Source organism: Microcebus murinus, chromosome 18 (genome assembly GCF_040939455.1).
Source record: "Microcebus murinus isolate Inina chromosome 18, M.murinus_Inina_mat1.0, whole genome shotgun sequence".
NCBI classification, from domain to species: Eukaryota; Metazoa; Chordata; class Mammalia; order Primates; family Cheirogaleidae; genus Microcebus; species Microcebus murinus.
The window spans coordinates 38494109-38631278 of NC_134121.1; the positions used below are offsets into that span (position 1 = coordinate 38494109).

Genomic DNA, 137170 nt, shown 5'->3' on the forward strand with positions numbered 1-137170 from the left:
TTCTAACAGTCATTTAAAAAAAATAAAAAGAAATAGGTAAAACTAATGTTAATGATGTCTTTTATTTAACCCAATGTATCCCAAAATAAGATCATTGCATCCTGGTGCTGACAGCACATCTCAGCGTGGACTAACCACGTATCAAGTGTTCCAAGGCCAAGTGTGGCCAGTGGCCGCCGTCCTGGACAGCCCAGCATCGGGCGGCAGAGCCATGCCAACGACCATGTGAATTTAGGCCTCCACCCCAAGTTTACAGGGAGAGAGTGAGCTTTTCACAAGGCGCAGATGGAAATGGAGCCTATTTAGTCTGGATCTTAGGGGGCAAGAAGACCCCACGGACCTCTGGCCTTGCGGGGATCGTGTGAGTGCCCGCATGTGGTAATGTCTCCATTCCTGGGAGCTGCCAGAGTGCCCTGTTCCCACTAACTCTCCCAACAGCCCCAAGGCAGTTGTGATTATCGTCTCATGAGTAAGCTAACTGTCAGCTGGCTGGGCCGGCTGTTGTGTGGCAGAACCATGATTTCTGTCCTGCTCCGGGGGACTGTGCGTCCAAGGGCTGAGACCAGCTGCAGGGGTGCCCTGTGCCCCCGGGCCTGGTGGATGGACAGATGGTGAGGAAATGTCTGGAGAGCCAGGCCACTGGTGGGGACCATTTAGGATGAAGGTGGGGGCCGTGTGGGCAGTGCCATTGGTGGGACTTGTGGAACAGAGTGTGCCCTTGTCTCAGGGTGGGGTGGAGGTGGGGCGGCTGCTGCTGTTTGTCCTGGGCCGTGGGGGGTGGCGCGTGGCTGCTGGGTGGAACCCCGCCCAGGGAGCGGGGGCCCCTGAGTGTGTCTGTGCCGGGGCTGCAGGCGCGTGTGCCCAGGCACGGCACAGTGTCCTCTGCAGGCACGCCATCCTCCCGGCTACTTGTCTGGGCCACTTCCTCTCAGGCCGGCAGCCAGGCTCCCGTGTGCTCCTTGGAGCTGAGCAGGGAGGAAGGCACTGCCAAGACCCCAGGCAGAGCTGGGAAGCAGAGGAGACGAGATGCTGGCCTCGCCGCCTCGGGTCCCTGGCCCTGGCCAGCACAGGAAGAGCTCAGAGGAGGCCGGGGGGGGGGGGCAGGGACCAAGGAGGACCTGCCCAGACAGCTGGCTGCCTGCTCCAGCCTCTAGTCTGAGCAGACTCTGTGCACCTCGGAGTTTCCATCAGGAAAAAGAAGGAAATGGCCGATGAGGTGTCAGAGGTACCTTCAGTCCACCCGTTTGGTTAGAGGGTGGGCACCAAAGAGCAGCTGCTCAAATGTTTGCTGAGCACATTCGCTGCACCTCTGCCTCAATCAGTGTTTGCCGGGTCAAATGACCAGCCGGTGCCTGTGGCAGCCAGCACGGCGGGGAGGACCAGGGGGCAGCGGAAGATGCTCTAGCAATGGCCTTGCTCACCTCTGCCCTGAGCGGAGCAGGGCAGCACCCTCCTGAAGAACTCTGGGCAAGCGTCCCCTCCTGCTTTCCTTCCAGACATCTTTCCTGAGCGCCTACTGTGCGCAGGCGCTGCGCCTGCTGGGGGCAGCCGGAATCCTGCACTCCGGTGTGGGAAGAGGACAGGAACAGGTGAACCCAGGCAGAGCACACCTCCCAGAGGGCGAGGAGGGCTGTGGGGACAGCTGAGCCCCTGCCGCAGGGGCACAGGGAAGTCCTCTCTGCGGCAGAGACCAAAAGCGCCCTAAGAGGGGAGTCGAGTGGCTGGGGGCGGCTGGGGCCCCCTGCAGAAGAAAAGGGATGAAGAGGCCCAGGGGGCGGGCAGCTGGCCACCCAGAGTAGGGGTGGGCGGGGGGCTGGCCATGTGTCCCTCCTCTGCCAACCTTCCTTTACCGGGGTCCCCTCCCAGGCTCTGTCTGCAGCCTGTCCCCACATGGGAGTGGGGAAATGTGAGACTACCATGGCCAGGCTGGTGGTGGGTGGGCAGGGCCAGCCCTCTCTGCTCAAAAGAGTTCCAGGCTGTGCCATGTCCTCTGGACCCCGCCCTGTCTCTGGGGGAGCCCACAAGGAGGGGAGCCCTTGTGCCCAGGGCATTCAGCGTCCCGCGTCCCATCCTCTCTCTCTCTCCATCCTAGATTGGCTTCTCTCCCAACACAGGCACAAAGGGACTCTCCTCCCAGGGGATCTTGACAGGCGTCAACTATTAATAAACCTCCAGGTGAGAGCCTGGATCTCCTGCTTCCAGAGCCCCGCAGCCCTCCCGAAGGCACCGTGGAAACAAACAGGCCAGGTTTGAACCCAAGCTCTGCCACTTGCTTGCTCTGTGACCTAGAGTAAGTCACTTACTCTCCCTAGGCCTCGGTTTCCTTATCTATAAAATGGGGGGTAATGATCCAGTAATCCCTCCCAGGCAAGTTCACGTGGGGGCCACATATAGCAGGTCTTTCCCTCCTCCTTCCAGAGGATCTGAGAAAAGAGCAAGATGCCAAGGGTCCAAAGGCTGGCAGCCCCTGGCGACTCCTAGAAGGCAGAAAGGGAAACCAAGGCAGTGAAGACTCGAAGGAGGCTGCTGAGAGGAAGGCACTGGCAGCAGCAGATAGGCAGAGCAGCAGGTATTTATTCTGCGTGTCCTGACACTGAACACCGTCACTCCGCCCCATCCATCTCTCTGCTTGTTCAGAGCCTGGGGCTAGCGGGACCAGGAGCTGGGACCAGCAGGCGGGATGCGCCTGGCCAGGCATCGTGGCTGCTCCCTGAGTGGACAGAGAAGGGAGGGTGAGGCCAGGGCTGGACCTGGAGCAGCTGGAGGAGGGACAGTGGAGGGCTGAGAGGGCCAGTCCCTGGTCTTCCTGTTCTCCCCACCCTGACCCTCCCCCCCAAGTGCTTGGCATTGGGGGCATAGCCCTGGCACTGCTGGGCACCCCCACTGCTGCCTCAGAGGGGCAGACAGGTCCATGCGCCCCCTCCCCCGACTGCCCCCATGCTCCACATTTGCCCCAGCCTTGAGACGGAGGTCACCTCGTTCCCAGAAATGAGGCTGGCAGTGCCCACTGAACCCACCTGGCTGGGCCCTCAGTGCTGGTCCAGGATGAGAGGCACCTGGGCGCTGTCCATGCGGGGGGGCAGCCGCTCGCCTGTGCGCACATTGAACATGGGCAGGGTGGAGAGTGGCCGGGGCACCTCGCGGTTTCCTGCCATCTGCCGCAGCTCCTCTGTGTTCCCGTGGATGGTGCAGTGGTGAACCATCTGGATGCTGGAGGCACAGGTTAGGGGACCATCAGCTCAGGGACTCAGTCGCCCCAGGGTTCAGCCTGGCACTGCTTAAGAGCCACCCTGCTGTCCTCCCCACCAGTCAAACACGGGCTGAGAGCACAGGGAGCAAACAAGAAGTTCTGTGGTGCCTGCTCCATGCCCAGTGATTGAGGCACAGGCTCTGGGTGCAGACAGCCTGGATTCAAAGCTGTGTGTCCTTGGCAAGCCGCTTAGCCACTCTGTGCCTCAGTTTCCTCAACTGTAAAATGGGGATAATAATATCTACCTCCTAGGATTGCTACGAAGATGAAATGAGAAAATATGGCTCCAGGTTTAGAACAGTGCCCAGCAATGGTAACTGCTCATGTGATACCAAGACATGAATAGATATCCACAGTGGATTTATTTTTCCAGGCCAGCATTTGCCGGACTTAATACAATATTTTGTTTTCATATTCTGGTGACCCTCTTCGTCCCTTCTAGCACTCGGCTCCCTCCTTCAATATTTTCTCCAACCACAGAGCATCTAACCCTTCTCCTCCCTCTCTACCACCCCGTCCCTGTGTCCCTGGGTCAGGCTGGCAAAGCTGCCTCCCCCTTTACCCTTTCTCACCTCCTCAGTTTGCCTGAGCTGTCCCCCCTTCCAGGAACGCCCTCCCCACATCCTGCCAGGCCTTGAGCACCTCATCCTTTGGCCCCTCGGGCGTGTCCTCCACTCTCTTTGTACCCTGACCCCCCCTTGGCCCCACCCCAGCCCACCCCCAGCACCGACCAGTTCCCAACACAGAGTCTTGTCTCCCTGGGCTTGTTTCAGACCAGGGCTCCTTGACGCCGGGCACTGAGCTCTTCCCTGAGATCTACCAAGGGGCTGGAAGTCCCAGCAGCACTAAGTGGCCACACCCACAGAGAGTCCTTTCTGAGCACTAGCTCCAGTTCCTCCTCAGAAGGCTCAGCCTCGCTGTCTTTGGACATTCCCAGAGACTTACTTTCTGCTGTCCAAGGGTAAACTTTAGTTCATTCCGACAGGCAGAGTAGCACGGTAGTTAAATATGAAGACTTGCTTTGAGTTTGAATCTGGATTTCACTGCTTCCTGGCTGTGTGACCTTGGGCAAATTATTTAAGCTCTCTGTGCCTCGGTTTCCCCAACTATAATGCAGTTGTTCTATGAATTAAATGAGTTAACATAGAAAAAGCAGCCGGGCGTGGTGGCTCACGCCTGTAATCCTAGCACCCAGCGAGGCCAAGGCGGGAGGATCGACCCGGGTCAGGAGTTCAAGACCAGCCTGATCAAGAGTAAGACCCCATCTCTATTAAAAATAGAAAGAAATTAGCCGGACAATTAAAAACAAAAAAATTAGCCTGGTGTGGTGGTACACGCCATAGTCCCAGCTACTTGGGAGGCTGAGGCAGGAGGATCACTTGAGCCCAGGAGTTTGAGGTTGCTGTGAGCCAGGGTGACGCCACGGCACTCTAGCCTGGGCAACAGAGTGAGACTCTGTCTGAAAAAAACAAAACAAAACAATAAAATTGGGTTTTCTTAGAGGGGCTGGGGCCCCAGGCAGGGCTGAAGCAACCCCACTTGCCACTCAGTTACTGATTAGATGGGAGAGGGAAGTAGTCCCCACCCGTGTCCAGGTCTCGGTCAGTGGACACGGACTCCAGAGACTGGCCAGTTAGATTACAGAAGAGACTTCCCAGCTTCACGCTGAATAGGCCACACTCCCTGGGGCAGGCGGGGCTGAGTCCTGTCTGGCCAGTGGGAAGACGTGGAGTCATTGTCTAGGGCCGGGGGAGGGTCAAGATGAACTCTAGAGTCTGGAATTTGGCAAGCTGGGTTGTCCAGAGCACAATTTTCCATTCCCAGGCGAGGGGAGACTGAGGGAAAAGAGGGGAACCGGCGTGTGGACGCTGAGACGAAGACACCGGGCAGGTGATGCCCCCGCGGAGAAGGGCCCCAGTCCGTGTGCCCCCGCTCACCCCCAGGCCCACATCTGGGTCTCATTACTCTGGCAACACACAGGTGGAAAAATGTTCACCGGCTGTTTTTTGAGAGCCCAAGCCAGACCCCGCAGCACCTTCCCCGCAGTCCTTCCACATCAGCACTCAGGCAGACACACGGACAGGCGGCCTTCCCACACACGCATGCGCACGTGCACACGTGTGGCCTGGGCTCACCCACACGCAGGGAGCCACCAACACCCGGCAAGCCCGCCTCTGGCACACAGACCCACGGGAGAGGGTGGTCAGGGCCCAGAGGATTCTGTGACCAGTAAAATCTGATCTGGGTGAAAAACAGGCAGTAGAATCACCCTTTCGGGTAAATTTGAAAAAATGGGAGACATGGAAGAAGCAGAAAAAAATAGGATTTTGTAGAAATAAACCAACACGAAATCCAAACCAACTAAGGCAAACATCGCACATTGTAAATTGGTTATTGATTTCAAATTGATGGAGGAAGCAGATTTTCCTGATAACGTCTGAGCCACAGAATTGACCCAGGAAAGCAGAACCTGGCAGAAATACCAGTCACAAGAGAATAAACCACCATAGCAGTAGGTACGATGGGTTAAATTTGGGCAGCACCCCCCCCCCAAAAAAAGGAATCAACTTGGGAAATTTACATGAAAAATCTCTGATCCCGATGGGGAAAAATTCTATAAAATAAACATGAAAATAGAAAGTGAAAGCAAAGCCTTTTAACTGCTTTGTGTAGAAAGTTGCTCAAGGAATGAAATCGATTTCACGTAGATCAAGGAATTACATCTCTTTTCACCCTGGAAAATGTATCCCTCACCAAATTCCATAAATGCTGCTGTAATTCTGATGTCTCAAATGTTTGCATTCCTCAACCCAAAAGCCAGTGATGGGCCGAGATGGTGGGTTTAACCCTGGGGGCCCAGAACGCCCCTAGACGGGCTCGAGCAGGTACGCGCATGGTCCACACACGTGGCCCGTGCAGCGGCAGCGCCCCTTGCCAGGTGGCCCAGCACGTGGGATGCCCGCACCATCTGGCATCTCCTGTCCACCCCTCCCAGGAGGAAACAAAGGGGCCACTGTGACCCCCACAGGATTCTGGTGGCCTCACAATGTCCCCCTGAGGTCACCACAGACATAACCTTGCCACCCCCTGCACCCACAGCACCAGTCTGCTGAGGCCAAGCGTGGGTGATCATCCTCGGTCCTCCCTCTGGCCACCCAGGGGAAGGCGTGGGCCGGAGCCGCACGAGGGAACCAGAACAGGGACGCACCTCCCCCACCCACTGAGGAGCAGCGCAGCGGGGCGTTTCCAGCCGCCATCCTGGAGGTCCTTGCACCCAACTCCCTTCACCTGCCGCAGGGAGAGATGCAGAAAGACACTTCACAGCTGCCTACGTCCGCGCCCCGGGCCTCAAGCACTGCCATGAGTGGAGGCCGGCAGGCCAGCGTGTCAGGGGTCTCTAGCAAGAGTGAGGCTGGGCACCGAAGCGGTTCCAAATCCCACCAGAAGCCCACCATATCCAAGGTGATCCTGAAGACTGTGGCAGACAAGGGAGTAGGCAAGCGCGTGTCCCTAGCCACCCTGAAGAAGGCTGTTGCCACCATGGGCTACAACATGGCACGAAACACCCGTTACTTCAAGCGTGTGCTCAAGGGGCTGGTGGACACGGGCAAGCTGAAGCAGGTGACTGGCAAGGGGGCCCTGGGCTCCTTCTGCATGGGCAAGAATCAGGCCTTCAAGTCCAAGCTCCAGGTCAAGAGAAGGCGGCAGCAGCAGCAGCGGAGGTCTGGGCAGCGCCGCCCTGGGCAGCGCCGCTCTGGACAGCGCCGCGCTGGACGGCGCAGGTCGCCATTGGGCTCCAGACAGGGGCACAGGCGGCCCTTCAAGAGGGCCTGCAGAGGGGCCAAGGGCCGCTACCATTAACGGGCCAGGCCAGCAAGTGGTCAGAGGCGCCAGGCCCGCCACAGGCTCAGTGCAGTGGAAATAAAAGGAGCCTGACTTATTTCACACCTGCCTCCTGGAATCTGGGGTTCAGGGGTGTAGCAGAGGAAGGAGACGAGGGGCGCAGAGGAGGGGTAAGTCCTTGGTAGGAGACTCCTAGGGCAAATAAGAGCAATGGATTTGGGAAGGGCTGGCAGTGCTGGAAGCATCCATAGACAGAGCTAGTCCAACCACGTGTTCCTGCAGGGGAGGATCTGAGGCCAGAAAGGATGATGGAACAATTGTGTGCTGGCCTGGACCCCGGGTGTCTGACTCATAGTGTGTGTGTGTGTGTGTGTGTGTGTGTGTACACACATGCTGGGAGCCTCTTAAGTTGCTTCTCAAACTCCTTCCCACAGAGTGGCATTAGGTACCCTTCTCCTGTGACACAAAAGACTCTTCTATGGGACCAGCAAATACGAAAGCAAGGTCACGCTAGGTCAGGCCCAGCAACCGACCAGCCCAGGGCTAGGGCTCAGAGGTCAAGGCTGGCTCATCTTCCCAGAGTAATCTGCTTTGTCTATGCTGCCCGGGGAGGCTGGAGGGCCCAGTTTGGCCATCTAGGCGGACTCCCACCCAGCCCCCAGCTCCCCTACTCACTCGGAGGTGGCCAGGTCTCTCTTCAGCCTGTGGAAGAGCGGGGGAGAGGGTCAGCTCGGCTCTGGCCTTGGCCCAAGGGTGGTGGTTTGTGTGTGATTACCCACAACCTCCTCCTGGTGCCAGGCCAGGTGGGTCCCCAGCCCCGAGCTGTCTAGAAAGGGGCCCTACACTCCTTTCTGCCTGGGAACCCGACTCTCTGAGGGGTCTGGGTCCCCATGCAACACAGGTGCCACAGGGTGTCCCATGGGTATGACCATCAGTGGGTGCCTCCCCACCCTCCGTCCACACACGCACCGTCCCTCCCGCCGGCAGCACATGATGTAGGCCAGCAGCAAGGTGAGTAGCAGGGCCACCAGCAGGGGCACCAGGAGGGTGACCAGAGCGTCCACTAGGAAGTCACGGGCCGGGGCCTCAGTGGGTGGGCAGAAGAATGGGTCATGCTCCAGGATCCCGTCGCCTGGGGTTGGGGCCTCATCTGCAGGCTCTGGCACTGACTTGTCCACCTGCACAGAGAGCCCAGGGGTATCTGGCAGGACACAGAGGCCCCCAGGGGACAGGGCAGGGTTCCAGGGACATCCTACCTATTGCCTCATGCAACCACAGGGCTCCTCCTGCCTACCTCGCTCAGCTCGTGTGACCTAGCTGGACAAGCACTGGACTAGGAGGCTGGAGAGACAAAGTCCTGGAGAGGCAGGGCAGCACAGTGGTTAGCGCACAGCTCCGGGGTCTGACTGCCTTGGCTTGAATCCCGACTCAGACAAGCACTTAGCTGGGATGACTTACTTGATTTTTTTGTTTTTTTTTTAAAGACAGAGTCTCACTCTGTTGCCCGGGTTAGAGTGCTATGGCGTCAGCCTAGCTCACAGCAACCTCAAACTCCTGGGCTCAAGCGATCCTCCTGCCTCAGCCTTCCAAGTAGCTGGGACTACAGGCATGCACCACCATGCCCGGCTAATTTTTTCTATGTATTTTTAGTTGTCCAGCTAGTTTCTTTCAATTTTTAGTAGAGATGGAGTCTGGCTCTTGTTCAGAGCTGGTCTCGAACTCCTGACCTCAAGCAATCCTCCTGTCTCGGCCTCCCAAAGTGCTAGGATTACAGGCATGAGCCACCACGCCCAGCTGGGGTGACTGACTTTTAAGTGCCTCAGTTTCCTCAGCCGTAAAGTCGATAATAGTGGCATCTGCCTGCTGGAGTAGTTGTGAGGATAAAACATGTTGATTGGACAGTGCCTACCTAGCAAGTGCTTAAGAATGTTGTCAATTACCAGGTCCTGGCTGTCAACCCGAATAAGTTCCTGCTCTGTCAGCAATTCACAGGACACTAGCAGCGGGACCCCGGGTACCTCAACTGAGTGTCCCAGAGCTGTAGTAAGCATCCCTGAGTTATAGTATGGAGAGCTATCAGCTCCTGGCTGCAGGCCAGTTTGCTAGGAGGCACCTTAGAAGGAAGCAGACAGCTGTCACGCAGAGGTCCTTGGTGGGGAAAGAGTTTGGGAACCAGCCTGGGGGGTGTGAGTGATTGTTTTAGATGTTGGGCTGGACAGCTGTGGGACGCCAGGAGTTGGAGACCCCTTAGGGGGAGTGCAGACTCTGTCGCCCTCTTGTGGGAGAAGGTAGAACTTCAGGGTGTGTGGGAAAGACCGAGACCAAGACCACTGACTAATTGAGGCCAAGACAGACCATCAGAGAAGCAGGGACTAGACAAATCAGAGACTGGAGTGGGAAGCGGTGTGGAGGGAGGGGGGACTGTGATGGGCCATGCCCCACCCCCACCCCAAGAACCAGGGTCCCTCCTCACCAGGGACACATTGCACCAGTCAACACGGAAGTAGGGTGCCAAGGTGTCATAGCAGGACAGAAGTGGAGGCTGGCCCTGGGTGCAGCGGGCATGGCTGTCGGGGGATGCCACCATCTTCAGGCAGGTAGAGAAGGGTGAGGCAGAGCCCACCTTGATGTACACCCTGGGCCCAGAGACAAGTCACTGTCAGCAGAGCAGGGGCAGGGACACCAGGCACCGCTCTGCCGGGTGTTGTTGAAGCTGTCCTGATTGCAGGCTGTGACCTGGGATGGGAGAGGGGAGGAGGCCTAGGAGGGGGTTTAGGCAGGAAATCTGGTAAGCAGGGGCCCTGGCAGGAGAGGTCGCAGGGCCCCCGAGATCTGGGGTTATAGTGAGAGTGCACAGAGCACCCGACTCTTCTGTGCTGTAGGAGGCCTTAGTCCCCAAAGAATGTCCTTTGATGGATGGATCTTCTGTCCTCACAGGGCACCAGGAAGTAGAGAGTTCAGGGTTACCAGGGCTTGGGCTCAGAAAGCACAGGAAGGAGATGGGGGTGGGGCTGGAGGGCAGTGGACAGTGGTGTGAAGCTGGGAGGTTGAGGTGGGCATGGTAAAGCCCCACATGGAAATTAGGGAGACCCTGTTCTATGCACACCACCCAGACAAAAAACAAGCTCCCTCCTCTTTCAGGAAGCCCTCCTGGGTTGCACACCTACCCTTCCTTGCGACCCTCAATGGGAAGTGGGACACGGCCCCCACGGTCCAAGGCAGAAGTGATGTTGAGCAGCTGGAGCTCCCCGGGCTCCCAGAGGCCCCCCAGGGCTGTGAGGAAGTGGCTGGCTGGTGTGGAGGGCAGCACCTCTTCCACATCATGGCTGCGAACCAGGAACTCAGCTTGGTAGGGCAGCAGGGGACCTGGGAAGGCCAGGTGGGCACCTCAGCATCACCCAGGCCCCAGCTCTGCCCCCCAGATGCTTCCCAAGCCTCCCCCAAGCTCCTCCCCACACCCCCATGCCACCACAGCCTTTCCTGCCCCGCAAGGCCCTGCACATCACCCCGCCGGCCCAGCGGCCCTGCCCCAACCCCCAGAGGCTCACTGACTTGCCAGAGCTGCCCCAGCCCCAGAGCCTGGAAGCCCAGTCCAGGGAAGGGGCGGGGCGGGGCGGGAAGTACCTTCTGGGTCCCCCGTCACCAGCACCAGCCTCTGCCTAGTGGTGTCGAAGCTGTCCCGATTGTAGGCTGTGACCTGGGGGACGGTGAGGAGGGCTCAGAGGTGGATCAGGAGAGAAACCTGGCGCAGCTGGAGCCTGGCAGGCGGGCTGAGACGCCGCGCCAGATTAGAGGTATGTAAATTATATGCAAATGACCACGGCGGAACTCCCGATCCCCACCGGCAGGGCGGCTCCTAGGAGGCCGCGCTGCCCCGCCCCCGTGAGCTTTTGAGGGTCCCTGATGGCACCTCGATGACCTGGCGCCCGCGATCTTCTGGGGTAGCGGTGCCGTAGAGGAAGCCAGGGTGGCGGGGGCTGCGCTGGGTGTAGCGCAGCCACCGGGGCAGGTCTGGGTGTCCCTGGAGGTGGGCATGGTAGGTGATGCGGACGGTGGGGGGCACAGCTGGCAGAAGAGAGGAGAGGGGTCGGAGTCACAACAGGAGCCCCGAAAGGCACAGCCCAGCCCTCCCGGTGCCGTCAGGCCCCTCTCACCGCCGTCCTCCGGAAGGCGCAGAAAGGTCGCGTGATCCAAGGTGTGCACAAAGACGCGGCCCACAAGCGGGTGTAGGGTGGTCTGCTGGGCCTTGGTGCCCCCCAGCCCTGCCAGGAGACCTGCGGGGACCCCACAAGTCCCAAACACACAGACCAGCCTCAGTGCCTTCCCTTCCAAATCCTGGTGCCCCTATGGGACTCGGAGAAGGGGGCTCCCTTGCGGGCTCCCTGGAAAGGACCAGCCCGCAGTGGGAGGGGCAGGCCTGGCTGCGCTGGACATTGCCATCGGCGACAAAACCCGGACTTCCATTTGGTTTGGATTTCTGGGGCCGCCGCCCCCACGAAAACCTTTCCACGCCTCAATCTGGGCTCCCCAGTAAGGGTCGCAGTGGGCAGGGACTGATGTTGGGCTATCTGTGTGTGTGTGAGGGGCACTTGGAAAAGAACTCATGCCAAATGTCCCAGAGGCTGGAGGGGACGGGGACAGGAAGGAGCCTACAGAGGAGGGGGTAGCCACTCTGGGACCCAGAAACCCCCTTCTACCTCCCCTAATACCCAGGGAGGAGCAGGGCCAGCCCCAGGGGCCAATAGGAGCTGAGTGAAGGGGACCCTAAGCCCCAAGAGAACTGGAGGACCTGCCCACCAGCCCCACCCTCCCTCTCAGGGCCAAATTTAGCCTGGGCCTAGGCAGAAGCAGTGGCTGCCAGCCCATTAAAGGGCCCACAGCCCTCCGGGCCTGGCCTGGCAGGCCCACCCGGCCCTAGGACACCCCCAGCCCTCAGAGCTCCCAGCCCACATCTCACACCCCACATCCCAGAGCCCAGCTCCCAGCCCGGCCTGCTGCTGGCCACAGCTGCAACACCCCAGAACCCTGCCAGCCCCCGCCTCGCCCGTCCCAGAACCCCCCTCTAAGGACCCTCCTTGCTTCCATCCCATCACTGCAAATCCCCTCCCTCATTCTGGACCTCCCCACTGAAGAAGGCCCCAACTTGCCCACGAGGACAGGAATCCAGGTTAGCATGGCTGCCATGGCTGGGCTGGCCTGGCCCTGCCTGTGAGTGACAGAGACAGGGGCAGGGAGGAGGGCGGGAGGGAGGGAGAGGAGGAGTCCCTGAGCAGCTGGGCCCCATCCCCGCCCAGAGCAGCACTAAGCTGGAGAGGACACCCTCCTCACACACAATGTCCTCCAATACGTTTTCTAAGGCCCCAACCTGACTACCTTAAAATCCTGATGGCTCCCATTCCCCTTCAGTTCCCAGCCCATGCCCAGCTGGGGGCTCTCCAACACTTCCTGCACCTGCCCTCCTGTCTAGAACCCCACCTCTGCCCACCCCCCTCCCCCACCCCCACCCCAGGTTCCTGCCAGCCTCCCTCTGCCTCTCCCTGGAGTGACAGGCCCTCTGAAGCCTCCAGCCTCTGCCCAGCCGTTCCCTCTGCCTGGGGTTCCCGTCCCGCCTTCATCTGAGCAGCAAACTTCCAGTCACCCTTCCAGACCCTGCAGAAACATCCCTCTTCTCTCTGAAGCCTTTCTGCCCACCCTCCTTCTCCTAGGCCAAGCTGGGTGACCCCCAGCCCCTGGGTGACCCCCTGTCCCCTGTGTGAGACCCAACCACTCAGCACTGTGAAGTGGTATTGGTACTCTGAGCTCCTCAGAGACTGGGATCTTATTATCTTCACATCCCTACGCCTACTAGTCACCTGGCACAGGGCCTGTGACTAGTAGGTGTAGCAGCTGGGTGACAGCTTCCTTCACAGCAAATGAGCGTGTGGTTCACTCAGCCCTCACCCCCAGACCAAACACCCTGAGCTCGTAGGTCTGGGGAAAGAGCGCCCTGGACAGGAACAGCCAGGTAGAGACAGGTGAGCGGAGGAGGTGCCCTCTCTGGCCCACAGAGTCGGAGCTAAGCACATGGGCCCAGAGGCGGGCACACGTGTCACCTTGGGCACAACTATACACTGGCAAGAATAGCACTTGCTCTTTGGTCAGCGTGAGGAATCCCACAGCAGTTCCATGAGCAGGTACCATTATTGTCCCCATTTTACAGATAGTAAAAACGAGGCACAGGGTGAGTAGCCCCCTCAGGGCCACGTTGCTGAGCAGCTGAATGCACATGAAGTGCTCAGCCAGGTGCTCACACAATCAGCGCCAGCCGTTAACATACTCGTGGGCACCACTTCCCCTTCCTTCTTGCGTCTGCCAAGGATCTTGGTGCAAGTGTGACCAGGATGCGGTGTCTTCCTCTCCCTGGGTCTCCCACTCAGGGCGGGCAGAGGGGCACTCTGCCCCGGGGCCACGGCCACCAGGGTTCGCATGTCCTTGGCGCCCATGCAAGCGTTCCTCAAAGGTCTCAAGACCAAGGGTGCAGCCCCCTCACCCCCACAACCCAACGCCCCAGGCAAGGACGACTGGGACCTGCCCTGGGTCTGGCCTAAGGGCAAGGTCCAGTCTCCAGCCTCTGCCCAGCTGTTCCCTCTGCCTGCAGTTCCCGTCCCCCCTTCATCTAAGCAGCAAACTTCCAGTCACCCTTCCAGACCCTGCACAGACATCCCTCTTCTCTCTGAAGCCTTTCTGCCCGCCTCCCTCTCCCAGGCCAAGCTGGGTGACCCCCAGCCCCTGTGTGAGACCCGGCTACACAGCACCGTGGCGTGGTATTGGTGTTGGCCTGCACACGGGGGTAACTGGTGGCAAGGTTACTTAGTCCTTGTCCTTTCTTCGCTCTCTCCCCACCTGACTGTCCCACCTATCCCTGGAGAGCCACCAAATTCTAGAGTCAGCGTCCACTCCGGCTCTCAGACAAGGTGGTATTTGTCCCAGAATCACCTTGGCATGTCTCTGCAGACGGAGGAGGGAGGAAGAAAGGTTCCAGAGGCAGGGGGAGCATCAGAGGGCTCTAGGGGAGCAGGCAGAAGGGCCAGAGCCGGGCAGCTGCTCAAGCCTCACCCCTGAGCTTCTCCGTGTGACTCCCCTCCCTCCTCCTTTCTGCCTGCCCTGCTATTTTTGGAGCCACCCACTCACACCCTCAGCTGTCTTAAGGTAACAATGCCTGTACCCGAGTCATCAGGCGCATGAAGGCCAGCCTTCTTTAATGGAAAAGCTGCAGCCACCTCCTCTTCTGACTCCCCCCTAATTCAGGGGAGCCAGGGACTATCCTAGGAGCCAGCTGGAAGTCCCCAGAAAGCCTTCTCAGGCCTCTAGCCCACAGGAGGACCTCCCCAACTCCGATCTGTCTTTACTGCAACCTGCTGCTGTAACACACAGCACCTTCTATGTCTTGGGACCTAGGGGTAGGACAGGGGAAAGGAGGCTGGGGGGTGGTCCACAAGGTCTTTAAACTTCTTACTTTGAAAAAAATTTTAAAGTATACAGAATAGGCCAGGCGAGGTGGCTCATGCCTGTAATCCTACTACTCTGGGAGACTTGGCGGGAGGCTTGAGTTACAAGTTCAAGATCAGCCCGAGCAAGAGTGAGACCCTGTCTCTACTAAAACTAGAAAGAAAAAAATATTATCCAGGCGTGGTGGCAAGTGCCTGTAGCTCAGTTCCTTGAGAGGCTGAGGCAGAAGGATCCCTTGAGCCCAGGAGTTTGAGGTTGCCGTGAGCTAGGCTGACACCACGGTACTGTAGTCCAGGCAATAGAGCCAGACTCTGTCTCAAAAAAAAAAAAAAAAAGTATATGGAATAATATTATGAGTCCGCTGTATCCATCACCCAGATTCAACAGTTATCAACTCAAGGCCAATCTCGTTTCATCTATACCCACTTCCAATTATTCCTCCCATTCAATTTTATCTGTCAATATTTCGGTGCATATCTTTAAAAAATAATGACTCTATTTAACATAATCACATATGAACATCATCAATAACTCCTTATTACCAAAGTTCCAGTGTTCCAATTTCCAATTTCTCATAAATGTCATTTTTTTACAATGTATTTGTTTAAATAAGGATGCAAATAGGGCACACACATTGCAACTAATTGATAGGTCTTTTATTTTTATTTATTTATTTATTTATTTTTGAGACAGAGTCTCACTCTGTTCCCCAGGCTAGAGTGCCATGGCGTCATGCCTAGCTCACAGCAACCTCAGACTCCTGGGCTCAAGCAATCCTCCTGTTTCAGCTTCCTGAGTAGCTGGGACTACAGATATTCGCCACCATGCCCGGCTAATTTTTTCTATATATTTTTAGTTGGCCAATTAATTTCTTCCTATTTTTAGTAGAGAGGGGGTCTTGCTCAGGCTGGTTTCAAACTCCTGACCTTGAGAGATCCGCCCGCCTTGGCCTCCCAGAGAGCTAGGATTACAGGCGTGAGCCACCGTGCCCGGCCTGATTGATAGGTCTCTTTTAAATCTCTTCAAACCTATAGGTTTCCCCATCCATCTCTCTCACTTCTCCCTCTCTCTCTCTCTCTTCTCTCTCTCTCTCTTTAAAGGAACCAGATCATTTCTTCTGTAGTTTTCCACAGTCTGGATTTTGCTGATTTCATGTCTAGGATGTTCTTTAACAGGTTCCTCTGACCTCGGTATTTCCTGTACCTTGTTATGGCCTGTAAATTGTAGTTGGATCTAGAAGCCTGATCAGGTTTAGGCGCAGCTTTCTTTGGCGAGACCACTTCATAGGTGGTGGTGGTGTTCTTCCATCTGGAAACACATCGTGTGTTTCTGGGGCCTTAGCTTTTTTTCCCCTCTAAAATGGTGATATTCAAAATTCAATCATTCCTTCCTTTATTAGCTAGAATATTTCTAGACAGAGAAACTGCTCCTCACTATTTGGTTCCTGAGTGGTATAGTGCACATAGGAAAGATGAGATAAATGCTCGATTCTTTTTCTATATTTATCAGTTTCAAAATAAATTGATTCCCTGGCATCCACCAGACTGTAACCAATTCAGGTTTTTTCTCCCCACTAGTAGTATAATTATGAATTTGTGGTTTAAATATATTTGATTGCTTCAATTCCTTGCAACAAGTGTACCTCCTGGTGCTCAAATTGTCCCAGCTGGAGAACTGCCTGGGGGACGTGGGGGTCAGGTTCTCCCCGCCTCTCCCGGCCTTGTCTCAGCCGGAGCTGCCATTGCAGCTGCCTTATCCTGCCACCCTGTCTGCTGAGCGAGCTGGCTCTCTGTCCTCGCTTCTTTGCCATCTCTGCCCATTGGTGCCTAAATATAAGCCCTCTGGCACTTTGTCCCTGTCTCTCCCCATCCAGGTGACTATTTTCTGAATGAATGAATGAGTGAATTCTGTCAATTCTGTCTCATTCCACTTCCGTCTCTAGGAACCTGTCTCCCTAAGTCTCTTGATGTCTGAGGCCCGTATGTTCTTTATCTGCATCCACACGTTGTCGTGAGGGACAAAGGAAAAGGATTGTCGTCCTTGTGATCTGATTCCGCATCTGCCTCCCAGACTCCACCCACATCTTTCTCCCGCATCCTCTTCCCCGCCCCCAGCGCGACAACAAAGGCTGCGACTCGGTGAGTGCGCCACGAGAGGGCGCGTTCGCTGGCTGCAGCCCGGCCCTGCGCCTGCGCAACGCTGGGGCAGAGCTGGGGGTCGGGGCGGGATGGCGGCGGAGCGCCCGCCCCGGGCTGGGGACGAGCGTCACTATTACGTGTTGAGCGCCGCAGTAGGGGACCGGAGGCCACGGGCTGCGCCTCATCCTTCCCTTTCCGATCCAGAGGATGTTCTTCCCTATGGAAGGAGGAGACCCGCATGGAGGCAGGGGGCTAGACAGAATGATCTCTTCTCCGCTCCACCTCCACCCACCCTAGCATCTATATGAACCCTCTGACTTCCAGGGACATTTCCATATCCTCCATATCCCCCCAGACACTGGGGTACCATCTTGAACACCTAAGTGTATCTCCAGAACATTCCCCCCCCCCTTTTTAGAGAGGGGGATCTCGCTGTATTGCTCAAGCTGGTCTTGAACTCCTATACACTTCAGCATTCTCCCACCTCAGCCTCCCCAGTAGCTAGGACTACCGGTGTGAGCCACCTCACGCAACTACCCACCTTTTTTATTGGTGACTTTGCAGCCCTCGAAGTGGTTCCTTGAGCCTCCAACCGACCAAAGCCATCAAACATGAGTTCCAGAATGCCAGAGACCATTCCTGGCCAAGCTTTTTGGCTTACTAGAGAAACAGGATGGGGGAGGGGAAGGGGACTGTCATAGATGTCACAAAACAGTGCTCTGCACACCTGGATCTCTGGACACTGAGCCCAGGGCCATTTCTACCCAGACACTCCCTGTATGTAAAGTGGGTGTAAGAAGGATCAATGAGATAATGGAAGTGGAAGTGCTTTGTAAACTGTAAAGCTCAGGAGAAAGTAAGGGGTCTTTTATTTATTTATAACTAACAGTGCAGGTTAATAGCTGCCCAGGGCCAGCCCACTGGCATGGCCTGAGAGCTGGATTTAGAGGTCAGATTTAGAAGCCACCATTCACTGATAGACAGATTAGGAAAGTAAAAGAGACAAAATCACTGACATCATTTGTAGATGGTATTACTTATATAGAAAATCCTGAGACCACTTGCTCAAGGCCTCTTGGGTATGGCTCCGGGCATGGTCCTCATGGCTCAGAATAAACCTCTTTAAATTATTTTTTAAAAGGAAGAAAGAAAATCTAATAGATTCTACAAGCATATTATTAGAGTTATTAAGTGAGCTCAGCAAGGTTGCTGGACAAAGATCAACATCCAAATACCAATAAACTACAAAATTCGACAGTGCTGCTATACACTATCAATAATTTATTAGAAATCATTGTATCTTTTTAAAAAGCAATCATTCACAAAAAAATGTACAGAATCCAGAAAAAAACTCAGACATTTCAAGATATGTTATGAAGGCAAACATTCTAGGCTATAAAAGGAATAAATGGAGACATGTAGAGACCTATTCAGTTTAGGAGTACAAAGCCTCAGTATCATGAAGATGATTTTCTCCACATCAATCTGTTGATCCAATGCATGTCGAGTAAATATCCCAACAGGATTTTGCACAGAGCTAGACAAACTGATTGTAAAGGGAAGAGCAAAGGCTAGACAATTCTGAAAATGAACAAGGAGAAGGGCCTGCCCCTAACAGATGCCAAGACTTTTTTGAAAGCGATAGTAATTAAAACAATGTGGTATTGGTGCCGGGCTAGACAAAGGGATCGATAGAATAGAGTGCCCAGAAACAGATCCAAGCATATGTGGGAATTTGATTTATGATGGTGGTGGCACTGCAGCTCAGTGAGAGAGAAAATACTATTCAATAAAAACTGTTGTGACAATTGGCTTTTCCTATGAAAAATCTTCACACGATCCATAACTATGAATTCCAGATGGATGAAAGAACTAAAAGTGAAAAACAAAACTTTAAAATAATTAGGAGAAAATACAGAACACCTAAGGGTAGGAGAGTATTTATTAGACAAGAGACACACTTGCAAAAGATGGACTGATTTTATCATATTACCCTCAAAAAAAGCCTTCTGCTGTGAAAATGGCATTACAAAGTTAACAGACAAGCAACAGTGTGGGTGTCAATGTTGGCAGCACATACAACAGATAAAGGGTTAATATTCAGAATATAGAAAGACCTTCTAGAAATCAAAAAGGACAGGACAGACCTTTTGAGTGCCACTCCAAATAGCATCCTTTCCTTTCTTCCGCCATAATAGAACCTTGATCTGATTCAAGGGTTTGGGCTTTGGGGGAAACTGGGCCTTCCCCAGCCTCATCAGGTGAACTGTTATTGGTCTAAATATAGCGCAATGATTTTGTTTCTCTGGTCAGTGACTGGTTTAGGCGTGGACATTTATGCAATTCTGGTCACCAAGATGGGAAGAGAGATTGCCTGTGAGGCCCATGGAAAAGACTCTAATAAGAAACCATTGGATCAAGGATCGGCCGGGTGTGGTGGCTCATGCCTGTAATCCTAGCACTCTAGCAGGCCAAGGCGGGCGGATGGCTCCAGGTCAGGAGTTCGAAACCAGCCTGAGCAAGAGCGAGACCCCCTCTCTACTATAAATAGAAAGAAATTAATTGGCCAACTAATATATATAGAAAAAATTGGCCGGGCATAGTGGCGCGTGCATGTAGTCCCAGCTACTCAGGAGGCTGAGGCAGCAGGATCGCTTGAGCCCAGGAGTTTGAGGTTGCTGTGAGCTAGGCTGACGCCAGGGCACTCACTATAGCCTGGATAGGAAAACAAGACTCTGTCTCAAAAAAGAAAGAAAGAAAGAAAGAAAGAAGGAAGGAAGGAAGGAAGGAAGGAAGGAAGGAAGGAAGGAAGGAAGGAAGGAAGGAAGGAAAGAAAGAAAGAAAGAAAGAAAGAAAGAAAGAAAGAAAGAAAGAAAGAAAGAAAGAAAGAAAGAAAGAAAGAAAGAAAGAAAGAAAGAAAGAAAGAAAGAATCGGACCGGCTGAGGCTGCGCAGCTGGGAAGGGACAGCGGCTACTGCAGCACTAGGGTGTCAGTTGTGGGTCCTGCCCGGAACACTTCAGGTCTGCTCTGCAAGGATATATAATAACTGATTGGTGTGTCCATTTAATACAAGAAAATGGAAACTGAACAGCCAGAGGAAACCTTCCCCAACACTGAAACCAACGGTGAATTTGGTAAAGGCCCTGCAGAAGATATGGAAGACGAACAAGCATTTAAAAGGTCTAGAAACACTGATGAGATGGTTGAATTATGCAATCTGCTTCAGAGCAAGAATGCTGGGGCAGTGATTGGAAAAGGAGGCAAGAATATTAAGGCTCTGCGTACTGACTACAATGCCAGTGTTTCAGTCCCAGACTGCAGTGGCCCCGAGCGCATATTGAGTATCAGTGCTGATATTGAAACAATTGGAGAAATTCTGAAGGAAATCATCCCTACCTTGGAAGAAGGCCTGCAGTTGCCATCACCCACTGCAACCAGCCAGCTCCCACTAGAATCTGATGCTGTGGAATGCTTAAATTACCAGCACTATAAAGGAAGCGACTTTGACTGCAAGTTGAGAATGTTGATTCATCAGAGTCTGGTGGGAGGAATTATTGGGGTCAAAGGTGCTAAAATCAAATAACTTTGTGAGAATACTCAAACAACAATCAAGCTTTTCCAGGAATGCTGTCCTCATTCCACTGACCCATTCCAATAAGTCATTCTTATTGGAGGAAAACCTGATAAAGTTGTAGAATGCATAAAGATCATTCTCGATCTTATATCTGAGTCTCTCATCAAAGGACGTGCACAGCCTTATGATCCCAGTTTTTACGATGAGACCTATGATTATGGTGGTTTTACAATGATGTTTGACAACCACCGTGAACGGCCTGTAGGATTTCCAATGCGGGGAAGGGGTGGTTTTGACAGAATGCCTCCTGGTCGGGGCGGGTGTCCCATGCCTCCATCTGGAAGAGATTATGATGATTTGAGCCCTCGTAGAGGACCACCTCCCCCTCCTCTTGGGTGAGGTGTCCAAGGTGGTAGTAGAACTCCGAATCTCCCTCTTCCTCCACCACAACTTCTTAGAGGAGGAGATCTAATGGCCTATGATAGAAGAGGAAGACCAGGAGACCACTACGATGGCATGGTTGGTTTCAGTGCTAATGAAACTTGGGATTCTGCAATAGATACACGGAGCCCATCAGAATGGCAGATGGCTTATGAACCAAAGGGTGGCTCTGGATATGATTATTCCTATGCAGGGGGTTGTGGCTCATATGGTGATCTTGGTGGACCTTTTATTACTACACAAGTAACTATTCCCAAAGATTTGGCTGGATCTATTATTGGCAAAGGTGGTCAGTGGATTAAACAAATCCGTCATGAGTCAGAGCTTCAATCAAAATCAATGAGCCTTTAGGAGGATCCGAAGATTGGATCATTACCATTACAGGAACACAGGACCAGATACAGAATGTACAGTATTTGCTGCAGAACAGTGTGAAGCAGTATGCAGATGTTAAAGGATTCTAATGCAAGATATTTTTTCTTTTTTATAGTGTGAAGCAGTATTCTGGAAAGTTTTTCTAAGACTAGTGACGAACTGAAAGAGTCCTGCATCTTTTTTTTTTTTTATCTGGTTCTGTTTAAAAAGCCAACATTCCTCTCCTTCATAGGTGTTTTGCATTTGAGGTGTAGTGAAATCTTTGCTGTTCACCAGATGTAATGTTTTAGTTCCTTACAAACAGGGTTGGGGGAGGAGGGCATCCAAAAACTAACATTGAAATTTTGAAACAGCAGCAGAGTGAGTGAATTTTATTTTTTGTTCATTGTTGGTGGTTTAAAAAAAGTTTCCCCCATGTAATAATTGTGAACACCTTGCTTTGTGGTCACATTTGGGGGTGGGACAGGGAGGAAACTAACAATAGTCCACATGTCTCTGGCATCTGTTTAGAGCAGTGTGCAGAATGTTATGCTGTTTTGTAAGAAATGTTTTATGATTTTTAAAATAAATTTAGTGAACCAAAAAAAAAAAAAAAGAAAGAAAAGAAAAAAGAAAGCATCAATTGCCTTGGACACTGTCGTCTACATGAGACACCTGGAAATGAGGCAGCCATCTTGGGACCATGAAGGGCCAGTCTATAAGAGAAGCCAACACAACAAGGAGGGTATTGCAGAAAGACAAAAAGACCCTGGTCCTTGCTGTTACAGTTGAGTCTCTGAATTAACCAACCCTAGGACTTCTTGTTGTGTCAGATAATAAAATTCCTTTTTGCCTAAAGCCCTTCTAGCTAGGCTTTGTGCTGTCACTTGCACCAAAAGCTACAATAGGCAAGAAAAGGATATGTACATAAGTGATTTGCCTAGAGGAAACCCCAGATGGCCAATGAGCACAGTAAGATGCTCGACCTCATAGGCAGGGAATGCAGCTTCAAATGAGATACCAGTTCACACTCATCGGATTGGCAAAAATAAGTCTAACAAGAGCAAACATTGGCAAGGAGATGGTCACACAGGACATCTTGTACAAATAAATGCTGGTGGTGAGAGGATAAATTGGTTCGGCTGCTGCAGAGAGCAGTCTGGCAGTACCAGTGAAGTTGAAAGTGTACCTGCCCTACAATCCCAGCTTTCTACTTCTAAGTATATACTCTAAAGTTGGGTTTTGAGAAAAGTGCAAGGGTGTTTATGCAGCCCTCCTTAAAATAGTGAAACATTGAAACAACCTAAATGCCCATCAGTAGAGGAACTGATAAATAAATTATGGCTTAATCACATGATAAAATAATAAACAGAAGTCAAAATGAGCAAACCAAATGGACAAATGAGACTCCACTGCGAAAGTATGGTGAGTGGGAAAAGGCACAAAATGGTACAAATAATAGTGTGATAGCTGTTACATAAATTTTAAAAATATAGAACTCCATAAAGCAGCACTACTATGTGCTGCTGTTTTATGAATACTTAAGTGTGTAGGGAAAATGTGAAATTATGGACTATACTTAAAAAGGAAGGAAATTCAGCATGTATCATCTTTGAAAACATTATGCTAAGTGAAATAAACCAGACACAAAAGGACAAATGCTGTATGGTTCCATTTATATGAGGTACCTAGAGTAGTCAAATTCACAGAGACAGAAAGTACCACAATGGTACCTGGGGCATAAGGGTAGGGGGAGGAGGAGTAATTGTTTTATGGGTATGACGTTTCAACTTTGGAAGATGGAAAAAGTTCTGGAGGCCAGGCGAGGTGGCTCATGCCTGTAATCTTAGCACTCTGGGAGGCTGAGGTGGGCGAATGGCTCAAGGTCAGGAGTTCAAAACCAGCTGAGCAAGAGCAAGACCCCATCTCCACTATAAATAGAAAGAAATTAATTGGCCAACTAAAAATATATAGAAAAAATTAGCCGGGCATGGTGGTGCATGCCTGCAGGCCCAGCTACTTGGGAGGCTGAGATAGCAGGATCGCTTGAGCCCAGGAGTTTGAGGTTGCTGTGAGCTAGGCTGACGCCACGGCACGGCACTCTAGCCCGGGGAACAGAGTGAGACTCTGTCTCAAAAAAAAAAGTTCTGGAGACAGTGGTGTTGGTTGTACAACCATGTGGATGTACATAATGCCAATGACTTGTACACTTAAAAATTTGGTTAAAATGGTGAATTTTATATGTATAAATTTGCTGTAACCGCAAAATAATAATGCAAAAGTTATGGTCCAGAAAGGATGCATTTCAAATTTGTGAGTGTGGGGAGGGTGGAAAACGGGACAGGGGGATAAAAAGGGAAGGTTTCAACTCAAACTCGAATATTCTCTTTCTTTTATATGAAAAAACCCAAAGCAAAAATGGCACATTGCTAGCTAGCATTTGTAAATTCTGTTTGTTAGGGGATTCTCTGAACCTCCCTTGTTTTTTTTGAAACAGTGTCTTACTCTCGCCCTGAGCAGAGTGCCGTGGCGTCAGCCTAGCTCAGAGCAACCTCAGACTCCTGGGCTCAAGCAATCCTGCTGCCTCAGCCTCCCGAGTAGCTGGGACTACAGGCATGCGCCACCATGCCCGGCTAATTTTTTCTACTTATTTTTAGTTGTCCAGCTAATTTCTTTCTATTTTTTCAGTAGAGACGAGGTCTCACTGTTGCTCAGGCTGGTATCAAACTCCTGAGCTCAAAGGATCCAGCAGCCTTGGCCTCCCAGAGTGCTAGGATTACAGGTGTGAGCCACCATGTCTGGGTCTGCCTCTTGTTTTTGTTTTTGTTTTTTTTTAAAGAAAACAATATCTTTTACTTTTTTTAAAAAAATCACAATCTGGCTCATGGATTTTTTTTTTCTTTTTTTAAAAAAACAATATCTTTTACTTTTTTCTTTTGTTTTTTTTTTTACTGGCTCTTGTTTTTAAAGAAACTTTCATGGGCCGGGTGCAGTGGCTCACACCTGTAATCCTAGCACTTTGGGAGGCCGAGGTGAGAGGATTGCTTGAGCTCAGAAGTTCAAGGATGCAGTGAGCTATGATGAGACCACTGCACTCCAGCCTGGGTGACAGAGTGAGACCCTGTCTCAAAAATAAAAAAGAAAGAAAGAAAAAAAGAAAGAAACTCTTTTTTTTTGAAACAGAGTCTCACTCTGTCACCTGGGCTAGAGTGCCATGACGTCAGCCTAGCTCACAGCAACCTCAAACTCCTGGGCTCAAGTGATCCTCCTGCCTCAGCCTCCCGAGTAACTGGGACTACAGGCACGTGCCACCATGCCCGGCTAATGTTTTTTCTATTTTTAGTTGTTTGGCTAATTTCTTTCTGTTTATAGTAGAGACAGGTCTCGCTCTTGCTCAGGCTGGTCTCGAACTTCTGAGCTCAAGCAATCCTCCCGCCTCGGCCTCCCAGAGTGCTAGAATTACAGGCATGAGCCACCGCAGCTGGCCCAAAGAAAGAAACTTTTAAAACTAAAAAAATAAGGCTAAATAATAAAAATTGTCTTTAGAACTGCCCTGAAGGGGCAAGGTTTTCACCTGTCACCTCCACGGCCACATGAGTCCAAGGGGCGGAGTGTGGGAGACCCGAGCTGGTGTTATGGAGGCTGTACCTGTGCAGGCTTCATGCGAGCCTGGCAGAGCCGGGCAGGGGCAGTGGGGATGGGAGATGTCAGGGCCCCCTTTCCCCCAACCCAGTGCAGGCAAGGCAAAGGCTGGCAGAAACAGGCGACTATGAGAACCATTAGCCCTCTCAGGCCCCCACCACACAAGATCCAGAGGGCACATGAAAAATAGGAACCATCAAAATACAGAATTGTGTATTATTAGTAGTGGGAGCAGACAGTAGGAAGAATTCTTTGAATCTGCTGGTGACAAAATATATTGGCTAATCTTTCTGATTATTTTTTTTCTTTGACCTCCCTGCATATCTCTAGCGCTCCCACGGCTATGGCTGTCTGCGTTGCAAAATACATATTTACAGGCCCTCTACGCCCAGCTAAATATAGGCTTTCTTTTAAAGCAACTGATGATTTGGAGAAATCTTTCCTCTGTCCCACTCCTTCCCCCATCCCTGAACACACACACACACACACACTCCCCCCCACACACACCCTGACTCCTCTCAGTCTTTCCTCTCTCCCCTCTGGTCTCCAAGATGTATCTGAACTTTCCAGGTGCCACTGGAGTGCAGTGTGGAGAATGAGAAAGAAACGGGCACAGTGAGGGAACAGGCAGCAAGGCAGTCTCCCAGCTATGGGAGGACCCCAAGGGACCCCTCTCCCTGCAGGGGCAATGGTGGGCTTACAGCACCGACAGGTAGGAATGGAAACACTCTGGGAGGTAGAGAAGGGAGGTCACCTTCACCCCAAGAATGATCCCAAAAGCTTGCGAGGAACTGAAGGCAGGGGCTGCTTATGTTTCAGAATTTCACATAGTGGACCTTAAAAGGCAACGACAGACCCAAAGTGCCATGCAGACACACTTAGAGGCCGGGTGTGGTGGCTCACGCCTGTAATCCTGGCGCTCTGGGAGGCTGAGGTAGGCGGATTGCTCGAGGTCAGGAGTTCAAAACCAGCCTGAGCAAGAGCTAGACACCGTGTCTACTATAAATAGAAAGAAATTAATTGGCCAACTAATATATATATATAGAAAAAATTAGCCGGGCATGGTGGCGGATTGCTTGAGCCCAGGAGTTTGAGGTTGCTGTGAGCTACGCTGATGCCACGGCACTCACTCTAGCCTGGGCAACAAAGCAAGACTCTGTCTCAAAAAAAAAAAAAAAAAAAAAAGATACACTTAGAGATGCAAACACTGATGTTCATTCTCGGGCATACCTGCTCACGCAGGTGCACGCACGCACACACCCATACACGCTTGGGTACTCGTGCGGTCAGTAAGAGCCTACACTCCGGGTGCCGCCTTTGTGCCTTATGCCTTGAGAGCTCATTTAATGCTGGCAGCAATTCTATGAGGTTGGTATATTATCTCTGTCTTACGAATGAAGGAATTTGTTGAAGTTCCTTAGCTGGCAAGTAGCAGGTGGAAATTGTAACAAAGAGGCTCTGGCTTCAATGCCCATGTTCTGCTGTGCTCCTCACACGGAGTGGAGGACACCTGGGGTACACCCAGTGTCCCCTGTGCTCAGGAGACAGACATTCAAGTTGAGCTTTTGGAGGAAATTGCAGCTTAGGGAAGGGAAATGACTAGCCCAAGGTCACCCAGCAAACAGGTGGAGCTAGGACTCAATTCAGGCCTGGTGAATCCTAGTCTGGTCTCTTTCCTCTAAAACTAGGTACACTACTTCTCAGCCTTACTCATTCGCCCTGCGAAGGGGTCAGCCAAAGGCCACTAAAGGCCTTTCCAACACTGACATCCTGGATTCGAGTTGTACACATACAGGCATTCCTTTTCTGCATTCTAGAACCAGCCCTAGTCCCTGGGAGAGGTTGACAGATAAAGGGGAGTGACTGGGGCCACAGGCTTACCACAAAAGGGCCAGAGGGTGGGGTCTAGGCCAGCCTCTGCTTAGATGACCCTGGCCAAGGAAAAACCACTTTTAGAGGCTGAGTCTCAAAGCCCCAGGGCTGGAAAGAGAAGCCAGCCTTGGCAGCCAGCCCTGGCTTGAGCCCAGGGTGCTGAGGGCCTGGGACTTATCACACATCAGGCCTCTCCACGCCTCTACCACCTCTCTGCAGTTACACCTAGTGTTTAAAAGGAGCCAGCCTCAGGGAACAGTCCTCACAGAGCATCTTCCCACAGGGCCCTCATCAGAGGCAGGGTATGTGGGAAAACAGGGAGGGGCTTTACCAGGAGGAGAGACAGGCCGATTATCTCCACCTACTGCAGCCTCTGGCCTTTTTAGCTAGGCTGGGAAAGCCATCTCCTTCCCCACATACCCTATCTTCTGTGTTTCAGCCACTCTCACCTCTCCCTGGGCCTCAGTGCATCCTCCCAGAGCACAGAGGGGGATAAATGACTTGTCCAAGGTCACACAGCTAAGAAGTGGTAGAGCCAAGATTTGAACCCTGGCCGCCTGGTTCCAGGGTCAACCTTGGGAACCACTTCACCCTCTATGCCAGGGCAAAGTTAAGGAAGAAACTTACATCTGAAGACTACCAGGCAACTTGGCCATCAAGCTCTCCTCCAAAAGAGAAAGGGTGGTTAAATAATCCTGGGGTACTGAACCAGAGGAAATGGGTGACAATTCCAGCCTGCTGAGAAAATTAGGTTTAAAGCCTTCAGTGTGGATAGGAGACTCCCTCTTATCAGGTGGGATTACTGCTCCAGGCAGGCAGGGAGGGAATGGAGGAAAGGTCATCTCATTCCCCACCCATCTCACAGGCCAGCCGGCTTGGTGCCTGACACCAGGGAAAGAGTGATGGTAAATCACTTAGGCTCCATAAAAGCTTCCTAGGGAATTCTGGCTGGGGGTGCTGTGCTCACCAGGAGTCCATGAAATAATAATCCCACTCATTAGCCTCAGTCACCCAAGCTCCAGCTTGGCATCACATCCCAAAGCCATTAAAGGGTTTCCAAATCTCTGGATTTGAGATTTCCAAATCTCTAGGCAGGGAGACTAGAGAGAATCCTGATGATTCTAGTTCATTCCAAGCTGCTGCTGGAGATGTTGGGGGTCCCAGGGTCTTTGGGCCTGACAGCTGGTTTCCTCCTCCCACTCTCAGAAGCCGGGGGCTTCCCACCTGGCCCGAGCGTGGGCACAGACCCCTTGGCTGGGACCAGTTAAGATGACTCACCCAAAGGGTGTGGGAGATTCTGGGCAGAACACCCAGGGGCCCTCGCCCTCCTCCAATCCACACAAGAGCTTCTGAGGACACTGCCCAACTCACAACCCTGACCGGGTGAGATTTCTGTCTTCTCTCAACTTCTGTAGTGGTGGTGGTGGTGGGGGCTGTGGGGAGGAGGATTTTAAACCCCAAGCTTGAGTTTGGAAACCCAAGTCTCAAAGTTTATTCTTGAAAGAAGCCTTCTAAGAAGGATCAGGAGGAAGGGGAGCTTGAGCATGGCTTCTTCACTCTGCTCATCTCAAAATACAAAATTGGGGAAGGCAGACTTTCTTGGGCAGCTGGGCAAAGATGATGCAGGTGGCATTGGAAAGCCTGAGGTCTGGGTTCATTTTTGGCTCCAGCTCAGAACCCAGATCTTCCCTCCCCCTTAGCACCAGCCTCGGGATCCAGTCCTGCGGTTCCTGGCCCCTCCCCATCCCAATATTCAGGGTTCCCAAGAGGCATCCCCACACCCCATCCCCCATGCTGTACAGAGCTCTTTTGCACCGGGGTTAATATCCCACAAAACCCACACACACCCCTGCAGCGAAGGAGTAGGAAGACTCCCTTTCCCAGCCATGGGGGAGAGACTAGGAGATTAGGAAAAGGAGGAAGAGGATGGAGGGGAAGAGGGCGGGGGAGGAGGCAGAGGCCGCAGAAAGGCCTGAGATGCAGGAAGCAGCTGGGAGTGGGGGGAGGCTTTGTGCCTGAGTTGTTCTCTGGGTCCTAGGGTCCACTCTGTTCATCAGTTTCTGGGATCTGTGGACTGCTGCAGTGCATTTGGACCTGTGCAGAGGATGGACTTTACACCCAGGCCCCAGGCAGCCCCAGGCCCCTTGTTGTGTACTAGGGGGCAGGGGTAGGGGTGGGGTGGGGTGGATGGACACCCAAGCAGCTTTCTGGGTTGCCAGAACAGGTGATGTGTAGGTCACTGTCATGCTCCCCTGAACACACTTGCACACAGTGGCCAGGATCCTTTAAATCAGAGACGCAAGGTAGAGCTCTCACTGGGGAAACTTTGGCCCCAGGCCTCTAGAATTCCTCCTCCTAAACCCCTTCTTCCTGTTGGAGAGGCAGGAGTGCCCTAGTAGGGGCATGAAGATGGTGATTCTACCCCCACTCTTCCAGCCTGGGGTGCAGAACAGGCTAGTGACAGGACACCATCCTCTTCAGACTTGCAAAGGGCAGCTTTGGGATCCCCTGCCACTTAGGTGATGGAGGCCACCTCCTTACTTCATCCCCCTCCTCCGCCAGCACAAGGTCAGCAACACTGGGCCAAGGTTTCACACCTTCAAGGGTGCAAAAGCTGCCCTACAGCAAAGTGATAAAATGCAGATTCTTGGGTTCCATCTGAGGTTCTCCTTCACAAGTTGTGGGGGAGGGCCCAGAAATCTGTATTTTTATCAAGCGCCCAGTGATGTTGATGCTACTAGCCTTGAAGCCAACTGCGGAGGTCTAAGGACCTTGAAGGAAATGATCCTCTGTCCCTCCCCACAGAACCCTTCCCATCTGAGGAGAGAGGGGCCACACTGAGACCACCGTGGCTGGGTTGCCTCCCCCCAATATTTAGTGGGGCGCAGTTCTGTGGGTTGTGATAGGCTGCAGCCAGAGGTTGGGATGGAAGGGTTGAGGAGGACTGGCCGAGGTCGGGGGCAGCGGAAGGCTGTCCTCAAGGGGCGGGCAGGGGTGGGGATACATGGGGGTGGAAGGGAAGAGGAGGGCTCTCAGGCTCCGGCCCCGGAAATCCGATCCCTTTAGGACCCAGAGGTGCCAGTCCCCCAGCGGCGGCGGCGAGAAGGGCAGCCGCTCGGTCTCCGGCAGCCGCCGCTCCGGCAGAGCCAGAGAAAGACCGAGGCTCGGGGCGCGGGGGGGAGGGAGGGAGGGAGGGAGACGCAGCGGCGGAGCGGCCCGGGTGGCCGAGCAGCCATGGGCGCAGCGGTGCCGGGCCCCCCGAGAGCCGAGGCCTCTGGCCCTAGTGGGGGTCTCCCGGGCTGCCATCCGCGCTGACACCGCCTTGGACGATGTGAACGGACGCCGCCGCGGCTGCTTCACGGGCAGGGCGCGCGCTCCCACCGGCCCGGCCGCCGCTTTTCTAATTTGGGTAGGGGCGACGGTACCAGGCCGCTCGGGCTTTTGAAGGGGGACTGGCTGTCTTTGGCAGCTTGACTGGGGGAGGCGACCCACACAGGGCGCTTGGGGATTTTTTTTTCCATTTTTTTTTAAAGCGACATTAACCGATTAGGGCAGCTTGGTTTTGGGGAGACCCTAAAAAAGGCCTTTCAGGGGTTCTTTTTTCTGGGGGAGGGGGCGGTGGTCTCGACTTGGCCAGCCGCCTGTTGAAGGGGGGGAGCGGAGAGCGGGGGCATGTGAACCCGGCTCCCCCCACCATGATGAAGACGGAGCCGCGGGGGCCCGGGGGTCCCCTCCGGAGCGCCTCCCCGCACCGCAGCGCCTACGAGGCGGGCATCCAGGCGCTGAAGCAGCCTGACGCGCCCGGGCCCGACGAGGCACCCAAGGGGGCCCACCACAAGAAATATGGCTCCAACGTCCACCGCATCAAAAGTATGTTCCTGCAGATGGGCACGACGGCGGGGCAGCCGGGCGAGGCGGGTGGCGGCGCGGGCCTGACCGAGGCCCCGCGGGCGTCAGAGCGCGGCGTGCGCCTGTCGCTGCCGCGGGCCAGCAGCCTGAACGAGAACGTGGACCACAGCGCCCTGCTCAAGCTGGGCACCAGCGTGTCGGAGCGCGTGAGCCGCTTCGACTCCAAGCCTGCGCCCTCCGCGCAGCCCGCGCCGCCGCCGCACCCGCCGTCCCGGCTGCAGGAGACGCGGAAGCTGTTCGAACGGAGCGGCCCCGCGGCCGCAGGCGGCGACAAGGAGGCCGCGGCGCGCCGGCTGCTGAGGCAGGAGCGCGCCGGCCTGCAGGACCGGAAGCTGGATGTCGTGGTGCGCTTCAACGGCAGCACCGAGGCGCTGGACAAGCTGGACGCCGACGCCGTGTCGCCGACGGTCAGCCAGCTCAGCGCCGTCTTCGAGAAGGCCGACTCGCGGACCGGCCTTCACCGCGGGCCCGGGGCCCCCAGGGCCGCGGCCGCAGGGGCTCCCCAGGTCAACTCGAAGCTGGTCAGTAAGCGGTCCCGGGTGTTCCAGCCGCCGCCGCCGCCACCGCCCGCCCCATCGGGGGATGCCCCGACCGAGAAGGAGCGCGGCCCCGGAGGGCAACAGCCCCCGCAGCACCGGGTGGCCCCCGCCCGACCGCCCCCCAAGCCCCGGGAGGTGCGGAAGATTAAGCCGGTGGAGGTGGAGGAGAGCGGGGAGTCGGAGGCAGAGTCAGCGCCCGGGGAAGTGATCCAGGCCGAGGTGACAGTCCACGCGGCCCTGGAGAATGGCAGCACCTCGGCGACCACAGCCAGTCCCGCGCCTGAGGAGCAGAAGGCCCAAGCGGCCCCTGAGGAGGAGGAGGCGGTGGCTACGGTGCCGGCGCCAGAGAGGGGGGTGGGCAATGGCAGGGCCCCGGACGTGGCCCCTGAGGAGGCAGATGAGTCCAAGAAGGAGGACTTCTCCGAGGCGGACTTGGTGGACGTGAGCGCTTACAGTGGGCTCGGGGAGGACTCTGGGGGCAGTGCCCTGGAAGAGGACGACGACGAAGACGAGGAGGATGGGGACCCCCCCTACGAGCCTGAGTCGGGGTGCGTGGAGATCCCCGGGCTCTCGGAGGAAGAGGACCCGGCCCCGAGCCGGAAGATCCATTTCAGCACTGCGCCCATCCAAGTAAGCGAGCCCCCTCCCCGCCTCCGCGCCGCCCCTGCCACGTGCACGCGGCCACCCCCAGCTCCGCTCGACAGCTAGCTAGACAGCTAGCCGGGTTTGGCAGGCTGAGTCAGCCCCTGCCACCCAGCCCCCTTCCCAGAAGTTCCCACCCCGAGGGGGCCGTGGGGGAGTTCCAGCTGTTTGTCAGAGGTGGACGGTTTTCAGGTCTGAGATGTGAGTGGCCTGCCCCAACCTGCCCTCAGGTTCTTCCGCCTGGTGTCCTACCTGCCCCACCCGCCGCACCCTCCCTGTCCCACGAGGGTCCTGGGACACCTGCTTTCCCCTCCTCGCCAGACATTCCTTCCTCCAGAGATTGTCAGAAGCAGGGCCTTGGATGGTGTGAAGGGGAGCGTGTGTCCTGGGGAGAGACTCCCTGCATTGGTCCTATTCCACCCTGGAAGGGGGTGGGGGGCTTAGAAACTCCCTGCTTGCCTCTTGCGCAGAAGCTGGATGGGACCAGGGAACGTTGGCCGGGAACTTCCCAACACAAAGGTGCAGCAGAGGAAGGTGCAGGGGACTACAGCCCTTCCTCCATTCTGTTTGTACCCCTACCCCAACTTTGCAGAAGTGAAAGAGGGAAGCAGGTCATTAGGGTGAACTGGTCTGTGGCCATGTGACTGGAGCTGGGGCCTTGCTCCCTGGGGGTCTGTGCCGCCATCTACCAGGTCCTGGCTTGCCCTGGGAAGGGGCACCATCAGCCCTTGAGGGGAATAGGCCTTCTGCAGGCAGAGGAGGAGGTGGGGCTGGGAAACCCCAGGGTGCCTGGCAGTAGTGGGCATGCCTTTGCTCTTGCCTGCCCAGTAGGACAGACGCCCATGGCTTGGCAGTCCCCCAGTGCTCTTGCCACATTCTCTTGAAAAAGGGATGGGAGCTGCCCCTTTTGGGGGTCTCATTTTACCCCCATTCCCACCACCACTGTTGTGGGCTGTGCCAGTGCTTTGAGATCCTGAGCACAGTGTGGTCGGGGAAGGGACACCCCCTGGGGAGAATTAAGAACCCCAGGGCCCTCCCCTGCCACTTCTTACCACCCTCCACTCTTGGCTGGCACATTCAGCCTTGATCATTCTTTCTCACTGCCTCAGGCTCAGCTGTGCCCAGCCCTGGGTCCGCCCCATGGAAGTGTCCAGGTCCCTGCCGGCCTTTATCCTTCTCCAGCCAAACCCCCATCTGTTTGCTTGTCGTTTCCATAACTACTCCTGGACACTGAAGCTGCCCGAGTTTCCTCTCACCCGCCCCAGAGTACAACCTTTGCCCCTCTCCCACCTCCTGCCCCCCACCCCAGTAAGAGGCCTAAAAGGTTAAAAGTGAGTGGAGGTTGCTACTCCCCTCCTAGGCCAGCCCCTTCCCCTGGGCTGGGACCTTAGGAGTCCTTTCCCATCCCTGCACCCCTCCTGGAGGCAGTGGGGTCCTGGAGGGAACGGAGAATCTTGGGACTCTGAGGGAGTCCCCCTATCCCCACCCCAACCCATTCTCTGAGCAGCCTGATGCCCTCAGAGATGGAGTTTGGTCCGGGCCTCTCACTGTCTATATTTGACACCTTACCCTGATTTTTTGGTAAAAAATAGCACATGATTTGGAGCAGTGCTTCCCGACTCCCTGGAGACTCTGAAGCTCTTCCGCCCAGTGTGAGAGCCGGGTGTGCGGTGCGGCCTGAGTGTGCGTCTGACATTTGGCCTTGCTGGGAATTTCCTCCTCTCCCTGGTGCCCGAAACCCCGGTTTTCCCCCCCACCTCTACCCCTGCACTGATACCGAGTGCAGCGTCCTGTGCCCACTGACAACCCAGTTGTTGCCCTTATACAGGTGGAGGTTTCTGCTGAGGGCAGAGAACCCGATTCTACATTGTCACCTAGGGAGGTGGGACTGGGCCCAGGGCCCTCTGATAGGCTGGGCATATTGTAGTGGGCAGACTGAGGAGGGGTAGGGGGTGATTTGGGGAGTGAGGGCTGTGGGGCCTCAGCCTGGGCCTGGGAATCCTGCAGGGGCAGGATTTGAAAGGAGAACAGGACTTGATAGGCTGAGAACAAGGAAGGAAGGGCAAAGCCCAGGTCAGGCTATGAGGGTATGTTTTGGAAGTCACAGCGTGGGGGTGTGTCTGTGTGTCTTGGTAGGGTGTTGGTTGACCCGGGAGACCACAAAGACTGAGAGATGAGGGGACCTTGTCTCCTGGAGCAGAGAGAGGGTCCGGGTCAAGGTCTCAGATGCAAAAGTGGGCCAAAGCCCATCTGCTGAGTCCAGGCCCACGCCAGCCCCTGTTACAGGGTCTGGTGCACTTGTGTAATGGGAACAGAGTCACTAGCGACCCACCACCAGGGCCCAGCTGGGTGCAGTCTCATCCTGCCCTGCCACTGTCTAACCTGTGTGACCTTGGACGGCAGACCTGGCATCCTGGGCTGTGAGTGGAACGGGCAGCCTGTTCCTCAAAGGGGTGCAATGGACAGACGAGCTTTAAGGGCCTGAGCCAGGGTTTCTCTGATGCTGTGAGATTGAGGACATAGAGCTAATGGACCACACAGACCCCTTCCAGCTATGCTTCTAGTCCTCTATGTCCCCCTCCCCCTCCCACTGTGGCAGTGAGCCTCCGTGGGGGTGGGTGGGAATGACATGGAGCAAGTCCAAACAAAGGCTGGGACAGGAGTGCCACTGCCCGCCAGGGTACCTGCAGGACCTGCTCCTGGTGCAGAGGGGGCTCTAGCTGGGGCCTTGGGGGAGACAAGGCCCCACTCTGGCTCCCTCAGCCTTGGGCCCAGCCATCTGATAGAGCTGCTCCCCACTCCTCCCCACCTCCGCTTGGCTCCAAGTGGTGCCAACCTGTCGCTGCAGGCAGTGAAGCCTGAACACGTCATGGTACCCCAAATGGTGCTCATTAACCTCCCACTGAGGGCACCCCTGCCTGGGCCCAGAATTAGGCTCTCCTACAGAGCCCCATCCCAGCTTCTCTGTTCTTTGAGGATGGGGAACCCCCTTTTTGCTGAGGGAGATATCAGAGGGGTACAGGAGATCTCAAGGCAGAGCTGGCCTGGGAGCCCCTGTGGAGACTGGGTTCACCATGGGCAGCGTCAGAGAGGCTGTTACCTTCTCTGATTGCTCGATCTCCCCAGGGCCCAGGTCCTAGAGCCTCCTAGCACATGGGGACAGGCAGCATAACTGAGAGCTGCCGTCTGGAGGGATACAGGCCTAGGCATGCAGGGCAGGCCATAGGGCCTGGCCCTCTCCGCTGCTCTGCCACCTGAGGGGCACGTGGGGTAGAGGGCCTGCCCTTTCTTCATTGGGTACAGGTGGTCCTTCCTCCCTCCCTCTTCTGACCCCAGCATCCACTATAGGTGCAGGTCAGAGTTGGCTACTCCTTGCCTCTGCCCATCCTCCTCTCTCCTGCTCCCCTCCCCCTCTGCTGTCTCACACCCGCTCCCCCCTCTCTCCCCATCTGGCATCCTCCAGCATCTTCTCCATCCTTTCTCCCCTCCTCCTATTCCCTTCTTCTGCTCAGCCTGTTCCTTCCTCTCTGTGTCTGTGTCTTTGTGTCCCTGCTCATCTCTGCCTGGCTCCCGGAGTGCTCATCCCTCACTCTTTCTGATCTGGGTTCCTAGGCCTGACAGTTTGTCCAGGCTTACGCATCCGTCCCCCGGCAGACCATGCTCCTGCTGCTCGGAGCTGCAGAGAGAATGACAGTGCGGATCGGGCAAGGCTGGGTCCCTTTCTGTCCTGTCCCTGGGCTCCGGAACTAGAAGGGCCTTTGCTCAGAGCTGGGTCCTGCGGGGCTGGGTGCAGCCCCATCATCTCAAGCCTGTCTGGGGGCAGGGCAAAGGCATGTGGTCAGAGGGGAGTGTCAGAGGGCATGTGGTCAGAGGGCATGGGCTGGCGGCCCAGCCTGCCCCTCTGCTTCTCGTGCCAGTTCTGCCCTTACCCTCCTGCCAGCCTCTCTGACCTGCCGCCCCCCCCTTCCACAGGTGTTCAGCACCTACTCCAATGAGGACTACGATCGTCGCAACGAGGATGTGGATCCCATGGCGGCCTCTGCTGAGTATGAGCTGGAGAAGCGGGTGGAGAGGTTGGAGCTGTTCCCTGTGGAGCTGGAGAAGGGTGAGAGGCCAGGGGCCCAGGCCACTTGGGCACAGCTGGAGTTGACCCGGGTCTCCTCGCTGGGGCCAGCTTCTGCACTGTGCCCACAGGGGCTCCCACAGACAGGTTGGGCCTCTACCTCTAACTCAGGTCCTTGGCGACCTCTCCCCACCCTCCCTTGCCAGCATCCCCAGCCACACAGGGACTCCAGCCCTGTCCAGGCTCACGAGCCCCACTGCCGCTGTTCTGGAACAACATTTGCCCGTTCAGTTAACAGGTCTCTGTTGGACACTTCGTGCTGGGTCTGGGGCTCTGTGCTGGGGATGCAGTGATGGCCCAGGCAGGCTCCCTCGGGAGCCTGTGTCCTCAGAGTGGGGGAGACAGACAAGGGTGGAAGAGTTGTGTCCAGCTGTGTCCCTAGGTGCTGTCATAGGTGCTGGGAGGGAATCGGGGCAGATAGGAAAACATTTAACAGGAGACAGAACCAGCCTGGGGCTGAGGGCTCCCTGGGGAAGTGATGCTTGAGTTGAGCTCTGGGGAGGGGGCATTTAGAGGGGCGCAGGAGAGTGGCTTGGCTGCAGTTTTACAGGGAGGGCAGGAAGGGCAGGCAGACGGGGCCTCGCAGACCTTGGGCGGGCTGTGGTCTTCCTTCTGAGGTGGCCTGGAAGCTGCTGTGAAGCACGGGGAAGGTATTCTAGAAAGACCACACCTGGCTGTGCTGTATGCAGAGGGTCACGAGTGGGTGGGGAGAACCCACTATGGTGTGGGCAGGATGCTGGCAGAGCAGGGCGTGGGTGGACCTGACAGATCCCAGGGTGGGAGGAGGATCAACAGGCCCTGGTGGGGATTTGGCTCAGGCAGAGGCTGTGAGGGGGAGGGAGGAATCCAGGTGCCTCCCAGGCCTGGCAGCTGGTGGGTGGTGGTGCCATCCCCAGGAGGGTGTGTTTGTGGGGAGGGTCATGAGATTCGGTGGCGGAGGCTCATGAGAGGCGGGGCAGGTGTGGATAGGTGAGTGGGCCTTGGGGGAGAGAAAACCAGGAGGTCCCTGGCACTGCAGCCACGAGAGTAGGCGAGACTGCTCAGAAAGGGAGGAGACAGGCCCTGTCCCAGCCACCCCTTCAAGCCACACACCCTTCTCCGCATCCACAGCAGTCTCTCACTCGCCAGGCCAGCCTTGGCACGCCCTGCTGCCCATCAGTTCTAGGGCAAAGAGGGGGAAGACAGAACCACACCCCCTCCTCAGCTGTGGGACATCCCCTAAGTGTGGGGACTGCTTTGTGGTGGGGGCCCTGCCCTAGAGTCCAGGATGGAGGGCCTTTCCCGTGCCCTGCAAGCCCCGTCTGGAGCGCTCCCCCTCCATCCCCCCATCTGCTCCACAGACTCCGAGGGCCTGGGCATCAGCATCATCGGCATGGGGGCCGGGGCGGACATGGGCCTGGAGAAGCTGGGCATCTTCGTCAAGACCGTGACCGAGGGTGGCGCAGCCCATCGGGATGGCAGGTACCAGCCCCACCATCCCCGCTGGCCATCATCTGGGGGGTGGGCCCTGCAGCGGGCTCAGGCTGTGCCCTGGGAGTAGTGTGTGCTCTGTGTGCGGTGCAGGTGTTCACGGAGGGAGCCCTGCTGGGCCCTGGGCTCCAACAGTGAGTACGACAGACAGAAACCCTCGCCCTCAGGGCGCCGTGTCCAGGGGCAGCTAGTGAAGATGGGGGGCTGTCAGTTGTGTGTCCTGGTCTGAAGTGTGTGCTGGGCCTTGGTAGGGAGGGCACAGGCGTGGAGGCTCTGTGTCTGGAGTATATTGGAGCATTTTCTTTCATTTAACAAACAGTGAGTCCCTGGCTGTTGTCAGGCTGGTGACAGGCCCTGGGGAGTCCCTGGTGAGGGTCCCTGCAGTGCAGTGTAAGGTAGACAGACATTAAACAAGTGGACGCACAGAAAATGGCAAAATACAGGGTACCACAAAAGGCATAAGGCAGGAGAGCACAACCTCTCTGGGTATCAGGGAAGCCTTCCTGGAGGAAGTGGCGCTGGACTTGAGTGCTGAGGGGCAGGGGAGCTGAAAGCAGGCAGGTGTGGCTGGAGCATGGGGTGAGGGGCCAGGTGTTGACATGGCTAGACAAACTGGTGGCTCCAGAGCTGGGCTACTCCGTGTGTGTGCGGTGTGCGTGCCTGTGTTGAGCATCTCTGGCTGGAGAGGGTGAGTTCTGTGGGTCAGAAGGTTCAGGGAGGGTGCCCTAGAGTGCAGGGCCAGCTTGCTGTGTGTGTATTGCAGGGTGTGGGAGTGGTAGTGGGCAGGGTTGTGGGGCATCTCCCCGGGTGGTTGTAAGAGCTTGACATTGGAGGTCGCTTGTGGTGTTACTTCCAAACCCAGACCCCTTCCATATGACAGAGGTGAGTAGGTGTCCTGTGCAGGCTAGAGACTTCGAGGTCTTGTTGCCCCATTCTGGGGGCTTCTGCCTCTTGTGGCCCAGGTGGCATGGAAGGGGCAAGGAACAGGAATGGTGACAGTCCTGCTCTTTCACTTACTCACTTCCCCTCCTGATTTGAACTGCCAGAGCCTTTCCTGCTGTCGCCTGTTGGCAGTGTGGGGAGTGTGGGTGGATGCGTGTCCACGAGTGTGTGCCCACCTGGGAGTGTGGGGCATTTTGGGGTGAGCTGTTTCTTCCATTTCCCTGGGGAAGCCCTGAAAGAAGGCCTGGGGCACCCAGGGAGGTGACAGTGGAGGAAGGAGGTGGCCAAGGGGCCCCCTACCTGGGCATCTTCCTCTCCCTTGGCAGGCCCGGCTGGGCCACCCCCATCTCTCCCCTTCCTGTGTGGAGAGCAAGGGCTTCAGGTGCCATGGCTGGAGTGTGCTGGAGGTGTGCACCTGTGTCAGGTGTGTGCAAAGGCGTGTGAACATGAGAGAGTGCCTCTCGGGTCTCGGGCATTTAGGAGGACATCTGTGGACTCAGGTCTGTGCAGAAATGTGCACAGAAGAGGGCAGTGTGTCACTTGTGTGCTGTCGGGCCTCTTGCCAGGGTGCATGGCAGAGATGAGCTCTGAGGATGTCACACTACTCTGTTTGGTGTGACGGAGGAGGGGACAGTTGTGTGATTGTCACGGAAAGAGTGCCTGCCGTCTCTGCTGGCCCTGGAGCCCCGTGTCTGCTTTTCCTGCCTGGTTCACTGCCCACATGATGGGCCTGGCTGAACCTGGTCCTCTGGCCTCATGAATCTTATGCAGGTAGACAAAGTACCAGATCCCTGTGGGGACTGAGCCATCTCTGCCCCAGCTCCACAGTTCCCCTCGTGACCCTCTTAACGTGTCACTCCCCCAGGATCCAGGTGAACGATCTCCTGGTGGAGGTGGACGGAACAAGTCTGGTGGGAGTGACCCAAAGCTTTGCAGCCTCCGTGCTCCGGAACACCAAGGGCCGAGTGCGGTGAGAGCCCAGAGCGGCGGGCACAGGGCAGGGGAGGCCCTCACCCAGACACCCTGCTCACCTGCCCAGTGAAGCTTCTGGGCTGCCAGCTTGTGGAGGTTCCGCTGACCCCTGCCTGAAGGAACTGCTGAGCCCACAGTCCCTTGCCCCATGCCTGCCTCCCCATGCTGAGCTCCCTGACACTGCAGGCCACCAGTGCTCAGTGCCCCCAAACTATCCTCTGGGACTTATTCTCCTTCCCCTCTGCCTGTCCCTGACTCACTCATTGAAGAACCAATATATGCAGGGTGAATGCCAACCAAATTGGGGTCCCCTGACCAGGAACTTTGTCCCTCCTTCCTGCCCAGCCCCAGGCAATCCCCGGAAGACTTGTCCTGAACCTACAAGGGAAGGGGATTGGATTAGAAGCTCCCTGGTTCCACCTCTGGCTTCACATTCAGGGATGATTCCCTGCCCCCCTCCAAGAGGGGCACTGCCCCCAGGAAAGGGTGGTAGAGAGAAACAGGATGTGGGTGGCCACGGGGAGGAGGGGCTGGTGCCTGGAAGTTCCACTGTTTCCTCTCCATCCTAATCTCCAGTTGCCATCATCCCGCCCCTTCCTGAATCTCAGGGGGCTTGGAGCATACCCAAGACACACCTCCACGGCCCCAGCACTACTGGGATGGGTCATCCTCACCATTCCCCTGCCTGGGTTTCTCCCACGTGGTGGGGAAGAGCCCCCTGAGCTGGCATCTCCTGAGTTCACGTCACCTGCAGCCTAGCTCAGTTTGGCTGGCGCCCCCTCTCCCCCAAAACTGGCCAGAAGAGCTAGTGGGCCCTCCTGCCTCCCCTGAGAAGGAAACCCAGTAAGGACCCTGTGTTCTCCCATTCATTATTAACACTGCAGCCTTTGGACTCAGCCCTCTCATTTCACCTCCCCTGGGAGGGCTGCGTTTGGAGAGGGGAGCACCAGGAGGGAGGATGGTGGCATTGCCAGCTGAGGACAGAGGCAGGGGATGACGCCCGTGCCCCTGCAGGTTTATGATTGGCCGGGAGCGGCCCGGAGAGCAGAGCGAAGTGGCCCAGCTAATTCAGCAGACCCTGGAACAGGAGCGATGGCAGCGGGAGATGATGGAGCAGAGATACGCCCAGTACGGAGAGGAAGACGAGGAGGTAGGGGCTGCAGGCCGGCTGGCGGCGTGATCGCCCCCTGGTGACTAGCTGAAGCATTACACCTCTTCTGTCAACTGCTTTCCCAGGCCTCCTAAAGAAACATGAAGGGCGGAACTGGTCCCTCTTCCTGGGGAGCCCCAGTCTGAGGGAGGAGATGTAGACCCCTCCCTCAACGAACCCCTGGTCTGATGGAGCAGGCATACCGTCTGTCTTCAGAGAGCCTGCCTAACCCTATAAGGAAATGGTTCCCTCAAAGAGCCCCCACTCTGAGGGGAAGGCATCGCCCCTAAGCTCAGGGGAGCTAATCTGAGGAGGGAGACAGAGCCAGACCTCAGGGGACCCATAGTGTAAGGGGCACGGTACAGGCTGTTTCTTCAGGGTCCCAATCTTACAGGGGAACTGCCTCTGGACTCCTGAAGCTACTGGGGGAAGACATAAACCTGCCTCTGGTGCAGCCCCAGGCTGGGGAGGGCACGGCCCACATCCCCGGGTCCTCCCAGCCTCCCACAGCAGCCTGCTGCTGGTCCAACCCTGGCTGTCAGGGCTGAGGGAGGCTGGGGAGGGTCCACAGCCTCCTGCCTTCCTTCACAGACCGGGGAGTACGCCACGGACGAGGATGAGGAGCTGAGTCCCACGTTCCCAGGTGGTGAGATGGCCATCGAGGTGTTCGAGCTAGCGGAGAACGAGGATGCACTGTCCCCCGTGGACATGGAGCCCGAGAAGCTGGTGCACAAGTTCAAGGAGGTGGGAGGAGGGGGCTGCCTGGGGCGTGGAGGGCGGAGGTGGGCCCGTGTCCTGCCCTCGGCATGCCTGCCCCACCCAGCCGGAGCTGAGCGCCTGCCCCTCTGCCCACAGCTCCAGATCAAGCATGCCGTCACTGAGGCCGAGATCCAGCAGCTCAAAAGAAAGGTGAGGGGGCATGTGTTAAGGAATGTGGTCCCCACCCTCACACCTGCGCACTGAGGCAAAGGGACATAGTGTTACGAGATGGATCTCTGGATCCATCTGCTCCACCATCACATGCTGCACTGCCTCAGTCTCCTTATCCGTAGAATGGGCTAATGATAATACCTAACACCATGGGATCATTGTGAGGATTCAATGAAATAATACATGTAAAATCCTTAGCACGTCTGACATAATAGATACTCAATAAAAACCCCAAAGTATGGCTGGGTATGGTAGCTCGCACCTGTAATCCCAGCATTTTGGGAGACCGAAGTAGGAGGATCACTTGAGGCCAGGAGTTCAAGACCAGCCTGGGCAATATAGTGAGACCCCATCTTTACAAAAAATAAAAAACTTAGCCAGACTCAGTGGCATGTGCCTGTAGTCCCAGCTATTTGGGAATCTGAGGCAGGCAGATTGCTTGAGCCCAGGAGTTTAAGGTTACTATGAGCTATGATGATGCCACTGCACTCTAGCCCGGACAACAGAGCAAGAACCTGTTTCAAAAAAAGAAAAAAGGCAAAAGTACTAGCTCTGATACTGAAGCACACTAAGTCTCGCCGTAGATGTCTTTGTGTTTACTCTGTCTCACATATGTCCTCTATATATAGGCCCAGTGATAAATACAGACTACCCAGAGATACACACAGGGATACCTTCCAGCCTGGACCCAGGCACGTGGTCCCACAGACCCCCTCGCCCAGACATGTAGAGACACCCACTCTACACGGACATGATCACGGAAACACTGGACCCGTGCTTCCTGTGGCAGCACGCCCAGGGACATCAGTCTGGATACGTAGATGTACTCTGCATTCATCTGCTCTAAGATGCACAGTCATCATGACTGTCGTGTGGACCACCTGTTCTAGGAAGAGTGTCACAGGCATGCACATGCTCAGTGGGCAAGCAACACGGAGGTGTTGATGCTGACACCACTAGATGGTGACACACGACATATACAAACACATGTATGTACCATGCATAGACGCTTAGACAAGCACGTTGGGTGCCAGCACCCTCACAGGCATGTAGACATACAGGCTTCATGTTAAAAGTCTGTATCGGGTCCCTGCTGGGGCCTGGACAGTAGGAGTCCCCATGCCCACGGTGCTTCTGGTATGGTGGGGACAGACAGGGCAACAGGGGCCTCTCGGACACGGTGCACGCAGGCACACACATGCGTACACTCCCATATGTGGGTACACCCCCCATCCCCTCTCCCCCGCACGCAGAGAGGATGCTCTGGGGCAGAAGAAAGGGCATTCCTGGCAGAGAGACGAGCTGGACCGAGCCTAGAAGCTGGCTTTGGGAGGACGCCTGCTGGGCGGTGGCATGTGCCTGTTGGGGAGAGATGGAGGCAGGGCTGGACTGCCAGGGGGGCTGTGGCTTGCAGCTGCGTCCTGACTCCCCTCTAAGGACTCTAGCCTTGGGCCACACAGCACAGGGCTCTGTGGCTATCTGGAGGGTTTCAGAAGGTCACTGCCTACAAAGTAGGAGGGCGTGAGGGTAGGCAGGACTTGGAGGCAGGCAAACTGGGTAGAGTCCTGGCCTGTGTCCTGGCAGGAGTGGGCTAGGACTTCCCAGAGTACAGGCAGAGGGTCTGGAAAGGAAGGGTGGATTGGCATTGCATTTTCAGGGTCGAGATGACAGGCTGTGTTTCTGGGTGTGTGCAGAGGAAGAAGGGCAGGGGCACATCAAAGATTTATTCATTCATTCAGTTTACAAATGTCCACAGGGTACCTTCTAGATGCCCGCTACTACTGTTCAGTCACTGTGATGGCACAGCCAGAGTTGATCCTTGTCCTTGTGCAGCTTGGAGTCTGCATACCAGTGACTATTATTACAAACTGACATGGGGCTCTGTGGGAGAGGCCAGGCTTACTGAACTCCTAAAGCAGGAGGAACTCACTTCAGCTGGGGGTGGGGCTGTGCTATTGGGGGCTTCCCCAGGGAAGGGATACACTGAGCACTGAGCCTAAGGGTGAGCTAGTGGGAAATAACTAGGCAAGGGGGAGGGTAGAAGAGGCACATTCCGGGCAGCAGGCACAGCATGTGCAAAGGCCCTGTGGCAAGTCTGAGGATCTGGAGGAAGGCCTGTGTGGCTGGGAATAGAAATCAAGAGACATTTGAAGCCAACAAGGCGGCAGGGCAGCCAGGGGCTTGAGATGAGTGCCTGGATGGCTACAAGTTTGTGGCACTTTTTAACAGAAGTGAGCATGTCAGGAAAGGCATAGGTTTATGCATGTGGGAGGCGCAGTTTGAGGAGCTGGGTGGTAAGGCTGGAAGTTGGGAGCAAGGTTGGGCCAGGGCTTGGGATTTGGGGCTCAGTGCATGAAGGTGGGCCCGTGCCCCAGGGCAGTGGGTATAGAGGGAACAAAGGATTCAGGACTAAGCTGTTGAGGATTGGAGGTCTGCACTGGGGTCACCTGGGAGCAGCGAGGGGAGTCAGGATTCTTTAGAAAGAGCAGGGACTGGTCAGCAGGGCCAGGGCTGCAGAGGGGACAGAGAGCAATGGTGACCCTTGCCTGCCCTGCTCTTTCACATCTGCTGTCTCACTGTAGTAGCCCTTGTGAGCTTGGAGACAGAGGCAGGTACCACTCCCCTTTCACAGAGGGGAGGACTGAGGCTTGAGACAGAGGTTGCCTTGCCCCAAGTCAGAGTAGCCAGTGACTAATGAAGGAGTGGGGTGAAGTGACAGGGACCCTTGGCTTAGAGCTCTGGGGCAAGACCCCATCTCTTCCCTCTCTGGGTTCCGGCTCTCAGGCACAGCAAAGGAGAATTAGTTGGGGCGCGGTGGGCTCCACATCTGTAGAAATCCCCTGGAGACTGGCCCCAGTGCCAGGATGGGGGTGCCCCGTGGCTCCCTCTGGCCCCCACCAACCCACGGCCACTCCTTCCTCTCTCAGCTGCAGAGCCTGGAGCAGGAGAAGGGGCGCTGGCGGGCCGAGAAGGCCCAGCTGGAGCAGAGCGTGGAGGAGAACAAGGAGCGCATGGAGAAGCTGGAGGGCTACTGGGGCGAGGCCCAGAGCCTGTGCCAGGCCGTGGACGAGCACCTGCGGGAGACCCAGGCCCAGTACCAGGCCCTGGAGCGCAAATACAGCAAGGCCAAGCGCCTCATCAAGGACTACCAGCAGAAGTACGTGGCCAGGGTGCTGGGGGCCCTGGGCCGGGGAGGACTAGAGGGCTGTGGTGGCAGTTCCTCACTGGCACTTCCCACAGCTGAGCTAGGGAGGCACAGAGCACAGACGCCGGGGAAGCCCCTGGGCCTGGCATGACTGGGCAGTAGAGCCAGCACAGGGCCAGGCCCCAGAGACTTTGGGAAAACCTGGAACCTCCTGACCTGGGAACAGGGAAAGGAGCAGAGCTGCTGCCCAGGTGGCACTGAGTCTCCCCTGGATGGAAGCCAGACCATACACCCTTACCTGCCATCTGTCCCTTGCCTCTCCCCAGGGAGATCGAGTTCCTGAAAAAGGAGACTGCACAGCGCCGCGTTCTGGAGGAGTCGGAGCTGGCTAGGAAGGAGGAGATGGACAAACTCCTGGACAAGGTAGGCCTGGGGGTGCCCTGGGGGCAGAGCCCTATGACGGGAGCAGCAGGCAAGCCCCCATCTAGCAGCCACCCTGTAGGGAGGGGGGTTGCATCCCCACCAGGGGGCAGAGGGGGCACAGCCCAGGCCTGGTGCCCAGGTTTGACCCACTCCTTTGTTTTCCAGATCTCAGAACTGGAAGGAAACCTGCAAACACTGAGAAACTCCAATTCTACTTAAGCGGAATCATTCCTTGACCAGACAATAATTAATCCCCTTCTGACTGTCCTCGATACCCCACCCCTCCCCCTACCAGCCTGGGGACAGGTGCCCCGAATCCCCCCACCCCTTCACCCCACCTCCCCCAGCTTCAGGGACCAGAGGGCCCATACACAGGCCCCCTTAAGGTGGCCCGGGCAGATAGAGGTGGCTGGAAGGGTGGCCTTCTCCTTGCCCCATGGGGCTGAGGCACAGAGGCCAAGGGATGCTGTGGGCTGACCTGGGCAGTGGATGGACACAAAGGACTTGCAGACCAAACTGCCAGACTTTACAACCTCCAGCCTTTGTCTCTGGACTGGAATGGGGCTGGGGCTCTCCCAGCATCTCACCAACTGGAGGCTGCTCCCGGCCCCTGGGCCTCTTGACTTGAGATTCTACCTTCTTGGCCCTTCCCTCTCCCCCCATCATTGTGCTGTCTCTGTTGCATTCTGATCCTCCTGCTTGGGGGGTTGCCTCAACACCTCCTCCCATTCTGTCCCCTGTCCCTGGAGGGATAGAGTCTACCCCAGAGGCTGGGCCTGGCCCTGCACCGATTTCCTATGTATCCTTCCAGAAAAGGGGAGTGATTGTAGGAAAAATGGAGAGTTCAGGACACCTGGTCCCTGACTCCTCCTTTCCTGGGGCAGCAGCCCTCAATTTCTCCTTGTGCCTCCCCTCCCCCAGGTGCCAAATAGCCATAACCTCCTCCTGGAACTGTCTGCTGCCTCTCTCTGGTCCAGGTTTCCTGGCCAAGCCTGGGAATGCCAGGGAGGAGAGGAGGTCAGCTTAGGGGGCCTGGCTACAGAGACCCTGGTCTTAGGCGAGGGTAACATTTCTCCCTGGAGAGCCAAGCCTGGCTCTGCCCTGTCCGGCCTGCCCTGGGGGACACCTGGAAGCCTTTTACTAACATCGCAGAGATTCAGCCTCAACCACCCCCTCCCAACTGTTTTCCAATGTTTTGACCGGAGGGCAAAATTTTACTACTTCTTGTCTTCTTGGAGACCAGGGCTGCCCTGCTGGCAGCCTGCCTTCTAAGTGGAATTGATGTTGTTTCCCACTTTAACCCCGAATTGGGGCTTGGACCAAGGGAGGTGAGACCCCCCTCAGGTCCCCTCCCCTTTCAGAATCCATCTCATCTTGCCGCTTCTTCATGCCGTGCCCAAGCCTGGGTTTTTGTTCATTTTTTAAAAACAACGCCGTCCCATCCGTTTTGGCTTCTCCTTGTCCCTGTAAATAGACCATGCCATCGATCAGTATTTCTTGCCCCCCTCCCTCCTTCCCCCAGACGTGCCCCCACCCCCTGAAAGCTGGCTGTCTCAGTGCCCGGCCCATGCCCTTCACCCTGGCTGATCGAGGGGCGGGGCCGGTGGGCGGGGCCGCGGGGCGCTTCCGGCTTCCCGCCGGCGGCCGCCCCTGCGCAGCCTTCCGGAGGACCGCGTCTCTGTACATAATATATATATGTATGTATTGTTCCCGGTTTTGTACGGACCATGCCCTCTGTCAGGTCGTCCCCATAAAAGCAGCCCCCAGAGCCTCGCTGCCTGGTTTCTTGATTCGCTGGAGCCCGGCGGGGGGGCGGGGAGGGGTCCCCTCCCATCAGCTCTGCCTCGGACCATGAAGGTCTTTCCACGGAGTTACCCGGTTCGGGCAAACTGTCTGTCTGCCACCATTCCACCCCTCAGCACCCGTGCTTTTTGTCCAGTCCTCCTGGGCAGGGCTGGAAGTTTCTAGAGAGTTCCTTCGGTTAGTCGCATTCCTTTTTCAAAGCCCCGAAGGAATTCAGAGGATGGGCTAGACAGGGCAAGAGGAACCCTAAATCCCTCCCCTGAGAAGTTCTCTTAAACTATGAGCTCCAGGAAGGATCCAAGGTTTCCCAGAGGGGGCAGGAGCTGGTGGGATGTGACATGTCAGGGCAGTTTTGTCCCCAGGGTCCTAGAGGATCTGTTCTGTTTGCCCCTCTCATGGCACTCTGAGAGTCCTTAAATAGCCCTGGCCCCCTGCTCTGTGCCAGCAGGTCTGGCTGCTGACTCACCAGCTCTAATACTAATGGATCTGGGTGTCTAGATGCCAGGGTTCCAGGGACAGCTTTGGTGAAGTCCCAGAGAGGCAAGAGCCAGCTGGGGATAGAGTGGAAGCTTAGGGGTGGTCCCAGCGCCAGGCTTTCCTGTCTGGGTACTATGTGCAAATGGGAGAGTGGAGCACACACAGGGCGCTTGTGTCTACTTGGCCTCAAGAGGACTCTCGCCTTCCCCTCCCTTTGCCATAAGGAATGGAAGTCCCAACTTCAGGGCCCTTGAAGGTCACCTTATGAGTCCTTGACAATATCCAAGATGAGTAGGCCGAACTCCCAGTGAGAGTCAGCTCTGGAGGCAGCTGCTCCCTGTGGATGGCTCAGTCACACAGGTCCCATGCATGTCAAGCCGAATTCTGGGTTCCCATAAGGACCCCTCAGAAGTCCTAGTTCTACACCTCAGGGCATGTACTCCTGCTACCCACCCGAGGGTGACCTGGGAACCTGAGGATGGTGACTGCCTCTGAAGGCATCTCCTCCAAGTAGATCATCCTTGGAGCGCTCTGGGAGCCCTGAGGATGCTGAAGACAGAGCCAGGTGGCGGAGTCCCAAGATCAGAGACCACCAAACCATGGGGCCACAGGTCATAGCTCCAGAGTTAGAAGTCACTGAGGCTCTGTTCCAGAAACCTGGCCAAGATGTCCCAAGAAGTGAAGTGGCTGGACCTTCCTGGGTGGGAGGCAGGCATGAGGGTTGGGTGTGGCTTCTGCTGGGCTGACAGGCTAAGCATCCAAGGTGGGGTCCCACTGCCCCCATCTGATCTGTGTCTCAAGTGAGGGTCTTATATATACATGACATGTCCCAAAAGGTGGGCCAACTATCTCCGTCATACTTGGGGCTGATGTGTGGCTGGGGGTGTTGTTTGCTGTGAGTTTCTCAGGCCTGAGGTATAACTTGCCTGTGACATACAGTACGTCCATGTTTGGGGCTATGTCACATGGTTGTGGGCAGGCCTGTGTGAGGCTTGTCACCTCAGCCCTTCCCCCACCCGCATCACCTGCACACTTTTGGTAGCCTGAGTAGGTTCGCCAGGGTCCCAACACTTGCCATGGGTAGGGAAATTTTCTCAAGTCCTAGAAGCTTAGGCCTCCCTAGGAACAGTGGCTCCTTCCAGGTCCAGTGACCTAGCAGATGCCCTCCCACAGATTCCCCTGTCCCCAGCACTGACCTTACATACCATCGTCTCCCCAGCCCCTGGGATCTGCAAGAGCTGTGTAATCAACCCCCACATAGCTCGTCACTCAGATCTCACTAGATGCCTGCAAACCACATCCTCTTTAAAGACCCCAGACATAGCCCCTACAGGCTGTCACCAGAGATGCCACCTCCTCCCCAGATCTCCACAATGTAGCTGGCACCATGTGGCTGCCTGTAGATTCTGAAGACACCCAGAGACCCCCAAACTCTCCCAGATCTCCATGGATATCCTCAGCCCCTGAGGGTTATTATAATAATTCTGTCCTCGCTCACAGTCCCAAGATCATCCTGGCTCCACATGCCACTTGCCACAGGGCTTCCGTCTGCAGAGTCCCCCGAACCATCAAGGGAACTCCATCCCCACAGACTCCACCCTCTCCCAGCGTCAGTACTTGCTCATGAACAAACCACTTTCCTTCCTTTAAGTCTTTGTTTTCCTGGAGGTGGTGGGTAACAGAAACACCTACTTTGTGGGTTTATTGTGCGGGTGACAATAAATAATTGGAGAGTGCCTGGCACATCCCAAGCTGTGCCCTGTGGCAGTAGTTGTTGGTTCTCACAGTATGTCCCCTAGCTGGCCTGCCACCACCTCCAGCTTAGCAGGGCCAAGTCTGATCTCATCCTTCTCCACCCCCACTGTGCTCTGGGGCTACCTGCCTCAAGTCTAGCCCATCCCCAGATCCTGTCAATTTCTTCAGTTCGACGTCCTGAGTAGTTCTCAACTTGATCTTTAATCTTCATGTCCACTGTCATCATCTCTCCACAGCTTCCGGAGGGGTCCCCTGCCTTCAGGCCGCCCTTCTGCAGTCCTTACTCCACTGAGCGGCCAAAGAGAGCTTCCTAGACGCAAATCTGAGTCCCTCCCTCTCCTGTTAATTTTTTTCCGTGGCTAGTAGAATACAGTGCGACCCCTCCGCCCTGCGCCTCCCAGATTCATCTCATCTCCTGCTCTTGCCCACCCACCCCCACGGCCCGCTGACACTCGCCCCTCCCCTGGCCTGCAGGGGTAGCCAACACATCGCCCCCAGCCTCAGCCACCCTCCCTGCCCACCCACCCTCGCCGCCTCGCGGCCCCAGGCCAGGCGCCCTAGCGTGCGCTCTCCCCTCCAGCGCCGAAGTGTCCTCTGTGAACAGGCCCGCGGCCCCCAGCTTGTGAGGGTCCCCACTCGTCCGTGCCCCTGACTGCACCGCCAGCCCCTCCGGCCTGGGAGCCCCGGCTGCTCGGTGGACGTTTGCTGAGTGAATGAATGAATCAGGAGCCCTCACAGACCTGGCAGAGGAGGCGGAAGCCCCGTGGGTCCCAAGGCGGGGCCGTCTCCCCAGCCGCTCCCACCCGCGCAGACTCGGGTGCGCCGCGTCTCCGCGGGCCGAGAAGTAGCGGCAACTCGGATCCCCCAGCCCGGCCGCCGCGCCGGCCGCCTCCGCCCCCTGCGTCCTCCCGCTGCCTCCGCCCCCTCCTTCCCCTCCCTCCCGCTCTTTGTCTCCGGGGCGCCCGGCCTCCCCGCCACGCGCCCCCCGCATCGCCCCTTCCCCCGGGGACTCCCGCGGACCCCGGCTGACCCGAGGCGGCGCGAGTCGGCCCGCCAGGCAGGGGGCCCAGCGTCCCGCCAGGCCTGGCAGGCGTGGGCGGGGCGGGAGGTGGCGCTCCCTCTCCCGCTCTCCCTCCCCCTCGCGCGTGTGCACACACACACACACACACACACACGCACACACACACACACACGCACGCACACACACACCGAGCATCCTCCCGTCAGGTCTCCCCGTCCAGCCCCGCCCGCGCCTCCTGCTTCCAGCAAACCTTCTCCCTCTCTCCGCACCCTGCCCCCGCCCTCCATTCCCTCCGGCTCCCGGACCCTCCCCTCCGACCCCCACCCGACCCCGGTGATGGAGCAGCTGGAGCCAGCCCGGAGCCCCCCGCGGCCGGGGTGACCGCGCTCCCGCCCCTCTCCCGCCCGGCCCTCGCCTCGAGCACCATGGGCCTGAGGGGTTCCCGGGGCGCCGGACGCTGAAGATGACCGATGCTGGAGGTGAGGGGCCAGGCCCCCTGGGGTGGACCGGGAATTGGGGCTGGGGGCCACTTGGGCTCGCGGTGGGGACCCCGAGTGAGGTTGGTGGGGCCAAGCGACATGGGCCTTTCTTCCCCTATCCCTAGGGGGACCACCCAGGGCTGGGGTGCTGGGCTGTCAGGGGAGGGGGCGGAGATAGGATTTGTGTCCCTAATCCCCTCCCTCCAGCCGGACGCCCGGAGAAATTAATAAAAAGCTGGTGTAGGGGGAGGGGGATAGGGCTTAACTCTTTCTTGCCTGGCGCAGAGTTGAACAGATGGATTGGAGAGAAACTAGCCACTGGGCTCTGATTGGGAAGAGGGGTCCTGGGAGTGGAGTAGGTGCCCCGTCCCCTATCTCCACCCTATCTCATCTCTAGCTGCGCTTTAAAGGGGCGCCTCACTCTTGCAGACTGCCCCAAGCCTAGTAGTGCCTGAGGAAGGCAGGCCCTAAGGGGAGGGGGCACAGCCTCTCCAGCTCCACAACCGCCTCCCGCGCTCCCAGCCTCTCTCCCGTCCATCTCTTCCTGCTCTTTCCCAGTTTCACTTCTCTCTTGGTCTGTTTCTCCTTTTCCAGAGCCCCTTTCCTGTTGCCTGCCCTGCTCTCCTTGAACCCCACCCTTGGGCCTCACTCAGGGCCACGGAAGCCCCCTCTTTGATCTCTTTCTTGGTCTTTCTTCTCAGCAGCCCTGTGGACTCCCCGCCAACCTGTGTGTGTGCTCCAGTCTGTTCCTACTCCCCTCCTGCTCCTTCCCCAGGGCTTGGGCACCCTTTCTTTCTCTTTCTCCTTCCCTTGGGTCCCAGGAAGCTATGAGCTCACCTGCCCCATCCCTTTCTGCCAGAGAAGGGTCAAAGGTCATCAGTGCTCCTCCTCTGGGAATTGGAAGCCTTGGGGGAAGGGATGGCCTGCTAAGGCAGAGCCCAGAGGGTGTCCAGAGGAAAGGGTTCCTCTCCACCCCATGCAGCTACCACCTGGTTGCATGTATGTGCGTGAGTGTGTGTGTGTGTGTGTGTGTGTGTGTGTAGGATGGGGTGTGGGGTTCAGTGTCTAATTATCCAAGGCTCAGTTTGGAAGGAGAGGATTGAGTGGAAGGAGCCTGGTGACTCCCTAGATAGCCTACTTTCCCGGAGTTCCCCATGGGACAGTGTAGGCAGGGTCCCCCATACACACCCCAGGAAGTTAGTTCTTGAAGGGTAGGAAAGAAAGCCGTTTGTGCTGAATCAGGATAGATTGAGAGTAGGTATGAGCTGGAAACCCTATCCCAGCCCAGAGGGTGCCTGAAAGAGACTGTATCCAGGAGAAGCTCTGGGCCCTGGACTGGAGCTTTGCATAAAGAACCCGTGGGGGCCAGGTGTGTTGGTTCATGCTGGTAATCCCAGCACTTTGGGAGGCTAAGACGGGAGGATCTCATGAGGCCAGGAGTTTGAGACCAGCCTGGGCAACATAGCAAGACCCTGTATCTACAAAAAAATTTTAAAAATTAACCAGGCTTGGTGGCATGCAACTGTGGTCTAGCTACTCAGGAGGCTGAGGCAAGAGGATCGTTTGAGCCCAGGAGTTCGAGGTTAGTGTGATCTGTGATTGTGCCACTGCACTCTAGCATGAGTGATAGAGCCAGAGCCTGTCTCTTAAAAAAAAAAAATCGCATGGGAATCTCCATTTTTAGTAGTCAGAGGAGAGAAGGCAGCACTGCTCCCTTCAGAGAGGCTCCATTCTGATGGCAGAGGCAGTTCCTACCTTCACAGGGTCCCTAGTGTGACTGAAGAACTATGACCCCTCTCTTCTCAGGGAGCTTCCCATCCAATGGGGGATAGATAAGCCCCATTTAGGGAATCAGTCCCCACTTCCTAGTGGTTTGATAGGGGTGAATTTAGAAATTATGTAGATGAATGGGAGGAGGGAGGGCTACCTAGGACAACTCCCTGGAGGAGGTGGCAGCTGGGTCCTAGTCAGGGAAGTCTTTGTGATTTTTTTTTTTTTTTTGAGACAGAGTTTTGCTTTGTTGCCCAGGTTAGAGTGAGTGCCGTGGTGTCAGCCTAGCTCACAGCAACCTCAAACTCCTGGGCTCAAGCGATCCTACTGCCTCAGCCTCCTGAGTAGCTGGGACTACAGGCATGCGCCACCATGCCCGGCCAATTTTTTCTATATATATTAGTTGGCCAATTAATTTCTTTCTATTTATAGTAGAGATGGGGTCTTGCTCAGGCTGGTTTCGAACTCCTGACCTTGAGCAATCCGCCTGCCTTGGCCTCCCAAAGTGCTAGGATTATAGGCATGAGCCACCGCCCCCGGCTGTCTTTGTGATTGAATGAAGAAATTTGGTTCATTCTCAGGGGCAGCCTCCCATCCCATCTGGCAGGAAGAGAGGTTCTAGATCCCTGTTATTAGCGTCTAGAGTTCAAGAATGGCAGAAGGTTCTTGAAGGGCCCACTCCCTGACCCCTTCCCACTCCTCATTTCCTGCTTTCAGCCCCAGGCATATATGGAGTCTGGGGTGGAGGTGGTGTCCGTGCCTCTCCTAGTCCTAGCCAGGATGGACCAGCTCCCCTCCCTCTACCCCGTCCCTTACCCCAGCAGTGTCCTCTCCTCACGAACACGCCCAAACTGCAAATCATCACCTAGGATAGGGCTGAAGCGCAGGAGACCTGGTTCAAGGCTGAGTTCTGCCTCTTCTTACTTTCTGAAATTTATTTTTAGTTTTGAGTCAGGGTCTCGCTATGTTACCCAGGCTGGTCTCAAACTCCTAGGCTCAAGCGATGCTCCAGCTCAGCCTCTGGAGTAGCTGGGGTTACAGGCACATGGCAAGCCTTGCCGGGCCTGCTTCTCATCTCCCACATCTCAGTTCTCACATCTGTGCAGTTGAGATGTGGAGATTCCCAAGCCCGGCCGCTGTGAAGTGAGATGCTGTCTGTGTAATAACAGAAGAGGGGTGTTGGAAAAGACCCCAGCCAGTATGGCCTAGCTTTCCTACGCCTGTCACATGTGTGGTCTAGCCTAGTGCTCCACCCTTGTCCTGGGGACCTGAGTGTTAGAAGTAATGGGAAATCCTGTCTCAGCCATGCAGTGTCCCCTTGGCCTAAACCATCAGTGGTCCCTGAGCCTAAACCATCAGCGGTCCTCACTCGCCTCTTCATCTAATTCCCTCCCCACCCGTGGGGTCCCCAGAGCTACTGGAACCCTGTATTTGCTGGTAAGCTGCCCAGATTGTTTCAGCTGCATGCTGCTTCTCTGTCCTCCCATCTTGCTTCCCACCAAACAAACCCCTACCCATTCAGACTTCTTCCCAGAACATACTTGATATGTCATAGAAATTTGGTTGTCCCCTGTTCCACTGTGAGCACTCCTCATACCCTCCTGTATCTGTAAGTCTGTCCAGATCTGTGAGTTTGTCTAGAACGGTGGCCCTGCTGATGATGCCAGCTTCCTGACCAGCTCATGGTCAGAAAGGCAGGTGGCGAGGGCACCAATAATGGGGGGGCGGGGGAGAGGGGGTAGGATTGGATGGTGGATGAAAGGTGGATGGAAGATTGATGGATATAAAGATGGATGGATGGATGGTAGTGGATGTTGGGTGTATGGGAAGTGGATATGGGATGGATGGATGGGTGGATGGACAGACAGATGGATGGGTAATGAGTGATGGATGAGCCAGAAGGTAGATGAGTGGGAGAGCCTGGGCCCTGGTCCTGACTTTGCCACTAGCTTGCTATGTGGTCTTGGGCTGGTCGCTCCCCACCTCTGTTTCTTCATTTGTAAAATGAGAGGATTGGATTTAATAACTTCTACGACTCCTCCCAGATATTGGACAATTTATGATGATTGAAGGCTTTCAGGGGATGCTAGGGATGGAAAGGCCCAAGCCAGTGAAGGGGAGAAGTTCAGTGACCCATACACAGACACAGCAAATCAGCTTGGACCGTGACCGCAGGGCTGAGACTGTGTCTGCGCCTGGATTTGCTTCTGCCCCTCCCTTCTGCCTGCGCCTCCTGCCCAGCGCCACATCTGGGTTATGATTCAGACGCTTCTCTCCCAGGGGCCAGAGGAAGCGTTCCAAGGGAAGGTGTGGGGCCAGCAGGCCAGGAGCAGGCAGCCCCTGGCATCTCCCCTGCCTCAGCCAACCTGATCTTACTTTCTCTCTGCCCCCTTGTCTTCTGCAGCTCCCTTGAGTCATGGCTTCTTCAAAGCTCCGAGAACCCACGGATGAGGTTTTTGGTAAGTTTTGTGCAGCTCTGTCTCTTGTCAATAGACACAGCCGTAGAGCGCTTCCTTCATAGGCCTCTAGGCATTGAGGGGGAGAGGGCGGTCCTTGGGGGCTTCAGTATGCGTGGTGGCCCTTTTGTCACCACTGTCTTAGTGGATGTGCCAGTTACAAGAGCAACAATCATGGTCCCCATTTATTAAGTGCTCATCTTATGCCAGGTACTGGGCTAAGCACCCCAGCTCACGTGCACGGTATGTTCAATCCTCACGATAATGTTAAGGAGTAAGCCCATTTGTGCACAAGGAGTGTAGGTGCAGAGTGCTGCTGAGCGACTCGCTTCAAAAATCACATGGCAAGTTAGTGGTTGAGCTGGGACTAGAACCCCAGGCTGTCTGACACCCTGCCCTTAGTCACAGTGCTGCACACCTGTATACCTCAGCACTGACGACACACAGTCGCATAAATAAATAAGTGCATGGGACCTCACCCTCACAGATGTGCCCTGAAAGTAAATGTATGGCATGCACACAGCTGCAGTACCCGTGGCAGCCCGCTCACACCCGGGCGCTCACACTGGTGTGCATGCCCACCTCCTCAGTTAACGCTGGGGTGCACGCACACCGCCTGTACCATCAGTCACCCCTGCAGTCTTCTGTTGTGAGGACTGGGAAAGAGACCACCCCAGCTGGGCAGAGTTCCCAGCATGCACTGGAGTGGAAAGACTGTTTCCCAGCTGGACCTGGGGGGAGGGGGGAGGGGGGATGAGGAGGAGTCAGTGAGGAAAGGAACTGGAGAGGTGGAGACAGACAAGAAGTCGCCTGCAGGGGCTCCCGGCTCCTCCTCCCCTGCCTCCTCCCCACCTCTCCCTTCCTCCCTGTCTCCCCCTGCCCTGCCACTGCCCCTTGCCTTGGCAACACCAGGAACTGCTGCCTCTGCTTCTGGGGAAGCAACTTCCCACCTGGGTCTCTCTGGGCTCCCTCAGCCTTTAACTGCCTCAGGGGCCACCATGCCTCAGTCCCTGTCTCCACTGGGGCCTGGCCTGAGAGCTGAGTTCTCCCTGCCTCCCTAGCTCTCTCCCCACCCAAACCCTTCCTGTTTTCCTCACTGCTGAGGTAGCTAGGCACTGCGCTTCCTGATGCAAAAGGTAATTAAATATTCATGACTTCCCACTGTCCAGGGCAGGGAGAGGGAGAAAGAGGGAGAAGGGTGGGGGAGGAGGAGGCGGGAGGGAGCAAGTAAGGGCAAGAGATGGAGGAAGTTGGGGGTGTCCTGGAGAGGCTGGCCCCACCTTGCCTCAGAATCCCCCCACCCCTTAGGACTCCCTCTGCTCCCCGACTCTCCAAGGCACGATGACCATGGCAGTGATGTGGTCCCGAGTCAGGAGCACAGGGCCCTCCTCCCTGGCTCAAGTTGGCTGCCCACCAGCTGGGTGCCACAAGGGCAGAGGATGCAAGAGCATGGGCCTGGGAGCTGGGAGATTCATATGTTGTCCCTAACTCCATCTGCATCCTCGGTCCAACATTTTCTCCTGGAGCCTCAGTTTCCCCACCCATAAAATGAGAGGTTGGATTCAAAAGTTGATCCTATTTCTGCTTCAGAGGGCGTGGCATGCTTGTTGGTTAGCAGGGGAGCCAGACTGCCTGTCTGTAACTGTGGCCTGGTCTTCACCAGCTCTGTGCTCTCAGGCAAATTAAGGCTGCCCTGGGGATTCCTGGAGTCCCTTCCTGGTAGGGTAGTGGGGAGGCGCAAATGAGCTAGTAATTGTAAAGCACTTAGAACAGTGCCCGGCACAGTGAGGGCTCAATAAGGATTAGCTGTTGTTTTTCTGTGCTTCCCTTCTCAGTCCTTGCTGCTTCCAGGCAGTGCCTGGAGATTCTGTGCCAGGGGCTGGGGACAGAGGGCTAACTCCCCAGCCCCAGGGGCTGGAAACACCAATAGAGTTTCCAAGCAGGGGCTGCTAAGGGACCAGAGGAGTGGGGTCAAGCCTGGGAACTCCTAGTATGTGCCAGGCTCTGGTACGGGCTCTGGGGAGACAGCAGTGAACAAGCCAGACAAAGTCACTGCCTTCATGGAGCTTGGATTCTCGGGCAGGGGCAGGCAGGGGGACAGATGATGAAAGCACACACAACTAAACAGGGAATATATTTGATGGTGAGGTGTGCCGTGCGGAGGAGGGAAATGTGGGCCATGATGGAACTTGTAGTGACCCTTGTAGTGACCCTTGACAGCACATGTGTATGTCCCCACTGAAGCATGCATTGGCCCGTGGAAGTGTGACTTTGCTTCGGCAATGACCAAGCACCTACTCCTTGCCAGGCACAGTACCAGGCGCTTGTGCACCTCTCTTCCTCCTTAGAAAACTCTTGTTCTTTCTCCAGTGCATCTGCAGTGCATCTCTCACGATGCATAGCAGATAGGGAAGGGCAGCACCCTCTGCAGTGTGCAGGCCAGCATGGGAGGCAGTCTTATGGCAGGCCATATCGGGACTGGTGGCCATATCTGTATCATAGTGCAGAGGCCTGAAGAGGTGCAGCTGTGTGTGTGTGTATGTGTGTGTGTGTGTGTGTGTGTGTGTGTGTATGTCAGAAATGATCAGCCAGGCAAAGACGGGGTGGAGAGTGCTGGAGCAGAGAGAAGCATGAGCACAGGGATGGACATGGGACAGAGGTAGAGGCAGGTATACGCGCAGATGTTCATGCAGGTATCAGTGTAAGCAACTCGGTATTGCTCCCACTAACACCATCAACAGCCAGTGCCTGCCGAGCACTTACTAAGTCGCAAGAATTACAGTGAAACACTATGCATTATGTTCTCAACAACCCTATAAGGAAGATACTGCTATTATGGTTCTATTTTATAGACAGGAAAGCCAACACCTAAATGGAAATAACTTGCTCAGGGTCACCCAGCCAGCGAGTGGTAGAACTGGATTCAACCTGGCCATGTGGCTCCGGAGCCTGTGCTCTTGGCCACAGTGGCATGTAAGAGCATGTGAGAGGAGGAGTCTGCGGGAAACTTAGAAAGGGTCGGCTGGGCCCCCTCAGGCCTTGAATGGAGGCCGAGCAGCGTGGACTTTACATCGCTGGCTTTGGGGAACCCCCAACCCCACCACAGAGAGTTTCAAAAGCCAGAGAGTACAGGACATGGTCAGAAATGTGCTTTATTTATTTGTTTATTTTTTGGAGACAGAGTCTTACTCTGTTGCCTGGGCTAGAGTGCCGTGGCATCAGCCTAGCTCACAGCAACCTCAAACTCCTGGGCTCAAGCAATCCTACTGCCTCAGCCTCCCAAATAGCTGGGACTACAGGCATGTGCCGCCATGCCTGGCTAATTTTTTCTATATATATTTTTAGTTGTCCATATAATTTCTTTCTTTTTTTTTTTTTTTTTTTTTTTGAGACAGAGTCTCGCTTGTTGCCCAGGCTAGAGTGAGTGCCGTGGCGTCAGCCTAGCTCACAGCAACCTCAAACTCCTGGCTCAAGCAATCCTGCTGCCTCAGCCTCCCGAGTAGCTGGGACTACAGGCATGTGCCACCATGCCCGGCTAATTTTATATATATATTAGTTGGCCAATTAATTTATTTCTATTTATAATAGAGACGGGGTCTCGCTCTTGCTCAGGCTGGTTTCGAACTCCTGACCTCGAGCAATCCGCCCGCCTCAGCCTCCCAGAGTGCTAGGATTACAGGCGTGAGCCACCACGCCCGGCTTATATAATTTCTTTCTATTTTTAGTAGAGACAGGGTCTCACTCTTGCTCAGGCTGGTCTCGAACTCCTGACCTTGAGCGATACTCCCACCTTGGCCTCCCAGAGTGCTAGGATTACAGGTGTGAGCCAGAAATGTGCTTTAGAAAGTTTCTTCTGGTTGAGTGGAAGGTGTGAGGAGAGAACCCGACCAACAGCAGGGAGTGAGGGCAGGATAGGTGTATGTTTGGGAGGCAGGGGCTGGGAAGGGGCTGGCTGCTGGGGGCCTGAGCTGGGGCTATTCACTCCAGAGGGAGAGGAGAGGCCAGGTTCCATGGCTGCTAGGATGGCCAGTCAACAGAATTTCGCCCTTTCATTAAAGTAGTATTTACTAAGCACCTACTATGTGCCAGGCACTGTTCTAGGATGTGGTAGAGTAGTGAATAAAAGAGAGAGAACAACCTGTCCTCATGCAGTTGATGTTCTAATGGGTGGAGAGAGACAATAAACAAAACAGGCAGAATATACCTTATGCCAGAGAGTGATCCGTGATATAGAGAAAAATAGGAGTGGGCTTTTGGAGTGTGTGTGTGGGGTGGTTCTAAATCAGGGAGGGCCTCAGTGAGAGAAAGTGTTTAAGCAAAGACCTGAAGGGAGTGAGGGAGGGAACCATGCAGAAGTCTGTGGCAAGAGCCTTGTAGGGAGAGGGCAGAAGAAGTACAGGCTGGGCTTGTGTGATGACAAGCTGGGGGCCAGGGTGGCTGGAGTGGAGGGACAGAAGGAGAGCTCAAAGAGGCCAGGAAGCATGGACTAAGTCTGGAAGGCCACTGGGAGAACTTTGGCTCTTACTCTGCAGGAGATGGAAGTCGCCAGAAGGTTCTGAACAGAGGAGTGACAGAAGCTGACATGTTTTATTAGTGTCACTCTGGCTGCTGTGTTGAAAATAGACTGCAAATGGGAAAGGGAGGAGGAAGGAAGACCAGCAAGGAGGCTTTCTATAATAATAGAGGCAAGAGATGGTGGTGACCTAGACCAGAGAGGCTGCGAGTTCTCCCTCTCCACTCCCCTCTCCTGCCCTCCTCTCCCCTCCTCTCTCTCTCCGTATGCATGCATGTCTATGAGCGTATGTAGACACTCACACTCATGAACAATGTTTTATTGTGGAAAATCTCAAATATATTCAAAAGGAGGGAGAATAGCTCAATGCACTCTATCATGTGCTCATGTCCTTGTCACCCAACCTCAACAATGATCAAGTCGTGGCCAGTCTTGTGTCATATATATCCCCTTCCACTCTCTGCTCCTATTGCCCTGGATTATTTTGCACCTAATCTAAAACACCATATCACTTTGCCATAAATATTTCAGGATGTCTAGAGGTATTTTGAAAGTAGAGCTAACAGGAATTATGGATGAATTGGGTTGCAGGAGGGGAGGGAAAGAAGTCAAGAATGACTCCAGGGGTTTGGCCCTAGCATCTGGAACCATGGAGCTGCTGTCTGTCAAGAGGGGGGACTAGGAGGAGCAGCTCGGGGCGTGGGAGAGGTCAGGGGTTCACTTGGAGCATGCAACTTGAAGATACCCAGTGGACATACAAAGTGGAGGTGTCAACTCAGTTGGACACATGAATCACCAATTGGGACTGGGCTGAGGGAGAAGGGTAACTTGGGGCTATCTGACTTGGTGATAAGGGGACCTTTCACTGAGCCAGAAAAGAGAGGAGAAGCTTGTTTGAGGCTAGGTGATCAGTTCATTTTGCCGGGCTGAACTCGAGGTGTCTGGGGGGGCCTTTGATGTGGCAAATCTCGGGGCAGGTGCTTGAGTGCCCAGGCTCGGAATTCAGGGGAGGGGTCAGGACTGGAAACAGACATAGGTGGTGGTTAAGGCAGGAGAGCAACTGGGGTGGCTTAGGGGGTGTCTGCAGACAAGAGAGAGCAGCAGGCCAGGCAGGGTGGGCGTGAGTGATGGAATGGGGTCCCTGAGATCATGGGAGGTGGAGTGGGGAAGACGGGCCTTGTCCCATCCTGAGGCCTGGGAAGACTCTGTTCTGCTTGGAGACCCAGTGCCACGCCCTGTGTCGGTACAGAGTGAGGGCTTCATTCCCGGGTGGAGCATGCGAAAAGTGAAGCTGTGAGCAACAAGGGTTTTAGGCATGATCCATTGGGTTTGCCTGCTCTTCCTTCATGTCCTCATGCCGGACCTAGCACCAGGTCACAGACCTCAGGACGGGAGAGACAGGCTTCAGGGGACTGTGGGGGTCCCTCTGCTCCACTTCAACTGTGAGCTCCAGATGCTCAGCAGTGCTCTCTCTGAGTGTGACCCTGAGTGTGGCACAGCAAACCAGTGTCCCCAGCAGGGCCAGTCTGGAGCTAGACTAGCCAGGCTCAAATCCTGGACCATTGGTAGCTGGTGGCTTTAGTCAAGTCACTTACTCTCTCTGAGCCTCAGTGTGGTCAGCTGTAAAATGTGCATAATAGCTGTCCTAACCCCACCAGGTCAAAACTGAGGAAGAGATGATGTATGCACATTGTCGCATAAGAGGTGCTTCTTAAACGGTAGCTGTTACGACCTCCAGCCTCATCTTTTAGTCCATCTCTCCACAAAGCTGCCCTCAACTGTCCCTGGAGGTGCCACTCCTTGCTTCCCTACTTCCTAGCATGGCGTAGGCCAGTCTCGCCAACCTCATCTCCTGTAAACTCCCACCCAGACCCTACCGCCCAGCTTTCGTGTTTCCTCCTCTGACCCCTCCAAACAGGCCTGTCCTGTCCCCCTCTGTGCGTATGTGACAGTTCATCACATCATGCTATATTGCCTCCCCCACCCCCACCCGAGAGAGACCCTGTTTATTCATCTGGAAACATTGGTTGAATGTCCCAGGTGTGGGCAAAGGTGGCCACCTGAGGTGGGCCTCTGGGAGTGCCGTCTCTCACATTTCTGGTCTGTTCCTCCTCCCCCCGGTTCGCAGACCTGGACTTGGCTGTGCCAGAGACCGCCAGACTGGACAGCAGTTTACACAAGGCCCGGGCCCAGCTGCTGGCCAAGGGCCGGAGACACCGGCCGTCCCGCTCGAGGCTTCGGGACAGTGCCAGCTCTGCTGAGGACGGTGAAGGCTCCGATGGGCCCGGAGGCAAGGTTGGGGCAAGCTGTGCAAACACACATACACACCCACCCCTCCTACCCGGGCTAATCGCTCCGAACTGCCCTTCCAGGCAGCCACTGCCCAGACTTCTGGCTAGTAATGCCAACAGACATTAGTTAGCTGCAGTTCACTTCTGGCTCATCCCATCCTTTTAGGGAATGTATTATTTTCCTCATCTTACAGATGAGGAAACTGAGGCCCTGAGAGGTCCCGTAACAAAGCCACAGTTAGTAAGTGAAGGAGGTGGCATTCACCCCCAGCCCATGCGACTCAAAACCCCAGGAATTCGGGCTCCTCTCCTGGGGGACCGCAGTTTACAGGGCGAAAGGGTCTGGCCGCCACCCCCGGAGGGGGAGGAGGGTTCTCGGTGAGCCGCTGCCCTCTCCTCCAGGTGACCGACGGCTGCGGGAGCCCCCTGCACCGGCTGCGCTCGCCTTTGCACTCGGGCCCGGGGTCCCCGGCCGGGGGCTCTTTCTGCCTGGAGCCTCCGGGGTTGCGGCGCAGCCAGGACGAGGACGAGCCACCGCCCTCGCCGCTCACACGCTACCGGCCGCTGCACAACGCTGCCTCGCACGAGGGCCTGGCCGCCGCCTCCTGCTCGCCGCCGCGCTCTGCGCCCTCCTCCGACAGCTCGCCCAGCTTCAGGCGCCGCCACCCGCGCGCCGAGCCGCTCAGCGAAGGTGAGCAGAGGCGCGGCCAAGCCCTCGCGGAGCGGCCGGGGCGAGGCAGCCAGGGGTGTTTGTGCAGCACACTGTCGGCCTCTGGGACACCCAAAGGAGCAAACATGCAGTCCCTGTCCTCGTGGGGCTTGCAGTTGACGGGAGAGACAATCAGATCATCCTTTAACTAGGTGTATAGTTACAAACTGTAATAAGTGCCATGCCGGAAATGGATGTGGTGGCAGCGGACGTCTATCAGGACGCCTGACCTAGCTGGGAGCATCCTGGGAGGTCTTCTCTGAGGAGGTGACATTTGAGCCAGGGTTGCAAGGCTGGTTAGAAGTTGGCCAGGATAAAATTAAGAGTAAACAGCAGGGGTCCCTGCCTTTTTGGAGTGCTTTATAGCCTGTAAAAGGCTTTCATAAGCATCCCATGAGGTCCCATGAAATAGGCAGGTGTCATTATTCCCATATTATTTGAAAGGAAGGAAGCTCAGAGAGGTAAAGTGACTTGACCCAGGTCGCACAGCTAGTGGAGGGCTCCAGAGCCGGGTTGCCTGATTTTACGTCGCCCACACTAGTGAAGGAGGCAGGCAAGCCACCGCATGGGCTATTTCCTTCCTGCCCCTCCCCTGAAAGATGACAGCCGGGATGCCAGCCCTCCCGAGCCCGCCAGCCCCACCATCGGCCTGGATAAGAAGACTCGCCGAAAGTTCTTGGACCTGGGGTGAGTGGAGGTGGGACCCTTAATGCAGGGCTTGGAGTTGCTGGGGCGAGGGGTAGCACAGTGGAGCCCTGCCCCACTCCCCTCTGCCCTCCCCACAGGGTCACCCTGCGCCGAGCATCCACTGGCAAGAGCCGGAAAGAGAAGGGCAGCAACCGCCTGTCCATGGGCAGCAGGTAAGAGGCGCCCACAGCACCCCGTGGCTCCCGTGGGCCCCAGCCCTTCCCTCTGGCCCACACCCATGCCGGGCGCTCTCTCCACAGGGAGTCGGTGGAGGGGTCTAGCAGGTCAGGGGGCTCCCCGTTCCTGCCCTTTTCCTGGTTCACAGACAGCGGCAAGGGCTCGGCGTCCTCGGGCAGCACCACCTCCCCTGCCTGCTCCCCTAAACACGAGGGCTTCAGCCCTAAGAAGTCAGCTTCCCAGGTAAGTCCATGACTTTCTTGCCCCCAAACTGGTCCCTAGACCCAGGTGCCATAAGGGCATACTTCACCCTGGCTCAGGCTGGGTTCAGGCATTCCTGGAGTCCGTGAGTCCATCCACGGAGCCACTCAGTGATCCATCACTTCATCCATTTGAGTTCATTCATTCGCTCGTTCATTTGTTCATATTCTAAGTAGTTCATTCACTGCTTCGTCCATTCAGCACACATCACTGGACGCTATGGTTTTCCTGTTGTCCACACAGCCTGAGGTCTGCTCCATTCTGCTGTTCTGCCTGGCCCAGTTCTCACCCCACCCCCGCGTTAGGAGCTGGGCCACCTGCTCAGTAGGGTGAGACTTGGGAGATGTAGAGATGAACAGGACTCCAGTCTAGTGCTGTGAAAGCTCAGAAGTGAGACTGAGTACCAAGCAGCAGTGAGCATCTGCTTATGTTCAGACAGCCCTCTACAGTTTACAAAGCCCCACACGCTTGTGTTTTTGCTCCACTGTCACACAAGCTTAGTGAATCAGGGAGGAGGGCGGGCGTGCTCATCCCTGTTGTGCAGATGAGGAGTGAAGTCCCGGAAGGAAGGGACTTGCCCACAGACTCGCACAGGGTTAGTTGCAAAGCTCTGTGCCTCCCAGCCCAGTGCTTGTTCTAAGCTTCTGTTCCTTATGTGCAGCTGGGGCAGAGGAAAAAGCGGAAAGCTGGGAATCCAGGGCAGAAATAGTCCCTTCTGACTCGGGACTTCCTTCTTTTCTCCCTCCGTTTCTTCCCTTGTGCTGGGCCCTGGGGATACCACAGAAAACAAAACACAGCTGGGCCCTGTAGAGCTCATGATCCAGTGAGGACAAAGACCTCTAATCAGGCACTTCCAAGCAGGGCTGCTAGAGGCCAGGTGGGAGGCACTTATTGGGGACACCTGACCCAGCCTGGGGGAAGCCTGGAAGGCTGCCTGTAGGAAGCGACACCTAGTCTGAGACCCCCCTCCATTTCTGCTAAGTATTCTGCCTGGCTTAGTTCTAGCCCCCTGTCCACCAGAAGGCTGCCTGCCCTCCCACAGGCCTCTGGTCCTGATGCCCCACACGAGTCACCATGTCCTGTGTGCCTGCCCAGCTCCTGGTTCATGCACAGAGGGCACTGAGCAACTCCTGGTATCTAGTCCTGGATTTCACTCTATCCAGACTGTGGTGGTGATGGGTTGGGGGAACTCCCTTGGGCTTGGGGGTGAGCTCTCACCTCAGCAGCCTGCACCTCTTCCTGCCTAGGAATCCACCCTGAGTGACGACTCCACGCCCCCCAGCAGCAGCCCCAAGATCCCGAGTGGACCCCGGCAGGAGGCCAAGTGTTCTTACCCCTACCACACGCTGTCCCAGTCTTCAGATGAGGTGAGCGGGGTTGGCCGCAGGGCCTGTTGGAGCCCTGACCTGGACTCTGCCAGGTGTGCAGGCCACAGGCCCAGCCTCCCCTTCATGCTCCTTGGTCTCCCCCAGTTCCTGGATGAACCCCTCCCCACTGTCCACCAGTGGACCAGTCAGCAGGTGGGCCAGTGGCTGCACAGCCTCAGCCTGGAGCAGTATGCTGCCGAGTTCGCCGCACGGCAGGTGGATGGGCCGCAGCTGCTGCAGCTGGACGGAAGCAAACTGAAGGTGTGTCAGGGTGGAAGGTCCATGACCCTGCTGGTGCTTGGGGCAAATTTCAAGGATGGGGAGTCCCTCATCCTGACCTTTGACCTTTAGTTCAGCCTCCTGGGCTGACCTTCTCACACCATCTGTGGCCACTGCCATGACCTCCAACCCCTAGGCAAGGTCCTTGGTCTAGTCTAGTGTTTGTGGTGTAACATGGGTCCCCAGTTTGACCTTCAAGCTCCAGCCCAAGTCTCCAGGCTGACTTTGCCCTCTAGGACTGTCATCTGACCCTTGATGCTTATGAGTTTCCTGGTATTATGGGAAACCAGGAGTTGCCCTGGTCAACTCTTGATTCTATCTTGGAGGCTGGTGGTAAAGGCGGAGGGGAGGCTGGTGGTAGTGAGGGAGGAGATGGGTGGCTTCTGTTCCCTGCTGGGAGGCTCCTGGCCTGTCTCCTGCTGTCTGCTGAGTTGCTTGGGGGAAAGGGTGGTGGTGGTGAGTCCCCAGGAAGTCTCAGGAAGTGGGGAGGGGCCCTGGCCACTGACTAGCTGTGTGACCTTAGGCCTCCCCGTCTCTGGGCCTCTGGAGGTTGGCAGGGTCGTGCCAAGGCTGAAAGCCCGAGTAGAGGTCTGGGAGCCCCAGCCCTCCCCTCCCCCCACCACTCCCTTCCAAATTCTTGCCCTGAGGGTTGTGGTCCCTGGCCAGTCCATGGAGGTGGAGGCTCCACTTCAGGGAGGACTCACAGGGCTCCACGGATTGCACACGTGGGGCAGGAAGAGCCTGCTGGCCAGGACCGGGCTGGGCACTTCTCCCTTACCCCTGGATTCCTCCCCAGAGCCTGGGGCTCAGCAACTCGCACGACCGCGCGCTGGTGAAGCGGAAGCTGAAGGAGCTGGCGGCGGCAGCCGAGAAGGAGCGCAAGGCCCAGGAGAAGGCTGCGCGCCAGCGGGAGAAGCTCCGGCGCCGGGAGCAGGAGGCCCAGAAGAGCTAGGGGTCCGGTGGGGCAGGCGCTGGCGCCAGGCACAGGCCTCCCGGTGGAGGCTGGAGCCAGGGGCACACTTGGGCTGGTCTGGCCCCACACTCTTGGGGGACACGCCCTCTCTCACCCTATCACTCTGTTTGGATCCAGAGCCCCCAGAAAGGGAGACCCAGGGAGAAGGCCTAGTAATAAATCCATGTGGAGGACGTACTTGGCACAGAGTGCATGGGGGAGGAGGCAGATGAAGGGAGAGGGCAGAGAGGCCAGGGCTGAAGCGGTGGGAGCCCAGAGGGGCCTGGGCCAGGCTGACCCTCTGCCCTCAGGCCAGGCTGGGGCTAAGTGAGCTGGGATGCCCACCTGCCTGCCTGCGGCCCTGAGACCACCGCCCCAGGGCTCAGAGAGGGGGCTGACCATCTCAGCAGCAGTAGGTGGGCAGAGCTGTTCCCCTCCAGCTCTCTGAGGCGGCTGTGGTGGGGAGCTCTGTCCTGCTCCCCAGGGAGGCCAGTGGGCACCGCAGCAAGTCGCACTCAGGGTAGACTCCCAGCCAAACTCAATAGGAGAGCAGAGAACACAGCACAGGATAAGCATGATCTTTGAAGGACTTCAGGAGAAGGAAGGGACAATGACACCCCCTCCTTCCTTCCTCCGCACTGTCCTGTGGGTCTCGGTGGGTGCGAGATGACATCCACGCAGGTCAGTGCCTCTCGGGGCCCAATTAAGGCCTGGTCTTTGACCCATTCTCCAAGCCAGAACCCACTTCTCCTCCTGCTGCTCCCTAAGAGGGTGCCTGCACCCTGTCTGGGGGCACAGCAAACTCTCGGGAGCTGCCGGGAATGAGGACACCCCCCACCAAGACCTAGGCGGTACTGAACTAGTGAACCCTCACCCCGGCCAGGCAGAGGAGCAATGTCTGGGGGTCCTTGGAAGCTACTGGGTTGGAAGGTTTCATCAGCCCTCCATCTACCCCGGTCATTGCCGGGGCCTCAGCGGGCTCCAGAACTGGCAGACAGTGCAGGCTCCGGTTCTCTGGGCCACAAAGAAGGCTGAGGCAGCTCCCTTGGTAGGTGGTGGTGGGGTGGAGTCTTTCTGCAGCCTGGGGATGGCATCTGTCCTTTTAAGGAAATGTCAGGTGCAGTGCTGGCCAGCAGCCAGCCCAGCTTCCAGAGCACTGGTCAGAGTTACCAATGGGGCCAGGGGGCTTCTGATTAGAGTCCCCCCTCCACCTCGAACCTGCCTGGAGGGTGGGCAGGACCCAATGCATGCTGACTCCCCCAGTCCTGCCCAGGGGCTGTGGCTTATGGCCAGGGTGCTGGCCCTGGGACTCAGCCCTTTCCTCCCCTCTGCCATCTTTGCCGGGAGAGGGGCTTCAGAGGGATACTGAGATATGGGGACACTGGCACACCTGGGCCTGGTAGAGGGGCCACTGGGAGGTTGGAGGCACCCTTGTCCTTGAAGCCATCCAGAGCTCTAGTAGGTGCTCACCTGCATGTGAAGGGGGGAGGCGGTTCTCAATTTATTTCAATAAACACTATGATGTGCCAGTGACCTTTCTGTCTGCTCAGTTGGGGGACCAGGCTGGGTTATAGGGACCATGCTGTGCCCTGAGTGTGGTGCAGTGAAAGGTCTATCCCTGGGTGATGGGCTGTCGGGTGTTCTGAATGGACGGCTTTGCCTGGCGTTTACTCACAGTGCACACTGGGTCAGGCCCTGAGCTGGCCTGGACATCCCGAGTGCATCATGTGTTGGTCACAGGGTACCTTGGTCTCTGTGTGTGTTCCCCTCCCCCCAGGAATGCAGCCCAGCCACAGACTCATTCAATCTCCTCTTTACTGTGGATGCTACTGTCACCATCACAGCCACTGGGAGGGGCACACAGCTTTAACCCCCCGTGTGCTAAGGGGAGGGTGGGCATTCAGGGCTATAAAACTAGCTATATATATACATAGAGTGTTCTAGGGAGAAAGCCACACTGAGCACCCATGTCCGGGCACAGTGGGGGGTGGGTCTGGAGCTCAGGCGGGATCAAGTGGGTGTGTGCACATAAGGACATGCTGGGGAGGGGCACTGGCGGTGGCATGAACACTGCCAAGGCTGCCTGCAGGGCCTCAAGCAGCTTGGCTGGGTGGGTGACCTCTGGGTCTTCCCAGGTTCTTCCACATTAGGGTGGACCCCGGGTGGGAAATCCCCCCACCCAACCTTGACCTTAAAGCCCAGAGTGGAGGGAGAGGTGGCAGGACCAGGTCTCTGACAGGTGTCCAGTGTGCATCCCCTCGCCACTCGCTCCCCGGATCTGGGGGCACCAGCTGGCCCCTTCCCAACACTGATTACGGACTAGGGCAGGACACTAGCGTGGGCTTGAGGGATAAGGCAAGTGGGGGACATCCACCCGGACGGCCAGGGCTGTGGAGGGTGGTGAGGGAGACCCAGGACCTCTGTCAGCGAGGTGACAGCTCTGGTCTCAGAGAGGAAGACTGCATGGAAAAATATCCCTGGGATACCCCGTCAAGTGGGGAGACATCCCCAATCCTCATGTATCACCCACAGACACTGGACATCTGGGAGACCACCAAGGGGCCTCCATGGAGACAGATTGGCACTTAGGGACCACCACGGACCAGCTGCCGCGGTGATTTCCGGGGAGACAGAAGCTGGTCATCAGGGAGAACCCACCCCTGGGGGTGGGGAGGGTCACTGTGGTGGCTGGGCCCAGAGGCAGCAGGCCACCCTGTCAGGTGTAGATGAGTGGTGGCCCCTAGCTGACACGGTAGGTGGATGTGTTCTTGGGCTCTGTGCTGGGCACACACCAGTCGCCAGCTTCCTGGATGGTCTGGTAGTGGCGCCAGGCTGACTTGTTGTAGACGGGCAGGCGCTCCACTGAGTCCGTGGACAGGGCCTGGGGAGGGGCAGAGTCAGCCTCTCCCCGTCCCTGCACCTGGCCCACCCTTCAGCAGAGCACCCTCTTCCCAGGGTGGGCTGTGCTGGCCCCTGACGCACATGTCCCGCCCCAAGTTGGAGTTAGCCCAACCACCAGTCACTGGCTGAGACCACTGTCCCGGGCTTGGAAAGACCTGTGGAAGGGTCTTTTCCTTCTGTGTCCTGCTCAGGTCCATTCAAGAGTGCTGTTCCCCCAAGGGTCAGGGAGGGAGAGGGAAAAGGCTGGGCTGTGTGACCCCTACAAGGTGACCAGCACTGGATCTCCGTCTTCCCCTCTGAGGGGAATGACAAGACCTGTGGTCCCACCACTTCCTTCTGGGTCTAACAAGGGAAGGGTGCCTGAACAGGGTCTTAATCATGGACCACGGACCCCCTGACATTCCTTGCCAAGTTGTACATGTCTGGGGGGTGGGGTTACTCGGGCTAAGGACCTGTAGCTTTGCTCTGGTTCTCAGAGTCTGGAGCCTGGGCAGACTGGAGGGGTGGACAGGAAACCTAGCAGCAGGCCAATCCTGCCGGGGCCCGTCGGCAAAGCCCCCCTCCGGCTGGCCGGGCTCTCAGGCAGGGCCCTCACCTTGAGATAGATGACAGCATCAGTCCCAAAGCCCTCCATGGAGAAGAGCTGCAGGTCTCCCTGGAAGTACTTGGCGTAGAGGCGGGAAATGGGGAGCCCGTAACCAAAGCCAGCCTGCGGGGGCGGGGGGGTTGCGGTAAGGAGGCTGGGCCTGCTGGAGCAGCAGGGATGATGGGATAAGGGAAGGGTACAGGGCTAGGGCGTGCAGAGGGCTCCCACAGCTAGGGTGGGGAAGGGACAGGAGAGGCTGTGAGGCCAACATGGGGTGTGGGATGGACGAAGGAGTCAGAGAGGGAGGAAGAAGGGCTGGGCAGGGAGAGGAGGTCTGCGTAGGTCCCAGGGTTCCACTGAGGTTCAAGTTCCTGAACAGGGTGGTGCTAGCTAGCAGCACAAGGCCAGGAGAGAGGCAGCAATAGGGGGTGGCGGGGGACAGAGTGGAGAGGGAGGTGGCAGAGAGACACCTGACAGGTAGGTAGGTGTGTGCAGGCTGGGGAGACACGGGAGGAACAGGGGGCCCAGGCTTAAGGGAGATAACTGACACCACACACAGCACACAGGAGCGGAGGGAATGTGGACATGGGGAAGCGAGAGGTGAAAAGAGACAGCATCCTTCAGAGGTGGGCGGAGCACAGAGCAAAGCCATCTCACCAGTGGGGTTCCCCCGGTGCCAGGCTGGGGCGTGGGTGCTGTGGAGTACATGTAGCTGAAGAGTCGCTCAATCTTCCTCAAGGGGACACCCCCACCTCGGTCACTCATCTGGGGGAGATGGGCTGTGTCAGGGACCCCCAAGAGCTCAGTTTCCCTCCCACATCCACCCCTGACCTCCTGGCCTTCCCCACCCCAGGATCTGCCCACCACATGGGAGAAAAGGAGAGCCCACCCCTGGCAGGAGGGAAGGCCCCACCCCCAGTGCTCTCTGATTTTCAAGGCCAAGGCTCACATACTTTGATGGACAGATCTTCCTCGCCCAAGGCCACCATGACCTTGATGGGTGGGAGAACAAGGCTGGATTCGTGGCTTTCCACTGTGGCTCGCATGGCATTCTGCAGAGGAGAGAGGTCAGAGATGCAGGGGAGCAGCCGGCCCTGACCATGCTCCCTCCAGGGACAGCCCCCGGCCTGCTCACCTTGAAGAGCTCAAAAAGCATGTGGTAGAGGTGGGAGGGGACATAGACCATGTGAATCGGCTGTTTGGAGTTGGCTGCTGCAGGGAAAGTCAAGACCAAAGGTCAGGGAATTGTCAAGAGGTCACCACTCAACCACCTTACCCAAAGCAAGACCCTCACACATTCTTCCTTTCTTCTTTTACTAAAATATACCCCCTGCCCCAAAGTTTTAACTGGGCACATGGCCACCCAGTTAGAGACTAAATCTCTGTCTTCTCCTGAGCTGGCGCAGCCAGGTCACTCCTGGCAGGGAGGTGTTCGACCCCTGGGCCCTGCTCTCCAGCCCTCCTTGCCTTCCTCCAGGCTGGAACTGGGACCCGGGGGCAGGCAGCCAGTTGGGGCAGGGGCCAGTAGGAAGGAAACCTTCTTTTTTTTTTTTTTTTTTGAGACAGAGTCTCGCTTTGTTGTCCAGGCTAGAGTGAGTGCCATGGCGTCAGCCTAGCTCACAGCAACCTCAAACTCCTGGGCTCAAACGATCCTGCTGCCTCAGCCTCCCGAGTAGCTGGGACTACAGGCATGCGCCACCATGCCCGGCTAATTTTTTCTATATATATTAGTTGGACAATTAATTTCTTTCTGTTTATAGTAGAGACGGGGTCTCGCTCTTGCTCAGGCTGGTTTCGAACTCCTGACCTCGAGCAATCCGCCCGCCTCGGCCTCCCAGAGTGCTAGGATTACAGGCGTGAGCCACCGCGCCCGGTCTGAAACCTTCTTGAGAAAGCCATTGGCACTGGGGTTCTGGGAAGGCAGCCAGGCTAACACATCATTCATTGCAGTACCCTGTTTGATTTCCTTCCTGTCATTTATCATGATCTGAAATTATCTGTATTTACTCGTTTCTTGGTTAAAGGTCCCATTCCCCCACCTCCTCAGCACCAAGAACATGAGGGACCTTGCCTGTCTTCTTGTTTACAGGGACCTTGCCTGTCTTCTTGTTTACAGTTTTCTAAATATTTATCAAATGAATTAACAAAAATAATATAATAATAGCTCTGCTTCTCCCCGTCTAGGAAACTATCTGCTTCTTGCTCTCCATCTCACCATGCTGTCCTATGTCCCTAGCCCTGAGATACCCACACAGCCTCGAGCTCACCATTGATCTCCTGGATCTCTAGGTCAGGTGAGGCCATGTAATACTTGTCGCACAGAAGCTTGGCCATGTCGTAGGCATCTGAGAGAAGAAGGGCCAGTCAGGCATGGGGTGGCCCACAGTGGGCAGTGTTCTTGACGCTGACCCTGGGCGTCACCAGCGTTAAACCCACGGGGCTGTGGCCCACTCACTGGGGAATGGGTCATCCCTGGCCATGTGAGCTTGGGAAGGTCCCTGGGGCTCTGCTGTGGGCCAGGCACAGCAGGGACGGCTCACCTTTGATCACCTCGGAGACGTTGCAGTTGGGGTCGATGCTGCCGATGTGTTTGGGGTGGGCCGGGTTGGTGCTACCGTCAAAGATGAGGGCTGTGGGGGGTAGGGAGGGTGCTTCAGGTTGGGCTACCGAGCCTGCCCCTAGCACCCCATCTTCCCCCAGGGCTCCCCTACTCCCTACCTGCACCACTAATGCCTCTGTGGGCTCTAGTCCTAAAGCTGCACCCCTCTCTCCTGCTCTGTCTTCCCTGATCCCTGACCCTTCTACCCCAGGCTCAGGCCAGTTTTTGACCTTCGCAGGCCTGGAGCATTCTTCACCCTCACACCACACCCCACATCACATTTATTCTTGTCTTTTGCTGTAACATGATAACTTTTATCAACCTGCTTTTGGAATTATTTGAGCATGAGGAACTGGTTTCATTTACAACTGGCTATAATTTCTCAATAATCACAGTGACTCCTCCTGGGATAAGAAACTCTAAACAAACTGATTTTGAATGTAATGAGAGCATCAATGAATGCTAAAGAAAAAATTTTAAAGATGTGACATAATTTTACATTTTACAAACATTTAAAACAATAAATTTCAATGCTGCCATTTTCTTTTTCCATTTTGGAAGCAGTAACTCCTTTTTTGGGGTCTTGAATGGCAACCGAGGCCCCTGAAATAGCCGGCTGATGTGTCCCTGGTGCTCACCGGGGCCCTGCACCCCTCATGCAACCTGAGCACCCACTCACTGTGCTGGCTGATCACCCCTCCCACAGCCCGTGCACCCACCGTGCTGGTCACTCCACCTGCAGCCCGAGCACCCACTGTGCTGACTGGTCACCACTCCCGCAGCCTGTGCGCCCACTGTGCTGGTCACCCCTCCCGCAGCCCGTGCACCCACTGTGCTGACTGGTCACCACTCCCGCAGCCTGTGCACCCACTGTGCTGACTGGTCACCCCTCACGCAGCCCATGCACCCACTGTGCTGACTGTTCACCCCTCACGCAGCCCAAGCACCCACTGTGCTGGTCACCACTCCCGCAGCCCGTGCACCCACTGTGCTGACTGGTCACCCCTCACGCAGCCCATGCACCCACTGTGCTGACTGTTCACCCCTCACGCAGCCCGAGCACCCACTGTGCTGGTCACCCCTCACGCAGCCCGAGCACCCACTGTGCTGGTCACGCCTCACGCAGCCCGAGCACCCACTGTGCTGGTCACCCCTCACGCAGCCCGAGCACCCACTGTGCTGACTGGTCACCCCTCACGCAGCCCGAGCACCCACTGTGCTGACTGTTCACCCCTCACGCAGCCCGAGCACCCACTGTGCTGGTCACCCCTCACGCAGCCCGAGCACCCACTGTGCTGGTCACCCCTCACGCAGCCCGAGCACCCACTGTGCTGGTTGATGAGCATGCGGATGGAGATGCGGCTGAGGTAGAAGCGGTCCAGGAAGTACTGTATGTTCTGGTTGGAGACAGGGTCATCACCATATGTGTCCTTGTACTCGAGCACACCCTGTGCCATGGTGGGCACCACGTCGTTGTGCCGGTTCCGGATGGTGACCAGGGCATCAGTGAACCTGCGGAGGAGGGCAGACATTCACCCCCAGCCAGCCCAGCCCTGGGGACGCCCTCAGGCCCCACTTCTGACCACTTCTGGAGAACCACAGTGTCCTCACCCACGCCACTCTTCCCAACCCAACAGGCACACAATGCCCTCCCCGGCTCCTTCCAAAGCCTATTTCAAATCTCCCAGCTGCCTGTCCAGCAGCTTTCTTGCTCAAGAGCCTGGAGTGCTCAGTCCTCCCAAGGGCAGGGCCTGGATCTCACCCACCAGACTCAGGGCACACCGAGAATGGAGTGGGTGTCTCTCCCATCAGACTGGATGTCCCTGAAGAGTCTTTTCTTCCATCCTGCTGGCGCTTCTGCCTCTGGGGCTGTGACTCCAGATGCCCTTCACCTACCTACACCTGCCTTCCCGCCCCCAGCCAGAGCCCCTACTCACTGGCTCAGGGTACGGTGGTCCTCGGGGTCCTTGTCCAGGAACTCCATGATGTCCAGGAGACTCTGGACATACCTGTATGCAGAGCACGGGAGGAGGCACAGCCTCAGCCTTGGGCCTGGCAGGCCCCCCCCTGCCCCCTCAGCGGGACCTCACTCTTGTGCTACTCCTGTGGCAGGCAGCCCACAGCGCCGTACCTGCTGACAAGCGTATTGCAATTTTTCATCTGTACACCAGTCTCCCTGACAACCCAGTCGGTTATGCAAGAAACCTCCGATGTGTTGGTCCCCCTGATAGCGCCTTTGCTTTGGAATCCTAGAATAGTCGTCTCAGGAGGGGCTTGGAGAGTGTCCTATCCAAGAAGCTTCACAGATCAGGAGACTGAGGCTGATACTGGGGAGGGGAGGCTAGAGCAAGGCCCTGCAGTGGGATGAGGCGGAAGGTCCATCAACCTCTCTGGGCCCCTTCATGGAGGCAGCTCCTAATGTTTTCCCCACAGGGCTGTTGTTGCATTTTAGCGTCTCTAGAAATCATCAAAAATCATCCCTGTGTCCACGGTGCCCTTCACTGCAACCCGGACTAGGTAGACAGGCAGGGACCAGCCCCACTGCACAGTCTCCTCAACGGAGGCCCAAGGCAGCCCACAGCTGGCAAGTGGCACAATGAAGATCCCCTCCAGTCTGTAGCACAGAAACGCTGGCACTGCTAGAGTCTCGCCTCCGTGCTGCTGTTCACGCAGCGCCCTCTGCCCAGAGTGCCTCCCCGATAGGCCTAGCGGCTGCACGCTCCCCTCTCTGGCCTTCTCAGCAGAGAAGAGGGCGAAAGGAGGAGCTTTGCAACTGGCTCTGCTGAGTCCCAGGCCTGGTTCTCTTCCACATCGAGCTGTGTGGCCCGGGGTAAATCGTGGAACCTCTCTGGGCCTGAGTTTCTTCGTTGGGAAAAGGGGGTGGTTATACCTACTTATCACTACTTTTTGGTAAGGATTAAATGTGCTAATTAGCACAATGCTTTGCACATAGTGAGTGCTCTCTAAATGCTTGCTCTTATTGTGAATGGTGGCTCAAAAGTTGCCAACAGCTGAGTGTATCCTCTGAGCTCCCTGGTAGCACCCAACACCCTCCTACTACTCTAGGCTCTGAATCACATGTTTGTGTCCCCCAGGCCCTGGAGAGACATATTGCTGCTGACAAGGATGGGGCTGTTTCCCTGGAGCTCCCTCCTGTCCTCCCCGCCCAGGGCCAGGCACAGAGCCTGACCAGGGAGCTGTAGCTGCTGACAGGGTGGGGGCCCACACAGCAGAGAAGATCGGCTTCCTCCCAGAGGCCCTTTGCCATCCCTGCCACCCCAGCCGACAGTCAGAACGGCACTCCTAAACTCCTGAGACCTCACCTCAGCCTCCCTGGATAAGAACAGCAGCTGACATGTACCTAGTGACCACTAAGAGTCCTACACAGAGTCCTACATAGGGTCTCTCCTCTCCCAACAGCCTTGATGAACACAACTGTCTCCCCCTTCTGCAGACAAGGGAAGGCCCATTCCCCAAATCCCAGCGCCAAGAATATAAGCGCCATGAGAACAGAGACCTTGCCTGTCTTGTGTACTGTTCAATAAATACTTAACAAGTGAATTAATAATAACATCATCATAGCTCTTCTTTTCTCCTGTGTCCCATACAACAGGTAATATGTCCCAGGCCACACAGTAAGCAGCAGGCTGGGATTCAAGCCCAGGTCTGTGGGACTCCAAGTCTACACCATGGGGCCAAGTGCTCACTATGGCCACCAGCCCTGACTGTGCTGCTGCTGCTGGGATGACGATGGCAGCGTCTACTGGGCACTGACTGAGCTTACCTGCTCCCCCCCTTAACTCCATGATATGCCTGGGCAGAAGTGCCACTACTGTGCGACAAGGAAGTGAACATGCAGGGCTGGGGTTGCCACTCCCAGGCCTGGTGGCTCCAGATCCCCTGTTCCCTAACTATGCCCAGGATGAAGCTTCATGCTCACATGCTTCCTAGAGGGAGAGGGGATTTGGAGAGAGAACACGCAAGTATGCAGTGCTGGGGGGCAGGTAGAGAGAGGAAAGGGAGGAGCCAGCTGCAGAGTGGGGCCCTGGGACCCCTTCCCAAGACCCAGGGGATAGAGAGAGGGAGTCGGAGCTAAGAGGCTACTCCTTGCCTGTGCTTGGCTGGGGTGGGCAGGGTCAGAGTCCCAGCCCTAGGGGTAGGGCAGTGCTCCAGCTGCAGGCACCGCCCCCTTCGTGGCTGCTCAATGAACCCTAGAGAGCAGAAATGGAGCCTGGTCACATGCACCAAAGTGGAGCAAAGAGCACTGCATCTGCATAGACTGACAACGGGCAGCGCCTGCCACGGCAGCCCCAGGCCTCAGCCTCCTGCGCCACCGGGAAGCAGGTGTGGAGTCCCTGCCTGCCGCCCTCATGGGGCTGCTCCTTTAAAGCCGAAGTCATAGGCTGCTCTTGGAACAGAGAGGATGAGAAGGATTTTCCCAGAGGGCCCTGCCTCTGCCCTGAAGCCCCCCAGGTGCCTGGCATGCCAGATATCACCCTTGGGCCAGATCTTAGTCCTGAAGAGAGAGACACTGGAGACTGAGCTGCACTGGCTCCTGGGCTGTCCACCCTGGAGCGGGCCGGAGAAAGAATGGGGCTGAGACAGGGGAGGCCTGAAGGCAGTGGTGCAGTGACAGGCAGGCGCTTCCAGGCAGAACAGGCAGTGCCCATCCCCTAAGACATGGGGAAGGCCCAGGGCTACTGACCACTGTGGTAACAAGGCCACCAGGATGTCCCTGGTGAGATCTGCAGCTTCCAAGTCTGGCCCAAGGTAGTGTGAGAGTCCACCCAGCCCCTCTTTCTGGGGCCCTGGGCCAGTCCAGAGCCCTGGGTTTGGGAGGCAAGAGGCGGGGAGAGTAGGCAGAGAGGGGGCTGAGTGCAGGGAATGAGTGTGGGAATGAGCCGTGTGGTGGGGGAGGGGCCCTGCAGGCCTGTGTGGGAGCTGAAGGGGCTGTGTGCATAAGTCTGTAATGGGTGTGCCCCGCCCGTGGGTGTGTGCAAGGCTGTGCACTGTGCACTAGTGTCCACAGCTGCTGGGGACAAGGGTGTGAACAAGGTGGTGGGGAGGCTGGCTCGCTGCACTGAGGGGAGAGTGGCAGGGTCCTGGCTGGGTGGAGCATGGCAGGCACAGCCCTGAGCCAAGCAGGCTTGGGTTCTGCTGCTGGCTGTGTCCTAAAGAGGCCACTGAGCCGCTCAGGTCCCCATCTGCAAAATGTGGTTCACAGCAGTAAGTACCGCGTGGGCCCAGGTGTAGACAGAGGAGGCGATGCAGCGAGTGTGTGCTCAGTGAGTGCCGTTCCTGCTCAGCTCCTGCTCCAGTTATGCCAGGCGGAGCTGTGCAGTTGCGGCTGAGAAGTCAGCGAGCTAAAGCCCCAGCTCCCGGTGCAGCAGGTCCTGGTGCCAGAGCCACTCCCCCGGGTTGTTATTCTTCTCAAGGGCAAGGACTGGTTCCCACAGGGTGGGGGTGGGGAGCCCCACAGGCAGGGTTTGGGGTCCACTTATCTTGCTCACAGGCGAGGGAGGCTCCAGAGAAGGTGGCGGCCATACCGCCTCCCACCTACAAGACTCTTAGTGACAGCAGTGACTCACTGTCATTTGATTCTACTCCACAGCTCTTACTTAACCCTGCATTTTCTGGAAGCACAGCCCCACTGAGAGGAGTGAAGGTTGTCCCTTCTGTGCTCCAACAGCACTGGCTACCAAACAATCTTTGTAAAGCAAATCCTACTTCCCCATGGACTTGCACTTGCACCTTGAACTTGCAAACCTCTGACTCCGCATCCCGGAAGCCTTCTTCCTTTCCTCCCAGAAAAGATCCAGACCCAGCCTGGGTTTGAACCCTGGCTCCACCACCTGTTCCCAGAGTCTCTCAGCCATGATTCATCACCTCTGTGAACCTTAGTTTCTCATCCAAAAAACAGGGATGACAACAAGGCCTCCTTCACAAGGTTGTGAAAATTAAATGAGTTACCACCTGCAGACACTTAGGACAGGTGTGGGACACAGCAAGCCTCAGGGTATGTGTGCTATATGACTACCTTGTCTGAGAAAGCTCACCACAATGACATCATCTTTGGCCTGGAGGTGCCATTGCCTGGAAACTGGGGGACAGGACTAGTGTTGGTAGAGTCTTGCGCACTTTTCACATCTAGCAGTGGCATTTTGGCAGTGGCATTTGACTCTCAGAAACAGAATGGGTCCCCATGTTACAGATGAGGAAGCTGAGGCTCAGAGAGACCATGTGGGCTGCCAAGGGTTGAATGTGTAGCGAGCCTCAAAGTCAAGCACACTGACGCCAAGGCTAGGGCTTTCCCCTGCTGTCTAGTCACCTCTAAACAGCAGCCCACGACCCTCACTCTGGCCAGCTGAAATAATTTATCAGGTTTCTTTGGAACCAGGAACTTTCAGCCTGCTCAGTGATTCTGCCTACAACCTCTCCGCAGCTGACAAACACTGCGTTAGCTATTCCCATATGCTAACCATTACCACTAGGAGCAACTGTGTTTGTACAGGGCTTTTCTGTGTTCCCAACGGGAGGTCTTGCTCCTACTTCATCTGACTCCAGCTAGTTGCGAGGTGCCCTGGTAAGTTGCCCCCTTCTCTTGTGAAGACCCTGCCCACCTCCACCACCTCCATCCATCCCAGCAGGCAGAGGGTTTCTCCTAGAGAAGATCTCCACTCTCTCACAGGCAGCCAGCTCCTATTAGGAAGTCCTCTTTGCCCTCACACCTCAGTCTCTCTTGCTGCAGTTGATGCCCATTGTCCCAGGAAATGTTATCAGCAGGCTGTCTCCTCAGTGTGTCAGGATGCTTTAGTGAGCCCTGGGCCTGCTCCTGTAAGATGAATCACCCACTGGCGGAGCATTCTCTCTGGTCTAACTTCACTCCTCCTGCAGTTACTTGACATTACTTCTAAGCTTTGAGGGAGGAAAAAGTCAGGCCAAGCCCTCACATGTGTCACTGATTTTCAGGAAGGGACTCTGCGGGGGCCCCCCGGGAGTCACAGGCAGTTCAGCAGCCCCCAGCCATCCTCCTGCATCCCTCAGGTCTCCCAGGAACACGGTGTCCTGGGAGGGGCCTGAGAAGCCCTGACTGGAGTCAAGGGCCAGCTAGAGAGGCAGCCAGGTCAGTGAGCCGGACAGAGCTGGAGAAGGGCTGGGGAGAACAGATGGCACCTTCTGTCTCCTCCCCACCACTCCACACCACCCCATGGTGGGAAATGTTGGCTGGCTCAGAGGTCCTGGACCTCTGAGGGGCAGGGCACAGCAAGGGGTGACCTGGTTGGGCTACATGAAAACTAGGCTCTACGCTCCATCCCCCCACCCCACCTTCACAGCCTGCACTAACAGCACAATATCCACAGTACGTCCTCGGCTGCCCTGGCTGGGTCCTGTCCTGTCTCCACACCTTGCCCAAGCTGTTCCTTCAGCACAGAATGCCCTGCCCTTCCTTCTAGCTCTGTGCTTGCCTAGGTATCCTGTACAGTGCAGTGACAAGTCCCCTCCTCTTGTCCTCTGCAAGTTTCCCACACCTTCTCATTCAACCAGCATTCATTGTGCACCTACTGTATTCCGGCCCTATGTGTACACCATTGTCCCTAACCATATCTCACTTAATTAGAATAAGTCAGGTATGCACAAGTCCATGCACAGAAAAAGTGCTGGAAAGGCACCAACAAATCTTTTGAAACCTGAACGGTGCTTGGTTATGGGGTAGAGGGCAGTGGTTGGTGCCTTCTTCTATCTACTGTTTTGTGTTTTCCAAGTGTCAAAGTGAGTGTGTTATACTTCCATAATAAGGGAAATAAAAACCAATCAATGTTTCTTTTTAATAACGTTTTGATTCTTAATTTAAATAAAATGAACTCTTTGGCATGTCGCTGCTTCTACAACCAGCTATCTTGCACTTAGCACACCATGTCTGGGCGAGGAGTTGTATTTTCCCGTCTGGGTCTTGGGCTCCCTGAGGGCAGCTGCTGCCGTTTTCTTAGAGCTAGCATGATCCTGGCCTCAGAGTGGGTGTGGGACATGCTCCCAGGTCTAACAGGAAACCACAATGTACCATACGACAAGTCCAGGAGAGCTAGCAGAAGATTTCTGCTTAGGCGCCACTAAAGACCAGTGAGGATTAGCCATTTACATGCCCAGTGACAGAGGACACCCTAGTTTATTCTTCATGTGACCAGCCATTGGGTAATGCCATTCAGTTACGTCACCCGGCATAGAGTTCTTGAGCAAACTCTGCTGAGCCTTTCCCTCTGCTCCTGCTGCCACATGTAATAAACTTTTGGTCTTTGTCCCTCTTCAGGAGGGTACTGTGCCAACCCTGTGTCTATTTATTTTCCAGCATCCCAAACAGTCTGTTTTGCAGCTTGAACTATACAATTTGTTCAAACATTTGCTTCTTTTGTTTCTCTGTTTCCTAAAACATTACCCAAGCAAATACTGCCTAACAGGTGCTAGGGCTCCAGGATCAGGGCTGGTGGCTCATGCTCACATTAGCTGGGGTTTTGGCTGTAAAAACTATGATTTCCTGGGTGGATCCTGAGTTTCTAGAGAAAGGAGGGAGATAAGAATAGGGCTGTCCCACAGAAACAGAGGCTAGGAGCGTGACCTGTGTCCCTGCTCTGGCTTAGAGTTCCCACGCAACCCTGGGCAACTCCTCAGCCTCTTGGAGTCCCTGTGCCTCCCTCTGTCCCAAACCCCATTCTGCAAGGCTGCAGGGAGCATTGGAGATTCTATCCTTGAGCCCAGGGACACCTGGTGATGGTGTGGGAGGTGCAGGGGGCTCACCAGCTCTGCACCAGCTGCACCGAAGGTGTGCTCAGCACCCTGTCGGGAAGCAGGTTGATCTCTTTCATGATGTTGGCCAGGCGCACAGGCAGCTCCTGCCTGAGGAAGGTGAAGGACGTTTTCTCACAGGCATTGCTGGACCCTGGTGGGAGAGACGGGGGTGAGCCCACAGAGCCACAAACCATCTCCAGGGGCAGGTCAGCTAAACCCTTCATGGACTGAGGGGTCAGAGGGGAAGTGATCTGCCCAAGGGCACACAGCGAGGCAGCTGTCCCCATCCCCTGCTGTGCTCGAGCCCCCCCCACACCACAGAGCCTAACACTTCAGCCAAGCGTGCATCCTCTCCCCAACCCCAGCCAAACCCTGGTTGCCTTTAGCCACAGGGGACAGGGCCACTCCTGGGTCCATTTGAAGCTGCCTCTGGCCTTTGTCACCTCGTTTCTCTTTCCTTCCCTCCCAGCAGACACTCACTTTGGTGGTTGACCCAGGGGGCAGAGGAGCCTGGAAAATCCATCCCTACCCATGGATGGCCTAGCTGAGGGCCTCAACCACCACGGCTGTAGGGTCCCAATGTTGTCTCTGGCCCAGGCCACCTCACCCAGGCTGGTCTGAACAGAGCTGCCTCTGCATTAATGCCCAGCTGGGAGGCAAATGGGGCTTAAGGATAGGAGTCCAAATGCCTTGCTCCTGGGTCTGGCTTCAAGATGAAAAGGACATGAGGACTACATATTGCTTTGTCCTAGAGTCAGGAGACCTGAGATCTAGCCCAGAGTCTGCTTCCACCTCTGTCATCCAAGGCATGTCATTATCCTTCAGAAGGTCTCAGTTTCCCCTACTGTAACTACAAGTAGACTAAACTTTACTGTGATCCCCTCACAACTGTGCCATTTCTGTTACTAGGGTCCAGTGTTGGGGGATAACTGCTGGGGGCTGGGAGCAGTGGGCCCAGGAGGTTTTCCTGCCTAAGAGAAGCTCAGGACTCAAACAGAGCAGGGGCACAGGCAGACAAGTCCTGGGAAACAGGTGCCCTATGTCTTGGCTGCCACCTCCCTACTCCCATCCCATCAGTGACGCAGCTGTAACTCAAGCTAGGCACTATCAACTCAACTCTTAAGAGACTGTCCTTCCACCCCCAATCCCCAGCTGGCACCATGGAAATACCGTGTAGACAGACAGGGCCCACACAATGCCTGTTTCAGCCGCCACGTTGGCACTGCCTTCCTCCTGTCCCAGAGCCACCCCCAGAATCCTGGTGGTGGATGATCCTGACCCAGGAACTCAGGGTCAGCCAGAAGAGGGTACAGGAAGCCTGGCTCTGCCTCATGGTGCCCCAGGCCCCTGCCCAGCTGGGGACAGGCTGCAAGGCTGGAATAGATTTGATCTTCAAGTGTCCTTGCTCACTAGGGCAGCTGGGGTTCAGCTCCTTTGGAGGGTGGAGGTACACTAGGCAAGGGCCTACCTCCCGTTGGCACCTTCTTTTGAAAGAGTCCCTTTACCCCACTGCCCCCTCATTCTCTCTCACTCTCTGCCCAAGAGTCTGACCCTTCTGGCCTGGCCCAGGTCTCCTTCCAGATGGCTGCACCTTCCAACCCTGCCTTGTTCCTCCTGCCAGCATGCCCCTTATTTTCTCTCTGTCTCCCACTCAGAGTCATCAGGACAACCCTAGCTACCCCTTTAGTGCCTGGATACCACCCCGCTCCCTTCCTGCCCTAACATGGAGGCCTAACCGCCCCTTACTCTCTAAGACCCCTCACAAAGCCCCGGAAGCCACCTGGTTCCCCTCCTTCTCAGTGCCCCTGTTCCCATTACCAGTCCAGCCTAGGGGCCCGCCGGCTCGGCCTCCCCGTTAACCCCTTCCTGCCTGTACTCTTCCTGTCACTCAGGGCCTCTCTTCTCCTCCGTCCTCCCAGCCACCCGCGGGCCGCCGCAGCCTGCCGCCTCCCGCCCGCTGCGTACCGAAGTCCAGAAACTGCTTCATGGACAGGGGGGACGGGGAGAACTTGCTGAAGTGCTCGATGTACTTGGGCGCCCCTACCAGGGACACATTCTTCAGCAGCGCCCGGACCCAGCGCATGGCGGCGGCGGCCGCGGCTCGGGCTCGGGCTCCGGCTGTGGTCCCCGCGCGGGCAGCGCTCGCGCTCGGCTCGGCCCAGCCCGGCCCAGCGACGCGGTCCGGCCGCCTCCTCCCACCCGCTGCCCCGGCGGGCCCTCCACGGCCCAGCCAATCGGCTCGCCGCGGCGCCCCGACGTCGCCAATGGCCGCGCACAAACAACTTCGGGAGAACCAATAGGCTTCCGCCCCGGCACGTGGCTTCCCTCGGGGCCCGCCCCCTTAACCCCGTGCGTGGCGCGGCGGCCTGTTGTTGTTTTGGGGCTGCCGCGCGGAGACCCGCCTCCCGCGCGTTCGCTCCCCTGCCCTCCGAGGGGTGAGGCCCGCGTAACCCCTTCCTCCCCAGAGGCCCGCCAGCCCCGGCGCTTCCTCCGCCGCTGCTGCCTTTCTCTGGCCCCCTCGCGACGGCTCGTCACCTGCCGGCTCCTTTTAACGCTTCCTTCCCCGAGTTGCCCAGGTGACTGCCAGCTAACCCCTTTCCTCCCACAGGTACCTGTCTCACCTGTCCTGAGCGTCACCTGCTCTCCCTTCTCGGGTCTTGTGGGTTCCCAGTCCAGGTGACAGGGACCTAGCTCGTGAATATTTGCAAAATTCAGACCCAGGACGTAGACCTTTCCTAATCCGTCCTACGTAGGTGCGGCCCGCCCGCTTCCGCAAAGATCCGGGCGGGTCGGAAACGGCGGCGTTCTGCTTTTCCAGGGCAAAGACGCCCGGGGTCAAACCCTCACGACGGGGGGCGGTGGGGGCAGCAGCTGCGCAGTGTCAGCTTTCGAAACACTTTCATTTTATTATTACCTAGTTCACCCGAATAAACATAAAGCCGTGGACGTCTAGCGCGCCCACCTGGGAAAGCAACCTTCTCGGCACCCGGCTTCCCTGGGGACAGGTGTGCGGAGGCCGTGTCGGGGGCGGGGAGCCCGCCGGCCCCTGCGGCCCCGCCTCGCCGGGAGGCCGCGTCGTGCGCCGTCTTGCGGTCAATCGTGGTATGTCGCATCCTGGGCCTAGGGCCCGACCGGCCACTTCGAAGCTTTGCTCTGCGACCGTTGGGTCACCGGCCCACACTTGCCAAACGCCTAATGTATGCCAGGGCTTGTGCTGGGACCAGAAGACACAGACGGGACCAAGGCACGGCCCTTTTCCTCTATCATTTCATCTCTCAGTCTGGGAGACAGCGGCATAAGTAAATAGTTATAACGAAATGTGATTGCAGTACCCGGCCAAACAGAGCACGACTTCACAATGGAAGGGACTCTTAGCTATTGTACTGTTATTATCCCCATTTTATAGATGAGGAAACTGAGACTCAGGGATCATTCTCAACTGCAAAACTGACCTTGTTACTTCTTGCTCACAGCCTCTCAGGGGCACACTACTTCTCACCTGTGCGTTTCCAGCTGTGCCTGGTCTGCTTTGGCTTCACTCTCCAGCCTCCTCTCTCCCCATTCCCCTGCTCACCTCCCAGCCATACCTGTCTGCTGCCTTGAACCAGCCTCTAAGCTCCAAGCCATTGCAGATGCTGTCTTCCCGTCGGGATCATTGTTTCTTTTCAACTTCACCCACCCATTCTTCAGGTCTTAGCTGCATAGTCACCCCTTCCTCGTGGAAGCCTTCCCTGACCCTTCCAGGCTGGGTTATGGGCTCCCTTCAAGGGCCCCCGAGATCTCCTGATCTTAGCATGATGTTAGCTCTTATCACACTGAGCAGGAATTGTTTACTGACTCATCTCTCTTCCCTACTAGACTTTAAACTCCATAAGGTAGGGGTTGTGTCTGTAGATTCACCACTCTATCTCCAGCACCAGGCACAGTGCCAAGCACACAGTAGGGTGGATAGGGTGAAGAAAGATGGGGTCTGCGGGGAGACATGCCATAGAGATGTCAGGGAGGACCATTACACATGCACTGGGCTAGCAATTAGGAGATGATTGCTAATGCTGATGAGTGCAGTTTTCAAGTGCCTGAAGAATATATAGGATATTATATACAAAACGCCTATCCCTGTACCTAGCAATAAATGATAGCTATTACTATTGTTGACAAAATTAAAGTAACAGGCTGGATGTGGTGGCTCATGCCTATCATTCCAGTATTTTGAGAGGCTGAGGCAGGAGGATTGCTTGAGATCAGGAGTTCAAGGCTGGGTGCAATGGCTCATGCCTGTAATCCTAGCACTCTGGGAGGCCGAGGCAGGGAGATTGCTCGAGGTCAGGAGTTCCAGACCAGCCTGAGCAAGAGCAAGACCCCGTCTCTACTAAAAATAGAAAGAAATTAATTGGCCAACTAAAAATATATAGAAAAAATTAGCCAGGCACAGTGGTGCATGCCTGTAGTCCCAGCTACTCAGGAGGCTGAGGCAGAAGGATCGCTTGAGCCCAGGAGGTTGAGGTTGCTGTGAGCTAGGCTGACACCATGGCACTCTAGCCTGGGCAACAGAGTGAGACTCTGTCTCAAAAAAACAAAACAAAACAAAAGAGAGATCAAGAGTTCAAGACCAGCCTGGGCAACATAGTGAAACCCGATCTCTGCCAACAGCATTAATAACAAAGTAACAAGGAAAAGGCCATGACCTCTGAGGTTAACTATAGGAGAGGGGAAGAGATTTCCCATGATCCTCACCTTAATGCTGGACTTCCATGATGTGGGCTTTGTACTGGGATAAAAATTTCTTGCAGAGGCCGGGCGCTGTGGCTCACGCCTGTAATCCTAGCTCTTGGGAGGCCGAGGCGGGCGGATTGCTCAAGGTCAGGAGTTCAAAACCAGCCTGAGCAAGAGCGAGACCCCGTCTCTACTATAAATAGAAAGAAATTAATTGGCCAACTGATATATATATAAAAAATTAGCCGGGCATGGTGGCGCATGCCTGTAGTCCCAGCTACCCGGGAGGCTGAGGCAGAAGGATCGCTCGAGCCCAGGAGTTTGAGGTTGCTGTGAGCTAGGACGCCACGGCACTCACTCTAGCCTGGGCAACAAAGCGAGACTCTGTCTCAAAAAAAAAAAAAAAAATTCTTGCAGAGACTGCTGCAGGGTGAGAATACGAGTGCTGTGGTGTGGTATATCAGTCAAGCCAGGTTAGGCAATGCTGAGGTAGCAGGAAAAACCCCAATCCCTAAATGCCCCACTATATGTATAATGTGGGTTGGTGGAAGGGGACTGTCAGGGCCTCAGACTGACAGAAGCTTTATCTCCACACAGGTTTCCACAGAGGCAGAGGCAGGGAAGAGAGATCTGGGAGGGCTTCCCACTAGCAAGTCAATGTTTCAGCCTAGAAGTGAGTGCCACTTTCCTCCTACTTACAAGTCATTGGCTGGAATTAGTCACATGGCCTTATCCAATAGGGAGGGCCTAAGTCTAGGATGTGCCGTCCTACCTTGTGACCAGGTTAGGGAGGATCACCTTGATGGGTCCTTTTAGTAATGCAAGAGCCAAGACCCTCTTCTAGAACAGTCTGGAGGTGCTGCATCTCCAAGGAGCTCAAGGAGCTTGGAATTGTAGAGGGTCCTTTTAAAGTGGGCATTGTTGCCTCTCTGCCGTGTACATTTCTTTAATAAAAGTTTAGCTGCACTAGTCCTGAAAATGATTTCTTATCCTCAGGAGTGTGCGTGCGCATGCGTGTGTATGTATGTCTTCTAGCCCAAGCAGTGGCTCCCAGGAGTGTGTAGGGGGATGCAGGACACTGGCCAGAGGCATGTGTAAACACCCCCTTGTCTTAAGTAGGAAGTGGCTGTAAGGACAGGACTGAGCTGGGGTTTGACAGTCTGTATAGTGTTATTCCCAAAGAAGTGAATCCCGCGTTCTGGAAAACAGGTCTCTGAATGCTGGGTTCTGAGAGCTTGGCAGCTCTGGGTAGGGGCTGGGGTTTTCCTGGGGGAGTTGGACATTCCACTGTCAATCATCCTGGGGAAGGGCAAATCCCAGCACACAGGCTGGGGGCGGTGGCTCACGCCTGTAATCTTAGCACTCTGGGAGGTTAGGACGGGAGGATCACTCGAGGTCAGGAGTTCGAGACCAGCCTGAGCAAGAGGAAGGCCCTATCTCCACTAAAAATAGAAAAAAAATTAGCCAGGTATGGTGGCACGTGCCTGGAGTATCTCTACTAAAAATAGAAAATAAATTCGCTGGGTATGGTGGCGCATGCCTGGAGTCCCAGCTACTCACAGTTGTTTGGGAGGCTGAGGTAGGAGGATCACTTGAGCCCAGGAGTTTGAGGTTGCTGTGAGCTAGGCTGACTCCACAGCACTCTAGCTTGGGCAACAGAGAGAGACACACTGTCTCAGAAAAAAAAAAAAAAATCGCAGCACAGAAAATGAAGGGGTGAGATAGGGGGAGCGGGGTGGATATTGGGCCCTGGTGGAGGGAGTTGCAGCAGACACAGGGAGGAGGCTGGGAGGTTCCCAGAACAGCCTGGGTCTGTGGTCTCTGAGAGTATCTGAACCTGGGTTCTGCCTCTAGGCCTCTCTGGGTAGTAATTTCCAGCCTTTGATTAAGTCTCACCAAAGGTCATAGACTTAGGGAAAATTAAGGACCTATGCCACAATCAAGTCCAAAGAAGTCATGGGGAGAGCAGCCTTGCTCCATTCCGAGGCCTGCGAGGAGGGGATGACCTGGGACAGAGGAGGAAGCTGCTCTGGGAACCCCAGGAAATGGCAGGAAGCAAAGTGAGGGCTTGATCCAAATGATGTGCTCAGGACTCAAGCACTCCTGAGGGGCTTCCAAAAGATGGGAGCTCCAGGGACTCCTGCCCGAGCCTGGGGAATGGACACTAGGACCTTTCACTCTTTGCAGCCTTGGGTCACTTGTTTACCTTCTGATCTTTCCATGGTGCCTGGGGAAGCTGGTTGGGAAACAGAGGCAGAACTGAGCGTTCTCCTCTCTCCACCCTTGTATCCAGCCCCTTTCCTCTGCCCACTGGGACTAGCTGCTCCTACAGCAGAGCAGCCTCCTGCCTCTTCTGACCCCGCACACCACCAGCCCTGCCCACCCCACAGGGCCCACGCACAGTCCTCTAAGAAGCTGTTTTGATCCATCCAGTCCACTCGGGTCTCCTCCCTCACCTCCCTCTCTGGACCTCAATCGTGTGTCTATGACCATCCCTAGGAGCCATCCCATGGGGCCATCCCTGAGAGCAGGGGCCATTGTGTCCTCTGTAAATCTTCACTTAAGCCTCCAAGTCCCTGCACCTGGCTGTGTCCGCCTAAGGCTCAGCTGGATGATGCCATCATCCATTCAGATCAGACAGGGGTTGCTCAGGGGAGGGGAGGGAGGAGGTGGGCGCAGCATGTACAAACTGGGAGCTGTTTATTGGTCACCGTGAGAAGCCTATGTACAAAGAAGGCACAAGGAGGGGGAGGGAGCCCCCTGCTACAGTACCATGGAAGAGGGTAGGGGCTGGGGAGTAGGTTGCCAACGGGTCAGGAGAGGTTTTCTGGAACCAGCCTCAACTTCTAGAATGAGTCATAGGACTCAGCCCATGAGGAAAGAGCAGAGGCAGGTTGGCTCTGAAAGCCAAGGGTAGCCGAGAACTCCACCTCTAGGCCCCCAGCCCATGGTCAGTGGGGGCAGAGTGGGGTCTGGCAGATGGGGCAGGGACAGGGCTCCCTCCCTGTTCTACATTCAAGCGTCGCTCCCTCCGTGGTCTCGCAGGGGCCCTCCAGGCCCTTCTCGGGCTGGCTGTAGTGGGGAGTCAGCAGTGGCATCTCCTGTGTCCTTCCGACATCTGCTTGGCCCAGGATCGGTCCCCTCCTCTCTGTGGAGGATCCCACTGTGCTCCAGGGCAGTCCCAGCACGGTGTGTCCAGGCCATCTGGTGGCATGTCCGTCTTTGTCCCTTCAGGCTGCGTTCCCTGCTAGTTCAGTCTGTGGCCAAGGAGAGAGGCTTCCCAGAGCTCCATCAAAGAAAGCCGTCTGGGACCTTCTTTCTAGTTCATTTGCTCTTGGGTCTGAGCACTCCAGGTCCTGCAAATGCTTCCTGGACAAACTTGGGCAGGACCGCGAGCTCTCTGGCCTGGATTTGGGGGGGGGGGCTGCAGCTGGGGGCCCAGTGGGCTGCTCCCTGTCAGTAGTTCTACTCCCGACAGCAAAGTCGATCCAGTGACTGTGGCTCAAGTTGGATCCAGTGTGAAACGGGCAGGTGTCACCACATGGGGGTCTTTTCCTCCTGGCTCTGGTGGAGGCCCTTTGGCTTGGTTTTGGCACAGGCAGGGGCTGGGACATGGCATGTCCACGCACCGTCCATGGTGCACAAGCACAGTCCACGAGCAGAGGGCCCACGTGTGTCTCGGTCGCAGGGCTGCAGCGTGCTGGGCATTGCAAGGTCCACAGCTCCAGCCCTCTGCTGGGAGATGCCATGGCCAGACAGCACGCGCACGCGCTTGAAGAGGTGTGTGTGCCTGAGCCTGCTGGTGCCAGCCAAAGGCAGTGGCCCCTGTGGACTGTCAGTGGCATAACTTATGATAAATAGGAAGAAAGGGGACACGGGGGTGGGGGAGGAGGGTGGGATCAGGGAGGACATCAGTAGTATCGGTCGCGACTCTGCCAGCTGGTCACCCAGTGCTTCTTGGTGGGCAGGGTGCTCCCTGGAGGTGGGTAGCGCTCCTCCTCTCGGATCCGCACAGCGTGGTACTTGGGCATGATCTGGTAATAGCGAGTCCGCTTAAAGAAGTCACACTGGCGTTGGGGGAGAAGAGAACGTGAGTCAGCATCCAGCCTTCGGGCCAGTGGGAAGAAGCGCCAGCCTCTTCCTCCTACACCCAGAACTCTTTGAAGCCAGACCCCTGGCTGCAACACACCCATCTCCCCGCACTGAGCCGCAAGGGCGAGGTTTCCCCCCAGGCTCCAGAGGAAGGAGGAGTCGAAGAAGGCAGAGGAGAGGAAGAGGCAGATGGAGACTGAGGGGCAGCTGCAGAGACAGGTGACGGAATGGCCGGGAGGGGTGGGCAGTCGTCAGTTGGTCATCCCAGAGGGGTGCTCAGGAGCAGGTTCCCTGGAGCAGGTTCTCTGCTAGTCCCCTCCCCCAGGTGGGAACGGGGGTTGGGAATCATTCTGGACGCGCCCTATGGCTTACAGAGATGGGGCGTAACCTTGGCCTTGACCCTGTTCCAATCCCCAGAGAGCAGAGTCATCATGGGGAGGGTTTTATGGCTCCTTCTTGGGGTCCCAAGTGCCTGAGGGGCTCCATGGGGAGGCAGGTGAGAGCCAAACCAGGGGGCTGGCGGGGGTCAGACGGAGTGACCTGCTCGTTGAGGTGGGGGGACAGAGTGAGGTCAGAGTGGACCCGGAGGGAACAGGAGTGGACAGGACAGAGTCAGAGGCCCGGGCCAGCCGTGGGGCTCGGGGAAGAGGGCCCGGAGGCCGTGTTACCCGGGTGGGCCGGGGGCGGGGGGCTGCCCCCCTCAGTAGTCGTCGGTCAGCCTCTCTGTCTCTGACGGCTGGCTCTTCATCTCCGCCTTCTGCCTCTTAGCTTCATACAGGGCGCGAGTGCGGGCTCGCTTGAAGAAGCCGCACTGCGGAGGGGAGCAGGTGGGGGCCATCAGGGGGGCGTGGGGGCGTCCTCGCCAGCAGCACTCACGGGCCAGGGCTTGGGGCAGGGAGCCTGGGTGCTGGGGTCCCAGCCCCGGCTTGGTGGTGCGGCCAGAAGCCAGGGCTCCTGGGCCCCCCTTTCCACTAACCCAGGCAGGGCTGGACACGGGGAGGTGGGAGGAGGAGTTGGGGGGTGAGATGGAATGAGGAACGGGATGGGGAGGTGCAGGAGGGAGAGTGTGCTGGCAGGAGGCCCCGGGGTGGGGGCCCAGGCCTGGGCTGGGTGCTAACCTTCCACAGCAGGAGGGTGACCAGGCCCAGCAGCAACAGCCCCGCACCCACGGCCACAAGTACCAGCCACAGCTCGATCTCGGCTGGCAGCTCTTCCACCAGGTCAGAGTCAATGTCCACAGAGAACTGGAGAGGGGAGGGAAGAGCTCAGTCCTGTGTCTGTCCCCTTAGGCCCCCTACTCACTTGTCCCAGCTGGGCCCAGGGCCCTGCTCTTTCACCTCCTGCCAGTAGGGGGCAGCCACGGACTGAGAAAGCCCCTGGCTGCCCCCTGACATCAGCAGGTCCATCAGTCCTCCTGTTTCTGCTTGGCTCCAGAGCAGTAGCCTCCTATCTGCCATCTGGGAGGCAGCCTAGAGTCTGGGTTTGTGACCCACACACCTGAGCTTGGACACCAGCTCCATCCCTGACAAGCTGTGTGACCTTGGACAGGTAATTGCACCTCTCTGAATCTCCCATTTCATGCTCTCTAATGAAGGGATCATGATGCCTGCCTTAGAATGGCCAAAAGCATGGGGTCGGAAGCCCGACTATTTGAGTTCAAGTCCAGCTATGCTATTCACTAGCTGTGTGACTTCAGGCAAGTTACTTAACCTCTCTCTGTTCATCTATAAAATGGGAATTATGATAATAATACCTACCATTTAGGTTGCTGGGGAGGATTCAATGTGTTTATTAACATGTGTAAACTGCGTAGAGCCACACCTGCTACATAGCAAGCACTCCATAGCTATTTACCAAAACTCTAAAGAATGCATAGCATATAGTAGCATTCTTTTTCTTCCCCTACAATGGAGATATATGTGTGTATAAGTTTTTTTCTGACTATACATGATTTTCACTTCTTTTAAAATTATCTTGATGGGTTTTTTTTAAATATAGGTGGTATAAAGAAAATGAAAGGTTCCCAGTAATTTTATTCTCTAGAAATACCTTCATAATCTCTGTTCAGTCTCTTTCCATATTTTGGTAAATCTCTTTCTGTATTTTTAACTGCATATGATTCACATAAATAGTCTCATACTGCGTATGCTCTTCAGCAACTTGTTTCTTTCGTCACTCGGTGTCATCACCTTTCCATGTCAATTGATGAAGATCAACCTAATCTATTCTAAGGACTACACAGTCATTGCAGGAAATGTACCATAATTTATTGAACCAATCTCCTACTGAAAGACATTTAGATTGTTTCCAATTTTCTGCCATTATAAATAATCCTTTAAAATATTCCCATATATTTATCTTTGCATACTTATCCTTTTAGCTCCTTATGAAATATTCTCATGTGCTAGATCAAAGGAAATGGAGATTTTAAATTTTAATAGATTTTGACAACTTCATCTCCAAAAGGAATCTACTAATTTATACTCTAGTCGATAGCATTTCCCTCCAGCTCATCAGCACCAGACAGCACTATTCTTTTAAATATTTCTCAATCTGATAGACATAAAAAAATCTTGCTGCTGTTATTTACATATCTTTATGAGTAACTTGAATAGAGACAGGGTCTTGCTCTGTCACCCAGGCTGGAGACCAGTAGCACAATCACAGCTCACTGTAGCCTCACTGTAATCACAGCTCACTGTAACCTCCTAAGCTCAAGCAATCCTACTGCCACAGCCTCCTAAGTAGATGAAACTACAGGTGCATGCCACCATGCCCAGCTAATTTTTTTACTTTTTGTAGAGACAAGGTTTTGCTATATTGCCCAGGCTGGTCTGAAACTCCTAGCTTCAAGTGATCCTCCCACCTTGGCCTTTCCAAAGTACTGGGATTACTGGTATGAGCCACCATGCCTGGCCCTAGAGAATAATTTCATAGTAATCTTTTTGTTGTTGTTGAGGTGTAATAATGCCTACCTATTAGGTTGCTGGGGGGGATTCAATGTGTTTAACATGTGTAAACTGCTTAGAGCAACATCTGCTATACAGCAAGCACTCCATAAATATTTACCAAAACACCAAAGAATGCATAGCATTGTACATTGTCTGTTTATGCCTTTTATCTTTATATATTAAAAAATATATATCAACGCTTTGTCATACATATTATAAAATTTTTAAAAAGTATATTATTTGCCCTTTTAGTTTCTTTACCAGCTTGCTATACAGAGATTGAAATTTTCACATAGTCTAACTTGTCACATTTTTCCTTTGTGACTTCTGGGTTTAATAAAATAACTTACTCTCCCCATAATTAATGATTACTATTGGCCAGATGCAGTGGTCAAGCCTGTAATCCTAGCATTTTGGGAGGCTGAGGTGGGAGGATTGCTTGAGGCCAACCTGAGCAAGAGCGAGACCGAATCTCTACAGAAAATACAAAAATTAGCAAGCTGTGGTGGCACACATCTATAGTCACAGCTACTTGGGAGCCTGAGGCAGGAGGATTGTTTGAGCCTAAGAGTTTAAGGTTACAGTGAGCTATGATTGTGCCACTGCACTCCAGCCTGGGTGACAGAGCAAGACCCTGCCTCTAAAACTAAAACAAAATTTTTTAAAATGATAAATTATTCTTTATAATTTATTCTAGCATGTTAGGTTTTAATTTCTACATTTAAAAATTTAATCTAACTTCAATATATTGTTGTGTATGGTGTGAAGTAGGAATTTATCTTTATTTTACAAATATGTTCTCCCAATACTACTTAATAATTTGCCTTTCTTCCCTGATTAAAAATGCCATCTGTACCATAAACTAAATTTCTATTTTGTCCCATTGATCTTTCTGGCCCACCCTCTACCTCTTCTATACTACATTATCTTAGGAAATGCATAATAACGTATTTAATCAATGATCCATTCATCTCTCCATATGTATCTCCTACACATCTCCACTTAGAGATGTGTAGGGTCTCATATCATATTTATTCTTCCAAATGTAACTCAAAATCAAGTCTGGGAATTTTTTTTCAAGTTTCCTGAATTCTACTGGGGTTGGAATGATTTGGGAAGATCTGTCAACTTGATAATACACTACTGATTTTTTTCCATCCATTATTCAATTTTTTGTTGCACATTTATTGTTATGTTTATTCCTAGAAGCTGTAGAATTTCTCTGATGAGTTTGAATAGGATATTTTCAATTATATTTTTGATCAGTTATTACGAACACGTAGAAAACCTATGGGCTTCAGTATTTTGATCTTGTTTTGAGCTTCTGAATCTCCTGAATTCTCTTATTGGGTCTAATAGCTTTTTGGTTGCTTCTCTATTCTTCCCTGTAGATAATCACGTCATCTGCAAATATTGATCAGGTTCTCATTGTTGAACCTCTGTTTTGTCTTATTATCCCGCCCCTCTCTCTTTATGGCCTGTGGCCTGAAGGTGACATGTCCATAGTGGTTGTGTCAATGGGTGGGAAAAGCAGGAGGCCCAGGTTCCAGCCCCTGACAAGCTATGCCACTTTGGGCAGGTCACCCAATTTCTGTGGGCCATCAGTTTCCTAGGCCATCAAATAGAGATGGCTGTGCAGATCAAATAAGCTAAAGCAGTGGTTCTCAGCCCTGGCCACACAGTAGAATCACCTGTGGGTACTCTGAACAATACCAGTACCAGGGTCCCACTCCTAGGGACTCATGTTGAATTGCTCTGGGTGTGGTCCAGACACCAGCGGTCCTCTGGATGATTTTAACATGTTTCCACATGTTAATTGGGGAACACATAGCTAAAGTGTGTCCATATGATCCTAAAAGGTGCCCTGCATTCCCATGCCCTGGCCGGAGACTGCTGTCCTAGTTAATATGCCACTCACCCATGTGGTTTTGTTCTCCATGTTGATGGTGGGGACACCGGTTCGGAGGAACAGGGTAGCCCAGCCATCTACTCTGACTCGGTCAAAGTCCCTGTAATCCTGGAGGGGGACAAGAGGTGGGTCAAAAGAAGCAGCAGAAGCCCCTCTGAGCCCCCTGCTGACCCTAAGCACCCCACCCTGCCACCCTCCCACCAGGCAGCATCCTTTAGCAGCTTCCCCAAAGGATCTGTTGGCCACGTCTCTCCTCACACAAATGCACATCATTCATTCATTTTTCATTCATTTGTGCATTAGGTCCTTTGCTTGATACTGGGGACAGCAGAGACAGTGAAGGTCACAGTCTAGGTCGGGCCTATGGGCTAAATCTGACCCAACACCTGCTTTTGTAAATAAAGTATTTTTGGCACACGGCCATGCCCATTCATTCGTCTAAGGCAGCTTCCGTGCTGCGCTGGCAGATCTCAGTAGCTGCCACAGAAACCCTGTGGCCCACAAAGCTGAAAACATTTATCATCTGGTCCCATGCAGAAAAAGTTTGGTCTAGATGGCATGAGAAGGTTGGCGCGTGAGTAAACTGTAACCTGGAGTCAAGCATCACAAATGGCATGTGTGGCTTTTGAGAACGTTCTGTGGGTATCCACAGGAAGAGAGGTCATTTTTAGCTGAAAAGTCAGAGAAGGCCTTACAGACAGTGACGTGTCTCATGGAAACCTCGAAGGCTGAATAGGCGTTTACACGCAGAGATAAAAGAGTGGAAATTGGCACTCCGGGGGAGGGCGAAGGCAAGGAGGTGGGAAACTGATGGACGCATGATAGAACAGTGGACCTGTGGGAGAAGGTCGCTTTGGCTGGAGGCAAACATGTACACATCCACACCCAGAGACTCAAACATGGCACTGACATGGCACACAGTGATGGAGTATGACCGTGCATAAAACACGATTCTCTCTCTCTCTCTCACATACACACACACACAGAGTCCTGCTGTGACCCTGGCCTCGCCCTGTCCCTGCGGTCCCCCCCACCAGGGCTGCTGGCAGTGGAGACCTCCAGGCCCAGGCACTGACCTCAATGAAGGTGCTGTTCCACACCCGTGCCTTCACAGTCACGTTGGTGACAACAGGAGCGTCAGGAATGGGGCACTCCAGCCACACGCAGCGGGCGCGGCCAGTGGCGCAGTTCTGAGGCGGGCAGGGAACAGACACGGACAGTCTGGGCTCCGGATTCTTCATGGAAAATCCTTCCCTTCGACCCCTCCCAGGCTTTGTCTCACCCTTGGGTGACTCGAGGGGCCTGACCTCACCCCTTCACTCGTGTACATGCCCCCAGCCCTGTACTTACACTTCTCAGACACATCCATTGGGCCAGGCTCCCATAGTGCCAGGCGCACGAATAACATGAAATCTGGTCCCGGCTCATGTAAACAAGGCCCAACCTCCGACACCCCTTCCCAGCCCACTGCCGCGTGGAGCCTTGTTCATGCCAGCTCATGGCCCTGGGGACACCGCCTCCTACCTCTCTGCCCTGCTAGGCCTCAACTTGCTCGCCAGGCCTGCTCCGCCCTCCCTCCCTACGGGGGTGCCCCACGCCACCACGGTACCCTCCCTGCATTCCTTTTGCCCTCTCCATGCCCCTGCCTGAGGGCCGAGGCTTTGAGCAGCTCTGTCCCCCCAAACAGCTTGGGGCTCCTTGGAGTAGACCCAGTGTCCCTCCTTTGGTCCTCTGTGTTGCATGCTCCCCTAGCAGAGCGGGGGGCCCTCTGAGGGCAGGGGTGAGTCTCTCTGCTCTGTGGAGGCTCCTGAGGGCGGGGCCACATCACCTCATCAGACAGGGGTCTCCTGGTGAGGGGCTCCTATGCCCCTTGCTTCGTGTGCCCCTGGTGCCCACACGCCTGTGATGGGGTGGGCACACTCCCTTCTAACCCCGCCCTGGCCACTCACCAGCATAGTCTCAGACTTGGCTTTTTTGGCAGCAGCCAGAGTGACAGGCGGGGGGCCTTGGTCTCCCCCTGGGTCTAGCTGTCGTCGTCTGCGCTGTGGAGATGGCGGCCTGTCCCCAGGGTCCTGGAGAAGGAAGAGCAGATTTGCTGGGAGGGTGGAGGAAGAAGTGGCAGCAGGGGTGGGGGAGGGGAGTGGGTGGGGGGAGTCAGGTTGCCAAAGGGCTGTGAGGGGGAAGACACTGGCCTTTCTGCCCCTTAGCATGCAAATGAGATGTGAGTGAGATGCATGCGTATGAAAGGTCTCTGATGGCTTACAGAGAGAGTGAGGTTGAGAGGGTTGACAAGGTCTCTGGGTGGCAGGCAGGGCCAGGACCCATTGCCATGGACGGTGATCTCCGTGGGGTACAGCAGCCACTTGCCATTGGTGACTTCATAGGGCCACTCCAGACCTAGGACCAGGGTTCCCAGGGCTGCCAGCCCCTCCCCCATTGGGCCCACCTGTGGGTACAAGAGGTCATGGTCATTGTATCCTGAAAAACCACCTCCATCTCACCAATCCCCAATTCTCCCACCCTCAGACCTCAAAGCCAAGAAAAAAAAACAAAACAAAACCTTTGTCCTTCCTAGAAGTCCCCAGCCTAGGACCCCAGAGGTCCCCGTACCTGGAATTCATACTTGAGGGGGCTTCCCACATCCTCTACAGTTTTCATGCCAGACTCGCCCATCACTGTGCCCCCAAAGAAGCTTTGTAGCCGGTGATTCACCCTAGGGGTCAGGAAGATGCTGAAGTCACAGAGGGACAGGAGATGGGGGCCCTGGCAGAGGGGGTGGACGCCAAAGCTGGTTAACTACAGCTCCTCTGAGATGAGGCAGACCTGGGTATAAACCCCTGCTCTGCCATTTACCAGCTACATGGCCTCAAGCGAGCCATTTATCCTCTCTGAGCAACAGTTTTCTCATCTGTAAAATGGAGTTAACAATAGTTGCTACATCATAGTTCTGTCAACGAGGTGATGTATATAAAGTCTTTGGATGATGAGCTCTAAAGAAATGGTAGGGACCAACACCTCAGCCCCAGGGTGGCTGATTCCTCCACTTCTACCTGCTTTACAGGGGGAAAATAATAATAATAATGATATTGATTGCTGTTGTTAAGGGGAGGGATGACCCAGGGGAGGTGGAGGCCTGAGGATGCCAGGCCGAGAGAGGTGTCAGGGGAGCTGGGGAGATGCCTTGGGGCAGGGAGGCACTAGCTCGGCACAGTGGGCTGGGGGTGGGAGGTGGGGCAGAGAGAGAGACGCACATGCTGAGCGAGGCCTGGAGTGTGTAGTCCACCAGCAGAGTCAGGGTCATGGGCTGCAGGTTGTCCTGGTGACTTGACCTGGGGAAGGAACGCAGGCCGTAGGAGGGAGACCCAGAACACCTCGGCCCCGACTCAGATTGGCTTCTTGATGTCACTCACGTGGAGAGCTGCAGCTGCACCTGAAGATCTCTTGTGTTCAGGGTCACCCCGATGACCTCAAAGGCGATGAGCAGCTCCATCTGCCACGAGGGTCAGGGAGGCAGAGAGGGGCGTTTGGGGTCCAGCAGGGATGATGTCATGAGGGAGAGAGGGACTGAACACTGCACTAGGGACTTAGCTCTCTGGCCTCTTCCTGGTGAGTGGTCTCTACCTCCTCACTTCATCTGTGTCCTTTTCCCCCTTTTTCTCCCTCGAGTCACATCTCTGCTACTTTTGAGCTATATGACATTGACCTTGAGCAAGTTACGGAAACTTTCTAAGTCTGTGTTCCCTCTTCTGTAAAACAGCTTCTACCTCCTCAGATGGTTTTGTGAATTATATCATATGAAAGAAGCAGTTCTGGGTTGAGGGCCTGGAACACACTTGGTTTTTAGTAAAATTGGTTTCCTCGCCTCCACTTGCTCTGGCTTTGTGCACAGTGCCCTGGCGGCCCATTTTTCTTAGTCTCAGGGCCTTTTCCCACCCTCTGCTGGATCTCCCCCCTGCCCTACTCTGGCTCTAGGCTTCAAGGAAGCCTGGGAAGCAGGCAGGCAGAAGCAGGAAGGACAAGGAGCTGGTGGGAAGAACAGCTGCCTCCCCCCCAAGGACTGGGAGGATGTGGCCAGTGCTCACCCTCTGGTTCCGTTTGAAGGGATTCCCCAGCTCGCAGAGGATGGTCTCGTTACCCTGGCAGGACCCCGGCTGAGCAAAAAGGACGAATTAGGTCAGGGTTGGGTCAGAATAAGGCTTGTTCTCCCTGCCTGTGGTGCAGGGTCAGAAGCTCTAGGCTCCCCAAGCAGCAGAGCCGCTGCAGGGCCCAGTCCAGAGGAGGGACACATGGCAAATGACAGCACACGTACATGACAGGCATACTGGGATTCAAACACTTGGTGGAGCTCTGCTTAGGCTCTGAGACGGCTGGTGGGCACTCACCGGGCGCACGGAGGACAGCAGCAGCTCGGGAGGCATCGCCAGGGTGAGCAGCGCCTCATGGGCGTCCTCCCCGGCCCGCTCCAGGCTCCGGGTGTTGGTCACGTTGATGCTCAGTAGCAGTTTCCGGACGTCTCTGCTGTACTGCAGCCTGGGCGGAGTGGCCAGCGACTCAGCCAAAAGCGCTGCGGCCCCCCCCATCTGCCCCCTGCAGATCAACGAGGCCCCGCCCCTCGGGACTCCTAGGTTAGAAAAGTCCCTTCTCAGGATAGCCAGGCCCCGCCATCTAGTCTCACCTGGAGGAGAAAGCCCCTTTTCTGGCCATCCTACCTGACTCATTAAAGCCCCTGACCTTAAACTTGCCTTGCAAGAGGCTCTGCTCTGGCCAGTGAGGCCCGCCCCCAAGCCCTGCTAGCCAATGAAAGCCCCGTCCTGCGTTGGCCAATCAGCGTGGCCCAGCGCCCACCTGCTCAGCCTCTGCAGCTGCTCCGACACGAAGGCCGCGCGCATCTGCAAGTTGCTCTCGCACTTGTTGTCCGGGCCGCACTCCTTCTGGAAATGGACCTGGGGGTGGCCGAAGGCGTGAAGGGCCGCACCACCAACGGTGTTCTCTAGCCCCACAGCCCTCCAGGCCCCCGTCTTTTAGGCCCAGGCCCTGGCACCGGCCTCACCCACCTCAGTGTGGTTCTCCAGTGCCTGCGCCTGGTTGAGGACTGGGTAGGCGTCCAGGGACCGCAGCCCCAGCCGTGGGCGATCGGGCATCCGCAAAGGTAAAGAGTAGTTCATGGAGATGATGATGGGACGGAGTTTGTCACGGACGTTGTCCTGTGAAGGGAGGGCGAGCTAAGCCCAGCCCTGCACAGCATCCCCCACCGCAGTGAAATCTTCACACCACTCTGAACCCCAGGGAGGAGCTGGAGTCCCTTCCACCCTTAAAACCCCACAGTTAGACTGAACCCAACATTGAGACTTCCTACGAACAGACTTCCTACAACAGAGTCTTACTCTGTTGCCCCAGCTAGAGTGAGTGCCGTGGCGTCAGCCAGCTCACAACAACCTCAAACTCCTGGGTTCAAGCGATCCTTCTGCCTCAGCCTCCCAAGTAGCTGGGACTACAGGCATGCACCACTATATGCCTGGCTAATTTTTTCTATATTTTTAGTTGGTCAATTAATTTCTTTCTCTTTTTAGTAGAGAGGGGAGTCTTGCTCTTGCTTCAGGCTGGTTTCGAACTCCTGACCTTGAGCCATCTTCCCGCCTCAGCCTCTTAGAGTGCTAGGATTACAGGCATGAGCCACCACGCCCAGCCTGAGACTTCCTACAATCCTGACCCCCTAAGAGAAGAGATAGGGCTTCTCCTCCCCAGGGGTCCCTGGGGAAGGGGGTTCAGCCTCCTCATCCATAGGGTCCCCAGTTGAGCTCTCCCCTTCCACCCTGATGTACCAAAGAGGGACTGAACTTATCCCCACTCAGGAACCCCTTTTTCCCAGAGCTGAGCTGAGCTAAGAGCTCCCACACCCCTCACTTTTCTCAGAGGTGCTAAGCCCTCTGGCCCCATCCCCACCCCAAGGATCTCCTTCTCTCCTACTGTGTGCTGTGCACAGTTCCCCTACGCACCATGGCCTTCCGGGCTGGCTTTCCCAATCTCTCTCTGGAAAGACTCCAATCCCTCACTCTTGACCTGGGGGGATACTGGGCACCTCCTGCGGGGATCCTGGAGCCCTCATCTTGCCCCTTGCCCCACCCTCACCATCAGGAGCAGCTCCAGCTTCTGGCAGCGCATCTCGGGCATGGAGAAGAAGCCGTGGAAGACAGCTGACTGGCTTCGGGCGAAGCGCAGCCGGGGCGGCCGGCGGTCCCGGTCAGCCTCCAGGGTGTAGGCCAGGGCTGCAGGTAGACAGGTGGTCAGCAAGTGGCCAAATAGGCATGCTCCCCCTCACCCCACACCCCAGCACTCACTGATGTTCCGTCTGTAGTTGGGGTTCCCGGCACTCTGGTTGTAAGCAAAGCACAGCTCCACCTGCACGCTGTTGGGGGGACGTTCGGGAGAGCCCGGTCACAGTGGAACACAGATATCCAGGCCCTAGCTCTCACTCCCAAACCATGCTAAGGGAGACCAGGCCCTTCTGGAGAAAGGCAGGGGCAAAACCGGAGAGTCCACAGAGCTGGTCTGTGGTATCTCTGGCCCCTTCCCTCCCATTCCCATTTGAGCCATAGAAAACAGTTAGACATCAGTGGGGAAACTGAGGTGCAGAGAGCAGAAGGACTTGTTTGAAGTCATCAGTCAGTGGGTGGCTCAGCCCAGTCTTGAACCCAGGTCTCCCGGTCCCCAGTCCAGATCTCGTTCCACCACCTACACCGCTACTTCCCTGCTGTCTCCCTCTGCCTTCTGACCCAATATACTCATTCACATAAAGACCTTGGGGTCATCACCATCATTATTGTCACTTTCTTAGCAACTAACATTTTTGGAGCACTTAAGGCATACAGACTATTGTGCTAAGGACGTTTTGTATGTCACCTCGTGTAATTATCACAACAACCCTGTGAATTGGTTATTACCAATTCTGTTTTCCAGTGAAGCAGTCTGAGACTAAGAGAGATTAACAACATGCCCAAGGTGATTGTCCTTCCCTACATTGGTCCACTTAAATGCATCTCCCTTCCCTCTTCCTCTGGAACCTCACTTCCCCCAAGTCTGGCCTCGCCCCTGCAATGGCATAGCTGGGATTTGCACAAGGCAGCCCAGAGCTCTTACTCTGACCCACTACACTCTACTGCTCCCCAATTCATCCATTACCTCTTGCAAGGAATTCTGCTTTCTAATGAGGTTGGGTAGGAAGGGCAAACGCTGACCTCAAGTATCAACTCTCTAAAGGTAGGATACCAGGAATTGCCAGGGAAGGGGTTTGGGAGCTGGAGCCCCTCCTGGCCTTCCCATAAATGAGGAGTAGGTGGGCAGAGTAGGGGCTGATAATCTCACCAGGAGGAGGCTGTGCAAAGTGCAGGGTCCAGCACAGCTGGCCTGGCCACCAAGGTCCTGTGGACAATGTTAATGACAGGCCGGGCCCTGCAGAGACAACAGAGCCAGACACACATCAGTGCCTCCTGCCTGCCGAGGCCAGGCTGGGGCTCGGGCTGCGGTAGTCCTGGTGCAGAAGATGGACAGCGATGGGGCTCCGTGCAGACGTGGACGGAGAAGAGAAAGGCCCCTGTCCCCTGCCCCCCAGCTCACCGCAGCAGCACGACGCGGTCCGACAGGCTGCCCACTAGCAGGTCTGGGTAGAAGTTCTCATCCACATCCAACTGCCCACTCAGGGAGTAGCCGAAGGTGGCCAAGCCAGGCAGTCCTAGATTCTCTCCGTGGATTACCTGAGGATGAGGGCAGTGGTGGGAGTAGGCTCTGAGCATGAGGCCTCAGAGAGCAGGGAAGGGGTGAGTAAGGGAAAGGAGGGAAGGCCCCCCTCAGCTGTTGGAGACAGCTGACCCATCCCCATCCGTCCATACCTGCTGGGGCTGTTTGAGGAGCCCCCTGGAGCTGCTGTGGTAGATGTACACTCTGCCCAAGCCCTCGAAGGGGGCTCCCACAGCAATGTCTGTGGAAAGGAGGCGGGCCTGGGTCACCCAGGGACTCTGGGCCCCGCATCTCCCTAACCCCGTGCTCCAGGCTGTAGAGCCCATTATGGCATTGACCTCACCCTGCCACGTGTTGCTCTGAGCACCAGGGAGAGGGCAGAGCTCTGTGGCTCAGGATTAACCCTGGAGACTCCTTTCATAGGTGGGAAAGAGAGTTCAGGAGAGGGGAGGTGACTTCACCAAAGTAACACAGCAAGTTAATGCCACAGGCAGGCCTACACCCCAGATTCCTGGCCTGGCCTGAGGTTTTGCCCTTGTAACAGTGCCTTCCATCTCCCCCACCAACCTCCTCTCTGACACCTTGGCTCTTACAATGGCATTACCAGCAGGGGCAGAGAAGGAAGTTTCTACATTTGGTGACCCTGCTGGTTCATTATCAAGCATTCATCTCCTTTAATCCTCACAAGAGTGCTGTGGGGTAGGCACGACTGTCCCCACTTTACAGATGAGAGAAAAGACTCAGAAAATCCAGAGTCACACAGTTAATGAGTGGAGACAATATTTGAGCCCATGTCTGTCTAACACCAGGGGCTGGGACTTTGATCATAACACTATAGTGCACTTTACTGAAAGTCAAGACTTTAAAAATTCTAACTGTGAATAAACCTAAGAGTTCTGAACTTTACTGAACACTTTCTGGTTTGCTGCTCTTGATCTGATAAGGCCTAGGTAATCAGAAAGCCAAGCTTGTTAGTATAAGTGTGTAAAGGAAGAGTTAGTAGGTCCTGACTATTCTATAGTAAGTGCTTGGTCTTTGTTGACTGAACTTTCTGGCACCTATCTGGGTTTTCAGAGGCTCCTCTGCCTTTCTCTTGCTTCTCAGCTATGTCCTGGGATATTGAGGTTGTCAGAGAAGTGACTTCCAGATAAGGCAGGTGCTTCTGTGGCACCAAGGCTCAACTGCTGGGTCTGTCCCTCTCCCTGACACTGTAGATTGGTCCCCAAGTCCTGCAGAGTCCTAAGGATGACCCCTCTATCTCACACCTGAGATGCTACATTAATAGTCTTAATTCCCCAGCCTTGCTCCAGATTTGGGCATGTCAGGCAAGTCCCCCTGCCTGTGCTGCACCCCTCTGTTCCTGCCCATGGAGCGTTCTTGGCCCAGCCTGGGTGACACGGCAGCATGCCAACTGCTCCAGGGAGCCCCCTGAGCTCGCCTCTGCTGACACCCTCTCTCCAGCACTGCTTTGCACCCCCTGAGCCTGGCCCCATCCAGTCTCCTCTGTGGGCCCTGTCTAGCCTGGTATGTAGCTGGCGCTTAGTGGGGGTGCTGGGGGAGGGGTGCTGGCTCATACCCTGGAATCCATCCTGGTTGATGTCACCAATGCTGGCCACAGAGAAGCCAAAGGCGGAGCGACTGGGGCCATGAAGGAGGAGGGAGGGGTGGGTGGGGAAGGAGGTGCCCGCCTGGTTCATGAAGACATAGATGGCACCTCCCACCTCTTCTTTCCGCTCAAAGTAGTAGGGGGCACCTACCAAGAGGTCCTGCCACCTGCACAGGAGAGAAGGAGGGAGAATGGGAGTGTGAGGTCAGTCCCCAATATGCAGCATAACTCTCGTTTAACAGGCATGTTGCTGCCGGGGCACATGGCTATGCAGATGCCTCCTCTGGCCACAGGTCATGAGAAGAACATGGAAACACCAACGTGACCCACCAAATAGAGAACACATGCCATGGAGGAGCATGCAGGCACAGATCACACCCAAACAGCCCACATCCACTGGAGCCAGTCAAATGACAGGCACCAACAAGTAAGGGCAGGTGTCATGCAAATGACATGCAAACACCCAAACTCCCATAAAGTCTGATTGCAAATCCCTGAAAATAGCACTCAGACAAATGCATGATTGCAAAGCCTCCATTTCCCTGACCTGGCTTGGGCAAGCCCACCCTCCCCCACCACTCTCCCTGGGCTCAGAGGATGTCCCTAGATTCTCACCCATCGTTGTTCAGGTCTGCCAGGGCAATGGCGCTGCCAAAATAGGCGCCCACCTGCGTGCCCTCCAGCACCTGCCTCCTCCGCAGGTCTCCACCTGCCTCCTGGCTCAGCAAGAAGACGGCGCCCATATGTCGGTGCCGCGGGGCACCTGTCACAATGGTGATGTCTGTGGGGTGCAGGATGGCACTGCCTACCTTCACTGTATACCCTGGAATTAGGAGAAGATGTTCAGTGAAGGCCCTGGTAAACTCTGTCCCCTCCTGCTCTGGACCCTAGTCTGTCCCTACTCCCTCCCCCATTACCTTCTATTTCACCATTCCAACTTGGGCAAGAAATTGGACCCCAGATGCCCCATAGCCACACCCTATTCAGCCTCTAGACACTGTGCTGTGAGCTCTTTGATGGTAGAGACTTTGCATCTTGGGAGCTTGGAACAGGGCATGGCATACAGGTAGTGATCCCTAAGCATGTGCTAGCTGAGCTAAATGCCACTAGTCACACTGCACCCTGGCTTCACTCTTCCACTGGGCACTGAAGGTGAAGCCCAGGGTGCCTGGGCTGAGTCCCCTTTTCCCCTCTGCCACCCCATGGGCCACCACAACCGCACTCACCAATATAGAGGTTTCCTTGGTCCTCTGGGTCCTTGTAACTATATTCAGATAAATCCCAGTCCTTCCGCTGAATCATGTAGCTGTTTCCTTCACAAGGATTTGGGGAGAGGATGTGGGAGGAGTATAAGTCACTATCCTTCCTCCACCTTATTCACCCCCCCACACACTAGAGAAAGATAATCCTTTTATTTGCAAGCGATTCACCGTTTGTAAATCACTACCTCTTTATTTTAACAATGCAGTGAGGTAGAATGGTGACCCCCATTTTGCAGATGAGAAAAGCAAGGCTCAGGGAGGGAAACCGACATGCTCATAGTCCCATAGGGAGCTAGTTGTAGAGACATGGCTAGAATCCAGTTGCCCAGGCTCCTGGGTATTAAACACTAGATGGCATTTCCCTACTGTCTGGATGCTGAGGTCGGACACTACACCATCACCTCCTTCTGGTCCCATCCCCAAACTCAGACTGCCCATCTGGCCCCTGGCCCCTGCTTCTCAGGCTGTGCTGGAGAGGACTTGTGACCCTGCCAAGGTTTAAAAGGGACAGGGGCTAGGAGGCAGGACCAGAGGAGGGGGCAGAGGCCTCATTCAGCCTTAGGTGAGTCCAGAGCTGTGACTACCGTGTTTCCCAGATAATAATACCTACCTATAAAATAAGCCCTAGCAGGATTTCTAAGCATTTGTGCAATATAAGCCCTACCCCAAAAATAAGACCTAGGGCGTGGCTACGCAGCGAATCTGCACAACCCATCCATTTCGTCTCGGAGCAGTAAAGACGAGCAGCCCTTCTCATCTGCCCCATCATGACAGCTGCTATCCCAGAGGTGACTGGAAAGGTGTGGGCAGCCCCACCAATAAGGTTGGCTCCCCGTGTCAGGTCCTAGCCATCCTGTGCGTGCTGCAAGCTGAGGCTTTGAGGGGAAAATAACACATCCCCTGAAAATAAGCCCTAGGGTGCCTTCTTGAGGAAAAATAAATATAAGACCCTGCCTTATTTTCGGGGAAACACGGTATGCCCCAGCCTGCCTGTTGGTCAAGAGGAGGTTCAGGGCTCCCTCTGCCCACTGATTCTGCAACAGTAAGGGCTTGCTAATGGGAGAGGGTCGCTATGGCTACAACCTGTGTCAGGGAGAGAGGCAAAGAGATGGAGAGAGTGCCAGCCATCAGATACCTGTGACACAGTGTATAGCATGGTAGTTACAAGCATGAGTCTAGATACAAGGAAATACTCTACAGCCCCTAAAAGGATGGTCCTAGATGTACTGACATGAAAAAATGCCCATGACTTTGGATAAGTCAAAAAGAGAAAGTAGCAGAACAGCATGTTAGTACGATTCTGTTTGTGGGGTTTTTGTTTATTTGCTTGTTTTTCTAAAAGATACCTATATATTCAAAAATAAGTCTGGAAGGATTGACAAGATACTGTTAACATTGGGAAATGGGACAAGGGAGATGAGTAGGAGAGGAGGGGCACTTTTACTCTTTTACCAAATCCTACTGTACTATTTAGTAGTTGTACTGGGCACATGTTTTATTTTTAAAATTTTTTTTTATGAAATGGCGAGGTGAGTAGGGGGATTTAGTTTCCTTGTTTATTTATTTATTTACTTTTTTGAGATAGAGTCTCACTCTGTCACACTGAGTACAGTGCCGTGGCGTCATCGTAGCTCACAGCAACCTCAAACTCCTGGGCTCAAGCAATCCTCCTGCCTCAGCCTCCTGAGTAGCTGGGACTGCAGGTGTGCCTGCTAGTTTTTCTATTTTTAGGAGAGGTGGGGTCTCACTCTTGCTCAGGCTGGTCTTGAACTCCTGAGCTCAAGCAATCCTCCTGCCTCAGCCTCCCAGAGTGCTAGGATTATAGGAGTGAGCCACCATGCCCGGCCTATTTTTAAAATAAGTTTTTAAATGGTTAAACTGAAGTCAGATGGACCTATATTCCAATTTTCATAACTTACTGTTGGCCTTAGTTAATTTACTTCTCTAAGGCTCAGTTTTCTTTTCTATAAGATGGGTATAATAATACTTGCCTCCTAAGAGTATTTTGAGATTGATGGGGTAATATGTGGAAGGCCCCTGGCACATAGCAAGTACTGAAAACCAGTGGAGGTCATGGTGCTCGCTGATATTGGCACGGGGGTCCTGGCTCTTCTGTCCCCCATGTGGATGGTCTGGCCTGGCTAACCCAGCAGCTAACTGGGGTGGGTGGTCTGTGCTCCTCCTCCCTTCCCTCACGGTCCTCACCTTTCCAGTTGTAGGCACCAGGGGCACCGAAGTACACGGTGCTCTGGGTGAAGCCGCCGCTGGTGCCCAGCTGGCACATGCCCGTCTCCAGGTAGTCGGTGTTGCTGTTGCACATCTCGTTGTGATAGGTCTGCCAGTCGTCGCTGGGGTCCAGCTCTAGGTCATTGCCTCGCACGTAGCACTTGCCTACCATGCGGCGCTGGTCCTCCGACCCTGACCACAGCACCTGAGTGTAGCGGTGGGCACAGACCTGGGGAGCCCCCCCCCCAAACACACTCAGCCTTGGTCAGGGGCAGGGACCCAGGGCCAGCTGTCTCCTTCGCCTTGTGCACCTCTGGCTTGGCAGGAGGGGAGTTGAAGGCGCTCTCCTGGCTTCTCTTTCCTCCCACAGTGAAACTTAAGCCTGTGTCTCCTTTCCAGAATTCAGAAATCTGCTCTGAAGGCCAGGAACACTTTTTGGAAAGGCAGTTTGGATTTCAGAATGGCTTAGAGATCTTGGGAAGAGAAATGGGGCAAGGATGAGGGACTGTGGGGCCCGGGCTCTTGGGTCTAAAAGAGGCTATTTACAGAGAGATTTAGGAACCTGCTTCTCTGCTGTCCCCTGATGACCCTGTCCTTTCATTGAAAGGACCATTATTAAAATAATAATGATATGATAGTGACAATAATAGCAGCAGCTAACCCTTCCTGAGTGCTTATTCTGTATCAGGCACAATTCTAAGCTCTCCACAAATTAGCTTTTAAGCCTACTAACAACCCTATGGTGGAAGGACAATTATTTTCTCTATTTCAGATAAAGAAACTGAAGCGCAGGGAGCTTAGTCACCTGCCTAAGATCTCACATTGAGAGAGAGACAGAGTATCCACACCAAGCTGTCTGTTTCCAAATTCTCAGCTCTTAGCAGTCCACTGTGCCGCCTCATGGGGGAGACACTGTAGGTGCTTAATATGGATTTACCGGACAAATCAATGGATCAGAATAAGGAGTTTTAAAACAGCCTGGGCCCAGACAAAATCCAGAAATAGACCTCGTTCTTGTTTATTTGTTTTTTTTTTTTTTTTTTTTTTTTTTGTTTTTGTTTTGTTTTTTTTTTTTTGAGACAGAGTCTCGCTTTGTTGCCCAGGCTAGAGTGAGTGCCGTGGCATCAGCCTAGCTCACAGCAACCTCAAACTCCTGGGCTCAAGTGATCCTTCTGCCTCAGCCTCCCGGGTAGCTGGGACTACAGGCATGCACCACCATGCCCGGCTAATTTTTTTATATATGTATCAGTTGGCCAATTAATTTCTTTCTATTTATAGTAGAGACGGGGTCTTGCTCTTGCTCAGGCTGGTTTTGAACTCCTGACCTTGAGCAATCCGCCCGCCTCGGCCTCCCAAGAGCTAGGATTACAGGCGTGAGCCACAGCGCCCGGCCTGTTTATTTGTTTTTTGTGTCCCCTTCCTGCTGTGAGCGCCACTAGCATAGCAACCGAGCTGCCCTGAGCCACTGCTAAGTTTCTAGTGTTTGGTACACTGTAGGTGCCCACTAAATACTTGTTGAATGAATGGATTGATGGGTGAGTAGATAATCGCTAAAGGACCCAGTGTCTAGAATCGCTTTAAATGGATTCCTAAACCCACAGCCCTCTGTAACAGGGGTCTTGAAAAGGCATTTCAGTGAACTAATGCAAACCCAGAACTTAAAATGGTGTTTCAAGGTGACAGAAATCACGGCAGTGATGGCTATGCGGGTGGTAGTTGATTGGAAGGGGGCACAAGGGAACTTTCTGGAGTGATGTAAATGCGCTATATCGTTAAAGGGTGTTGGTTACATAGGTATATACATTTGTCAAGAATTCGCTGCAATTTAAAATGTGAGCATTTCACTGTATGTAAATTTTATATCAATTTAGAAAATGAAGAAAAAGTATCTATCTGGGACCCATAAATTGAGACCTCAGGGGACACCACCGAAGAATGTGGGCGGGAGGCGACAAGTGACATCAGGAAGTGGCACCCAAACCAGAGCCGACTGAGCCGGGTCAGCAGGGCTGTGCCTCTTCCGGCAGCCAGCCTCCCAGGAAGGAGCGCCCGCCAGCCAGAGCCGCCTGGGGCCTTCTCTGCCCTTTCCTCCTTGCCGTTCCCTCGGCTCATTCCCACGACGGGTGAGCACCCAGCGCGGGTATGGGGAGGAAGTGGCGGGTGGCTGAGTCAGAGAGGACTCAGGCCGTGCCTGGCCCTGGGAGAGCACCAGACACCCCACTCCCCATGAGCTCGGGGAGCAAGGGACACAAGGCCAGAGACACGCACATTTGCACAAGCCCCAGAACATGCTCCGAGGACCCCTCTGCTGCTCTCTGCTTTCCTCCCAGCCCCTGAAAGATGAAGGAGAGCTGGATAGGGCTGGAGGAGTTGATGCTGAGCACCCACTTACCAGGACTCTGCCTGCAGGGCCCTGACTGGCCACAGTCACCCCGAGCCACATGTCCTCAATAATGTGATGGTCAGGGTCACCTGTGAGCATGGAGAGATCGTGAGCCCGGGCACCTCACTCCATACCCCAGTGCCCAAAGCCTCCAGCGGGCAGGGTTGGTCGTCTTGCACCCTCCCTCCAGCAGGGCAGCCCCCCAGGCCCCTCCTCCAGCCGTTATCACCGAGCTCCCCGGTCCCACACTGTCCCACTCTCGGCAGGTTCTCTTTCCAGCTGGACAAGAAGTGACTAGAAACTGCGCCTGGTATCTCCTCCACCTCCTTCTCCCTGTTTGCCCCTCTGTCAGGCCTCTGACCCAGCACTGGTCCCCAGTCCCTTCCCCTCACTTTTCTCTGTGATGTCCATGCGCTCACAGTCGTCCTTTTGGGCAGTGAGTGGGCACAGGTACACGGCACCGGTCCGGTTGGTGTAGCCATCGGGCACAGCAAGCTCCCGGGGGGCACCAGCCAGGAGCCTGGGGGCAGGGAGGGAGGTGGGTCCAAGCTCAGACTCCCCAAGGCCAGCTTCAAACCAAGTGCAACTCAACAGGCATCGACAGACGCTCTGTGCCAGGTCCCGGAGCTCAGACACCAGTGGTCCCAGCCCCTGCCCTCAGGAGTGTCCAGTGTAGGGCAAGGCAGGCGAGGAAATAAGACACTTGCAGATTCAGGGGTGGGGGGCAGTCATCCACAGGGGAGGTGACACAGTCTGAGTGTGAGGATGATGACCCGGGCTCGCCAGGTGAAGAAGGGCAGGAAGGGCACTTTAGGTATGACATGTACAAGGGCCAAGAAGCAAGAGCAAGCAGGGTGACTCAGGGGTCTGCAGGACCCTGAGCATAGCTGGGGTCCAGGGATGCCCAAGGAGGACAGGAAGAGAGGATGGGAAGGACAGAGGGAGGCACGGAAAGATTTTAGGCAAGGGCGTGACATGGTCAGATCTGGGTTTTGGAAGGAATGCTTTGGCCTCTGAGCTGAAAGTAGACCAGAAGAGAGCAAGACTAGAGGAATTCTGGCATGGGGTTCAAATTCTGGGGGTTCCAAAGGGAAGACTTGTGAGGGGGTAGGATGGTTGTCATAGAAACCTGGGTTCTTCCTCCTGAAGCCATCTGAGGACTTAGATCTTGGAGGCCTGGGCCCCTGAGTGACCCGGGTGATGTCTAACACCTCGCCCCCACCCTGCCTTGAGACAGGGACACAGGGTATAGGGTGGGAGTGGGTGCCTGACACTTTGGACAGTGTGGCCCCAGAGCAGAGTTCCCAGTGAGTGAGCATGAGGGTTGGGGTGGTCAAGGACTGTCATCTTGCCCCCAGCCTGCCCAGAACGCATCTTCAAGGATGCCAACTACAAGTTCCTACAAGGATGCTTAGGGCCTGGCATCCCATCCCATACCATGGGAGTGGCTAAAGCAGACAGAGGCAGGGGTCAACCTTGACATAACAACTCAAAGGATAGTCCTTTGGCCATCAGCATCAGAAGTTCCTGGGGTATTTGTTAAAGAGGCAGATTCCTCTGCCCACCGCAGACCATCTGGATGGAATATGCACACTCCAGTTGGAGAACCCAGTTCCACCCTCCCTTCTTCTCCCCACATCATGTCCCTGTGGCCTCTCAATGCCTGCCAGGACACCCTCCTCACTCCTCACGGACCCAGCCTCTTGGGTGACAAGCACCTCTCAGGTGCCCCTCCATTTGGCCCCAGCAATACTATCACCCTGCGGCTCAGAACCTGGGCTCTGGGTCTCCTGCCAGAGTCTGTAAGTGCCAAGCCATGGCTGCCTGGGACTCGTGAGTGTAGGCTGCAGGGAGTGGGCAGGGCAGGGCCTGGGCATGCCAGAGCCTGGGGTGCCTCCGCCCACTGGGAGTCAGGAATGCACTGCCTAGGGGTGCTGGGAAGGGGCGGAACCTTGCAGGCACCTCACCCTGGAGAAGTGTTCCTGGGAACAGGAGCGAAGCTTCCCAGCCAGGGAGGCTGGCAGGGATCCAGGGTGGCAGCCAGGCCCTAGTAGTCACCTTCTGTCTGGGCTGGGGAGGAGCCCGATGAGTCCTCTGCCTGACCACCCGTGGACATCCGCCCCCCTGGTGTGCCCGACTCCTGAGAGAAGGAAGCCATGCCCCGGGAAAGGAGCATCTGGGCCTGGAGCCTGAGTACCTGGTTCTAGGGTTTGTCCTGCCTGAAGGGGCAATTTCCTTTCCATTTCTGAGCCTTGAGTGCTGGTCTGTAAAATGGGGACACCAGCTGTTCTGATGACTTCTGGGGATTTTGGAGGAAGAAATGGGTTTATTCTGTAAAAATGTTTTATGACTATGCAGCCATGGCCAATGTGAGCACTGTTGCTCTGATTTCTTGTGGCACCAGGGCTGGCCCTAGCATGACCTCAGGCAGCCCTGCAGGGACCCAGGAATTTCTGCCCTGCCAGGGGCGGGAACATGGAGCAAATGATAAAGAACAGACTGTTTGGGTCCTTTCGAGGGAGTAGGGATGGTAAGGAGGACTTCCAGGGCCTAAGGATACCAGGCGATCACCAAGGCCGATGGGGAGTGTTGGCAGCTAGAGTCATTCTAGGGCAGGAGATCAGATTTGGCTAGAGGTGGAGACTGGGGATTGGCTATAGTGACCTTGAAGGAGTCCAGTCCTCAGGGAGTGGGGGGATCCCTGGGGAGCTCAAGTTGCCTCCAGGGCATGCAGTGGAATGGGAATGTCACCCCTGGCCCTGCTGCTGCATCTCTGCCACTGCCTTGCCCAAGGTGTTGGGTCAGAGGTGTCTGAAGAGCAGGGTCTCTATGTCACCTCGGCTCCTTCATCTCAGCTGGGGGGACTGAGAGACCCCCCGCCTCCTAGCCTCCTGAGGTATTGAGCAGGTAGAGCTGGGCATGAATGGCAACAGGATTGAAACGAACTCTCTTACCCTCCCACCCCCTGCCCCCAGCCAGCCTTGTGCCCACTGATGGGGGAGGTGCAGGACCAGGGCTCTAAACCCAGCCCCCATCCCAGGCCCCTCCCTTCTCACAGATTCCACAGGGAGCCCCCCCACCCCCCTCCCAGAGTATTTTTAGCTCCTACTTGGCCTACTCAGAAGCCCTTTTAGGCCCTCTGGCTCCCAGCCCAGGATCCAATGGGTCTCCAGCCAGAGGCCTGCGCACATGGAAGGGGGAAGGTGGGTGTGCAGAGGTTCGGGTCCAGCTTCTTCCAGCTACAGCCATGTATATGCAGCAGGGGCTGGGAGGGACCTTACTGGTATGCAAATGAGATGTAAATTACCATGCAAATCAGCACCTCAGCTAGCCACCTGCTGTTGATCACAAAGTGCAAAAGCTGCCTCCATCCAGACACTACTGAGCCCACCCTCCCAGTGGAGGTCAGAAAGAGGGAGAGGCCTGGATGGAGCTCTTAGAGCAAGGAAAACAGGAGCTGGGATTACCCCTCTCCTGGAGTCAGGCTGGACTGAGGGAAGCAGAGAGCCCCAGCCTCCTGGAGTAGTGGGATGGGTAAAATGACCTCTCAAGGGCTTTCAAATAGCTGCCTCCTCACCCTCTGATGGCTCCAGCCAGACAGCCCCTCCTGGCCTCTGGGGAATCCCCTGAGCTCCAAGTTCCAGAAAAGCACCTCCTCACCCCTGCCCCGGCACTCATGCCTTGGCAGTTCACAGCTAATAGAACAGCCGAGCAGAAAGCAATAGAATCGGAGAAGGCTGGAGCATGGGGCCCAGGAGAGTTCAGGGCACCAGCGTGGCTCACCCCAAAGATCAGGCCCCTGGGGGGCACGGGGGTGGGGCGATGCTAGGAGAAACAGACTATAAGATTCGACTTCCCAGATACCCTCACCTCAGGGTGTTCAGTGGCTATAATGGGAAGATGCAGAGGGGGCTGAGGATCTGGCACAGAGGCCAGCAGGGCCCCTGTGCCTTACTGCTTGGGTCCCTAGCCACCTATGTTCCCCTTTCTCCCCAGGCCAGGAAGCCTGGGGAGAAAGACTTGCTCTAGCCCTGAGCCCCAGGGTAGGGGTGGGGGCAGCTCTCAGATGCCTGGATCCAGCTCTGTGCCAGCCCTGCTGCCTGAATTAACCAGCTCCCCAGAGGCTGCTCCTATGGTAGCCAGAGCTGCAGCCCTCCCCGTCCTCCCCTACTCCTCCTTCACTGCTCATCCAGCCCCCTCTCCCCACTGGTGGGTGACTCAGTCCTAGAACCAGAGCAACAAGCTGTAGGGAGTGAGAGAATGAGAAAGGCTGGGAGAAAGAGGCCTGGCCAAGCCTCAGATAGGAAAGAAAAAGGCTGTTTTTCTTACATCTCCTTTTCTCTGGCTCTTTAGTATTTTTTCCATAGTCGACCCCTTAGGGCATCCCTCACAACACTAACCTCAATCTCTCTTACTGTAAGGGAGGGTCCTCTTCCTCTCTTGTTTAGCTCTGACCAAGCCCCTTTTGCTGCTACTTTTCCTACAAGACCAGCCTTCCCCAACCTCCAGCCCAACTGGAAACCCTTTGGCTTGTCACTGGAGAGAGCCAGAGGAAAAGGACACACACGTGTGGGCCTTCTGCCTGCAGCCACAGCTGCTGTGCCCATTTCTGCTGGCACGAGCCTTCGAGGCTGCCAGGCACCCGCCCTGCCCGGGAAACATGATTTAGGACAGCACAGCAGGTAAGCCTGGCTCCTGCCTACTTCAGGCATGACCTCATTCCAGGAGCCACAGCCACTCCTGCCCTAGGCTTTCCGGACACCCTCATTTCCCAGCAAAGGTGGAAGGGAGAGAGGGCCCCAAGGTATCCCCCATAGCCATGAGGTCAGGCCAGACCAGGACACCTGGATTCCCAGGAAGGAATGACGGAGCAGGTGCTGCGGGGGAGGGTGTCAGTAACCACTTCCCAGAGAACACAGTCCCTCTCTCTCCAAGGGGCCCTCATGCATCCTGCCAAGAAGCCCAAAGCACCTTGGTCCTCAGCCTGCCCCTCCTCCCTCACTTCCAGAGACTGGGAGATTGGGGCCTGGGTGGGGAGAGCCTCCCATGTTGTAGGCAGGGACCCCAGCCCAGAGATGAAGGTGATGGGGCAGCAAAGAGGGCCTACCTTGGGTTTCTAACCATTTCTGGAACAAGGCCTTCTTGAAAACTGTGCTCTCCCCTCCTCCCACCCCCCGGACAATGTGCAAACACACATGATTTTTCATATACTTTCAGGGGTCCCTGCGTCTCCTGAAAACCTACGAACCCCAGGCTAAGAGCCAGTTCAGGACCACGAACCACCACCCTTATCCAAAGACACTTTGAGGCTAACAGATCACGAGGCTGCAGCTTGATTTGCCAGCTCCCTTGAGCTGTGCACTGAGGCAGCTGTTCACATCTGGCTACACAGCTGGCTGCAGCTAAGCCCAGCTGGCCCAGCTGGCTCCTCCAAAGAGCCACAGGGCAGAATTCAGTGAGATGAAGAGAGGAACCAGCCCTGGGAAAGACTGAGGGTACCCAGGGGAGGACTCAGAACTCAATGTAGAACTATCTGCCTCTGGGAGGTTCATTAGCTTTAGACCTTCTAGGCTCTTGGAAACCTAATGCCATCAGTAACTGCCCTGGAAGAAACGTAGATGCCCTTTGCTCTGCCACCTTGGGTGGGGCCTGTAGGTAATGGGGGTGCCTCCAGGTCCTGGCCTCAGCACAAGAGCCTCGGGTGCTCCTTGGAAAGATGGGCATGTGCAGGGGAGTTTACACATTATCTCATTAAGGCCCCAAAACATCCAGGAAGAAGACATGTTGTTTCCTCCTCAACATGTGAGGAAATTAAGGCCCAGGAATTGGTGACAGATCCAAGACAGGATGCTGGTCATGGGACTTCTGAGCCTTTTCTCCCTCCACGATGCCAAGTCGCCTCTCACAGGCCAACAAGGGTAGGGGGCAGCATGCAGATCCAGGTCCAACCCCCTTTTGGGGAAAACTAGCCCCAGAAAGGGATATATCTTTGTCAAGGTCACATAGCCAAGGGGGGGTTGGGGTTGCAGAATCATTTGCTCATTCTTTCCAGTCAGATCCTCTCTAGGCCTGTGTTACCTTACACCATGCAGATTTGGTGTTGAAAATCTGAAAATCTTTTTCTGGGCTCAGGCAGAAAGAGCTCTGCCAAAGAAACTAGTGCTGATGGTCAGTCACTCAGGAGCTCCAAAGGTGCAGGGTTGGCCAAGGCCAGGTGGCAGCTGCTAGGGCCGGGCTGGGAAGGGCGTGGTAGCCCTGGCTTCTGCAAAAGCGAGAGGCAGTGGAGGCCCAGTCCAGGTAGGGAGGCTGGGCAGGGGCTGGGCTGGCAGGGCAGAGGCCAAGGCTGGGCAGAGTTTGGACTTTGAACATTCCCAACTTCCACAAGTTTCTGCAGGCCCCAGTCAGAGCTGGGAGAGGTTTCAAGGCAACCTTCATCTGACCATGTCTTCTTGTTCCGGGGGGTCAGAGGCCAGATGGGGTCACACAGCCCAAAGAGGTGGATGGGACCAGCCTGACCTATCCTGTCCCTTCCTGGGCAGCCTCATTTCCCCCTGCCACCTTCTGCCCCCAACAGCCAACCTGAGTGCACTCTGAGTCCATGGCAGAGAGACCTCTGAAACCTGGACATGACCCCCTGGGCATGAGTGCCTATGGAGGGGTGGGGACCCAAACAGCTGAACACAACCCCCCTCTCCACGCATGGCTCTTTCCCCTCCTTCTCCTTGCAGCTGTTGGGGAAGGAGAACAGAAGAAAGAGAAAAACACTATTTTCCTCTTGAAACCAAAACAAACACACTCAGGGTTGAAGATTCAACATGAATCTGTGGAATGCAGGGAAGATGTCTGGTGGGAGAGCGCCACTGCTTGGGGGTGGACACAGGAGACCAGGCCAGAGTGTGGACAGCTCCTCCTCCACTCTCTTCTAGTCCCCCCACCCTCAGGGGGTCAGAGGCAGTGTCTGGACAGCTCCAAACGCCCAGACTCACCCATCGCCTCACTCCCCAACCGCCAAGGGCTGAGAAGGCCATTCAGTCTGGCTCAGCGGAGGGTGCGGTTGGTGTGGCCGCAGACTACACGCAAGGTGTAAGGGGGTGGTGTGCTCAAATGCATATGTTCGTGGGTTTTTCCCAAGGTAGGGGAAGGGGATTCCGCTAGGTGTTTATCTTGCAGTTTTCCCCAGCTCCCAGGCCAGGAAAGAAGAGGCTAGTTCTGGTACTGGGTTCGCAGAATGGGAGGGGCCTCAGGCAACCTGGACCCCACTTCCGCTCGCGGGAGAGGTCTAAAGGGCGGAGGGGTGGCGTCTAGACAGGTTCTAGCCCGGTCAGCACTTGCCAATAATTACTGCCCCCCATCCCACACCCAATCCTCCACTTCTCGCCAACCCCCAGCAGCCGGAGGGCTGCCCGAGTACCCGCCCCCTTAATCCTGGCTCCCCGGGCCAGCGGCAGCGGGCCTGGAAACCAGCGGGCCCGCCCGGGGCTCCAACTCAGCTCAGTATCGATCGCACCGGCACACACACCTCCCTCCTACCCTACCCCCGCCAGCCTTACTTACAGGTAGCGCTGCTGCCGCTCCGTCTGCCGATGGAGGGCGACCGAGTAGCCGAAGAGGCTGCCCGGGTTCTCGGCCTCCTTCACCACCAGGAATCGGGTGTCCAGGTTGAAGGCGGAGGCGACGCGGCCGCCGGCCGCCACCATCAGGGCAAGCGCGCAGAGCATCGGGCGCGGGGCGCGGGGCGCGCGGCGGGGGCCGGGGCCCATGGCTGCGAGCCAGAGCGGGGGCGCGGGCGAGAGCGCGTGAGGGCGCGGAGCTGGGAGTGAGGACCTGTTCACCTGCTCCCCGCACCGCCAAAGGGCACCGGAACCCGCCGCGCGGTGGAGCCCAGTGGTGCCGATCAGTTTCTCGTCCCCAGCCCGGGTCAGTTTCACGTCTGTTCAGGGTCTGCGCTCTCAGATCCCCTTCCAAGGTCCGAGGGTCTATTCTCCCGCCTCCCCGGCAACCGGGTCACCGCCGCCCCTGCCCCAGGCACCCCGCCCTCCAGCCAGCTTGTCCCGGCCGCGCCCCCTTGGCCGCGCCGCAGCCTTCGATCCCGACTCCGCGGCGGTTCTGGCCAGCAGAACGGCAGACCGCAAGGAGGCCGGGAGGGAGGGGTCCCCGCGGCGCGCGCCCCGCCTCCCCACGCCCAGTCCCGCACCTCCCCACCTTGCGCGCCCAGCCCGGGCTCCGCTTTCCTTCCGGGGAAAGAGAAAAGGTCCCGGCTCGGCCGCCGCCTCTTAAAGGGGCAGCACCGCCCCTCCCTCCTCATCCTCCCTACCCCGGCTCCGCCCTTTCCCCCAGACACCTGTCTGGTGTCCCCAAAGACTTGTATTTCCCCTCTTCGCCCCTCGCTTCTCCGGGGAAGCGTCGCCTCCGGGCCAAGACGGATTGGACGGGCGGGGCCGTGGGTGGGATTTGTCCAGCTCCTCGCTGCGGCTGCTACTGCGGCTGGAAAGGCCGTCCCAGGCGCGGCCACCTCGCCGGCCTGGCTGGAGAGAACTGGCGTTGGCGCATCTGCGAACCGCCGTCCGCGGCAGCCTGGAATGCTGGACTCGCCTCCGCAGCGCTGTGAGTCCCAAGGAGGTGGCTGGCGGTCTCTGGGCGTTCATCCTCTCACCCAGCCCCTCGCTGTCTTTGTCGAGATTTATTTCTCCTGCCAACCCGCCCCACCCACCCCGATCCGAGCTGAGACTGGCTTCTCAGCAAAGCCGGACAGATAGGTAGCGGTGGTAATAACAATATCGCTAATTGTGATTAGCAAAAAACATTTTTCCCCAAGGGCTGCCCTTGTGGTATCACGGAGCGCACGGCGTGGCCGGGAGCTGGGCCCAGACTGTACCCATTCTCATCCACTCCTGCCTTCAGGGCCCAGCCCTGCAGAATCCCAAAGTTCCCCTCCTCCCACCCGGAATGAGTGTTTGGAGACTGGGAGGGGACAGCCACCGCCTACAGGTGTGCAGCGGGAAGCACCAGGTGGCGGTAGGTGGGCGGGGCCTAAATATCTCATCCGCAGAAGGGTCAAACTGAAAGGGAACTTCAAGAGGTCACTGTGTATTTTCTTGAGTCTAACTCAGATTTCCCTTATTGCAGCACAAAAACTCATTTTCCCTGGCAGTCTTTTCTCTATATATTTTCAAATAAGAAAAAAAAAACAAACCATGTATTAAGCACATATGCAGCAGGAACTATGCTAAGTGCTTTCCAAATATTAAGTTAAACCCTCAAAACAATCTTTGAGGTGTTATCTCTGTTTTAAGATGAGAAAACCAAGGCTCAGGGAGGTTAAGCAGTTTGGCAGAAGCCACGCAACTGGGATTCGAATCCTATGTTATCTGACCCTGGAGCCCTTCTTATCCACTTATGCTAATAATTAATGTGTGTACAATACTTTGGGCACATCCCGGTTTGGTGGGGCCTGAAGCTTGTGCAATTTGGGGGCTCTCTTTAAAGAATAGAATAAATAGCCGGGCGCGGTGGCTCACGCCTGTAATCCTAGCTCTTGGGAGGCCGAGGCGGGCGGATTGCTCAAGGTCAGGAGTTCGAAACCAGCCTGAGCAAGAGCGAGACCCGTCTCTACTATAAATAGAAAGAAATTAATTGGCCAACTGATATATATATAAAAAATTAGCCGGGCATGGTGGCGCGTGCCTGTAGTCCCAGCTACTCAGGAGGCTGAGGCAGAAGGATCGCTCGAGCCCAGGAGTTTGAGGTTGCTGTGAGCTAGGCTGACGCCACGGCACTCACTCTAGCCTGGGCAACAAAGCGAGACTCTGTCTCAAAAAAAAAAAAAAAGAATAAATAATTAGGAGTAAAGGTTAGCTTCAGAGCCTGGAAAGGGGCCCCAGCCTAGCTAGTTTACACATCATCTCAGGAGCAGGCTCATTTCATCCTCCCAGCCTCCCTGTGAGGTCAGCATGATCATCTTTTGACTTGCGGGGGACCAGAGCCTCAGGAGGTTGCCTGGATGTCCAAGATCAGGAAGCTTATGGGAGGCAGAGCAACACTGGAAGCCACTGACCACAGCTGTGTCTTTAAGAGACAAACTCCAGGCACATGTTGGTCAGACAGCCAGACATTTCTAAACAAAAGCAGCTGTGATAACAGCTTTTCTGGGGCTTGGAGAGAGGACACTTGTCCATGACTGCCCTTAGGCAGCATTTGTTCCCAAGCTGTGACTCCCAGAGCCACCTGGCCTCCTTCACAGTCTGCCTTATGGCTTAGGGCCTCCAGGGGTTAGGAGGCATCTGGGGTCAAGGAGCAGGAAGCTGACCTGGATGGAGGTTGAACAGACCTTTGCTCTCCAGGCTGGCCCTTGAGTCTTCCACCGTGTTGCTGGAGAAAAGGAGATAGCTAGGGCCAGGAGGACAGAGGCCCAGGGTGGACACTCGGTGTGGTCAGGGGGCCTGCCTAAAACAGCTTCTGAGACTCCTCTGACGACAGATCGACAGATCGGCCCAATGCCAGGCCTTATCTCTTTGGCCATCCCAAACAGGAATGACCAGCATGTCCGATCCCAGGACTGGGAGCAGGAAAGGGATGAGGGATGGTTTTTCCACTCCAGGGGAGTGTCCAGAGGGAATGTGGGAGCGGAGCAGGAGCAGGGGTGACTGGTGGGGGTGGGCTGAGCTAAAGAATGTGGGGGAGTATCAGACAGAGCTGGGGAGATGGAATGGGGGTGGAGGGAGGTGTGGAAAGTGGAAGGGTCTGAGCCGGAGAGATGGAAAAAGAGAAATCCCAACATCATGCCAAGGGGCTCAAATCCAGGGGTCCAAATCAGTGATGTTGTCATCTACAGCCTTGTTTCATCTCTCAGTTGACTTTATTGTGTCAACTCTTTATCTGTCAGCCTTTCCCCATGGGAAACACCTAGAAACACCTAGAAACACAGGCAGAAACAAGGGCACGGGAATAACATGTGAAGTGAGGAGCCTAAGTCTATTTTTTGCTGCTTACTGACAGCTTTCAAGCCTCACCCCTCCCTCTCCCCCTGCACCCCACACCTGGGCAAGCTGGTAAGAAATCCCCGGTGCGCTCTCCCTTGGCATCCGAGGGGGAGATCCGCAAGCCCCTTCAGGCAAGAACACTCACCCCCTGACTGCAATAAAAACCCAGGCCAATCTCTTCCTTGGCTCTCTCAAGCCGTTTGGGACCCCCTTGAGAGGCTGGCCTTGCTCTCCCTGGAGACCTCAATGATGTCAATAATAAAACATTTCACACCCTCTTGGCATGCAGGTGGCACCATCAGTCTTGACATTCAAACCACACCTTGGATGGCGTCCATCTGCCTCTGCAGGTGACCATAATCATGTGCAAACTGTGGGTCCTGCTGGAGGGCCAGGGAGGCTTCTTAGAGGAGGAGTATCTGGACAAGGGGGAAAGACAGGAGTGGCGAGAGGGAGCCTCTGGGGAGAAGAAAGGCAGAAAGGTTGGGGCTGCTTCCAGTGACGTTTTCCCAGCCAGGACAAGGACAATGTCAATATTCTGTAAAGCTTCTGTTTACTTAGCACATGCTGTTTTTGCGCTAGTCGTCCTCTGCCTGCCCTCTCCCCACACCCCTTCTCATGGCCTCAGAGCCCCAAAGCACACCACCCGGGGCCCTCACCTCCCAGGGGCAGGCGTGTGGATGCGAGGCACACAGAGGGAGTGCAACTGTGTGCACTTGGTTGAGAGCAGGCTCTCTTCTGCCTTCTCAGCTTGGGCCACTTACCTTCCTGCTCCAGGCCTTGGTTTCCCCAGCTGTGAAATGGAAGAGCTGGAGAAAACCCCTCATTACTCCCCCATCTGCACCCACTGGGTGCCGGAGTTTCTGGTATTTGCTGAACCAAGTGGACCAAAGCCCTGCTGTGGAACTAAGACTCCAGTCTGTATCTCTGACTTGAATTGAAAATGCAAATTACTGAGGGAGGGAGGGAGAGAGGAGTAGGGAAGCTGAATGGGCTTATCAGATTTCCTTCTGTGACCCAGATGTAGGCCAATTCCAGGCAACTCCCCTGGCTCAGAAGCCACCAGCCTCAAATGTTCATTGACAGCCTACTAGGTACCAATCTGGGGCTGAGTCCTCCTGGGGGTATCTTTGAGGCCAGGGTCTCATCCTGGCCTCCCTTTCTGGAAGCTCTCAAATTTAAACAAGTTAAACCCACTTTTCATTGTATTTTAGGGGTGGTGCTTATGGGTCAAGGGGGACTGTCAGGAAGAACATTCTGGCTGTAGCATGAATTTGACATTGCCAGGAGAGACTGGGTGGGGCAGGAGGGGGCTGCTATAATAATCTGGACAAGGAGTGAGGTGGTCTGAGCAGGGGCAGAGGCTGAGGGAGGGAGAGAGTGAGTGAGGAAGGCCCAGGGTACTGATTTGACTGGGACTTCAGGGACAGGTGGGGGAATGCTGGGAGGAGGGAAAGAGCAGAGGTTTCTGGGCGTCAGTGGGCAGTGACCCCCATGGGGGTGTGGTGAGCAGGCCCCAAACACTGGGGAAGCTACCTGCCCCCCCATCCCCTCTATTTCTCTAGCCCTCCCCAGGCCCACGCCTACTGCCCAAGGCCTAGCCTTGATGACTACGCCCTGCATCCACGCCCAGAGGGCCGCCTCCTCCGGGCAGGGAAATTAGGACACTGGTGGGCTCTCCAGTGTTCTCTGTCTCATGTCAAAGTGGCCCCTTTGTGCTCAGGAGGCCACTTGGTAGAGGCAGCCCCAGCTGAGCCCAGCTGAGTCACCACCCCACAGGGGCCTTGCCATTTCCTGGGGAGAAGCCTTCTTATGGACAGAGTTCTGTGCTCAAGTGGGAAGTCTGGGCAGGTGAGGGGGCTCCATCTACCCCACCCCCAACCTCCACCCTGCTCCTACTAACTCCCTGGATACTCCACTAGGGGTGGAGGGTTCCTACATGCATATTGATCAGAACACGCGTCTGCACACGTGCACCCTTATGCATGCACATCTGTTTGTCTGTCTCTGAATGTTTCCTGTATATTTGAATGTGGAAAGGGAGCTCATATTTTTTGAGCACCTATTATGTGCCTGGCCTTTTATGTATGTTACCTTCTAATAACCCTATAGGTATAGATGTGTCCCAGTTTAGAGATGAAAATACTGAGCTGCCCAAAGTACAAGAGGTGTGACTACCTCCCCCAGTGTGGCTGGTTCCCCCCCCCCCGCCCCCCGCCCCCCCAGCTGTCTGACTCCCTGGTCATGTCCTTCCTGAGTGGGCTCCTCAGGGACAGGGTGTGGGAAGTGTGTGTGTCTATGCTGATCCTTCTCTTGGTGGCTGTGATTGGTTTGGGGATAGGGACAGGGTCAGTACGGCCCTATGGGAGTGGCTGAGTGAATGGATGACAGTCGTGCCCCTTGCCCATGGCACATACTTCTGGTCCAGTCAGTCCACGTGGCTGTCCAGCCCAGACTTGCCCCACTGGAGGCCAAAATTCTCATGGCTCGTCAGTGCTTATCAGTGCTCGGCTGCGCTGCCTTCTTTGCACGGCGGTACTAATGGATGTAGGAATGTGTCTGCCGTGCAATACATGAAACATGGTTGTCTGCTCAGGTAGAAACAAAAACTAAAATACCAAAGTGGGAAATCCTGTCTCCATGATGTCTTACTAGTATTTAGGGAAAAGTCATTTCATTGCTCCCACCCTTTTTTGAAGAGATGGGGGTCTTGCTATAGTTCAAGACCCAGACTGGTCTTGAACTCCTGGCCTCAAGGGATCCTCCCACCTCAGCCTCCCAAAGTGCTGGGATTACAGGCGTAAGCCACCACACCCACCCTCATTGGCTCTTAATAACTCAGACCACGTGGTGACTCCCAAATCAGTGCCCTCCCAAGTTCCAGCCCTGTGGGTTCAGTTGCTGAATCCAAGTCCCTGATCGGAAGTTCCTCAGGCACTGTGACTCAGGGTACCCGAAAGTGACCCACAGGCCTTCCCCAGCCTGCTCTGCTCCCAGCGGCTCACCTCAGCTGGAAGCCCAACGCCTCCCCTTCCTCTGCACCCATCTTAGCTAATCTGCAGTGTCCCACTGATTCCACCTTCCTGCTATCTCACTGGTTTGTCCTCTTTTTCGGCTCCTTCTCCCTGGATTACTGCTGGTGCTTCCCGCTGCCCTCCCTGCCTCCACCTCTCCCTCCCATCTGCATGGCACCCAAGTGTCCTACCAACCTGCCGTCCTCATTCTCCTGCTTAGCACCTCCAGTAGTTCCCCTCTGCTTTCAGGACACACCACTGTCCCTGAGACAGCCCTGGTCATCTTTCCGCCTGGCCCCACCCCGCTACCTCCCCTCCCCCTTCCAGTGCCACAGGCAGGCACAGGAGCACCTGGCAGTTCCCCACTGGCCCTGAGCTTTCTCTGGCCTCCACCCTTCTGCTGTTTCCCCACCAGGCATCCCAGTGTCCCCACCACCCCCAGTCATCCTCCCATTTTTCCAGGAGGCCACAGCTTAGAAGTCACCTCCTCTGAGCTTGGGTCATCATGAAACCTACTGCTCTCCTCAGCCTGCAGCCTCCTGTGATGGGCAAACTCTGTGCTTGTCTTTGGGCCTTTGCCCCTGACCCCTCTAATGTGGCAGCAGTGACCTGCTGACCTCTCCCCCTGTATTTTATGCAAACTTCTGCCTGACGGTGCCTTCCCACACCCTCTCCCCCTGCAAGACTCCTCAGCCCACCCTGGGCCTGTGTGTGGTCCTCCTCCCTCCTGCCTCCCCAGATGACCCGTGTGTTACCATCTTCCTACACACTGACGCCACTGCGCAAGCTCTTCCACGCTCCAGGCTTGGCAGTCAACTCTCACCAGCCACCTCCAGAGAGGACTCAGCATCTCCCCTCATCCCCACAGCCTGCTCCTCCCCTGACAGCCTCTGTCACAGTGCCTTGTCCCCATTCCCGGCAGGATGACACCAACACACAGGGCCAGCTCGTGCCCCCGGCCTTTGCACATGCTGGTCCCTCTGCCTGGAATGCCCTTCACACACTCGTTCCCTTGGAAAACATCCACTTGTTCTTCCAAGTCTTTCATGAGTTTCCACTTTCACAGCAAGACCTTCCCTCACCCCCACCCCCACCCCCTTCCAGGACTTGCACTGACTTCCAGCCAGGCTGGAGGGACTGTGACCTTGGGCCTCAGTTTCCCATCTATAAACTGGACACAAAGAGAGAAAATTCAAGGGTTTGGTGAAGCAGAACTGGGCCCCAAGTCAGCCACTCCTTCCCTAATCAGTAGTTGTTACCCTCAGCGTTGATGACACCTGTGTGTCCCAGCCCCGGTGGCAGTCCCTCCCTCACACGGCTGTGTCCAGCTGAATCAGTCACCACATGTTCTGGCACTAAAAAAAGGAGCCCAGGGGAGGCGACTGAGAGGCCAGCTCTGTCCCCTCCCCCACCCCGGGATCCTGTTGGGACAAACGTCTTGGCTCAGTGGGTTGAAAAGGAAAGTCAGAATTCTGAGGCATGAATTGCTGTGCCCACTGACTCACTTCCTCCTCCCGGACGGACAAGGTCCTGAGTAAATCAGGTTGAAGCCTCCTCCCAGCCCTCACCCCCATCCCAGCCTCCCCATCAGCCCGGGAGCCGGTTACTGCTGGTGTGAAGCCTGCTCCAGTGTCAGGGCTGTGCTCGGCCCCCCAGTCAGATGCGCAAGGCAGGCGCCCTTGTGGGTCTGGTCTGGCAGGCAGCGAAGAGCCCTCCTCACGGAGCCCCTCTCCTTCCCTGCCAGGGTCCCGAAGTTCGCACCAGTGGGCAGCCCTCCTGTGCTGTGCGGTCCAGCCTTGCCTCCCCAGGGATCCTGTTAACACAACGGAGCCCTACCTGGCAGGGAGGGGGCAGGATGTGACAGCATTGCCCACAGAGGCTAGGGCCCCGGGGTACAAATGAGTCAGGCAACTGGGGGGGAGAGGCGGGGATGGGGTGATGCGAGGGGGGGGGAAGGAAGGGAAAGGGCCAGAGCATGAGGAAGGGCCCAGACAAAGAGTGATTTAGTGGGTGGGCGGGCAAGGCCCCAGCCAGGCCCCGCACCTGGCACCTGCCGTCTCTGGTTAACTGTTGGCAGGACTGGGCAATGAGGAGGAGCTCTCACTTCCCTACATAACAATCCCCTGGGCCTCAGCCTTTTCCCTCTGGGGTCCCCTTCCCCACCTGGTCATGGACATCTTCAGGGACTCCTCTGAGAGGAGGAATCAGATGGGGTTTGGGGATGTCAAGGCCACTCCCTCAAGTGGCAGAACTGCCCTGGGCAGGTCCAGCTGGGAGTCAGAGGAAGAGCTCAGCCCAGCTCTGCTGCAGACAGAGGGAAGCGGGGAGCCAGAGGAGACAGGGAGGCGAGTGGGGCAGACGTCACAGGCATGGCTGACTGTAGGGGACAAGCCCAGGACATCACCGGTGCGTGGCCCTGGATTTGGGCTCCAGCTTGCCGGCCGTGGAGCTGAAGGGAGCTGGCTGGCACAGGATGGGAAATGAGAAGGGGTGAGGGTCTGTCCCACTTCAGGGCAAGGGGCTGTGAAATACAGATGCACTTGAAAGGTATCTGGGGGAGGGGTGTGGGCAGGAGTAAGTGGCTGATAGGATGCAGGGGACATGGGGAGAGGACAGCAGCGAGGACGGCCACTGGGTCTGTGGGACCTCCAGAGCCTCCTGTGTGGAGACACAGGACTGGCTGGCAATGTGCCAGAGGTCGCAGGAAAGGGGTGGAGATAGACGAGGAGACCAGAGCCCAGGAGAGACCCCAAGGTGGTCGGCCACACACCCACCAACAGGGGGAAATTCTTAGAGGCCTCTCCCTGGGGTAGTAGCCTTGACTTTTTTTTTTTTTTTTTTGAGACAGAGTCTCACTTTGTTGCCCAGGCTAGAGTGAGTGCTGTGGCGTCAGCCTAGCTCACAGCAACCTCAAACTCAGCAACCTCAGCAACTCCTGGCTCAAGCAATCCTTCCTCCTCAGCCTCCCAAGTAGCTGAGACTACAGGCATGCACCACCATGCCCGGCTTATTTTTTCTATATATATATATTAGTTGGCCAATTAATTTCTTTCTATTTATAGTAGAGACGGGGTCTCACTCTTGCTCAGGCTGATTTCGAACTCCTGACCTTGAGCGATCCACCTGCCTCGGCCTCCCAGAGTGCTAGGATTACAGGCGTGAGCCACCACGCCCGGCCAGTAGCCTTGACTTTGATGCTGACCAGGCCATGCCAGCCTGGCTCCATGTTGTCAGGCTGGGCCCACAGGAAGACACCCAAGATAGCCCCCCGGACCCCAGTTCCGACGGGCCTCTCACCACTTGCACCCTGGATCCCATCAGCTCTGCCCTTCCTCCCTCTTTTCCTTCCTCCCTCTCTTCCTTTCTCCCTTCCTTCCTTCCTTTCTCTCTTCCTTCCTTCCTTCTAGCCCCCTGTTGCTCTAGCACTTTTGGCGACCCTGGCTACAGCCCCAGGAGCCCCTACTTCATTCATTCCCTTTCATTCCTGCCCTCCTCTCTGCACCCACACATGCCCTCATAGTGCTGCACTCCCGCCTCCCTGCCACTGTGCAAGCATGGCCTGTGCCCTGGTCCCACCCCCAGGCCATGGGGTCCTCCATGCACGTTAGCCTCTAGCTTGCCTCTGGTCATCTCTGAGCCTCAGTGTCTTTGTTTGCAAGGATGTGACAGCCATGCTGCCCCTCAGGACTGTAGGCAGGATTAACTGAGGTCATCCATGGGAAGCACCTGGCAGCGGGCCCAGCACACTGTGCCCTTCCCTTCTCTTCCCTTAAAGACAACACCTGGCTCCAGGAGGCCTTATTCCCTTCTGATCTGACCCCAACAAACCCAAGCCTGGATGCCTCACAGAACCAAGCCCTAAGCCCAGCTCCCCAGCCCAGAGTCCGAGGTCTCCCGTAAGCCACCCTGCTTGTGTTCATCCCTTGTCCTCCACTCCCCGTCCTCCTCATAGCCCCGGCCTGCCCCAGACACCTGCTCACTGCTTTTTCCAGCCTTGGCTCAGCTGCGCCCTCCACCCACCACGCCCCAGCTTCCTCTTGCTTACTGACAGCCCCCCTTCCTTCAAGGCCAAATGAAACCCACCATCTCCCAGGCGTCCTGGGGCTCATGTGACGCCTTCTTTTCCAGCACAGCCCTGTTTCTCCCTCTGCTAGAGCATGTACCACATTTGGTCACCTATTAGCTCTCACCAAGATGCTTAAGCTCCCTATGCCTCAGTTTCTCTATCTGTAAAATGGAGTTAATAATTGCACTCTAATCATAGAATTGTTGTGGAGAGAAAATCAGAACCTGCACAGTGCCTAGCGCATAGTAATAGCTCAATAAATGTTATTTTTTATTGGGATGATGGTGGCCATGGTGGTGGGGGTGGCAGTGGCTGTCTCTCCCCCAAGAGCTCTACCTCCAGGGAAGCAAGCTCAGACTCTCTCTCTCTCCACCCTGCCAAGAGCTCCTGCTCCAGAGCTCTACTTGGAGTAGAGATCAATGATGTGCATCAAACTGAATCTTCTCTGGCCCGTGGAAAGACTAACGATGTCCCCGTGGGTCCCCTCAGATCCCATCACTGTGGGCATGAGTGTTTCTATATCAAGGAAATGGACACCCAAGAGCTAGTGGGGGCATCAGCACCTGGAGAAGGTGCCCCCATCACAGAAGAGCCCCAAAGGCTCTCCTGAGACCCCAACACAGGGAAGCGGAGCAGAGGACATCCTGGAAGATTTGGAGGAAATGCGGAGGGATAGGCTGAGAAAAAGGGACAGTAGTTGCATTGGGAATTTCACTGTGCCAAGTCCTTTAGGTATATTTCATCCTTCACTCTTCATGGCAGGCCTGCGAGTCCATCATGGTATCCCCTCTTCCAGAAGAGGAAACAGGCCGGGCGCGGTGGCTCACGCCTGTAATCCTAGGACTCTGGGAGGCTGAGGTGGGAGGATCGCTTGAGCTCAGGAGTTTGACACCAACCTGAGCAAGAGCGAGACCTGTCTCTACTAAAAATAGAAAAATTAGCCAGGCATGGTGGCATGCACCTGTAGTATGAGCTACTTGGGAGGCTGAGACAGCAGGATGGCTTGAGCCCAGGAGTTTGAGGTTGCTGTAAGCTAGGCTGATGCCACGGCACTCTAGCCCAGGCAACAGAGCATGACTCTGTCTCAAAAAAAAAGAAGAGGAAACAAAAGCCCAGAATGGCAAAGCGACATGCCCAGGGTGACATAGCAATGGGGGAAGCAGGATTGTCACTTGGGTCTGCCGGGCTCTGAGGGTGGCCAGCTGAGAGTCAGCCGAGGCAGAGGATGTGGGAGAATTCCAGCCAGGCCAGCTGCCCGCTCAGCCAGGGAGGCTGTGGGCGGGGCGGAAACAGCCACCAGAAGCCAGGGGCACGCGGCAAACAAGGGTGCCAGGAAATGAACTGGACCGGGGGCCCTTCCTCCCGGCCCGCCCTGTGCCCCTGGCCAGCGGCCGCCTCCCATTCCTGCTGCTCCCTCCAAGCTAACAGAGAAAGCTGGCCCAGGGGGTGGCCCTGCATGGGGGAGGGCCCAGGAGGGTCTTAAAGCCCAGGAAGAGCTCTGCCCCCTTCCCTGGAGGAGAGAGGGCAGGGTCCCAGGGGTCTTGTCCTGTGTGACTCGCCTCAGGCCTGGTACGGAGGAGGTACTCAGGGAGCGTGTGCTGAATGGAAGCACAGCCAGCGTGGTGTCACAACTGCCGGCAGGAAGAGAACAGACCTGGGTCCTGCCATGGCCTCTGCCCCCACCTCGTGACCCTGGATAAGTCGCAGAGGCCTTCCCATCCATCAAGTCGTTACCGTGGAATGCACACCACCGCTTGGGTTCCTTCCAGCTCTGACAGTGCAGTTCTGCTCATTCTTTTACTCGCTAACTTGTTATTTCAGCCAAATATGTGGTGGAGCTCAGTAAATATATTTTAGTACAAATGAAGTGGTAGGCAGAGTTACAGAGATAAGCAAAGATGGATAGGAGAGCAGCGATTTGTTAAGAGCAGACATTCTTGAGTCAGATGGCCTGGGTTCAAATTCTTCCTCCATCACTTGCTAACTGCATAACTGTGGGCAAGTTACCTGACCATGTTGAGCCTCAATTTTTGTGAAATGGGGATAATGGGAGCATATGCCTCATAGAGTCACTATAAGAATTAAGTGATATAATAGAAATAAAGTGCTTAGAAAATGTCTGGGCTGGGCACAGGGGCTCACCCCTATCATCCTAGTGCTTTAGGAAGGCAAGGTGGGAGGATCACTTGAGGCCAGGAGTTTGAGACCAGCCTGGGCAACATAGCAAGACCACATCTCTACAAAAAAATTCTTTTTTAATTAGCAAGGCATGGTGATGCACGCCTATAGTTCCAGCTACTCAGGAGGCTGAGGCAGGAACATCATTTGAACCTAGGATTTTGAGGTTGCAGTGAACAGTGATTGGGCCACTTCATTCTAGCCCTGGTGACAGAGTTAGACCCTGTCTCAAACAAACAAACAAACAAAAAAACAGAAGAAGAAGGATGTCTGGTTTAATGTCAAATGCTCCTTGGAGCATTAGCTATTATTATTATTTTTTGTGCCAGTCTAATTTAGCAGTGGGGGGTTGAATACCAATTTTAGTGACACTAATGTTAATAAGTTCTGATAACCCACTACCATCAGACCAGCCATCATTAGCTATTATTATTCCTTGGAGGCTGCATGAGTTTCAGTGGGCAGAGGGGTGTGTGTGTATGTGTGTGTCATGGGGTGGCAGGAGGCATCAGAACAGCATATACTGTAGCAAGAAAACCCAGTGCAAGTCTAAGGAACATCAAGAGGCCGTCCAGATAAATTGGGAAAAGACAAGTTGGGAGCTGACGGGAAGAGGCCTTGTGCCAGGCTAAGAGACTTGGACCTAATCAATATTCCCAGTCAGTATTTAGCACCAGAGTCCCGTGAGACACTATTGAATACTTTGTAAGTGCACGATGGGGGGAGGGGGAGGGAGGACCGGACATCCACATGCAAAAGAATGAAGCTGGAGCCCTACCTCAGGCCTTGTACAAAAATTAACTCAAAATGGGCCAGGCGCGGTGGCTCACGCCTATAATCCTAGCTCTCTGGGAGGCCGAGGCGGGCAGATTGCTCAAGGTCAGGAGTTGGAAACGAGCCTGGGCAAGAGCGAGATCCCGTCTCTACTGAAAATAGAAAGAAATTAGTTGGCCAACTAAAAATATATAGAAAAAATTAGCCGGGCATGGAAGACTCTTCTAGATCTTCCCATTGTTTCTTGTTATTTAGGTCTAAGCTCAAAAGTCACCTCTTTAAAAAGAGGTCTTCTCTGACCAGTCAAAAGTAGCGGCTCCCCCCCACTCCTCTATGAATTTGTTTCATGTGAATTAATCCTCTACATTGTCTACAGTCTACACAGCCTAATCATCTTCTGGGTGCACTTATAATGATGACATGCTGGTCCCACAGAGCTGAGTCTCAGAACCTGGGCAGTGGGGTCCCTGCTGAGATAATGCCCACTTTAATGTCAGAAGCAGCCCATGGTCTTTTTCTTTTTAGTGCCCAATGGAATCTCTATTGAACTTTCTTTTTTCTTTGAGTGTAAAATTTTTAAACAAAGCTATACTTAATCTTAGAAAATTTTACTATGATATTGTTTTAGGACTCTCTTTTCAAAAATTACAGCATGCCTCTAGACCGTGCCTTTATTTTTCATAGGCCTTAAAGAAATCACTAGTTTTGGGCCGGGCACGGTGGCTCATGCCTGCAATCCTAGCACTCTGGGAGGCCCAGGCATTCAAGGTCTGGAGTTTGAAACCAGCCTGAGCAAGAGTGAGACCCCCGTCTCTACTAAAAATAGAAAGAAATTAATTGGCCAACTAAATATATATAGAAAAAATTAGCCGGGCATGGTGGTGCATGCCTGTAGTCCCAGCTACTTGGGAGAATGAGGCAGTAGGATTGCTTGAGCCCAGGAGTTTGAGGTTGCTGTGAGCTAGGCTGATGCCACGGCACTCTAGCCCGGGCAACAAAGTAAGACACTGTCTCAAAATAAATACATAAATAAATAACTCAAAATGGATCAAAGACCTAAATATAAGTGGTTGATCTGTAAAATTCTTAGAAGAAAACATAGGACTAAATCTTTGTGATCTTGAATTTGGCAATGGATTCTTAGCTATAACACACAAAGTACAAGCAGTAAAAGAAAAAAAAAACCTGAATTTCATCAAAATTGAAAACTTTTGTGTTTTAAAGGATAATATCAAGAAAGTCAAAAGACAACCCCAGAATGGAGTAAAATATATGTAAGACAACCATCTGATAAGGGATTTGTATCTAGATTATATTAAAGAACTATCACACCTCAATACTAAAAAGACAAATAACCCAGTTTTAAAATGTGCGAAGGGTCTTTAGAATAAATATTTCTCCAGAGAAGATGTAGAAGCAGCTAAGAAGCACAGAAAAAGATGTTCAATGTCATTACCATCAGGGAAACGCAATACAAAACTACGGTGAGATGTCACCTCATATTCATGAAGATGGCTAGAACCAGAAAGTCAGATGACAAGTGTTAGTGAATACGTGAAGAAATCAGAGCCCTCGTACTCTGCTGGTGGGAATGTAAAATGGGGCAATTGCTTCACAAAATAGTCTGGGGCCGGGCGTGGTGGCTCACGCCTGTAATCCTAGCACTTTGGGAGGCTGAGGCAGGAGGATCCCTTGAACTCAGGAGTTCAAGTCCACCCTGAGTAAGAGCGAGATCCTGTCTCTACAAAAAATAGAAAAATTAGCTGTGCATGGTGATGATGAGCGCCTGTAGTCCCAACTATGCGGGAGGTTGAGGCAAGAGGATTGCTTGAGCCTTGGAGTTCGAGGTTGCAGTGACCTATGATCATGCCACAGCACTCGAGCACAGGCCACTCTAGCACAGGTCTCTGTCTCAAGAAAAAAAAAAAAAGTAGTCTGGCATGTCCTCAAATGGTTAAACAGAGTTACCATTTGACCCAGCAATTCCACTCGTATATACCCCCCAAAATAGAAGCATACTTCCTCGCGAAAACTTGTACAGGAATGTTCACAGCAGCATTATTCATAATTGCACCAAAGTGGAAACAGCCCAAGTGTCCATCAACTGGTGAGTGGATAAACAACATGTGAGATAGGCACACAATGGAATATTATTTTCCTACAAGGAATGCAGTCCTGACACATACTACAATCCGAATGGACCTTGACAGCGCTATGCTGAATGAAAGAAGCCGGACACAAAGGCCACATGTAGGCCAGCGCGGTGGCTCACGCTTGTAATCCTAGCACTCTGGGAGGCCGAGGCGGGCGGATTGCTCAAGGTCAGGGGTTCGAAACCAGCCTGAGCAAGAGCGAGACCCCGTCTCTACTATAAATACAAAGAAATTAATTGGCCAACTAATATATATATAGAAAAAAATTAGCCGGGCATGGTGGCGCATGCCTGTAGTCCCAGCTACTTGGGAGGCTGAGGCAGGAGGATCGGTTGAGCCCAGGAGTTTGAGGTTGCTGTGAGCTAGGCTGATGCCACGGCACTCACTCTAGCCTGGGCAACAAAGCGAGACTCTGTCTCAAAAAAAAAAAAAAAAAAAAGGCCACATGTAGTGCGGTTCCACATATACGACGGAACCCCCAGCGCGGCCAAACACGGGGACACGGACGGATCAGTAGTTGCCTGGATTTGAGAGCAGGACAATGAGTGGGTGAGTTGGGGGCAATAGGTAAAGTGCACAGGGTTTCTTTTCAGGGTGATGAGAATGTTCTAAAATTGATTGTAGTGATGGTTGCACATATCTGTGAATATTCTAAAAGCCATTGAATTGTACGTTTCAAATGAGTGAGTTATGTGACATGGGAATGATATCTCCATAAAGCTGGAAAAAAGAGAATACAAAGGGAGGGGGTGTGACTCTATCATCAGGTTAGTTTGGGAAGTGTGGGTTAAGGAGGGGATTGTTTGCTTTGGGACCTCTGAGTCTTCCAAGGTTCAGTGACCAACTCCGGCAGTGGGTTAGAGCAGGCAGCATGTCCCCATACTTTGACTATGGTTTAATCATAGAGTCATCTTCAGAGCAACCTCTCTCAGCCTCTCATAAAATACTTTTCAAGAAACACAACTGAGCAAGTTTGGCGGCAAGCAATGGGGAGCCATTGAAGGTTTAAGCAGGAAAGCCTGGCCAGGGCTACTCTCGGAGGGAAGACAGGCTGCGGAGGACGGATGGAAGAGGGGAGGACAGCCTAATGGCTTGGTGCCAGTGAAGTGTTTAAAAGGGATCTGAATAGACACTTCTCCAAAAAAGATATACAAATGGCCAGTAAGCATATAAAAAGATGCTCAACTCATTAGTCATCAGAGAAATGCAAATCAAACCACAATGAGATACCACTTCATACCCACTAGGCAAGAGAGGCTACCGACCTGTGGCAGGGGTCTGAATACAGCCTTTGGAGGGGACTACCCTGCCCCCTCAAGCATCCACAGGGACATTGCTCTCTTCCCAGCCCCAGGAAGGGGAGCATCTCCTCTCCCTGGGCTCTGTGACCTAAGCCCTAGGAATTCCCAGACCCTCCCTGACCTGGACTGGAGCCCCTGACCGCCCCATTGTTTCTGGAGAGGATGCCGGCTGTGTTTATGTCCCTATTCCTGCAAGTGGGTTGGGCACCAGCCTGGCATGTCTGATGGGGGTGGGAGGGTGGCACCTGATCTGGGGGCCCATGAGAAGCCTTGGGATGGGGCAGCAGCGGGTGAGGGCAGGGTGGCTTGCCCAGAGCCAGGTGGGCTAGGGCACATTGTCTCCTCGGATCCCAAGGTCCCTTCTTCCCGAACAGCCCGCTTCCCCCCCGGGGCCATGAGAGGCACACTCAGAGCTCAGGGATGTGGGAATTTGGGGAAGGAAAATTGGCCTTTAAGTCTTAAAAGCCTTAGTCAGTCCTAAGAGTTAATGTTTGTTGAGTACTTCCCATATACTCTATCCTGTGCTGAGTGCTGCTGAGTGCAATATCTCATTTGATACTTTACAAAATCCCATGAGCTAGATCCTATTATTATCCCCATGCAACAGATAAGGAAACTGAGCCTGACACCAGGAAGTTGGCCAAGGGAATCTCATGAAACTAGGTTAGGAATTGAGTTCTAGACAAGGGGCGAGAGTGGAGAAGCACACGCAGCTGGCTCCTTCCCGCTTGCTGCTCACGCCCAGCCCAGCACAGCCCTGCACCCACAGCCTCTCTCGGGCCCTAGGGGTGGGGCAGGTAGCACCCCAAGACTACTGCAGTCACCTCCCGGCAGCAGGCAGCTGGCGGTTACCCCAAATTCCCAGCTGTCTGGTGCAGTGAGTGTCCAGAGATTTCTTTCTAAAGACATCCTTATTGTCTTGGTCCGAGGCCCCAGGAGAGGGGGACAAGTCAGGAAAGGTTGAGGGCTGTGCCCCCTCTAAGCTTCTACTGGGGTGGGGAAGGGGACCCCAAGGAGCACAGGAGCATTGCCCCCAGGCTGAGCCCTTGCACGGGTGACAGCAGGCAGACAGCTCTCCGGGAGGGCGCTAGCCACACAGGGTGAGGAGCGCCACTAACTACCCAAAGGGCAGGGGGATCGGTTTCCATCCCAGAACCCAAGAAGGGGGTCCCGGAAGGGCAGAAGCTAGATTTCAGAAAAACCCCAACAGCAGGGGATTCTGCACGAGAGAGAAGGCTTGGGGTCTCGGGGCTGGAGGAGACGCTGGCCGGCCTGGAGGCGGGGCATGGCTGAAAGGGTGCTGCCCTTGGTGATGAAGATGGTGCCAAACCTGCCGAGGACCCGGCAGTCTGGACGCCCAGATCCCTGATGTTGTCTCGGCTTGGAGGCAGTGGGATGGACACCGGGGCCTCCTCCCGCAAGCCTTCCGGGCTGCAGGCAAGAGTTGGCTGTGCGGGGCGGGCATCGTTCACTCCCCAAATATTTACGGACAGTGTTCCTAGCGCTGGGCCCACAGCCAGAGCCCTCGGGTCAGGCCCCGAGCCGTGGCCATTACTCTTGTCTGGCTCAGGCAAGCAGGCCCTGGACGCAGGGAGGGCAGCCGGGGGAGGCAGGAGCCTGGCTCGCCCTGCCTTGGGTGGGGTGCAGGGGAACGGTAGCCACTGCCTGCCGCCGCCCCCACAGCCCACCCGCCTGGCAGGAGCCTGGCTGCATCCCAAGCACTTACGGCTGCTCTCAAGGAGGAGAGGCTGGGAAGCTGGGGGCAGGGAGGGGGCCTCCCGGGCTCCTGGGATGGGGTGGGGGAGCAGTCTCTCTTGTCTCCTGAGCTCGGATTATCCACCCCCCAAGAACGGGGGCTCCCCCAGGGCCAGGCTGGGTCAGACAAGCTGCTGCCTGCCTTACATCCTGGGCGGGAGGCAGTCCCTGCAGGCAAAGCCGACAGGAAAAAATAATCAAGGAGCTTGACAGGGGTGGGGGCGCTGCCCTGGGCCCATCGGACACATCACGTCCAGAACTACTGGAGGGTGCAGAGAGGCTGCAGTGGGTCCCCAGACAGTCAGCCCTCTGCTGCCCCCTGCTCCAGACCAGGACAACCTGGGCACCGCCCAGGGCCCCTGCCCAGGTCCCTTCTGGAACTTTCTCCCCTGCCCCACCCATGCTGCCCTCCTGACTGGCACTTCTACCCTACTCCTGTCGGGCCTCTGTCTCTCTGTCCCTTCCCCCTCAGCTCTCACATCTGCGCAGACAGGCTGGGACAGGCATCCAGGGGCCACCCACCCTACAGGGGTTTGGCGGGAGGAGGGGAGCTAGGCCAGGAGAAGAAGTCGCTGATTCTTGGCCTTCCCTGTCCCTTTCGAGCCCCCACCCAGGCCCTGGGCAGTTTGGGGTGGAAACATGGGAACAGGCAGCATCTCTCCCCCTTGGTGCGGTTTAAGGACTTAAACCTGATTTCCACCAAGCCCCTCCTGGCCAAGTAAACACCTGCTCCTCTTTCCCCAGGCAGCTGGGGAAACTGGGTGGGGCTGTCAGCTCTGCAGCCAGCGTCCCTGGCTGGGACTGGACACAGGGAAGGGTGGGAGCTGGGGGGGTAGATAGTGGCCCCAATTCCTGCCCACCCAGGCTGGGGTAACAGGCTGGTCCTTCCACACCTTTTTAGCGGCCCCGAGCCAGGGCTGCGAGGGCAGGCCCACCCTCGACTCAGGGCTTTGGTGGGAAGTGTGGCACCACGGGGGATCCGAGCCCCTCCCCAGCTCCAGCCCTCCTTTTCCTCCCCCAGCCTCTGGAAGAGCCTCCTGTCTCTGCCTCAGGAGGGGAGTCGTCCGGGTGGAGGTGACCCCCTCTGGCTGCCCAAGTGCTGGTGAGCACCCACCCTGCACAACGTCCATGTGCGGCACCCCGGGGAGACCCGGAGGAGCCCGTCTGCCCCTGCTGCTCAGGACTTGGTATGGTCCCTGTGCTGGGGCTTCGGGGTGGGGATGAGGACAGTGACAGCTTCTCTGAGGAGGGCAGCTGGGAAGGCTTGCTGGAGGAGGTGATGTTTGGAGATGATCTGATGAGGAAGGTCCCCTCTCTCAGGGGCTATGTCCACCCCTGCCACCCCCTTGCCCTCACACCAAC

General features: G+C 55.5%; 6 protein-coding genes and 1 pseudogene across 9 annotated transcripts; 4 read left to right on the forward strand and 3 right to left on the reverse strand.

The window, feature by feature from the left end:
- Positions 1 to 2556: 2556 nt before the first annotated feature.
- SGCA (sarcoglycan alpha) lies at positions 2557 to 12328 on the reverse strand. 2 transcript variants are annotated; one of them, XM_012789740.3, is made up of 10 exons: positions 12241 to 12328; positions 11248 to 11367; positions 11004 to 11158; positions 10718 to 10790; positions 10261 to 10459; positions 9567 to 9729; positions 8063 to 8271; positions 7769 to 7795; positions 3018 to 3210; positions 2557 to 2710 (listed from the first exon to the last, which is right to left on the reverse strand). In XM_012789740.3, the coding sequence occupies exons 1-9, from the start codon at positions 12275 to 12277 to the stop codon at positions 3030 to 3032; spliced, it is 1164 nt and encodes a 387-aa protein (XP_012645194.2). In that variant the 5' UTR covers positions 12278 to 12328; the 3' UTR covers positions 2557 to 2710; positions 3018 to 3029. The 2 variants fall into 2 exon arrangements, with proteins under 2 accessions (XP_012645194.2, XP_075850596.1); XM_075994481.1 differs by lacking the exons at positions 7769 to 7795; positions 8063 to 8271.
- LOC109729508 (histone H1.9-like) lies at positions 6084 to 7111 on the forward strand. Its single transcript, XM_020281214.2, is given in 3 exon segments — positions 6084 to 6135; positions 6548 to 6636; positions 6638 to 7111. Coding segments are annotated over 3 exon segments (615 nt in total).
- A 7271-nt stretch (positions 12329 to 19599) lies between the features above and the next one.
- Positions 19600 to 22413, forward strand: LOC105885107 (heterogeneous nuclear ribonucleoprotein K pseudogene; annotated as a pseudogene).
- Positions 22414 to 29787: 7374 nt separating this feature from the next.
- On the forward strand, positions 29788 to 46616 carry PPP1R9B (protein phosphatase 1 regulatory subunit 9B). Its single transcript, XM_012789734.3, has 10 exons — positions 29788 to 31681; positions 35666 to 35798; positions 37157 to 37277; positions 39094 to 39198; positions 40215 to 40350; positions 40942 to 41094; positions 41206 to 41259; positions 44208 to 44437; positions 44752 to 44848; positions 45014 to 46616. Exons 1-10 carry the CDS (start codon positions 30299 to 30301, stop codon positions 45065 to 45067), a joined length of 2466 nt encoding a protein of 821 aa, XP_012645188.2. The 5' UTR covers positions 29788 to 30298; the 3' UTR covers positions 45068 to 46616.
- A 3417-nt stretch (positions 46617 to 50033) lies between these two features.
- Positions 50034 to 67630, forward strand: SAMD14 (sterile alpha motif domain containing 14). The gene is made up of 10 exons (XM_012789735.3): positions 50034 to 50383; positions 54558 to 54612; positions 61251 to 61417; positions 61816 to 62104; positions 62722 to 62809; positions 62908 to 62982; positions 63070 to 63229; positions 64495 to 64614; positions 64720 to 64875; positions 65690 to 67630. Exons 2-10 carry the CDS (start codon positions 54570 to 54572, stop codon positions 65843 to 65845), a joined length of 1254 nt encoding a protein of 417 aa, XP_012645189.2. The 5' UTR covers positions 50034 to 50383; positions 54558 to 54569; the 3' UTR covers positions 65846 to 67630.
- Positions 67631 to 67642: 12 nt separating this feature from the next.
- PDK2 (pyruvate dehydrogenase kinase 2) lies at positions 67643 to 83494 on the reverse strand. 2 transcript variants are annotated; one of them, XM_012789739.3, is made up of 11 exons: positions 83334 to 83494; positions 80722 to 80863; positions 73869 to 73940; positions 73259 to 73443; positions 71873 to 71962; positions 71600 to 71677; positions 70468 to 70544; positions 70286 to 70384; positions 69990 to 70097; positions 69342 to 69455; positions 67643 to 68726 (listed from the first exon to the last, which is right to left on the reverse strand). In XM_012789739.3, the coding sequence occupies exons 2-11, from the start codon at positions 80787 to 80789 to the stop codon at positions 68586 to 68588; spliced, it is 1032 nt and encodes a 343-aa protein (XP_012645193.1). In that variant the 5' UTR covers positions 80790 to 80863; positions 83334 to 83494; the 3' UTR covers positions 67643 to 68585. The 2 variants fall into 2 exon arrangements, with proteins under 2 accessions (XP_012645193.1, XP_012645192.1); XM_012789738.2 differs by lacking the exon at positions 83334 to 83494 and adding an exon at positions 82678 to 82903.
- A 4614-nt stretch (positions 83495 to 88108) lies between these two features.
- ITGA3 (integrin subunit alpha 3) lies at positions 88109 to 118128 on the reverse strand. 2 transcript variants are annotated; one of them, XM_075994482.1, is made up of 27 exons: positions 117791 to 118128; positions 117143 to 117350; positions 109981 to 110108; positions 109598 to 109677; positions 107185 to 107434; positions 104944 to 105030; positions 104333 to 104540; positions 103688 to 103884; positions 102264 to 102352; positions 101992 to 102128; positions 101740 to 101826; positions 100716 to 100783; positions 100507 to 100643; positions 99432 to 99581; positions 99223 to 99320; positions 98760 to 98907; positions 98460 to 98528; positions 97788 to 97867; positions 97629 to 97706; positions 96988 to 97090; positions 96641 to 96823; positions 96327 to 96449; positions 95454 to 95567; positions 94387 to 94485; positions 90636 to 90761; positions 90186 to 90328; positions 89353 to 89492 (listed from the first exon to the last, which is right to left on the reverse strand). In XM_075994482.1, exons 1-26 carry the CDS (start codon positions 117891 to 117893, stop codon positions 90218 to 90220), a joined length of 3261 nt encoding a protein of 1086 aa, XP_075850597.1. In that variant the 5' UTR covers positions 117894 to 118128; the 3' UTR covers positions 89353 to 89492; positions 90186 to 90217. The 2 variants fall into 2 exon arrangements, with proteins under 2 accessions (XP_012645187.2, XP_075850597.1); XM_012789733.3 differs by lacking the exon at positions 117791 to 118128 and having other exon boundaries at positions 88109 to 89492; positions 117143 to 117708.
- Between the last annotated feature and the right edge of the window lie 19042 nt (positions 118129 to 137170).

What these genes read in the sequence shown, in the direction of transcription:
- SGCA (XM_012789740.3), bottom strand. Translation starts at nt 12,277, where the DNA reads ATGGCAGCCATGCTAACCTGGATTCCTGTCCTCGTGG. An exon ending in CTGGATTCCTGTCCTCGTGG is followed by an intron (nt 11,368 to 12,240) that starts GCAAGTTGGGGC and finishes GGGTCCCCGCAG; the next exon opens with GTCTCCTGGCAGGGCTGGGG. An exon ending in GCGGGCGCCAGGTCATCGAG is followed by an intron (nt 10,791 to 11,003) that starts GTGCCATCAGGG and finishes ACCGTCCCCCAG; the next exon opens with GTCACAGCCTACAATCGGGA.
- PPP1R9B (XM_012789734.3), top strand. Translation starts at nt 30,299, where the DNA reads ATGATGAAGACGGAGCCGCGGGGGCCCGGGGGTCCCCTCCGGAGCGCC. An exon ending in TCAGCACTGCGCCCATCCAA is followed by an intron (nt 31,682 to 35,665) that starts GTAAGCGAGCCC and finishes CCCCTTCCACAG; the next exon opens with GTGTTCAGCACCTACTCCAA. An exon ending in TCCAGCAGCTCAAAAGAAAG is followed by an intron (nt 41,260 to 44,207) that starts GTGAGGGGGCAT and finishes TTCCTCTCTCAG; the next exon opens with CTGCAGAGCCTGGAGCAGGA.
- SAMD14 (XM_012789735.3), top strand. Translation starts at nt 54,570, where the DNA reads ATGGCTTCTTCAAAGCTCCGAGAACCCACGGATGAGGTTTTTG. An exon ending in CCGATGGGCCCGGAGGCAAG is followed by an intron (nt 61,418 to 61,815) that starts GTTGGGGCAAGC and finishes CCTCTCCTCCAG; the next exon opens with GTGACCGACGGCTGCGGGAG. An exon ending in TGTCCCAGTCTTCAGATGAG is followed by an intron (nt 64,615 to 64,719) that starts GTGAGCGGGGTT and finishes GGTCTCCCCCAG; the next exon opens with TTCCTGGATGAACCCCTCCC.
- PDK2 (XM_012789738.2), bottom strand. Translation starts at nt 82,795, where the DNA reads ATGCGCTGGGTCCGGGCGCTGCTGAAGAATGTGTCCCTGGTAGGGGCG. An exon ending in GAAGCAGTTTCTGGACTTCG is followed by an intron (nt 80,864 to 82,677) that starts GTACGCAGCGGG and finishes CTCTCCCACCAG; the next exon opens with GGTCCAGCAATGCCTGTGAG. An exon ending in AGAGATCCAGGAGATCAATG is followed by an intron (nt 70,545 to 71,599) that starts GTGAGCTCGAGG and finishes CTTTCCCTGCAG; the next exon opens with CAGCCAACTCCAAACAGCCG.
- ITGA3 (XM_075994482.1), bottom strand. Translation starts at nt 117,893, where the DNA reads ATGAGGAGGGAGGGGCGGTGCTGCCCCTTTAAGAGGCGGCGGCCGAGC. An exon ending in TGCTGTCCTCCGTGCGCCCG is followed by an intron (nt 98,529 to 98,759) that starts GTGAGTGCCCAC and finishes CTTTTTGCTCAG; the next exon opens with CCGGGGTCCTGCCAGGGTAA. An exon ending in TGGAGAACAAAACCACATGG is followed by an intron (nt 90,762 to 94,386) that starts GTGAGTGGCATA and finishes TCCCCTCTCCAG; the next exon opens with TTCTCTGTGGACATTGACTC.